The 144,179-nt window shown below is 40.8% G+C and overlaps 1 protein-coding gene across 1 annotated transcript; it reads left to right on the forward strand.

Moving 5' to 3' along the window:
• The first annotated feature begins 26,677 nt into the window (after window positions 1–26,677).
• On the forward strand, window positions 26,678–93,222 carry LOC137497059 (myrosinase 1-like). The gene is made up of 10 exons (XM_068225675.1): window positions 26,678–26,806; window positions 26,887–27,021; window positions 33,129–33,251; window positions 47,078–47,261; window positions 56,705–56,799; window positions 64,451–64,598; window positions 69,891–70,039; window positions 75,031–75,165; window positions 89,555–89,661; window positions 93,073–93,222. Exons 1-9 carry the CDS (start codon window positions 26,699–26,701, stop codon window positions 89,642–89,644), a joined length of 1,167 nt encoding a protein of 388 aa, XP_068081776.1. The 5' UTR covers window positions 26,678–26,698; the 3' UTR covers window positions 89,645–89,661; window positions 93,073–93,222.
• The last annotated feature ends 50,957 nt before the right edge of the window (window positions 93,223–144,179 follow it).

The raw sequence follows: 144,179 nt of genomic DNA on the forward strand, positions 1-144,179 counted from the left end.
CATTACTATGTCTTTTCCAAAGTCCCATCGTTTCTCCGTCATATGTCTTAATGTAAAGATCAGGTCAAATGTTGATCTGTCTTTGCTAAAACCATACTGTTCTTCTTCCATTTCTCCTTCTAAAAAAAAAAAAATTAAAAAGAAAAAAAAGAGTGCAAGAGTGAATCAAGGCCTCGTAAAAATTGGTTTGTAAAGATAGAAAAGTGGTGGTGGTAGTAGTGGTGGTGATTATTATCGTTTTAAGATGAAGTACAACTAGTCAACCATCCTCTATAAATCAATAAGAGAGGAAAAATGGAAGGGATCCAACACTTCGAAAAATGAAAATATCGGTCTTAGGAAGATAAGGGCCACGAAGGGCATGAAAATGAAAGACTCCTTAGCCCTCACAAACCTCAGAAGAGTTGTAGGTAGTAGTAACATTCGGCCCTGCCAATGAGTAAACACATCTTTCAGCTCCTTACGACTGACAGGAGATGTTGTAGATGTATTCTACCGCTCTCACCCACAGAAGGAAGCCTGATGCAAATGTATTAAACTCAGCTATGCAGCTACAGTTACCTGTGTGTATCTCTAGTGTTCTGATATCATGGGAGATACTGTACTGCTTTTTGCTGCTCATGAACTTTCATCTCTTTACTGCTTCTGGGCAACAGCAGACTTCCTCTTATTATGACATACATTTCATCCAGCTGTTGACAAAATCATCATCATCTGCTTACCTCCTAATTTAGCTACAAAGTGCAATGACTATTAATATTAGGCTACCCTCACAGCTTGGAATGTAAAATGTTCAACCTTGATAGTGACATAGATTTATGAACTTGTAAATCATTTCTTCTATAAGAGAATTTCCTCTGCAAGTTTAACAGTTTTTGTTAAATACAGTAGTTCATTCAAATATCACCATTGCTGACATGTTATTAATTCTATTTTGGAAGACCTGTTGATTGGTTGAAATGTAACAAGAGAACATGTAGAACTTCTAATAAAGCCTGCACATGGAGGCTGAGGAATGGCAATGAGAAAACAAGCTTTCTGTGCAGGCAGCATCGTAGATGCCTGGACTAACAGTAGCCAGTGTGATAGGGAATTGAACATTTTGCTATTGTTCTTAAAGCACAAAATATATGTACAAAAGAAATCATACTGAAAACAAAAATCTGCATACTTATATTTTAAAGTGATGGTAGCTAAAGAGAGTTTTTGTATGCATTCTGCACAGAGGGGTGATCTTCTCGTCTTCAGACTAGCTCTGCCCTATCCCTGGTGATACTTTGTACAGGCTTGAGGACCTGACTGTGTATGTGGGACACTGTAGCTATCTTATTATTTGCATGAATGAAACAGATGACTTTCAATAACATTAACACAGCCTGAATTCATTGAAACTCATATATATAATACTCATCTGTTGGAGAGGCGACGAGTACTCTGAAGGATGAAAACTAATAATTAATATTTTTCATTTTCCGCAGTGCTGAGGAATAGGAAGCGGGCTGTAAAACGCCCGTGGTGTTTTGCCTGTGAGGAGCCTTACAGCCTGCCAGTGAAGCACCCAAGAAGGTGGTAAGTCTTATATTTAATATATACTAGCTGCTTCGCTATGGAATTCTACATTGTATATGGAATTCTAGTGTACACATTGTGAGCAAGATTGTATTAAATTGAATAGCTCTTAACGTTACCGTAGAAATGCAACGGGGAAGTCACCAAACATCTTTTCAAAATCAAATCAAAATCCCTTTATTTGCAAATGAGGTGTCTACCTCGGTGGCAAATGGTACACTAAAATACATTATTGTCAAGCACTAAATATTAAATTAACAAGAGAAGAAAATTTTCCTATAATACAATATTACACAATTTATGCTAACAATTTTGTTTATTAAACACACAGCTTATCCTTAATAAATTTATATTGTTTACAAAATTCTACTTATAATATCTCCTGTACTACTTACAAATATAGTAAACTGATATGCAGTATGTGGAATTACTTCAAATGATACTATACAATAGTATAAGATTAAACTTTACATTGCATTTATTTACTTATTTTCTTTTTTACCCATTCTGGAACCTAAGTAGCATAACGACCTGCTGCGTCTTAACCAGAGACCCTTTTGCCACCACTTTTCAGAGTTCCTGAAGGGCCTTCACAGCTACCATAGCGGTCCCAGAGCCCTCGAAGTACCCACTTTTCTCACATGAACACTGAGTTAGGGAATTTTCACTGTGATGGTAGGCCTGCTTGCATACCATCAGTCACAATCAGATTGGGGAGTTTTCATTATAATGGTGGACACTCACTCTTCACCTGTCTTTTTACATCCTCAGAAAGACTGTCTTAGTGGTTATCCGAACTGAAATGAACATACATTACAATGATGTCAGTAGGAATGGCGCAATTAAAAGCAGTGCTTTCACATGAAATACTCAATCAAATGAAACACCACACATTTTCTCACTTTTAATGGACAGGACTACACTGCCGATCTAACAGTACATAGTTCCAGAGCTGGAATGACCAAGCCGCAGACAGCCGTGATTTGTAAACACTCTTTGTCATTTTACGGCGGAGAGAGGGTTGAATAGTGGAGAATCCCAGGGCAAATACTATGCCCTTTTACTAATCTGTTTCATATGAGTACCCAATGAGTCGGAAAATGTCAATTCACTACACTGGCGGCAGATATATCTATCTGACTTGAAGGCAAATTTTTCCTCCAAGGCAGATGAGAAACACCCTCTTCACTGCTAATTTTGAATAAAATGAATGTAGCATTTAATAAAAGTGAAGAGGAAGCTTTTCTTAAGAAACAGCTCTTTTCAGGGTTGAATTTTGAGTTATTTCGTAAATTGTGTTGCTATAATTTGGAATAGGTCTAAATTGTTTTTCTAGATCAGGCCATACTACTACAACTACTACTACTACTACTACTACTACTACTACTACTACTACTACTGCTGCTGCTGCTGCTACTACTACTGCTACTACAACTACTACTACTACTACTACTACTACTGCTGCTGCTGCTGCTGCTGCTACTGCTACTACTACTACTGCTACTACTACTACTACAACCACCAAGTTAGCCTCTGCCTTAAGTATGCACACCGTTCATTCAAAACTGCGCATCAGAGTAGGGATCAAATAGCTGGAATACTATGAAGACCCAGTGTGTTACGTACCATCTGTGTCAGATATGAACCCGAGGAATGGCATGAAAGAAGAAAGTTTTCTAACTCCCCGGCTATTTCCCTCCAATATTCAGTCAGGCTATTATACTCGGTACACAGCAGTAATCCCATGTATCGGAGTTGAGAGGCAGCATAAGAGACAAATAATATCACAACAAACAATGGTCAATGTAATGATATTGTTGATCAATGTTTTGTACTTTCGATATTGTAGGCCTTCATATTTAGTTTTCTCCCAACTCTGAAATACCACTCATCATAGTCGGTACGATAAAACTGAATAAAACATAAATGATCGGAAAATGTATTCTCTGTAACTTTTGTTATGTAGTACTTCTCGATAGGACCAAAAACAAACGTATTTAAGAATTAACATTTAGGTGCCATCCCCTAAACTACAATTTCATCCAGGGTGAATAAAATTGTTTATAGCTTAGAGTATAGTTTCTTATTCCCCGACCCTATATACTGATTTTTATTAAATTCTGTTAACCCTTCTGGAAAGGTAAAAATGGATAATTACAAGTAACTATTCTCATTTTGGTTCCGTATTGAAGTTGACGTATAACTCAAATATGTATGCACACTGTTCAATCAAAACTGCGCATCAGAGTAGGGATCAAATAGCTGGAATACTATGAAGAACCAGTGTGTTACGTACCATCTGTATAAGACATAAATGGTCAAAATTTAATTCTATATAACTTTGGTTATGTAGTATTTATCGATACGACTACTAATAATGTAAATATTTGAGATTTAAATTTTAGGCCTTCCCCTAAACTACCATTTCATTCAGCGTGAATAACATGATTTATAGCCTAGATTATAGTGCCTCACTCTCAGACTTTGTATACCAGTTTTCAATGAGATAGGAACACTAATGACATAAATATTTAAGAATTAAATTTTAGGCCTTCCCCTAAACTACCATTTTACTCAATGTGAATAAAGTTATTTATAGCCTGGATTGTAGTTATTTATTCCCCAACTTTGCATACCAATTTTTATTAAGATAGGACCACTAATAACATAAATATTAGAAAAGTAAATTTTAGGCCTTCCCCTAAATTACTATTTCTATTAGCGTGAATAAAATTATTTATGGCTTCGATTGTAGTAACTTATTCTCCGAATTTGCATACTGATTTTTATTAAATTCTCTTTAGCCATTTTCTAGTGATACGTGTACATACATACATACATGACAGACAGACAGACAGACAGACAGACAAATAGACAGACAGAAATTACGGAAAAGTAAAAAGTGCATTTCCTTGTTACTATGGACATGACCGATACAGAAATACAATTTTTTTCAAATTCTGAGCAATGTACAGACAAAACTCTTATTTTATATATATAGATGTATGGATATGATCATATTTATCTTGTCATCCAGACTTGTACTGATACTAATGAACAGCAATTTTTCATGACCCATAATTTGATTTAACCTATAGATGTTTTAAACTTTTCAGCATAATATCCTTTTCGACATAACATCCTTTTCTTTCAATACATTTTTCCCAAAGTTCTGCAAATTTGAAAATGACCTCATGGTAAAAATCCTTTCCATCATCTTGTAGACACTGGTGCAATTCTTACTGAATTTTTCAATGTTGCCACATAGTATTGACCTCACATCTGTATAAGGTAGTCAGGGATCCCATGGGCCTCTAGAGAGAACATACTCCTTAAGTGAGGGCTCCCATTATCAATCAATCAATACTGATCTGCATTTAGGGCAGTCGCCCAGGTGGCAGATTTCCTATCTGTTGCTTTCCTAGCCTTTTCCTAAATGATTTGAAAGAAATTGGAAATTTGGTGCATTGCTTGATGGAGCTGGCAAAGTGTTTGGACAAAACTGCAAGCAAAAGTTCCTTTTAGTTCAGTTTCTGATGACCTCACATTTTGTTCCCGGTTCATAATGAAGGAACCAGTTTTCATCATCTTTTACACCATTACTTTCATTTCAGTGTCTACAGAAGACCCAGTAGTTATTAACTTCTCATCAGCCTAAGCTTGCACTGCACTGTATCCTGCTGAAGGTGATGTGCCCAACTCTTTCCATCTTGCATTCAGTGCAGGGGGACCACAATGAGGGTTCTGTTTCAATTTCATTTCCTACCTTTGCTGGCTCCAATGCACACTTCTTCATGGTAACTCTGAAGTCTCTGGAAAATTTCAGCAGGAATTTCTTCGTAACCATTTTGGAGCCAAGAGCCGATCTGGTCAGCCGCTCAACATTAGCTGGAAGAGGCCACGGCTCCACCTCCACTCTATTACTGTAAAGTGCCAGGCCGTTTTTAGCGGAAATACATGTATTTTAAAATTCGCGTATATTCGCAAATACCGACATGAATTTTTCTACATATCGACTACGTAGAATAAACAACTAATTTAGAGTGATATTATTTACGATACATAAGAGTATACGTAATGATGTATAATGTATTTCTAAATACAATTATATATAATAATTAATCTGAACGAGAAAAATGAAATCATAAAAAATAAACATTCAAACATGCCACTAGTAAAAACAAGACAATTTTTACTCATCGATAAAATTCACGTATATGTATCGATGTATGGCAAATACTGACAAGAAACTTTCTATGTGCAGACAACATAGTATAAAAAATAATTCTGAATTATTAAAGTATAAAAAATCTAGTTGATACCTTTTCTCATTTTCGATTCTAGTATCTATTAAAAAGAATTTTACAATACAACAGAACATACACAATTACAAAATGTATATAGATGTTGATTCCCATAGGGAATCTGAAATATTTGTTCCGAATGAGTAAAGTTGATAAGTGTGATAGGTACCAACTGATGAGCCCAGCCTAGCACACGAGGGCGAAATGCTGGCAACCAGGAATGAGTTAGCTGGAAAATTTGTAATGTCCAATAATGGATCATTTATATTGGTATTACAAAATGTATGGCGCTAAAGCCCTGGTTTGCTTTGGCCTGCTAAATGACCGGTGCTCAGGTTGAAGAACTGCAGTTAACGAAGTGACGCATTGTCAGTGAGACAAATCATCTCGGTCATTATCCTTGGTTTTCTACACCGGGATCGCCCTCCCACACTCAGATATCTCCTCAGTTGCAATCCTTAGGGTCACTTAGGTCAAGTGGACTTCGAACCAACCCTCAGGCGCAGGTAAAAAATTCTTGACCTGGCCGGGAATCAAACCTGTTACCTCTGGGTGAGAGGCAGGCACGCTACACTTGGCCTGCGGGGATGTTGGTGGTGGTGGTGGTGGTGATTATTGTTTTAAGAGGAAGTACAACTGGACAACCATCCTCTATATAACACTAATCAGAGAGAAAAAATGGAAGGGGTCGACACTTCGAAATATGAAGGTATCGGCCAAAGGAAGACAAGGGCCACAAAGGGCATGAAAATGAAAGACTCCCTAGGCCTCCATACGTAATACCGTCGGGGTCTGAAAAGAACAAGAGTTGACCAAGGGAGGTCAGATGGGATAGATGAAAGTGAGGAGCCTGGCACAAGTAAGTGGAAGCAATGCCAGGACTCAGCTAAGGGCCCTGTGGTCGCCAACCCATGCTCCAAAGTTCAAAGCCCCTGGGGCCTGGCCCGCGGGCACCGGCAGTTACGTAATTATAGAGGACTATATGTGACTATAAGGTTTAGGAGATAAAAAGTGAAAAGTAAATTGAAGTGTGATATGGGCGTAGAATCAGATGGAGGGTCATGTTTAGTTCCAAGAAGTTCCATGAAGTAGACAGGAGGCTGAGGAATGTTGTCAGGTTCATTGGGAGAAAATTCCACAAAATGTTCTCCAGAGACATTATTATTATAATGATCTTCGTTATCACTAGTTTCATCTACCACCATATTCACAATAGCTTTAGTGCCGTTAGAAACAAATAAATGTCTCTTGTTTAGGTGCAATGATTCCGAAGGCGTGTACAGTATAATTTCATTGCTACTCTCTGAACTAAATTCGCTATCACTATCCGATAAATCATTCGCGTTAACTTTGCATTGTTCCAAATACTGTATTAATTTATCGTCATCAATATGTGCTGAAAAAATATCACGTAAACCACTTGCCATTTTGCTGTCACAAATCCATTCACTGCAAGGAGCAATCTCTTACTGACCGGTTAGCGGTATTTGTAAACACAGCAAACGACTCTTGTGAAAGCTATAACACCTTCTTAGATTTGCCAAAGCAAGGTCAGGCACACAATAACGTGTAGCCCCTTTACTATAGGTTGTCACAAAAGTATGCACAACACTATAGGTTGCCTCAAAATTATGTATATCACAGAATTCTAAGCCGGCCGATGTAATCGGCTCTGGCAACTACCGACTGGGTTTTTAAAGGCTGATCTGATCAGCTTTGGAATTTTTAAAGGGCGGGTGATCGCAAGAGGGTTAAACAAGGAATTCAATGAGAGAAGAGTGCTGAAGAGAAAAATCACTATCAATAATTTCATACCAACTGTTCATCCCAAAGTGATAAAAACGAATGATATCGCAATGCCTAAAGTACGGAAAATAAGTTGATGAATTCCTAACTTTTTCTGCTCATTTATTTTATATAACGGTTGTATTGTGTTTGAATATCATTTATGTTGCCATGCTGTACTCCTTCCTTTATCTACTGTAAACATGAGATTCTTATAACTTTGTACTTACTCTTTCATTCTGTCTCAACTTGCTGACGTGTTAATATGGGGCATGAAGTAGACAGCGTTACAAAAACCTGGATTCAATTCACAACCCCTTCGCACTGTTCATGTGAGTTAGTGAATATGATGCTGCTGCTAGCAATTTTGGGTTGTTAAGCCTGGAGAAAACCCCTCGGTACTCCTTGATACGAGTAGTTTATGAATGAACACAGGGCTTCACCCACTCCCTACCTCATCACTATCCTACATTCAGATGCACAGGTCACCTATAGGCATCAAATAGAAAGACCCGCACCAGGCGAGCTCAACATGTCCTGAGACATACCTGGCACAAAAAGCCATGAGAATTACAAAGACCACACAAGACTAGTAAGATGAGCTGTGAAATTACTGTGATTTTTATATTTTTTCATTTCTGGTACCAAGTTGGACAAATATAATGTAACCTGTTTAGCAGTTGTTGTATTTCTTTCTGTTAATCTCTTTTCAGCCCTTGAGCTCGCTCATCTGGGACCTCCAACAAAGGGCGGGTAAGTGTTTTATACAGCTTCCTAGGAGAAAGCATGAATTGAACAATTCAAAATTAATTCTGATAAATCAGCATTTTCAAGTGGATTAGTAATTTTATTGAGAGTGTACATTGTATACACAGAATAAATAACTATGAGTAGGTTAATATCTGAGAGAATGATGGTCTAAACTAAACTTTTAAACACTATAGGAAGCCTGTGTCAAATGAGAAGCAGGCGTTATGTTGTCGCATTATCCAACCCCCTCAACGAGCTGCGCTACATGGAAAATGTCACTACGTTATTATTACTCGTGCCACTCCAAAAGTTTTTTACTTCAAAAAATGACAGCAAAAGAAGCAGCTTCTCAATTGAAACAGACTGTAAAAATTGAACATGCATACTTTTGGAGTATCTCTTCTGGCTCTTAAAACTCAAGCATCCCATCTTGATCCCTTTAGGGAATTTTTGGACACTTTCTTCTTCTAGGGATCTTGCAGTTACCAGGTTCTCTGACACAAATGTTTAAGCTTCTAGGCTGCTTTAATTTGCTATGCACACCTCTGTATACTTCAACTTCCATATATTGGTATAAATACCCTCCCTTAGTATAATAATTCTATTTTCAAGTTTAGTCAGGCCACTTAAGGGGGCTATAATTTTATAATTTCTCACCAGCATTGTCTATAAGCTAACAATTCAACTTTAAACCTGCTGGAATTAGCTACAACATCTATTTTATTACAAGATAAGTATAATATTTAATATTAAATTCCATAACTTGATTGGATTTCTTTTTATACCAGCCTCATCGAAAGGAGGGTGAACACCGTGAAGTGAAGGGGGACGACCATCTGTCCCCCAAACCGGGCCCAATGGGCCCAACAGCCACCCCTTCAAGTAAAATATCCAACAACGACACCTTCAGGATGAAATATCCAACAGGGCAATTATTCTGGTGCAAGCATCATCAAAGGTAAGTCCTGTGGAGGTGAACGTCCCCACAAACATGCACAGTGGGTATGAACCCATCCTCCCTAGAGTTTTACCTATTCTAGTTGGCTCTTAACACTTGGGTACAACCATCACAAGAATACAAGAATCCTATAGATTTCATCTTAATAAGAACCTAATTGAGAATTTCAACCACCCGGCAAATTAAGCAATTCTGCCCTCGAATCCTAAGAGCAGAACTCAAGATAAAACTGCATACAACAACAAGGGGCATCTAAGTGATGGAAGGAAACCCCTGACAGCAGCAGTTTTCAAGAACATTTTCTACAGTTGGGTACCCCAGCCCTTACAAAAGTCCCAGAAGTGTCATGGCATAAGACAAAGAAATGGTTTGCAGAGATCTGGAAAAGAAATACTGGGTGCCAAAACAGCACCCTAGCTTTAACAGACTCAACAGCACAACTTACTCCCTCCCCAGCATCTACCTCCTCCAACGAATTTTCCCCTGGAAGTGAACATCTTGAACAAACTGACCCTGACCCTGCAGCCAACCACGACAATCTCACCCAGTGTTACTTCAGCAGACACCTCCCAAAGAATGATATCATTGCGATATTCCCCCCTCCCGCTTAACTGCCAAAACCATGAAAGCCAACAGGATATCCCTCCAAGAAACACTCACCTACTTGACCAATAGCCTGTCAGTCATTGAAGAAACCTAAAACCTTCTCATCCTAATAAATCATGTCAAAAACAGTCATGAATCCCATAACAAAAGCCCTAGAAAAATTTGCAGTACTTCTGAATAACCTATCCCAACTGACATCTCAATAAATCCACAAGCAGAGACTGCATTCTTCACAGAACCTCACAAAACTAATAGTACCCAAACCCCCATAGAAACAGATACCAAACAAACACAGAAAAATGGGCTAGGCAAGGGATCAAAATCAAAGCCCCATACAATCAATATCAATCAATGCATTTAGGGCAGTTGCCCAGGTGGCAGATTCCCTATCTGTTGTTTTCCTAGCCTTTTCTTAAATGATTTCAAAGAAACTTGAAATTTATTGAACATCTCCCGTGGTAAGTTATTCCAATCCCTAACTCCCCTTCCTATAAATGAATATTTGTCCCAGTTTGTCCTCTTGGAATTCCAACACCGCCCAGAACCCGGATCCGAGCCAAAACCGTGCCTCCTCTCAACCAGGGATGGAGGTGGAGACTACCACTGCAGCCCCTGCCCTCTCACCACCATCAAAGACTCCATCACCTACACATCAAAGAGAAATCGCCTGAATCCCCAGACCCAAGGCAAAGGCTATAACACATCTCGACAGCTTGTAATACAATGTTTCAACTATCAACACTTACACCGCTCCGCCCACGGCTGTTCTCATCCTCAAGATGTAACAGGTGGGGGAGTAACCCCCACCATTCTGCATGTGAGGTACCCAAAGAGAAGACAACATTTGATAATTGTAAGGGTGCCCACGCAGCCTCTTACCCTGGTTGCCCCCTTATGAGAGTAGCAATCACACATAACCAAGCCACACTCAATAGAAAAACACAGCAGACCCAAACTAGTGGACTTCAACATAATACCTCCAAACTTAAATCTACCTCCTGACACTATGAAACTGGCTCTACAGTTACTAACTACACTCATTACGACGGAGTGGTACTAAGCAATAATGCCAAGGCAGGTGCACTTTTAATACATTATTGATAACTTCATACCAACAGGTAAAACTATTTATGGACTTATGACTTACCATAGCACACAACACTGGTACAGTGAGAGGGTACCAATAAAAACATAAATTATGCACAAACAGTTAAGCAACATCAGGCGTGGTCATCCACTGGATGGATCCCCACATCTGCGCTCAGATAAAACTAGGAAGCATCGAGTTCTTTCCTAACACCTGACTATATAAACTTACTTGTCACAAGTCCACAACTCAAAATTTAATACTAAAGTAACTAGCTGCAACTTGAATGCGTGCTTTGTCATCATACGCCATGATAGCTGTCCGGTTGGAGAGGATTTCATATCATACTTCTTAACATTACCTAACATTTGCTCTGTAGTCAGCTTCATCCTTAGTTGGCTACAGAGCTAAATTACTTCCACTCCACAGTCGTAAGAGCAGCACAGAGATGCACCAGAAATAATGAAAAAACAAAAGAAAACCTTGCCTCCCCCCTTGGGGTAAGGGGCATTGGGGTGTACAAACTGGTTACAGGAGTATAAGGCTGGAGCAGAAGCTAGAGAACAGATAACAAGATAGAAAGATCTAGAAGACATGTAGAAAGGTGGTGTTGGTGATTATAGTTTTAAGAGAAAGTACAACTAGGCAACCATCCTCTATATAACACTAATATGTGTAATAAATTGAAGGGACACTTCGAAAAATGAAGATATCGGGCAAAGGAAGAAAAGGGCAATGAAGGGCGTGAAAATGAAAGACTCCTAGGCCTTGGGAACCTAATACTGTCGGGTTCGGAAAAGAACAAGAGTTGACAAAGGGAGGGCGGATAGGATAGATGAAAGTGAGGAGCATGGCACAAGTAAGTGGAAGCAATGCCAGGACTCAGCTAAGGGTCCCGTGGTCACCAACCTACGCTCCAAAGTTCAGATCCCCTGGGGGCCCCTTTTAGTCGCCTCTTATGACAGGCAGGGGATACCGTGGGTGTTATTCTAAGGCCCCCACCCACAGGTTGAGTCCCTTTTAGTCGCCTCTTACGACAGGCAGGGGATACCATGGGTGTTATTCTATCACCCCAACCCACAGGGGGAAGACATGTAGAAAAAGACTTTTAAAAAACCTCAATTGCAGTGAAATAGAACATGCAAAAAGTGACAGAAACCATGAGCACTGCAAAGAAATGTGTATTTTATCTTCAATCCACCCAGATGGATTTCGGTTCTTAAAAAAAAGAAGGATTATGGTAAACCTAAAAAATCAATAACCACTTTATTATTTATTAATACAAATTCATTCCCCCCCATGACAAGGATGCTACAAACATAAAATATACTGATTACAATTTTTTTATGTGTACCGTATATCTTTTTTACAATTTTCTGTATGTCACATTGACACAGATAGGTCTTATGGCGACAATGGGATAAGAAAGGGCTAGGAGTGGAAGAAATTAACTGTAGCCTTAATTAAACCTGCACTGAACATGGAAAAAAAGGAAAATAATCTTCAGGGTTGCCAACTGTGGGTGGTGATTATGGTTTTTAGAGGAAGTACAACTAGGCAACCATTTTATTATTTATTAATACAAATTCACCCCCCACCCAATATAACAAGCATGCTACAAACACAAAATATACTTATAACAATATTATGTGTGTGTGTTTTTTCTTTATGTCACATTGACACAGGTAGGTCTTATGGGGGTGAATTTGTATTAATAAATAGTAAAATGGTTATTGATTTTTAGGATTACCATCATCTTTTTTTAAGAACAGGCACTAATCAGAGAGAAAAAATGAAAGAGGTCCGACACTTCGTAAAATGAAGGTATCGGCCAAAGGAAGACAAGGGCCACGAAGGGCCTCCATACGTAATACGTTCATTTTTCAGTAGATTTTTGTCAGATTCGAGATGGCTGAAACATTTACTTAATAGGCGTGCTTCGATACGTGCCATAAATATCAGTTGCCGTTTATTAGTGCCCAGTGTTCAGCATGCTTCTGGATACTGGAAGATTGAGGTACGATGGAGTAAAATAAAAGAAATTGGAGAACTGCATCAGAACAGTCCGAGGACTGATAATTTAAAAAAAAAATCATAACCTTATTTATTGCTATTAATGAAAAAAATGAAATCCACAGTCGGTTTCCAGTCATTCTACAGCGTCAGGAATGAAATGAATGAAGCCCCCATCTAGCGGCGAGGATAGGAATTGTGCCAAAGCCTGTCGCACTCCTCTGGGGCAATGATTAATGGCTGACAGATGAAATGAAATGATATTAGAGAGTGTCGCTGGAACGAAAGATGACAGGGAAAACTGCAGTACCCGGAGAAAAATCTGTCCCTCCTCCGCTTTGTCTAGCACAAATCTCTCATGGAATGACCGGGATTTGAACCACGGAATCCAGCTGTGAGAGGCCGGCGCGCTGGCCGCCGGAGCCACGGAGGCTTCCTATTATTATTTTGTTCATATCGGCCTACTAACATCCACGTTATTTGAGCTGTCTTCTCTGGGCTTTGATCGTTGCCAGTGCTCCTTCTTTCGTTGCTGGTGTTGATCTTTTCTATCCTCCGTCCACGTCTTTCCCGTCTTCAACTTTGGCTTTTCTTGAAAACCCTGGCGGTCCTTTAGTTATTATTATTATTATTATTATTATTATTATTATTATTATTATTATTGTTACCGTGTTTTTGTGGTAGTTAGGCATGAAAGAAGGTGCGGGTGTGAACGGGTCTCAAGCTACGAAATTATAGTGCATGTAAAATTAACAAGGTTATATTTTCTTTTCAAAATAAAGAAATAACAATCATGGCAGGTACAGAGTAGCAAGGCAATAAAAATACAATTACAATATTTACAGGAGTTGGGCTTCGAGCCCCAGCCTCACAATTCTTGAGCAGTTAGCCCAGTTTTACCCCCAACACAAGTTTCAACAGAGGGGCAGAAAACCCCATTCATGCCTAGGAGCACTTGCTCCAAAATACACAGTAAGGCCTCCTTGAGGCGCGCAGAAAACAAAATTTTCGGGAAAAGAGCAACTTGCTCTCAAAATTCAGGCCTGTCAAAGGCCACACCTAATTCCACTTTCAAGCTGTCCTCTAAGGACATATACACAGGGGTAAAATACCCAACCTACTGAGGTCTATTAAATGAAAAGAAGGTTAATTACATGACCTCTAAAATAACAATTTGAGAGGAGGCGATCTGCACTCCTAATGCATTTGTTTTAAAACCTAATCTGGCTCTAGGCCACTAATGCAAGGGCTAATCCCATACTACAGAGGTGACTTTAGAAAAGAACAATTTGCTTTACGTTAACGAAGAATAGGTTGAGAAAAATAAGTTCACCTCAAAACAATATGATTGGGAGCTCGAGAGGGTTAAGCACTCTCTATCCCGATATGCAGTTTAAAGATAGAATAGATACATTTTAAGGAAGGTTACATTATGGAAAAACTTCGGACCCGCCCCGAGAGTTAAACTGCTGAGCTAGCAAAGAAAGAAGTTATTAATCGGCCATTACCTTGTTGTTGACCGCTGCCGAAGAAGGAGGCGCTTCTCGCCCCCTGCTATGTACTTTACACACTGAAAGATGGAATAGAAGTGGTGCAGAGACCCAAAAATCAGCAGTTTATATACTCTCGCGGAAAGTTCGAGGCGTTTTAGGGAAGAAAACACCCGCCCACAATCACTTTATTGGGTAGGGTACAGCAACATATTCAAGTTGGGGGAAGATACATCAGATTGGTCAGAAATTAATTAAAGAAATTTGGGATTGGCTAAATACAAAACAAGGGGAAGGAGAGGGGTATACAGCCAACTTAAACAATAACAGAAAGAAATTTAGCAAAGAACAAACTTTTGAAATTAAATTTTCTCCAAAAAAATACAGTTCTTTCACTCCGCACTAGGGTGCACTATTGTTGATCTTCAGTAGTGTTCTCTAGAAGAGAAAGTTCACACTTACTACAAGCAAAACAAAAATACGTCAAAAATGACACAGTTCAAAAACTCCAAAATTTCCAGGTAGTGACATCTTCTGAGAAAGTAGAAAATTAATACCGTAGATAAAGTTCAGTCTTCCTCCAGCAGAGGAGTTTCAACTGGCGCACATTTTGAATTAGCGGCGTGGAGGTGTACCGCCCGGTACAGACCTCCCCCCCGAAAAGTTCCTCCAGGGGTGACACATGCAATTTGTTTGGAAACAAGGTCCAAGTTTTGATGTTGATATGGAGATTAATTGCAGAAGTATTTATAAGATTTTCTTAATGTGGTTTGATTCAGTTTCAAAATTTTGTTGTGACTGGTGAAGTAAATTCTTTATGTTTGTAGAAGTTGAATTCAGAAGATAAATTTTTAATACTTGAAAGTGAAGAAAAATTTTGCAAGGTCCACCAAATATTGCTGTTGAATTCCCAAGTGTAGTAATTGCTGATAGTAACTGTCCATGTAGTTGATGTTGATTAAGTTGGATGGCCAGACCGGCCGTTGCAGCTTGCGTCCAAAGGCGGCCGCTCGGACCCCACAAGTACCCTGAGATACCGCTCGCCCGCACTATGAGGGGAGCAGTGGTGTTGAAGCACGCCGCGCCCGCGGTGAACATATACAGGCTGCGGGCAAGTAGCAGGTCGTGCGCCGCACATCAGCCTTGGCCGGGAGGAGAGCTCCGGCTCGCCGTGCACATGTCGTCCTCGCTGGGGTCGAGGGGGCCCTTCCTCTAGCCCAGTCGCGGCACGGCGCCGCGCGGCTGCGGGGGCACTGAAACATTAAAACTAGGCGGCAGAATTTGTTGGACCATCATCTTTTTTTTGAGGGCACAGGCTTGTGGAGAGGTTGAGGGGCCAGCGGCGTGCAGATATCCATGGCATTAATTAAGCCACTGTGTAGAGTGGAGCAGGAGACGGGAGCGTGGTAATGGCCGTGGCAAGGACAGGATGGCAGTTTAATGGTTCGGGGCAGGTTTCACAAAAATGCTTACATATAAAACAAATTACTATAGAAGGGGCAGAAAGCCTTAAAAGTGAAACTCCAAAAAAAAAAATATATAACCTTCATATTCCTTTCAAGATAAAATGAGGCAAGTTAGCACAGAAATTATACAGGTTTCACCTGCGACAAGTGAACCCTAAATATCCTCTCGGTGGCTGGATTGCTTAATAACAAGGTAACCGGCGTAAGGAAATCGAGAATGACACACGGCCCATGGAATCTGGGGGCAAGCTTGCCCGCGGGAACAAAATTCTTGACCATTACCTGGTCACCTACCTTCAAATGGGTGGGTCTCCGTCCACGATCATATCTTTCCCTAACCTTTTCATGAGACACTTTAAGATTGGCTTTAGCCTTCTTCCAAAGATCTTTAATGTTGTCCGGATCTATTGTCTCAGGTAGAATGTCATTCAGGGACCAGAGGTTAGAGAGCGGCATGTTGGGAACAAACTTGAACATCAAAGAGGCTGGAGTAAATTTATGTGATTCATGAACCGCCGAATTCAAAGCAAAAGCTAACCAATGCAGGGACGTGTCCCACCTGGAATGATCTTCATGATGATAGGCAATAAGCGCGGACCTGAGATTACGGTTAACCCGTTCAGCCAGAGATGGTTGAGGGTAATAGGCAGAAGTAGTTACATGAGAGATGGACAAGTCAAAACAGAATTTACGAAAAAGATTTGATGTGAACGCCTTAGCATTATCAGACACAATATATTGGCACGGACCAAAAGAGGCAAAAATAGAATTTAAGCAAGTAATGGTGGACTGAGCGGTAGCCAGGTTGAGGGTAATAGGCAGAAGTAGTTACATGAGAGATGGACAAGTCAAAACAGAATTTACGAAAAAGATTTGATGTGAACGCCTTAGCATTATCAGACACAATATATTGGCACGGACCAAAAGAGGCAAAAATAGAATTTAAGCAAGTAATGGTGGACTGAGCGGTAGCCAGCTTAGTCGGAAATAACCAGGAAAATCTTGTGAAACCATCTACGCATACAAAGATGAACTTGTTGGCATTTCCCTTTGACTGGGGGAAGGGTCCTACATAATCAATATACAGGCGTTCCGTGGGGCGCGACGCTTGATGCGAAGACAGAAGGCCTACCTTGGTGGACATGGTTGGTTTACTGAGCAAACAAGATTTACAAGCTTTTACTAGTTCACGGATTTCACCGTCCATACCCTTCCAGATGAACCTTTCACGAATCTTTTCACGAGTTTTAAAGATTCCAAGATGCCCCCCTAATGGGGTCTCATGATAGTATTTGAAGATCATAGGCACAAGGACAGCTGGAACGACAACCTTCATCATCTTATCATGCCTCGAAGGGCAACATAGAACACCATTCCTCAGAACATAAGGGACAACATGTTCCCCAGAAGAAAGGGTTTCCATTATCGGAGCCAGCGTCGGATCTTCACGTTGGTATTTCTCGATATCCCTAAAGAGCATGGGAGCATCTGTTAAGATGGCATTAACATCAGATAGCATGGACTCGGGAGGAGATGAACTATCGACCGGTTCATGGTTCTCAACGTCATTGGAAAACATACGGCTGAGTCCATCAGCAACAACATTTTCGGTACCTCTGATATGCCGGACATCGAATTGGAAGGCAGAAATACGGATGGCCCAACGGGCTATACGACCAGTACGACGCGGCCTACCTAAGACCCAGCTTAAGGCTTCATTATCTGTCTCCAGGTCGAATTTGACATGTTCCAGATAGAGACGGAACTTCTCTAAGGCAAATAAGACTGCCAACCCTTCGAGTTCATAGATAGAATACTTGGCTTCTTGAGCCGATAGAGTCCTAGATGCATAGGCGATGGGTCGCCTCCCTAGTTCAGTCTCTTGAAGAAGGACTGCAGCTACTGCTGACGACGACGCGTCGGTTTGGACGATGAATTTCTTCGAGAAATCAGGCATAGCAAGTACAGGGGCATTACAGAGAGCTAATTTAAGATCTTCTAAAGCGGCTTGTTGAGAAGGTCCCCACTCGAATTTGATGCCTTTTCTACGAAGAAGGTTTAAGGGCGCCGCTCTATTAGCGAAGTTAGGAATAAACTTCCTGAAGAAATTCACCATACCAATGAACCTGGCGATACCTTTAACGTCCTTGGGAGGTTTAAAATCACGGATGGCCTGTGTTCTGGAATGATCGACGGCAACACCATCAGGTGACACAATATGCCCTAGGAAGGACATAGAGGGCTTAGCAAAGGCCACCTTGGACAACTTGACAGTTAACCCAGCCTTACGAAGGCGATTGAGAACTTCTCGCAGATGATCTAGATGTTCTTCAAAGGTCTCCGAAAATACGACGACATCATCCAAGTAGTGATACAAGTACTCAAACTTGATGTCGGAGAAGACCCTATCTAGCAGCCTAGTGAGTACAGCTGCTCCCGTGGGGAGCCCGAAAGGCACGCGGTTGTATTCGTATAAATTCCAGTCCGTAGCAAACGCTGTAAGATGTTTAGACTCTTCGGCTAAAGGAATTTGATTGTAGGCCTGATTCAAGTCCAAGATGGTGAAGAACTTGGCCTTACGGAACCATGAAAAACAAGAATGAAGGTCGGGAAGGGGCACAGATTGTAACACCACCTTCCGATTGAGAGCCCTATAATCAATGACAGGCCTGAAGCCCCCTTGGGGTTTCGGGACTAGAAAAATAGGTGACGAATACGCCGACTTAGAGGGCCTAATAATACCATCCTTCAACATCTGATCGATGATTTCTTTCAGAGCCTTCGTTTTAGGTGGAGATAGCCTATAAGGTGAAAAACGGACAGGAATCGAATCCGTGACCTCAATTTTGTATTCGATAAGGTCAGTAACACCAAGAGTATCAGAGAACACCTCTGGAAACGACTGACACAACTTACGAATGCTGTCAGCCTGCTCCTCGGGTAGATGTCTAAGGTCTAACAACATCTCATCCTGGGTAGGCGAAATAGATGAACATGATACAGAATTACACCTTAACAAGGGAATTTTACAATTGGACGCAAATTTGAATGTGCACGACCTACTCTGGAGATCGAGCACAAGACCAGTGTAAGAAATGAAGTCAGCTCCCAATATAATGGGGCAAGACAAGTGCTTAGCCACAAACAATTTGATGTTCCATGTAAATTTAAAAATACGAATTTTGACATTTACAGAACCTAGGATTTCCAATGGAGATGAATTAGCCGAAACATATCGAACAGGAGATGAGACATAGTCAGGTAGTTTACAAACAGATTTCAATTTTGAATACCATTGGTCCGAAATAATTGAACAAACACTGCCTGAATCTAATAGAGCTGTTATAGGCTCGTTATTTAACTCAATCTTAAGAAAAGGAACAGGTGCGGGGGTATCCGCCGCAATCCTAAGACATTCTTTGGGGCATTCGAAAGATGAATCTGAAGATTCAACATTCCCTGAATTTTCGACCTGTTTACCAGGGGCTGAGCCTCGGGAAGAGGGATTAGTCGACTCAGCCGAAGCCACTAGTCATTTTTTATTATTGGCATTGGTGGAGTTTGCACCAGAAGTTGAGCAGGAGGGGGTGCTATTTGAATTTGGGCAATTTTTGGCGATATGTGAGAAAGCCCCACATTTAAAACAGCCTTGTGACGAACCAGCCCCATTCCTTGTCCCACTCGACTTGATCAGTGGACACTTATTGCGCAGATGGTCGGGCGACCCGCAAGCATAACATTTACGGGGTGTGACTGGTCGGCGAGGTGGAGGCCGAAGATTACTAAAAGTGGGAGGGGGTTCTTTCGCGACACGCAACGAGTCGGCGTATCTAACTCCTTCCGCTGAGACGGCCAATGCTTCAAGTTCAGAGAAGGTTTGCGGGCACGCCGCAAAACACAAATATGACCTATAGGATGGTGAAATTCCTTCCACAATAGCTTGTACAATCTGATCCTCAGGGAAATGAAGAGCAAACACCCTAGTATAGAACTTAATATCTTGGATGAAATCTGCCAAGTTTTCATCCAAGCGCTGTACCCGATAATAGTACTTCTGAATAAGGGAGGACCTTGCCCTGGCCGGGATGAAGTTAGCTAGCAAGTGGGCGTGGAAGTCTTCAATCGATGATTGCTCGGCAATGGTTCTAACTATTTTGTCTGAGAGAATACCTATTGCATAGGGATAGATGATTTGCAAAATCTGACATGGGGAAAGAGAAAAAACGAGGGCATGATCCTGAAATTCAACTAAAAATCTTAAAAATGAAATTACGTCACTGGTGGTATTAACGGAAAACTTAGAGATACCTCTGAGCAACATTGCCAATGGATGAGGCAAGCTGCTAAACCCGGGTGACATAGTAGGTAAAGGTTTCAATGGCAAGGAAGTTAATTCAGAACGTATATTATTCAACGATGCACGGCGTTCAGACTCGTTGTCCAATGGGGCAGAGATAGTTTGAGCGGCAATGGTTTTCCTATTTACTTCTCACTTAGGAGGCTCTTCCTCGCTACCTACATTCACTGTGGTGGGTAGATCGCTTTTGGGAGGAACCTCCCCAGTTAACAGTTGAGTGACCTTGCTAGATAATTCAGAAATATTTTCAAGCAGCGTACTAGCTTCCTTCTTCTGAACGTCATTCAACTTTAGAGACAACAGATCGTTAACTCTATTTGAAAAATGAAACAGCCTGGCTTGCACGCGCTTAATTTGATTAGGAGAAGGATCATTTTCATCAAAAAAACTAACTACAGATGCTAGCCCAGTAATATTCTCGACGATCGTGGAAAGAGAGTCGTCAATTTCTTTCTCTCCCAAGGTGGGGATGGAAATGGGCAAATCAAGGGACTCTCTAAGCTTATTTGTGTCTACTGCAACCGTGCCTCCAGATTGCACATTTCTGATAGTTGTCTCATAGATCAACTCCTCTTTGCGCAAATCGTTAAGATGGAGAACATCGCGAGGGCCGGGCATGATGACAGAACAATTTTGAAAAACTCAAAAAATTCCAGCAACTGAGAAAATGGTTAGAGTTCGGAACAAAACAATGTTTAGCCGTCAAAAGGGGCTAAATTGAGACCCATTCAACCACGCTCTGCTACCACTTGTTACCGTGTTTTTGTGGTAGTTAGGCGTGAAAGAAGGTGCGGGTGTGAACGGGTCTCAAGCTACGAAATTATAGTGCATGTAAAATTAACAAGGTTATATTTTCTTTTCAAAATAAAGAAATAACAATCATGGCAGGTACAGAGTAGCAAGGCAATAAAAATACAATTACAATATTTACAGGAGTTGGGCTTCGAGCCCCAGCCTCACAATTCTTGAGCAGTTAGCCCAGTTTTACCCCCAACACAAGTTTCAACAGAGGGGCAGAAAACCCCATTCATGCCTAGGAGCACTTGCTCCAAAATATACAGTAAGGCCTCCTTGAGGCGCGCAGAAAACAAAATTTTCGGGAAAAGAGCAACTTGCTCTCAAAATTCAGGCCTGTCAAAGGCCACACCTAATTCCACTTTCAAGCTGTCCTCTAATGACACATACACAGGGGTAAAATACCCAACCTACTGAGGTCTATTAAATGAAAAGAAGGTTAATTACATGACCTCTAAAATAACAATTTGAGAGGAGGCGATCTGCACTCCTAATGCATTTGTTTTAAAACCTAATCTGGCTCTAGGCCACTAATGCAAGGGCTAATCCCATACTACAGAGGTGACTTTAGAAAAGAACAATTTGCTTTACGTTAACGAAGAATAGGTTGAGAAAAATAAGTTCACCTCAAAACAATATGATTGGGAGCTCGAGAGGGTTAAGCACTCTCTATCCCGATATGCAGTTTAAAGATAGAATAGATACATTTTAAGGAAGGTTACATTATGGAAAAACTTCGGACCCGCCCCGAGAGTTAAACTGCTGAGCTAGCAAAGAAAGAAGTTATTAATCGGCCATTACCTTGTTGTTGACCGCTGCCGAAGAAAGAGGCGCTTCCCGCCCCCTGCTATGTACTTTACACACTGAAAGATGGAACAGAAGTGGCGCAGAGACCCAAAAATCAGCAGTTTATATACTCTCGCGGAAAGTTCGAGGCGTTTTAGGGAAGAAAACACCCGCCCACAATCACTTTATTGGGTAGGGTACAGCAACATATTCAAGTTGGGGGAAGATACATCAGATTGGTCAGAAATTAATTAAAGAAATTCGGGATTGGCTAAATACAAAACAAGGGGAAGGAGAGGGGTATACAGCCAACTTAAACAATAACAGAAAGAAATTTAGCAAAGAACAAACTTTTGAAATTAAATTTTCTCCAAAAAAAAACAGTTCTTTCACTCCGCACTAGGGTGCACTATTGTTGATCTTCAGTAGTGTTCTCTAGAAGAGAAAGTTCACACTTCTTACTACAAGCAAAACAAAAATACGTCGAAAATGACACAGTTCAAAAACTCCAAAATTTCCAGGTAGTGACATCTTCTGAGAAAGTAGAAAATTAATACCGTAGATAAAGTTCAGTCTTCCTCCAGCAGAGGAGTTTCAACTGGCGCACATTTTGAATTAGCGGCGTGGAGGTGTACCGCCCGGTACAATTATTATTAATTTGTTACGTCCAATTAACGAGCACGTCCGAAATTATTTTGCACAATAATTCACGTTTTCTTTCCACTACCTCTTCATTCTTTCACTGAGTGCCTTACTACGTTCTTCTGCCCATCTCGTATATTTCTTTTCAGTTTTCGTCGACGCAAGTATGGTAAAGAAGCTGCCGTAGTCTTCATTAAGGTACATCCCCAATATTTTTCCGGTGTCAAAATGGGAAACCACGGAAAACCATGTTCAGCGCTGCTGCCGGTGGGATTTGAACCCACCATCTCCCAAATGCCGGCTCATAACTACGTGACGCTAACCACACGGTCAGTTTTTAATAATTTAATGATATGAAGTGTGTGGTGCCGACTATAGTAAATTGCGAAAATAATACGAAGGAGTAGAAGAAGAAGAAAGAGAAGAAGAAGAAGAAGAAGAGTATGAGGTGTGGAATTAAACGGGGTCACGAAGCTAGTTGCAAATTGAAGACGGCATAGGTTCTTAATTAATTCGCAGTGGCTTGGGGATTGAACACTGAAGAACATAAGTCTGTCTAATAATAATAATAATAATAATAATAATAATAATAATAATAATAATAATAACAATAATAATAACTGTTAGAAATAATTCAGTCCTCGAAAACCAACAATGCATTGGGGAAGACTCAATAGTATCCGAACTTTGGAAGCAGGCTGGAGACAGGACAGTCAACAATTTGACGGAGATCCCCCAAAACACCTGAGAGACTGACTCGACTTCTGCCTTGCTTTAAGAGGACTAATTAAAGCAAATATCCGCTTATAGTATTGGGAGTTAGGGATTGGAATAACTTACCAAGGGAGATATTAAGTAAATTTCCAATTTTTTGCAATCATTTACGAAATAGGAAAACAACAGATAGGGAATCTGCCACCTGGGCAACTGCCCTAAATGGAGATCAGTAGTGATTGATTGATTCAGCCCTTGCACAAGAAACGAGACTTGACCGACATGAACAATTTTATTGAGGAATCTCATTCGTACCCTAACTAGATCCACAACTAGGACTACACCAAGTGGGATTCAGAAAAGGGCACTCTTATAATGAACACATACTCAACCTGAAGTCAGTACTATGACAGGTAAAATGAAATGGCGTATGGCTCTTTTAGTGCCAGGAGTGCCCGAGGACATGTTCGGCTCGCCAGGTGCAGGTCTTTTGATGTGACTCCCGTATGTGACCTGCACGTCATGATGAGGATGAAATGATGAAGACGACACGGACATTCAGCGCTCGTGCCAGCGAAATTAACCAATGATGGTTAAAATTCCCGACTCTGCCGGGAATCGAACTTGAGACCCCTATCACCAAAGGCCAGCACGCTAACCATTTAGTCATGGAACTATGATAGGTAAAAATGGCTGGTGAGTAATATGTCATTGTCTTTGTCGACTTTATGAAGACGTATGGCTCAGTTGACAGACTAGGATTGGACCTGAGGACCCATGACCTTATTCAGCAGAATTTAAATAACACCAGGTCACGAGTGAAGTTCAGAGTAACGCTCTCAGAAAGTTTTGAAATCAAGACGGGGGTGAGACAGGGAGACGGTCTCCCATCTCTCTTCTTTAACTGTGCACCGGAAAAGATCATAAGAGAGTCGCGAAAGGAGTTAGCTAGATAGGGGATTCCATGTGGTATCTCTCCGGGACACAAGCGCAATGGACTCAATATTGATTGCCTGTTATTCACCGACGACCTGACACTTACATCTACAGTAATTCAATAGAAACTTCAGTGAAACAACTCATTGTTATCAGACAACAAGTATCAAAGATAAAGCTACACATTTCGCTCGAGAAAACACAACAAATGACGAACATCAGTGAATATTCTTAACACTGTTTCTGGAGCAGGGCAAGATCACGAAAATCAACGGGTTTAATGATCTGAGAAAATAGCTGGAAGGCAATCTCTCCGAAGGAGTAGCACTATGAGCTCGAGGTAACAACTAGAACTGGTATACCAACTGACCAAGAACATGAATAATAAAAATTGTCTCTCCAGTAACACTAAAATGAAGCACTACCAGACAGTCATCCACCCTGTAGCCTTGTATGCTTCAGAATGTGTAATACCGAGCTCGATAGCTGCAGTCGCTTAAGTGCGGCCAGTATCCAGTATTCGGGAGATAGTAGGTTCGAACCCCACTGTCGGCAGCCCTAAAAATCGTTTTCCATGGTTTCCCATTTTCACACCAGGCAAATGCTGGGGCTGTACCTTAATTAAGGCCACGGCCGTTTCCTTCTCACTCCTAGCCCTTTCCTGTCCCATCGTCGGTGTAAGACCTATCTGTGTTGGTGCGACGTAAAACAACTAGCAAAAAAAAAAAAAAGAAGAATGTGTAATATTCAACGGGAAGGGACTTATCGCGTATCATTCAATCTGTAATGTACTCGTATTTCCACTACTGTTTACACATGAAAAGCTCTCGACTTAAATCAAGACTCATCAACTCTTCTCTTATTTATTATCTCCTTTTTCTAGGAGAAACTATAGTATTACTTTACTAAAACAAAGACATTGTTCTACCAAAGCAATATTGCCAACCCTTATCTCCCCTACCAGTTACCAAGTTACATTTAGACAATATTTATATGTAGGTTATGGACAGGAAGAATTATCGTACCATCGCGAGATAGTAGTGGTGACATTGTAAAGTTATTTATTTTATTAAGCTGCAATGGGTGGAAGTTGGCACCATGTGTGGTAGGTTCGGATGTGAAATGGAGCTCGGGTAATATTGCTGTAGTCAAAGAGGTGTAACAGCACATCAATCAATCAATCAATCAATCAATCAATCAATCAATCAATCAATCAATCAATCAATACTGATCTGCATTTAGGGCAGTCACCCAGGTGGCAGATTTCCTATCTGTTGTTTCGCTAGGCTTTTCTTAAATGATTGCAAAGAAATTGGAAATTTATTGAAGAACTCCATTGGTAAGTTATTTCAAACCCTAACTCCCCTTCCTGTAAACGAATATTTGCTCTAATTTGTTCTCTTGAATTCCAGCTTTATCTTCATATTGTGATCTTTCCTACTTTTAAAGACACCACTCAAATCTCTTCATCTACTGATGTCATTCGACGCCATCTCTCCACTGACAGCTCGGAACATACCACTTAGTAGAGCAGCTCGTCTCCTTTCTCCCAAGTCTTCCCAGCCCAATCCTTGCAACATTTTTGTAACGCTACTCTTTCGTCGGAAATCACCCAGGACAAATCAAGCTGCTTTTCTTTGGATTTTTCCGTTTCTTGAATCAAGTAGTCTGGTGAGGGTCCCATACACTGGAACCATACTCTACTTGGGGTCTTACCAGAGACTTATATTCCGTCTCCTTTACATCCTTACTACAACCCCTAAATACCCTCATAACGTTGTACAGAGATCTGTACCCTTTATTTGCAATCATATTTACGTGATTACCTCAATTAAGACATTTCCTTATATTAACACATAGATAATGATCCCCAAGAGCAACTTTCACCCCATCAATACAGTAATTAAAACTGAGAGAACTTTTTCTATCTCCGAACTCGTCCAGGCAAAGTCAAATTGCCAGCATATCTTGCCAGCACTTGTGAAATTCTAATTAAAGTGGTGTGTTTCCGTGGAAGTGTATTAGTTTCTCCTGGAGGAAACTTCAAACCAATATCGACCGTAATTCAACCTCAGTAATCTGGATGGAAAGCCAAACGCTGATCCATTGCGGAAATCCCCCCCCCCCAACGCCCGCCCTCAATTAGCGTTAGTTTTCAGTTCAGAGGCTGATTGGATCCTCAAATAGCGCCACGTAATGTTAGTTGCGGGCCAATTGACCGTGTTTGGAACTGTACCTCCTTAAAAGGACTATTGGGTTTTTTCGACTTCTTGTTGCCGTGAGGCTCCTTGTTATTTTCGAAAAATTCAATAATTCGAGGAGGATAAGTAAACAGATTTACAAAGTCACAAAAATGGTGGTGTTGGCGGTAATAAAGAGACTCTTTATAATAAGCACGCACGCGTTTATTTCAGGTAAAGGAGAGAGTATATGGGACGATATGCTCCACATTCATCCAGATTTTGTTGTAGACGGGCAAAATGGAGACGTGGCCGATGACTCGTACCACCGTTACAAAGAAGATATCGCTATACTCAAGGAGTTAGGGGTACGTAACATATTGATCGGCCTCCAGAAATGCTCACCATACTCTCTCAGAATATCATCTGATGTATACCTTTGTTACAGGCGAACTTCTACAGGTTCTCCATCTCGTGGCCACGTATTATGCCAACAGGAGAGGCGAACAACATCAACCAAGCAGGAATAGATTACTACAACAAACTGATTAACGAGCTGGTGGATAACGGGATACAGCCGATGGTGAGTAGATTGTCTAGAACTACCAGTGCTGCTGAATACCGTACAATGGGGTGAAGTCGATCGAAATAAATAGTTTTTGGCATATTACGGGATGAAAATAGACGAAAGCAATTCTCAAAAAAACTTACATATATGTAACGAATCTTTATCTTTCTAAAGGTTGCGTAACAACATGACAATCTCAATAAATTACAAAGTTATTACTGTCTATTTATACTGTCTATTTATATTTATTTCAGCCTAAAAACGACTTTATAAATTATGTGAGGTGACATCGATCATCAGTTTAGTTTTAAAAATGTTTCATTAAAGATTTAACATTTTTTAAATGACAAAATGACTACATTTAACTAATATTTGACACCTGGAGGCCTAGTCTCCAAGTATGGAATATAAATCACAAAATAAAATCCCTATTTAATTTAAATTAATGTTCTGTACATTTCTGCGATATCATTCAATACTGGAGACATCTATGTTTGGAAAGATATGTTTGGAAAGATATAGCGTCCCCTTTGCAGACATTTTGAGGACAATTTCATTATTATTTGTCAACCAGATGTTTCTTGAATATCGGGCACATCTGGAAATGAGAAATATATTTGCTTGACACCTATTTTTTCAGATATGATATCTCGTGGCCATTATCAACTTCTTTTACAATTTGTCCTACGAAGTTTCTGTCTCTTTTCAGTGGGAAATGAAACCACAACAAAATCAACACAAAGAATGTCTAGTTCACCTTTGACATCACTTTGATTGTTTAAACTGCAATTGTATTTTCATTCACATCAGAGTGACTTTCATTATCTTCGGCATTATGAAGATCATCATCATAGTATTCCTCCAATGCTGCTGTCTCAACTAGTTCTTCTTAATCAGAATCAAGGAGGTCATTTACCACTATCCCCTTACCAGCAGCAATATTCATTCTTTTTTCTCTTGCTGGACGTCTTTCACTAGGTCTTGTTCCTCCATTTCGTGCCTGGTGCAGATGTTCCACAAGTGTCCATCTCTTTTCTGCTCCTATTAGCGAATCTCCGGAATCCTGGTTAAGGCTTGGCAATTTCTTCAAGACCATTTCTTAAATTTATTGGAACAATCCCACAAGCCTTGAAACCAGAAAGAATGGTTGAGCTGTCATGGGCTCCCACAACACTTATTGCCTTCTTGAGCATGGAAGGAAACTCACACTTGGGTAACACACCTATTTTCTTCATCTTCCATATTATAATTTTGTTTACCGACAGGACCTGGCTTTTTGTGGTATATTCGTCCCATGATCGACTTCACCCTATAAAATGTAAACATTAGGCATATTGCATCATTGTCCGAATGCGGAGAAAATTGGATGTAATCCAAAGTGCAGGAAAAGAGAACAACACATTAAGTTACCAAATGAAGTCAGTGATGAGGTCAGGTTATTAATTGTACCGGTGGATGACAGATTTTTTACGACCTTTTTCAAACTATGCTAAACACGGACACTTATTGAATACATAACCACACTTTACTTGTTATCATTATAATATCTAAAGAATATGGCATAAATAGTATGGAGCTTCCACATTCCAAAGACGCTCAACTTGTTACTTCTCCATCTACCTACAAGATGCCATCAATTAAAAAACATCGAGATGTCACAATGATCGACTTCACCCCACCTGATCGACTTCACCCCGGTGCTCTAGTAGATTTATTATTGGGATGCACCCAATGAGAACAGTACTGCAGGAGATTTATTGACAGAAAACAGCATTCAGGGAGGTGTTTCGTTGGACTACGGTCAATTGTGAGTGAGTTATCTTGAGCTATCAGTGTTGCTGAATACCTTATTCTGTCAGATTTATTGTAAGGATATATACAATGGTGATCGAGTTATCTCGAACTACTAATATTGTTAAAAGAGTATTCTAGGAGAACTATTTTTGGAATACAACCAATGGTAAGTGATTTACTTTCAGCTACCATCGATATTTTCCGATATTATGAGCTCTACTATCGATAGTAATCGATAGTTTTCAAAAAGTGGAACGAATCATGAAAATAGGACCTTCACTGAACACAATCCACACAAACAATTCAGTAGTAATTACAACTATTTCGAGCTATGTAATTTCTCAAATTCAAATCGGAATCACTCATAAATCTATTTAGTGGCACGTCCGAGACATTCTCGAGCTGCACGCGCTTGCCCATAACTTGACCGCCCGAGAATTTTTTTTTTTTTTTTTTTTCAGCTGCAGTGTTCATTTGCGATCGCCCGACATTTTCTTGGGTATAGTAATGTCTTTGGAAAAATGTTTTACAGCCTTCTGAACGGATGGCAAGAGAGTTTTCAGTTGCTTTGTTGAAGCCTTTGGCCTAAAATTTGCCTTATCTTCTCTCGCCTATAAGTTTTACATTCTCTGACTCACCAGCTGACAAGGTAAGCAGAAATGGCGAGGGCGAAAAGGAAGAAATGTTTGTCTGATGACAAACTAAGGGACTCGCCTACATCAAAGATGAATCTCTAAATGATACTGGTAATTCTGATAGTAGTAATAATGATTTTTCGCATGATGACCTGGTATTTCTAATGAATGTGAGGAAGATATTTTGTCGGAAACAATGCTGATGGTATATGTAGCACATACATTCGTGTGGAAAAAATGTAATCCTGTAAATACTGAACGATCTAATATAATTCCATTTGCGCATATTCTCGTGTAGGGGTTCTATTACAGTATTCCACACTCATTGCACTTAGCTAACTTTTCATCCTCATTACGCCTAAACCACTTCCAAACGTCAGGTATCTTCCTTCTGGGCATCTATATATGAAGTTCAAAATTTTAAACCGGGATATTAAAGTTACTACCAAACAGTGAAACATCTGTACAATTTCTGTTAGTGCGAAAAATAAGTCAATAACGAAAAAACGAAAACTATCGTTGACTATCGATAGTAGGCAACTGACTATCGATGTCAGACGATAATGGTCGCTATCGATAACTATCGTTAGCACTATCGATAGTTTTCCGTCTCTAGCTACCAGTACTGTTGAAAACATCATTCTAGGAGAATTGTTGTTAAGATAGAACCAGTGGTGAGTTATCTTCAGCTACCAGTACTTCTGAATACAGTACACTGTGAGATTTATTGTTAGGATGCAGTCAGTGGTTATTGGGTTATCTTGGACTCTTAGTAATGAATGAAGTGAAGGTACCTTGCGTTAAAGGATACAATTGTATATCTAACATATAAATTTATTTTTCCTTGTGCTTATAATATTTGGCCAGTGTTAACACATAACTAAAAAAATGTTGAAATGTATCCTTGAATATTTTCTAGAGGAAATATTGTTTCATAACAATGTTTTCCCAGTATAAACTCACGTGTGCAGGTACTGGAAATGGCTCTAATGTAAAAAGTAATAAATAAATGAGGATGGTGATCGTATCCAAGTATCCTCAAATAATTTAAGCGCTCCAGTATGAAGCAGCCACAATAGCTGTATCACTGACTGTGATGGAATTTTCAAGTGGAGTTTCCAAAGGACAGCTTGGAGAGATGATCAAATCGTGAATTGCACAGCAGTCTCAATCAGCATTCTGTGTATAACCCCATCTTTTGAGGGAAGCCTAGGTTCTCGTCACTCCAGTCCTTATCCTGTTAAGGGCCTTCCAGACAGTTCAAGATTGTGAAGTATGTGCTGGAGCTCCTTCTTTTTGCCGATTCCAGTCCGATAGTGTGGACTGTTGCTGCCAGTGTTGGTGTGGCTGGTGCTGCCGTGCTGATATTAATGAAACTTCTCCGTGACCTTAGAAAATGTGCTATGCCAAGCCTGTGGAAAAAAATGACGGTTTTCCACCTCTTGTCTCAGTTATATTCAGCTCTAGACACAGAGAAAATAAAAATCTGCGTACATACAATTATCTCCGCAACGAGTAGGGATAGGCGGACAAGTGCAAGGAGTTCTTATGAAAAATACTTTTTCGAAAAGCAATGTCCTAGAGTTTTAATGGGCTTAACAGGTCGCTTTAAGTATAAATTACCTTTTAAAATCAAACCCAGCGAAGGTGTTGATGAGAATTTCTGATATATTACACACTGCACGAACTTCTGCTCCAGCACTACTTACTTGATATAACCCAGTCCGTAATTGTAACGGAAGCACTCTTGACCTAATGTTAAGTGATCAATGTAACAAGGAATATGGATACGCTACTGCAACAAGATCCTAACCAGCCCGCCCTGAAAGTACAAGCACTACTGTCATCGTGCAAATACATTTTACTATCAAGTACAATATACCATATAATTTTAGGAGGGCAGAGTTTGGACTGATATACTATAACTGTGAGTCGGTCTATAAATAACAGTAGACAGATTTTATAATAATATTGTACTTATTCAGTTATATAAGACGCAGCACCTAAAACAAAACCATCTTCTAGCAGCAAATACCCCCTTGCTTCTCTCCTGAAATAAGACAAAAAGTAAAATGGAAAGAGTATCATAGAAAACTGTGTTTTGAGAAAACCGCAATTACAGCTTTCACTAATTGTCTTACCAATTGTACACATTTTTCATGACATCGAGTGACGAAGACTCGAACTGCTGTGTAACTTGAATTATTAAGAAGACTCACAGGTAGTGCAAGAAGTTAAAAGATATAAATGCTAATTTTTACACGTCAGACACGTTTGACCCACGGCTGGAAACTCCACACAAATCATTACAATACCCGCAACCACAACCAAAGAGACTCAAGCCAAACCGATAATGAAGCGCCAAAATTACACCAACACTCCGGAAATCAAACCCACAACTGATTCAGACATGCAAACAAACCCAACTCCAAACATCCCGACTCCCCCACCCCAGCCATACTCACACAACACAAACCGTTCTCTGGACAGAGGCCGAGCAGGTTCCGAACCCAGCCCCAAGCTCAAATACACAAGATACAGCTACACAGACTAGGAGCAGGCGCTCTGCCCCTAAGTCCGAGATACACCCACCACGTAAAATCAACACGGAGACTCGAACCCATACTCGCCCACGTTCATAGCTAGTTACACAGTGCTTCAATTGCCTGAAACTCTATCACTCCGCAGCATCCTGCTCAGAACGCACCCGCTACAACAGATGTGGTGATTCGAACCACCACGCAGATTGTAAGGTGCCTCGGGACCAGGTGAAGTGTGCGAACTGCCAACGCAGCCACGCCGCTTCGTTCCCTGGCTACCCACATTTTAAACAGGAAATATGAGCACGCTACAGACACTAACTATACCTCACCTATGCGAACACACATCCCCCTCCTCTGCTAGGTCTCCAAACCTCTCCCCTATCGAGTACAGGTACCCCAATCACCCCACCCCCACCCCCACTTCTGCTTCAAATTTAACCATGTTTAAATTAGCGCAAAATATACGGCATGCGCCGTTGCAGTACCAAAAGCAACATCCGGCATGGTTGGTCCCTGGATGGGTTATCATTTAAGTCCAACCACACAGAACATCTGCGTCAGCCTTGTCACGAATAGAAACAGGCCGCATCACCTGTTAATAGTTCATTTACTTAACTTATCATTATTAACACCAAATACCCTCCCCACAAGCAAAATTTATTAAGTTTTTAACAAATTCATAAAAGAATATCCCCTAATTAATGACCGAAATATGAATGGCGGAGGTGCACCGGTATTGGTACCTCTCAAACCAGGCTCATAAGAATGACCAGGTTTGCTCTGCTGTAAAACTTCCATTGCCTACTTCGGGTCCCTTTCCGATCAACGGGTCACGTATGTCATACCTTTGTTTCCAGTTGGTCTATGGAGCCATCTGTGTTACTTTCTCTTGGACTGCCGAAAGTAGTCTCAGAATATAAATGCGATCCTTTCAATATTACCAAATATAGACCGAATATACATCGAGTGGAGTTTCCAGTGGGATACACGTTTGCTTCTCAATAAACCCTGTTCAGTTTATCAGTCACCTCGATGAAGCCTTTACGGTGAACTCTGGACCCCAAGAATAATTATTGGTAAATCATGATCTCTTCTAGGAAGGTAGCATTATATACAGCAGGACTAATGACAATAATTAATTTCTCCACAGGTCTCCATGTATCACTGGGATCTCCCTCAGTGGCTCCAGGATCTTGGAGGATGGACCAACCCAATCATTACCGACTACTTCGAGGACTACGCTAGGGTCCTGTACGAGAACTTCGGTGATCGAGTGAGTGCTCTTTGGTTCTTGTATTTACTATACAGGTATATCCTTGTTATTCAGATAGCAGTAAGGAGGGTAGCCTTATAAGCACAGGAGGTCCAGTGGTAGCCGGTTATGTTCCCTTTAAGGGAATTAAAATATTCGATTCGAAATCTTCGGATTAGGATCACTTAAACGATGTCTGCATGGGTTACGTATTTTCACAATTAACAATAAAATAATTTCAAGTAAAGGAAGAAATCAAAAAAGAAATTAAGGTATTTGCTTCACGTCGCACCGACACAAATAAGTCTTATGGTGACGATGGGATAGGAATGTCCTATGAATGGGAAGGAAGCGGCCGTGGCCCTAATTAAAGTACAGCCGCAGCATTTGCCCGGTGTGAAAATGGGAAACCACGAAAAAGCACCTTCAGGGCTGCCGACAGTAGTATTCGAACCCACTATCTCCCGGATGCAAGCTCACAGCTGCGCGCCCCTAACCGCACGGTCAACTCGCCCGGTAAAAAGAAATTAAGAAAATAAGAGATTGGACGCAGGGTGCTACGTTACAAGGAGATGATTATACCCGAGTTTCGAAACGAATAACGTAAACTTATCACTTTAGTGGCTTTTGAATACAATATTTTATTTCATTCTTTCTTAATCCATTTACCCTCCAGGGTTGTTTTTTTCCGTCGGACTCAGCGAGCGATCCCACCTCTACCGCCTTAAGGGCAGTGTCCTGGAGATGAGACTTCGGGTCAATTGCATACAACTGGGGAGGAGGAACAATACCTGCTATGCTGAACAGGGGCCTTGTTGGGGGACGGGAAGATCGGAAGGGATAGACAGGGAAGAGGGAAGGAAGCGGCCGTGGCCTTAAGTTAAGCACCGTCCCGGCATTTGCCTGGAGGATAAGTGGTAAACCACGGAAAAACACTTCGAGGATGGGTGAGCTGGGAATCGAATCCCACTACTCAGCTGACCCCCCGAGGCTTAGTGGACCCCGTTCCAGTCCTCGTACCATGTTTCACATTTCGTGGCACAGTCGGGAATGAAACCCAGGCGTCTGAGGGTGGTAGCTAATCACATTAACCACTACACCACAGAGGCGGAATACTTTACTTCATACTGTGTTAAATTTACTTTTTAATTTCATTTCATTACAAATAATTTTCATTTATAGCGACGCAAATTGACGATGTTTGATCACTGCATTGGCGTTTTCTTGTTCTGTTGCCCCTGTCTCCCTGTGAAAGATATTAGAGGTGTGTACATGGAGTTACGTTGTAATAAAGCATAACAAGCCGCGAAACTGTCCACTAAGCTACCAGAGTCCTAAACAAGGTCTTAGATTAACGAAGGCAATACAACTGTGATATGTGCGGTATTTATCTGTTGGAAATGGATTAACCGATACATTAGCCAGTATTGTACCGAGCGAGTTGGCCGTGCGGTTAGGCGCGCGCAGCTCTGTGCTTGCATTCGGGAGATGGTGGGTTCGAACCCAATTGTCGACAGCCCTTAAGATAGTTTTCCGTGGTTTACCATGTTCACACCAGGCAAATGCTGGGGCTGTACCTCGATTAAAACCACGGTCGCGTCCTCCCCACTCACCTTTCCTATCCATTCGTCGCCGTAAGACCTATCTGTGTCGGTGCGATGTAAAGCAAATTGCAGCCAGTATTGTATTGGCTACAGATTACTGCGAATATTACGAATGCAGAGACCCGATTGCTTGTGTAGATGGATATGGATCTACAGTGCTGCAGTCAGGCGAAGAAACACTACAACAAGGTTAAGTTTTGTGTTCCTTGTTTTATGATCTCTCTGACTATCCGTGCTTGCATTACTGCGAAGCTGTTATCAGACGTGAAATGGCAGTTAGAATTGAAAGATCAAAGGCAGATAACTCAGAAAATCATCCTGCATACGGACAAAATCCATCAAAATCGAAGGCTTAAGTCAGGGAAAAATTTCCTTCATTCTACAAAAAGCCTTACGGTACTGCCCAGAAATATCAAAGTAGCATCACGGAAAAGAAAAAGTTAAAGATATTGAAGACTGAATTCCCTGAAAACATACGTACATATTCACTATAGACTGTTATGCCTTTAAGAGTTCAGTCTGCAAGACTCTGTGAGTTCACTAAACCCCTCCACAATCCTCTAGTTGTGACCAGCTCTGTGGCCTCATTTACTTCCATACGTCTTATCTTTAAACTAGCAAATGTACCCGTGCTTCGCTACGGTTTTTTACTCCGTACACGGATTTGTAAATAAAATATTTTACACGCCGTAATTGAGATTTCATTAAATGTATTAAAGTGCAGACCTCCACTTCGATATTCACTCCTTCTAAATGGTACATCATATTAACAAACGGTTTACGTTATTAGACGCGCCTTTTAACCTTCTACGTGTTTGGTTCTGAAAACGTTTCTCATTTCTCCCATATTTATGGATTACATTGAGTTCGAAACTTCGGATAGGGTGAAAATTGAGTACATTTTTAACACTTTACATTACTTTTTGCACACTTATGTATAAGCTGGAATCATGAATTTGGTCCACATATGGCCCCCAATCGTGCCAATATGCGCACGAAACTCAATGACTCTATCTTTCGTATAAATGTATCAAACAATGAAATATTCGTGTAAAAATCACCAAATTTACGAACAATCCAGAAATACAGCCAAATATAACTTATAAGGGAGAGAGATACGACTGAAAGTCGTAGTACCAAAGTTGTAGATTACTCCAAGTTGAACGGAGATTGTGCCATCCGTTTATGTATACGACTTACCGTTTAGCCAACATATAGCTAAAAAAGAATATCTGCACAGTCATTAAAACTGCCTCACCATTTCGATATTTTGAGGGGTAAAATGTGAGAAATGTGACATTTTCCAATGTTTCCTTCGGTTAAGGCTAAAAGCTATAATTTCGCCAAATTTCAATTTTCTAGCTCGCCTGGCAGATAGTGCCGCCATCTTTATTTGGGGGGAAGGGGGATAAAAATTAGGAAATTCACGATTATTTTAAGCCCACGAAACATATAGGTTGTCGCTATGGATAACTTATGTGACTGCGTTGTTATGCTGAGCCCAAACTTTGAAGCCCCCTAGCGTGCCCACTTCGGGGAATTTTGATAATTTTCTATTTTTCTAGGGATGCTGGAGTCATTAGCTTTTCCGGTACCAAATTTGAAATTTCTGAGGTTTCTGGAAGTGCCTCATTAATTCACGTCTATTTTCTTTTTTTATACGTTTATACAGGGTGTTAGGTGTATACGTGCAGGTATTTTGCTAGTCGGTAAAGAAAAGTACATCTCACAACACATACTATGTACGTTTTACCTTGTCTTATTAGTTTCCCTATAAATGAGCCAAATATTTCAGGGGCTAATGTGTTTTCAATTGCCGTAGTAGGAAACGCTGGTTATGTCATACTGTCCTCGTGTCCTTGAGTCACGTGTTCAACTACACTAGCAGAGTATAGAAGTTGTTGAACCTGTTTGCTATCGCAGGCAAACGCATGTTGTTGTACTCCTCCCATTGTCGCTGGGGAAGAGAGGTGACAGCCCACGTGCGAGACGAGGTCATGCTGTACTCGTAAACCGGTCTAGTGTTCGTAACAATAATAATAATAATAATAATAATAATAGGTTTTACGTCCCATTAACTACTTTTCGATTTTCGGGGACACCGAGGCGCCAGGATGTTGTCTCACATGACGTCTTTTACATGCTACTAAATCTACTGAGCGAGGCTGACGTATTTGAGCACCTTCAAATATCACCGGGCCGAGCCGGATCGAACCTGCCAAGTTGCGATCAGAAGACCAGCGCTCTACCGTCCAGCTAATCAACGTGGCATTAGAGCATCCGTTTCACCATATTTAAGGCATTATATACACGTTGAGACCCATAGTTATAAACGTTGATGAGTGTTCTCTAGGCAGAGCATTAATTACGAGTTGTCAATTATTATTCTTCCTATTATTATTATTATTATTATTATTATTATTATTATTATTATTATTATTATTATTATTATTATTATTATTATTACACATGCCTTCGCTCCATTGATTTATTCCAAAAAGCATTCTTGTTTTTATTTTAAATGTAATATGTTTGAAGCTCAAGACACTTTTAAATCTACGTATACCAATCAGATGAAGAAATGATTTTGTGCAGCTTTTATGTAAGCAATCCGAGTGACGTTATACTCAGCAGTACTTAGCAGTAGTGCGTGAACAAGTGAATGCGACATTGGATGTGGGCTCCACGCTACCTACCCCACTGTCACTGTTGGCTGCCTGTCCCGCAGTCGTGGGTTAACATCACTGTAGCCAATTGATTACATAACGGAAACGTTTACATGTGCCGAACTAGCCGATATTCACCTCGTTTACGGATAGCTGGAGAAACTGCACATTCGGCGAGGAAGCTGTACAGAAGAAGATTTCCTAACTGCTGTATTTCCAATAGCCGAACGTTCGCCGCTGTGTACCCAAGGCTCCGGGCTTCATTCTCGGATTGAGTGCCGTGGATCGCAACGCGATCCCTTGGATCTTCGGCGGGAAGAAGGATTTAAAAGAAAACTTGGCCAAAGGAGCTTGGCAAGACAAGTAGGTACATCTAACCAGACTGCTCATCGTACATTTCGTGAACAGCTGTTGTACTGTACCCACAGCACTACCACAACAAAGTTCAGCATCTCACTGAGCAAGTAGTCGCATGGTGTGCGTCACGTAGTTATTAGCCTGCATTCGGGAGACAGTGGATTCGAACCCCACTGTCAGCATCCCTGAACATGGTTTTCCGTGGTTTACCATTTTCACACCAGGCAAATGGTGGGGCTCTAACTTAATTAAGGCCACGGTTGTTTTGTCACATTCCTTTCCTATCCCATCGTCGCAGTAAGACGATGGTATAGGCAATTGTAAAAAAATTGAGCATCTCCAAGAAGCTGATTACCTACCAAGAGCTGAATCCTGTACCTGGTTCTTGTAACAATGTGAACGTAATGCAGACGTTCCGCACAGTGAGTTGGTTACAGTTGAGGCATCCTTTACCAGGGAGTGGGATGTAATTATTTTTCACAATGCCCTTACGTGAGCAGAAGAAGACCCTCAATGCCATTCACCAAGGTCATTTCCAGCACAGGTTTTCTAAAAATATTAAGGCTGTAAATTCGGGAGATGTGCTTCTTGGGCCATTAGAGCCGCCTGCACCACTGACTGACTCTAGTTATCTCCATTTTATGCAGTTTTCTCTGCCAGAGCCTCTGGATGACGTGCCACTACAGATACGTAAGCGGCTGTGGCTCATGCACCTCAGTATGTATGCTTGTCGATCACTAGAACGCCGTTTCCCCAATCGGTGGGTTTGTCGGTATAGTCCCGTCAGCTGCCATCCGAGTTCAGTCCACTAGATTTTTATTTCTGGACGCACCTCAAAGACTTGGTGTACCAAGTGGAAATGCCGATGAATTTACTACAAGACGACGTATTGGGGATGCCATCATAACTGTGAGAGCTGACATGGAGGTGGGTGAGGGATTTATGCTGTCACCACATGGAAGTCGGTCGTCGAGTTAACGGACGACATTTCCAGCACCTTCTATGAAAGAACAGAACGGTGATTTTGAAGTACATGTTCCAGTAATTTCGGAGTCGTGTTCAGTGTTATGATATTTTTTGCTATTTATTTTACGTTGCACCGAGACAAATAGGTCTGATGGCGACGATGGGACAGGAAAGGCCTAGGAATTGAAAGGAAGCAGCCGTGGCCTTAATTAACGTACAGCCCCAGCATTTGCCTGCTGCGAAAATGGGAAACCACGGAAAACCACCTTCAGGGCTGCCGACAGTGGGGTTCGAACCCACTATCTCCCGGATGCGAGCTCAGAGCTGCGCGCTTCTAACCGCACGGCCAACTCGCCCGGTAGAGTTATGATTAACAATTCGGATAATAATTCGGAGTTTTTGACAGTTCACTATTTTCTTTTTCGTGTATTGTGACAAATTAAAAGCTACAAAGTTTGAGTGTGATGGATAGCTTTTATTTTAATAATAATAATAATAATAATAATAACGTTATTTGCTTACGTCCCACTACTTGTTACGGTTCTCGGAGACTCCGAGGTGCCGGAATCTTTCCCACATATATTCTTTAAGTCTACTGATAGGAATCTGACGTATTTGAGAAGGTTATGATGCCACCAGACTGAGCTAGGATTAAGCCTGCCAAGTAAGGGCCAGGATGCCAATGCTTTGACAGTCTGAGCCACTCAGCCCGTAAACTTGAATTTTGATGCGGTTAATAAGAACTGCAAACGCAGCAATAAGTTAATGATTTTTATTCTACCATTAATCATGGGGATATACTAAAGACAATGGGTTGGAATGTAGTACCATATCTGAAGTACTTATTTGATTATTGTTTGGTCGAAGGAGCTATACCAGATGAATGGAGAGTTGCTATAGTAGCCCCTGTGTATAAAGGAAAGGGTGATAGACATAAAGCTGAAAATTACAGGCCAGTAAGTTTGACATGCATTGTATGTAAGCTTTGGGAAGGCATTCTTTCTGATTATATTAGACATGTTTGTGAAATTAATAACTGGTTCGATAGAAGGCAATTCGGTTTTAGGAAAGGTTATTCCACTGAAGCTCAACTTGTAGGATTCCAGCAAGATATATCAGATATCTTGGATTCTGGAGGTCAAATGGACTGTATCGCGATTGACATGTCTAAAGCATTTGATAGGGTGGATCATGGGAGACTACTGGCAAAAATGAGTGCAATTGGACTAGACAAAAGAGTGACTGAATGGGTTGCTAAATTTCTAGAAAATAGATCTCAGAGAGTTAGAGTAGGTGAAGCTTTGTCTGACCCTGTAATAGTTGAGAGGGGAGTTCCTCAGGGCAGTGTTATCGGACCTTTATGTTTTCTTATATATATAAATGATATGAGTAAAGGAGTGGAATTGGAGGTAAGGCTTTTTGCGGATGATGTTATTCTCTATAGAGTGATAAATAAGTTACAAGATTGTGAGCAACTGCAACGTGACCTCGAAAATGTTGTGAGATGGACAGCAGGCAATGGTATGTTGATAAACGGGGCTAAAAGTCAGGTTGTGAGTTTCACAAATAGGAAAAGTCCTCTCAGTTTTAATTACTGCGTTGATGGGGTGAAAGTTCCTTTTGGGGATCATTGTAAGTATCTAGGTGTTAATATAAGGAAAGATCTTCACTGGGGTAATCACATAAATGGGATTGTAAATAAAGGGTACCGATCTCTGCACATGGTTATGAGGGTGTTTAGGGGTTGTAGTAAGGATGTAAAGGAGAGTGCATATAAGTCTCTGGTAAGACCCCAACTAGAGTATGGTTCCAGTGTATGGGACCCTCACCAGGATTACCTGATTCAAGAACTGAAAAAAATCCAAAGAAAAGCAGCTCGATTTGTTCTGGGTGATTTCCGACAAAAGAGTAGCGTTACAAAAATGTTGCAATGTTTGGGTTGGGAAGAATTGAAAGAAGAAGAGCTGCTCGACTAAGTGGTATGTTCCGAGCTGTCAGCGGAGAGATGGCGTGGAATGACATTAGTAGACGAATAGGTTTGAATGGCGTTTATAAAAGTAGGAAAGATCACAATATGAAGATAAAGTTGGAATTCAAGAGGACGAACTGGGGCAAATATTCATTTATAGGAAAGGGAGTTAGGGATTGGAATAACTCACCAAGGGAGATGTTCAATAAATTTCCAATTTCTTTGAAATCATTTCGGAAAAGGCTAGGAAAGCAACAGATGGGGAATCTGCCACCTGGGCGACTGCCCTAAATGCAGATCAGTATTGATTGAACATGTTATTTTCGTTAAGAAGGATGAACTGTAGGTACGTTAATTTATGTAGTTTAATAACATGTACATTATCCGTTTGAAACAAAACGTTCAATGTGCTTTAATAATTCACTTTCAATACTACCTATTTGGATATCTTATCCCATGTATTATTTCCTTCACGCAACGAACGTTGTTTACGTATACGATAGCATGATTTTGCCTTGTTTATTCTCCATTTATGCAATACAAAACGGGATAGTAGCATACTTCGTGTCCTGGAGTACCTATCCTAACTCTACTCTCGAATAATTATAATACCACATAATCTTACAAACCCCGTATCGACACAGATGATCAGGCCATTTCCACACTCTCTATAGCATGGGACTGATAACCACAAATATCCCAATCCCCTAAAGGACCTAACAGCAACAGAACCCACATTAACACCGGCTATTCGATACATCTCTATTAACTGAGATAGATGACTAAGGGCGTCTGAAGGTCTTGAACATGGAAATCCACAGCCTGTTTCCATTCATTCGACCGGGCCAGAAATGGAATGATTGAAGCCCCTTGTAGCTGCGAGGATAGAAAATGTGCCGACTGCCGAAGCCTGTCGCACTCCTCTGGGGCAATGACCTGCACCTGGCGATCCGAAATTGTCCTTGGGCATTCCCAGCACTAGACTGACAGATGAAATAAAATGTTAATGAAGAGTGTTGCTGGAATGAAAGATGACAGGGAAAACCGGAGTACCCGGAGGAAGCTGTACCGCCTCCGCTTTGTCCAGCACAAATCTCACATGGAGTGACCGAAATTTGAACCGCGGTATCCAGCGGAGAGAGGCCGACGCGTTGCCGCCTGAGCCACGGAGGGTTCGTGAAGATATTGAAACGGAAACAAAATGCTAACAATTTATCGTGGACAGGCTGCTCGTAAATAAACCAAACTGGTTTGGGAAGAATGTTAGGTAACATATCATGAACCAGTAGTACCAGCCTTCAGCTGTTATCTTGGACAGGCTGCCTGTATACATAAACAGAGCAAAACTATATTTTCACATCAAAGAGGCGTATTAACTACTCTAAAAAACATTATATCCCTCTGCTCATGAAAATAACTTCCGACGATTATTAAAAAGTTGATATATATATATTGGTTCTGCACATCATTCTCGATTGCTACAAGAAATATCTGCACCTATACACCTAACAGTCTGTATATATAAATCACTCCAGACCGACTTGCTTTTATATATATATAGATAATTACAAACTGAGTCTAAACATCGTCGTGTTGGTCTCCCTCTACCTGTCTTACCCTCCATGACTGAGTCCATTATTCTCTTAGGTAACATATTTTTCTCCATTTTCCTCACGTGACCCCCATAACCGAAGTCGGTTCTGAATACCCTCCTGTCATTGTTCCCACCTGGTTGTATCAGCGATCATTCTCGCTCTTTAATTTGTGTTACTTCTAACGTATGTATAAGATATCGTGAGTCCACCCAACTGTCACTCCCGTAGAGCAAAGTTGGTCTGAAAACAGACCGAGGTAAAGATAGTTTGGTCCGAGAGCTGACTTCTTTCACAGAATATATTTAATCGTTCTCAAGAAATCGAATAATGTAAGAAACGGCATTTCCACTTCTGAAGTAACAAGTTAATTCTTGAGAGCAAAGGCGGCCGGGCGTATGGCTAACTACTCTATCACACTTAGGGCCAAGTGTTAGAAAAGTGACAGCCTTTGCCTTTCACTCCTCCAAGGGCCTTTATGGCCTGTACGGAGAGGGCTGTGTTCAATTTTTTTTAGGGTAACAGAAACATACGCCTCGAAACTCTCGAACGATTATTCTCAGAGAGAGCGGTAACCTTTACGGTAAACCCTCCAAATAGTCCTCCAGATCAGGCTGTTCCAGCCGACCTGCTCGCCAGTGAGTAGCGCCATACTCGCCGCCTTTCGTAACTCTGCAACATGCAATACAGCTCGGCTCTGAGGTAAACTGTCGTCACGGCGCGGTGGATACCTGTTGCGGAGAATATTGTTGAATGAGGATGCGTCATCGTGAAGGTGGGAATGTAGGAAATATTCATAAGATGAATTGAAGATACAGAATACAATATGTTTATTGAATATCAGAAGGAACACGGTTCACTGCGGACACAAGTGCTGATATATCGGGAGTCGATGCATTTGCTGACAATATGCGCAGAGCATTCTTCAATGTTGGTTCTCCGAGCATTGATTTGTCTTTGCATTGTATTCGGTTCATGTCCGAGAAATGATGCTCGCAACAGTATGTGGACCCAAACATACACATGAGCTGTGGTGCGTTCTTGTGCAGCCTGGGAAAGGTTTCTTGATGCAGTGAACGATACCATCGTGATAGATCCAGTGTGTTGTAATATCTGTCTTCTGGCAGGGTAACATTCTGTAAGTCTATTATTTCCACCCGGTCTAGAAAGCCCAGAATAACGGCGGATAGGATTCGTCGTCCTTACCACACGACACTTCATAATCTGCAGGCATTCGGGCTGAACAGCGGTCAATTGGTAGCCCAGTTTCCTCCGGGGCTGTTGTGCCGTGGGGTTTAGTTTTTTAATTATTTCTGACTGTGTTCACGGCGGATAGTCATGAGGGGTATCTGAGAAAGGAGTGTTGAATAATCACACTTCTTTTTCAAAAACATCGAGCTCTTGGAACCTCATTTCAAATGGACTGGAGAAGTGCCATGATCTTCTTTATATAATTGTCCAAAGAGGTCTCAGGAGGGATTTTTAAAGAGGAAAGACGAGTGAAAAATATTAAATCTCTATTTCGAATCTGCTTCTCAAGTCAACGGAGCTTTTCTGTGAACCCTCTCAGTTTATCGTACATATCTACGATTAATAGATCTTTTTCTTGCAATGACGTATTCAGGTGGTTTAGGTGCAAGAAACGCCAAGTCTGCTACCCATGTTTGATGACCCATTGTTCTGCCTGTCCTTTTATTTCTACGAAAAGAGCGAATTTCTTAGCGAATTAAAAAAAACACGCCATGAATTTCCCCGACTCAGGGTGCGAACAGTGCTGTGGTAGGATATATCACCGTAAGCCGCTTCGAGATCTTTTGAAAACCCTTTGAACTTACGATGATTAACACCGTGACGCAGACAAAATTTACACACATCACTATATCTTTAATAATAAATTCCAGTTCCACTGCTGCGGTACAAAGTGCCTCTTGATAACTAAAACAGTGAAAAATGCCTCAGTCAATGCAACCATTTCTTTTCGCATGAGTGCGGAATCTTACAGACAAATTTGATTGAAATGTGCAGACGGGAGTGGGGAGCGTAAGGTGCTGTGTAATGTATGATTAATACGGAGTAGGTTTACCAGGTGTAAGCGAGGAAACCTTGTGTTACATAATGTTTATTCTCAGATATTTGGGCTACCGTTACGCTAAAACCTCAAAATAGTCCCCTAGAGTGCCCACAAAACGTAGCCAGCGATTCGAAAGAAGAAGGATACCAGTCGCCTCACCATGCGTAAATTTTGCAACCTTATATTGAACAGCATTGGAAATATTCTCTCGTGTCCCAAACCGTCTCCCAGGCAATAGTTCTTTCATTCTGGGGATAAGGTCAAAATCGCACTAAGATAGGTCCGATGAGTATCATGGGTGTTACAGTACTTTCCACTCGCAACGCTGAAGTTGCCTCTGCTGTTGACAAGATTCGAGCGTTTGTCTCGAACGGCACGACGTAACTGTATCTGCAGGAAGGTTCAGTAGTACGTTGCTGCCATCGTTGTGCCACGTGGAACGAAGTGACGCTCAATCATACCTCACATGTCGTAAGCCAAAATGACCATCAGCTTCACCGAGGAAGGGTTTTGCCAGAACTTCTGTCTTCGTGGTGATCCTGCACGTCGCCATCCTGCAGACTGGAGTTTAAGCTCTGGTTCATGCGCCCTGGCCCAGCATTCATTCGTCACATCCATTCTACACACTACTGCAGTCCAATTGTCCTGCGCGTGGTACCCGTCCAACTAGTGCAATCTTGTACTGTGACAATCAATCAATCAATCAATCAATCAATCAATCAATCAATCAATCAATCAATCAATCAATCAATCAATCAATCAATCAATCAATCAATCAATCAATCAATCAATCAATCAATCAATCAATCAATCAACATTGGTCTGCTTTTATTACCGTCGCCCAGGTGGTAGATTCTTATCTGTTGTTTTCTTAGACTTTTCTTAAGTGACTGAAAAGAATTTGGAAATGTTGTGAACATATCCCTTGGTAACTTATTACAATCCCTAATTTCCCTTCCTATAAACGAAAGTTTGCCCCAACTTGTCCCCTTTAACTCCAACTTTATCTTCATATCGTGATCGTTCCTACATTTCAAAACACCACTCAAACTTATTCGTCTACTAATGTCATTCTGCGCCATCTCTCTACTGACAGCTCAGAAGATACCACTTAGTCGAGCAGCTCGTCTCCTTTCTCCCAAGTCTTCCCAGACCAAACTTTGCAACATTCTCGTAACGCTTCTCTTTCTTCCGAAATCACCCAGAACAAATCGAGCTGCTTTTCTTTCCATATTTCAGGGATCCTATTTACCAGAACCATACTCTATTTGGGGTCTTACCAGCGACTAGCATGCCCTGTCCTTTACATCCTTACTACAACTCTTAAATACCCTCATGACCATTTGTAGAGGTCTGTACCCTTTATTTACAATCCCATTTATGTCGTTATCCCAATGAAGATCTTTTCTTATATTAACACCCAGACAATGATCCCCATAAGGAACTTTCACCCCATCAAAGCAGTAATTAAAACTGAGAGGACTTTTCCCATTTTATGTGTCTATGTGTCCAATGTCCATGTATAGTTTGGACGGGCAACCGATCCTCAAACGGCAGCAAAGAAAACAGCATATATTTGATCTCCTGGCCCCTCGCTTGCGCAACAAGAGTTGATTTACGGAGGTAGTAGGCTTTGAAATGGAAGTGCTCATTCCCCAACAGAAATCCTCACAGCTCTGTTGCCAATGCACCTCTTAAGAATAAATTAAATGCTAGCATGTTTAAATAATCGACGTAAAATATGACAACCATGCTCTTGAAAGCCCTCATTTGCCTTTGCACCCCTTTTTTCCAGAGGTACCAAATCGACTGCCAACACTCTTTATCATAAGTGCGGGCCACATTTTGGGATCAGGAGCTGCCGCCTGGGGTTACGTTCACCGTCCCAACTTTACACTGACAAGGACACATCGGCAATGGGTAAGTCGCCGATCGCGATGAAACTTGGAAAACACATTGAGGTACACGTAAAAATGATGTCGGCATCAATTTTGGGTGCCAACATTCATTAGAGCGTTAACTACGGGGCTTAAAACTTGCGACATTTCAAATTCCGCGCGATCAGCGGTGAATACCTGCTGCCCAATGCTAAGCTGGCACACTGCGTACCTGGAGACACGCCTATGCACCTCCTCCCCTCCACGCTCCAATTGGTTCACCACCGCAGCCGGCAAGCGCGGGGAGAAGGGAAACGTGCGGTGGCAACCAATTGGAGCGTGAAGGTGAGGAGGTGCAGAGGCATGTCTCCAGATACGCAGTGTGCCAGCTTAGCATTGGTCAGCAGGTATTCATCGCTGATCGCGCGGAATTTGAAACGTCACAAATTTTAGGCCCCGTAGTTAACGCCCTAATGAATGTTGGCACCCAAAATTTATGCCGACATCATTTTTACGTGTACCTCCATGTGTTTTCCAAGTTTCATCGCGATCGGCGACTAACCCATTGCCGATGTTCCCTTGTGAGTATCACGCTTTCCAGGACACATCACCGTTGTAAGATAGCACCGTGCAAATATGAGGAGTAATATATTAGCCGCGACTTATTTCCGGACCCTTGTATTTGAAGTTTTGTGATTTTTGACTGAATATTATTTTATACTGTAATGATAACAATTTTGTGCAGGTGAAATTGTGGGTCACGTTCAATGAACCAGCAACCTTCATGACTGGTTATACGTCGGAGAGGGGAATGGCACCTTCAATCTTCAAACCAGGTGTTGGGGATTACCTGACAACTCACCACCTACTGATAGCACATGCTCGGGCCTATCATCTGTACGACGAGCAATACCGTGCTACACAACAAGGTAATATTCATTAGGTCAATATTTTACAGTAATCCAAGTAGTATTAGTTATGTAAAAGTTGCTGCAAGCTCAGGGCCGTATTTTGACATTCTGTCGCCTGCGGTAGTCGTTATTCTTTCCGACTAACTGCAGTACAAACACGCATGGGCATGAATTAAAACTATTTCAAAATGAAGGATACAAAAACAAAAACTATTAAAATGGAATTTATTAAATATATTTTAAAATCAGTTTAATACAGGTCCGTCTCTGTGGTGTAGTGGTTAGTGTGATTACTGCCATCCCCGGAGGTCCTGGGTTCGATTCCCGGCTCTGCCATAAAATATGAAAAGTGGTACGAGGGTTGGAACTGGATCTACTCAGCCTCGGAAGATCAGGTGAGCAGAGGGGGCTCGATTCCCTCCTCTTGCATCTCGCTGTGGTTTTCCGTGTTTACCCCACTTCTCCTTCAGGCAAATGCTGGGATGGTACCTAACTTAAGGCAACGGTCGCTTTCTTCCCTCTTCCTTGTCTATCCCTTCCAATCGTCCCACCATCCCCCCTCTCAAGGCCCGTGTTCAGTATAGCAGGTGAGGTCGCCTGGGCGAGGTACTGGTCCCCCTCCCCAATTGTACCTCCCCTCTTGACTGCCCTCACTTGGCTTTGCACCCCCTTTTTCCAGAGGTACGAAACCGACTGCCAACCCTCTTTATCATAAGTGCGGGCCACGTTTTGGGATCAGGAGCTGCCGCCTGGGGTTACGTTCACCGTCCCAACTTTACACTGAGTATCACGCTTTCCAGGACATATCACCGTTGTAAGGTAGCACCGTGAAAATATGAGGAGTAATATATTGGCCACGACTTATTCCCTAACCCTTCAACAACAGTCTCGCGCTCCAGGACACTGCCCTTGAGGCGTTCGAGGCGAGATCCTCGCTGAGTCACAAGGAAAAACCAACCCTGGAGGGTAAATGGGTTAAGAAGGAAAGGAGAATTTCATTCAGCAGGCCACATCAACAGGGCCTTGCGCCGAGAGTGCCCAGCTGCAGACTTCCTTATTATGGTTCGAATCCCACTGTAGGCATCCCTAGTTTTCTGTGATTTCCCATTTTCACACCAGGTTAGGGCTGTCCCTTAATTAAGGCCACGGCCGCTTCGGTCCCACTGCTAGCCCTTTCCTTTCACATCGTCACCGTAAGACCTATCTGTACCGGAGCGACGTAAAGCAAGTTGTGAAAAAAAATTATAAAAAAAACTTTTATTATGTCATCGTACTCCACATTTCTCACCGGCTCGGGTTCTGTACTGTGTACACCACGGCACTAACTCCTTCTGTGAATCAGTTGTAGAGTGTCGACCTCCCGACCGCAACAGAGTGAGTTCAAACCGTGTAGAAGTAGTCGGATTTTTGGAGGGTGGAAAATGGTCGGTTAGACACTCCATGCCGTAAAATGTCGGCATGTAAAAGATCTCTGGTGACACATTGATATTTTCCCGACAATATTCAGTACATTTCAGCCACAGACGGTTTACTCTGCCATCTAGTGGGCCTAGAGTAGAACGGAACGTCGAAATTGACGAGCAAGCAGCCAGATAGCGTCAAATTAAAATGCTTGCACACGGTAGCTGAGGCCATACGATTATTATTATTATTTATTATTATTATTATTATTATTATTATTATTATTATTATTATTATTATTATTATTATTATTATTGTTAAGAAGCCTTTCTCGTGAACAGTCGAGAATTTTTCTGAGGACGCAGAGCACAGTTTTCTGCTAAACGTTAAGAATTTCACCTTAATTTCTTGGCACGGCACAAGCCCAAAAGCCTGTACAATATCATGTCTATTATTATTATTATTATTATTATTATTATTATTATTATTATTATTATTATTATTATTCCATTGCATATTGCGGTCTGATTCATTATGTCATGGGGCTCTAATTTCTTAAAAAGTACCGTAATTCTAGATTTTGAATTCTTCCTATTAACTCATGTTTCTTTTTAATTCTCGTTTCTTGTGCTGTGTAACATTTTAACTCTACGGACACTCATTCTGCAACAGGTACCCTGAACCCTTTAGGTCCATATTGAGGGATACCTACCTTCCTTACCTATCAGCAAAGCTCATGAGATCTGTCTCTTGGGTCGTTTCGGGTTCTTCGTCACTTGCTGAGGTAAAGGTAGGGTTCATTAATTCTAATCTATCTACTGGAATGAAAGGTCTGTTTAAAAGATTCCTATTTATTCAGGAAAATCTGAAGCAATCTGTCACTGGTATCATAGAAGTCAACTGTATCCACTGGACACCACAATCATTTTTACATAATGGTCAGAACACTGGTGTGAGACTTTAATGTAATTGCCTGATGGGCATTCTTACTAGAAACCATTGTCTCAATTATTAATCATTTAAGAAAGGAAAGTCTGGAAATCCTTAAATTCGGCTTCCATGTGAGATCACATGTACCATCATAGTGATTCGTTATGGTCCAGCCCTCGTAACACGAACTCTGGACTCTGAGTATAATTAAGGCCGTCCAATCGGTCTGTGCCACACAGTGGTTCTACGGCATGGACCCTTAATTGAATCGATGTGACCTGCGTCTATGTCATGGACCGACATCTAATCTTCTAAGTTACTTTAAAGTCATTGTGGATGATGACCGCAAGGAAATGATGCTACAATGGCATATGGCCCTAATCTAAGTCACTGAGGTTGATGACCCCCTGACCATCCAAGTTTCTAGGCTGAAGGCTAAACACAATTAAGTTACATCGGTTGATGACCAAAGTTTCCACTTTACTATCCCCAGCACATTCACTGCTCAATCAATCAAAGTTCAATAATTACAACAATAGCAATGCTCACAAACTTTGTGGCAGTAAAATCCATTTCCTTCGGATATGTCCCTTTAATCTTTACTTTATTTTTAATATTCCCCAGACAACAAACTAAAATTTCCAGAATGCATCTCCAAGTTATTCGCTTGATTAAAGTTATTTCAAAATGCGGTTTCACTGAATTTAATAATTAAATAAATTTAAATGATTTAATGAAATGTTAAAGATCAGTAAATTTTATCTCCGCGGACTCTGGTTTCTTCACAAATTTCTACGCAGCTGTGATGTGAGTTCAATATTGCGATGTTTATCTGGCTGGAAAAGAATTTGTTACATCATTCATATCCAGCTATATATCTCGTATCGTGATATCACACTTTAAAATTCTAATCTAGTCCTAACCGTTATTAACACTTGGATATCCTAATAATCTACGTACAAACCAAACAACTCGCCATATAATTACGATGTCATATCTCGTCATTACCATATGAATTTTGCACACCCCTCACAGACAAACCGATCATCACGACCATCGCTCTATATTTTGGACAACCCTGAAATTGGGTTACTCTGTTCCTTATACTCAAAGTTCGTGATTTCAAATGTTCATTACGTCCCCAATTACAGTACTTCACAATACTTAGATCATTACCGGCTATGAAATTTCAACTAAATCCAGCATTTTAACGTTTCCCTGGCCGAGAATACAGTCTCAATACCAAGCCTGTCCCGTTAGATAGCTGAGGTGTCTCACCCCCCTCGCTCGCTTGGCAGTTACAGGAACCACCTGGTTTATTCACAGTTGACTGACTTCTCAAATGTTCCCTTTAAACTCTGCCGACATAATTAAACAAATACGATATTCTAACCAACAAAATGCACAGATTATGCTTCAAGATGCCCACACTAATTATACGCGTCGCCAATTGATACCGCTATAGATTTCTATGAATTTCTTTCCATTCCCAACATTATAAAATATTCCTCGGGCTATCATGTCCCAGCTTCAATGACAGGACTCTAACCTGATTCGCACATCTCATCTCAACTCATAGAAACACTCCTCGGGCTTCAGTGTCCCGGCTTCAATGACAGGTCCAACCTGATTCACAAAACTAACCTCTGTTTCCCAGCTCCACAATTATCATCGACAAAGAACTGGAATAAAATCCTCACTAAAATACCGACGTCTAATATCGCACAATGCATTAATCATGAATAACTTCGCATAAATTATATCGTATTTAATAACTTGATTTTTACGAGAAATGACTGAAACATTCTACTAGATCTTTTATTTGTCAGTCAGACACAGTTTAAAATGGGCATAGAAAAACGTTTCTCTCCGTGACCAAATTCATCTCCCTTGGCTCTCACCCGACAGCGCGCTTCCTCTCGATTGAAAATGAGTAACCATGGATTATTATTATTAACGTCAAATTGCAGACAGAAGAATTTTACGTCGAATGAACATCTTACATTGACATCACAAAATACAGGCAGTACACTCACACGGATGACGATCTACATTGGACGTGATATCACTTCGGAACCCTATTCAATAACTTTTTACAACATTATATGGCACTCGCAAGACTTCAAAATTTTATCCAAGTGGAAAATAAAACAAATGACTCTTTTAGTCGTACTCTCACACTTACAAAACTTAGTAGGGCGACCACTGCGTCGTATATCCCCATTCAAATACACTTTTAGAAATCACGAGACGAGATATAAGAGGTAGTAAGATGGGAAGTCACCTACCTCATGTCGTCACGCCAGTATTCATCTTAGAGCTCACCTGTGACCCTGGCATTTTATTTAGCCATCTTTACATTCATGGCTGTACATCTCATTATATTTCTTCAGGTTTCCTGGAATAAAGCATAAAAAAAAGAAATACCCTTCACTTGTTTGCGGAGCGCACACGATGGATTATAATTATTCCCGCACACGAATTACTTAATCACATTAGAATATTTCAGTACTTTGACCGTCCTATCTGATACACTTATTTCTCTCAAGAAAACTATCTCCCCATGGAGTCAAGACTTAGCCGCAATGGCTAAAATCTGCAGTTGAACTCAGTCTACTTTCGTTGGTTTGATTTAGCAGAGCAGCTCAACAATTTTTCGTCCGCCTTGTATCACAAATGCCGGAGAAGGAAGCTTCGTCATGGCGTCCCTTCATATTTATAGCAGTTACCCCCTCTCTTCGGATCTCTCCCTTTGCCGCCAAGAAAATTTCTCTAAATTTTCTGATTTACCTAAACTGTAATTTCAAGAGTTTTGAAAGTGACTACATGCTTGCTACATTTCTGACGATAGTGTTCATGGACATTTAAAAATTTTACGGGTTCGATTTGTGAGATGATCGACCTCCTTTGATAGGCACTATATTTTTTTTTGACTTGGCGTGGTCACGCCGTGTACACGCGCTTTGAAATAGTTCATAAAAATGACTTGAGATTCTTCCGCCGTCGACACGTGTGGTTGACGTCACGTACCCCAGAGCGTGGGACCGAAGGTAATCACCCCCTCGTCACGTGCCAAGTCCATGCTATCAAGAATCCAACTTTTAGTTTAATTGTTACACTATGCATAATGTTCTTAGGGCACAAAGGTCATGGGTTCAACCCATTCTATGAGGCCTTTGGTAAAAACAAAAGGTTAAAGTTACTGGCCGAACACTTGCACTCCTTGAAATGCACATGAAATACGTAAAAATCAACTTGGGCTTATGGACTTACGTTACAGAGGCTAAGCCTATACTACGGAGGTTACAAAGGGTTACAAAATCGTAGTCACCTCGACATCAAGTCGAAGGGGAACATTCCCTGTTTAGAGGAAGTTCTTTACACTTGAGTGAGAATTTACATTAAGAAATAAAAGTTACCTTGCGAAAGAAATTTTTAACTTTCCTCTCGAGCTATTACAGACTATTACATTGTTAAGTAGAATCTGCCATTATCTCTAGCTGGTGGACCTCCCGAAGATGGACAAGGGAGCCCTTTCTCTCTGCCTCCGTTACGAGCACACCCTAAACTGGAGTGATCACAAAGACAACATGGTCCGAAATGTTACAGCTTTTATACCGGAGAGGAAGGTTCCAGATTTCTCTGGGCCTAGGCCCTGACACGATCGCCATTCTTACTGGTTAATTTAATAAATGTCAAAAATTGATGGTTGGTTACTTATAATAAATGTACAAATATATACATTTATTTATTTATTTATTTATTTATTTATTTATTTATTTATTTATTTATTTATTATCCATGAATAAAGCCCTACTTTGTCTAGCATATTAGGGCTGTAGGCTATAACTAGTTACCTTAAATATTAAAAACATATAATTCAAAATTTTTGAAGTGAGTGATTACACACACAATTAATTACACTGGGAGAAAAGTAAAACTATCCTTAATTTTTTTTTTCTAAAATAAACTGCAAAAACTTAAAAAATTCTTTCAAACAACAGATGTTGTGAAATATCCTAAAAATAGGTTTGACTAACATTACTGTACAACAGTTTAAGTGTTGTTCCAAAATATATCTAGCTTTGCTGAAGAATGGGCAATCAAAAATAAGATGAGTTGCAGTTTCTTCATCTCCACAAACACAACTGTTATTACTACCAATTTTGAATTTATGTAAATAAAATTTAAATTTTCCGTGACCCGAAAGAAACTGAGTGCTGGTGAAGTTTGGTTTTAATAAACTGCAGTCCAAACGGTCCTGTACTTATTGGCTAACATATTAAGTTGGCGGGAAGAGATAAAAGTGTTGATGATAGAAGTGTTGATATCTTTAGAATACCAAAAACAACCAATAAACAATTCAGGTTAGGAAACCCTGACGCCCAAAATTAGTCTACTTTGAAAATTAATAGTTCATCCTCACCCCAGACGGCGCAATATAAATTGATAGTGGTGACATCTGTCAAGAAATGTCCAAACTTCTTGTATCAAACAGTTTGACGACCAAATTCTAGGTGGCCTTGTCAAAGGCGCTTAATTTAAATGCATGGGGCGGGTGTACCCCGGTACACTCTTGTCGTGCTGTCTGAACACTACTGTCACACCGGTCGAGTTGGCCGTGTGCGTAGAGGCGCGCGGCTGTGAGCTTGCATCCGGGAGATAGTAGGTTCGAATCCCGCTATCGGCAGCCCTGAAAATGGTTTTCCGTGGTTTCCCATTTTCACACCAGGCAAGGTAACAGGCTGTACCTTAATTAAGGCCACGGCCGCTTCCTTCCAACTCCTAGGCCTTTCCTATCCCATCGTCGCCATAAGACCTATCTGTGTCGGTGCGACGTAAAGCCCCTAGCAAAAAAAAAACTACTGTCACACAACAGCCTCACTCAGCCGCTACTGGAAATACTAACTATTCCTCTTGTAGTGCTGTCATCGTCAATAATCACTCATCCCGGGAAAAAAACCTGATAATTCTTTTCTCTTTGTTAATATTTTTGCAGTAACATACTAAGGTCAACGCTCTCTGTCCTTTGACTCTAACAAGATAAGTAATTTCATAATAATACTGAAGAAATAGCCAAGTTTTACTTTGTTGCTATTTGTTTTATGTCGTACCGAGACAGATAGGTCTTCTGGCGACGATGGGATAGGAAAGGCCTAGGAGTGGGAAGGAAGCGGTCGTGACATTAATTAAGGTACAGCCCCAGCATTTGTATGGTGTGAAAATGGGAAACCACGGAAACCCATTTTCAGGGCTGCCGACATTGCGGTTCGAACCCACTGTCTCCCGGATGCAAACTTACAGCTGCGCGACCCTAACCGCACGGCCAACTGGCCCGGTCCAAATTTTACTTCCTGCTTTTTCAAGAATGCAAAATAGTCACTGGTAAGAACCAGATAAGTTGAGTTATCTTGCTAGTATTCTGAATATTGTTAATAAAGTGGCTTCAACCAGATAAGTCAGTTTGTCTTACGTGTAGAATAGTATATTTTCTGTTGTTATTGTGGACGTGGACATCATTACCTTGTAAATGAATTATTGGTAGTGAATTTATACAGCTGCCTTTATTATAGGGAACTGTTAAAATCTTACTAGCTAACAATACACAAATGTGAATTACATCACTTTGGTTTTTACTGGTCCACATCAGAAAATAATGTCTGGTCAATACAGGAAAGGTCACTTACATTTACAACCCAAAGAAGATATTTCATTAATATTTCGATTGGCACAAGATCAAATGAAAACTATTCTTGAAAACGCTATGTCATAAAACACAGAAATATTTGATAACATTTGGTGAATCGGTGATTTCGTGCTTTTTTAGAAATAAAACAAAAATGTTTTCCCAGAAAACTTCATTTTTTTGACTAATTTTCTTATTCCCTGGGATAAGTGAGATGTCCTTGAACGGGATATCCCAACAGACTAATTTGAGGCTGCTCTCTCGATTAAGCACATAAAATTACATTTTTTCCGTCGACACCGAATGTCTAACGACTTGAGTCCGGATGTTCACACAGTAATAGGTTAAAACACGAACTAATTGACTAGCAGGAGATGGCGTCTAGCCCGTTCTTTCGAACTGTAGCAAGAGAAACATAACTGTAGGGGTTATAATTGGCTGAGCCCCTGTTGTTTATGCAAATCTCACAACAGAACTGTTGTCTGGGCTGCGATATATTTGTTGCTCGTTTCAGTCAGTACGCATTGTAATCTATAACTGCCTAAATATCCGGACTCTACCTCATGACGTGCCTGACATGGTGGTGGTGATTTTTGTTCAAAGGGGAAGTACAACAAGGCAACCATCCTCTGTATAACACTAATCAGGGAGAAAAAAGGGAAGAGGTCCGACACTTCGCAAAATGAAGATATCGTCCAAAGAAAGACAAGGGTCACGAAGGGCGTGGAAATTAAAGACTTCCTAGCTCTCGAATGCTGTAATAGCGTCAGAGTGGGAAAAGAACAAGAGTTGACCAAGTGAGGTCGTATAGGACACATGAAAGTCAGGAGCCTGGAAGCAATGCTAGAACTCAGCTAAGACCCCGTGGTTGCCAACCCACGCTCCCAAATTGAGAGCCCTTGGGGCCCCCTTTAGTCGCCTCTTACAACAGGCAGAAGGTACCGTAGGTGTTGCCGTACCTGATGATAAACCTGTCTGAACTGACTCTTCCTACACATTACCATAAAGAAATTGAAATTATTTACCTTGAACACCGGAGAAAATGCTATGTATGTATGTTGTAACTGAAGACCTTGTGCGTGTTGTAGTGTTTTGTTCACGTTTTGAGCAGGAAACGAAGGAGTGTTGTAGGGATCGACACCTCTCCGTTTTTCCGTAAGTGTTCTGTCCCCACTAAATTACTTTGCATGACATTACAAAGCAGAATATTGTGTTCGGGAGAAAACGAACACACAGCTCTTGGACTTTACCTTGGATATCTGTAACGTGGTTGCGAAGTCCCTTACTCTTACCGCCTGAGATACGTCAGTGGGGCAGTAAAGTAACACTTGCTCTTTGTAACAAACTTCACGCAGACCAGGCGGTCCCATGACTATGATCACTATTTCTAGTGTTATGTACAAATAAAAGCTTACCGATAACTATTTGCATTTTTTTTTTTCAGGAAAAATATCCATCACCCTGTCCTCAAGTTGGGAGGAACCACTGACCAACTCCACAGCGGGTGCCATTGCTTCAGAGCGTTCTATGCAATTCGTGGTATGTATTTATGTATTTATTTAATATTCTTCTTCTTCAACTGTTTACCCTCCAGTGTCGGCTTTTCCCTCGGACTCAGTGAGGGATCCCACCTCTACCGCCTCAAGGGCAGTGTCCTGGAGCTTGAGACTCTGGGTCGGGGATACAACTTGGGGGCAATGACCAGTACCTCGCCCAGGTAGCCTCACCTGCTATGCTGAACAGGGGCCTTGTTGGGGGATGGGAAGTTTGGAAGGGATAGACAAGGAAGAGGGAAGGAAGCGGCCGTGGCATTAAGTTAGGTACCATCCCAGCATTTGCCTGGAGGAGAAGTGGGGAAACCACAGAAAACGACTTCCAGGATGGCTGAGGTGAGAATCGAACCCCCTCTACTCAGTTTACCTCCCAAGGCTGAGTGGACCTCGTTCCAGCCCTAGTACCACTTTTAAAATTTCGTGGCAGAGCCGGGCCTCCGGGGGGTGGCAGCTAATCACACTAACCACTACACCGCAGAGGCGTAATATTCATTCATTCATTTGTCTATTTATTTATTTATTTATTTATTTATTTATCAATATAAAAATGAAATTCGTATCTGGAACAGTTAAAGAATACGTGTACTGTACATGAGGATACATTACTAAACATATAGGCCCCACCATGTAAGCGCGTACACTGAGGGTTCAACCATACTCTTTCTCCCCTATTAAAACTGAAAACAGTTATTTAGAGTTATTTTCTAACCGTTGGGTTTGGTTCAATGTCGCCAACCATACAGTTTAGGGAAACTACTCACCGATATGACGTCTTACAGTTTCCGTTCATCCCGCATGTGGCATTAAATGGTCATAATTTTATCGTGATTTGTGAAATTATACTTATTGTCACTGCCGTACTGTTAAAATCACTAGCGTTACATTTGCGATCGTAGCAGTGGGCTCATCACTTGGAATGCTACACCTTTCCAAGACGCTGACGGCTAGTGCGCCGTTGAGACACCACTGCAAGCCCCTTATGTAGGACACTGCCTATTTTCTCTTTCCGTAGGATTTAAATCCTTTGGAAAATACCAAGTAAGTTGAATTGTGTCAGGCTCGAATAATGCATTTAATAGCGTAGTTCAGGTTAAATGACGAACGCATTATTTCATTAATACGGTCTTATTTCGTCCAATTCGAATGTATAAGAAGCATGAAAAATCTACAAGAACTCCTCCGAAAAGGAAAGTAATGTTACCTCCTCTATAAAGAACAATTCAGTTGAAATGGGAAGCAATTTCGTTATTAACCTAATCGTGTCTTATCACAACTTGGGTAAGGTTTGAAGATTTAGCCTTTGTGTATTCTTATTGACTTACGGCACATGTACTTGATACACATTTGCTTGTGTATATTATTACAGCGAGGTTTCTCTTCAGTCCGACAGGTAATTGCACATTTCAAGAAGGAAGCTGACTTATTTACATCAAGCAAATACCGAAGAACATTGACACATCCAGTTTTTAACTATTGCGATGTTGTGTTACTGGATGCTACCAGTGAACACAATAAGAAACTACAGAGAACTTTAAACTCCTGCATTAGATTTATTTTTTGATTGCCTCACATGTATCCACTTTTTATGCAAAAATGTCTTTGTTAAAAGTAGAGCAGCAGAGAAATCAGCATGTATCGACCCTTGACCGAAAATATACCTGCATATCTTTCCTGTAATTTCCGTTTTCTATCTTCCTTTCATGGCCGTGCCACGCGATCTGGGTCAATAATTGCAATACCTCCACATCATACATTTGCCTTCAGTATTCCTTTTATCGGGCGCTAGAATATGGAATGCTTAACCCCCTGAAATTAGAAATTGTTCCTCATTAATTACCTTCAAAAGATAGCCTAAATATTTCCTCTGGAATACGTAAGCTATATTATGTAGTTATGTGTGAATGTCTTGTGTAACTATTCCCAAATGTTGTCATAAATTACTGCTATATGATATGCATTGCACGTAGAGTTGTTAATATTGAATTTATTTTGCTCATTTTATACTTGCAGATCTTTTAGTTTTAGTCTATAATTTATTATATTATATAGAGTATATTAAGTTTGTAACGGCTCAAATCCCGTTACAAGGTAATATCTGTATTTCATTATTATTATTGCATCTGTGATATTATTATTATTGTTATTATGTCCGTATTATTATTATTTTGTTATAATTATTCAATTCCATTATGCAATGCTTGTCGCTTGCGTATTTGTAATTGAGTGTATGCATATATACGTATATGTAGATTAATATTAAATACCTGTACAGTGAGAGTTTCGATATATCAGATGTGGATGTGACGTTGTTATATTGTGCAATACTGCTGACATTTCTGCCAAGTCATCGCTACGTCATGGCTACGTCATCGTATTTAGTTAGCACTGAGCTCACTTTCTTTGAGAAACCCAGCGAGCCGGCGGCGGTTTCACAACTGTATGTAATATTTGCCGCGCGGTAGGAGTACATCATACTTATTTCTGGAGATTACGTAGATGCGTCAACCAACGTCTATATAAGGTGGCTGCATATTGTAGCGTCAGTCATTAGTCATTAGTTAAACGGAAGCTGAACAGTGAAGAAGTCTACTAGATGAAGAGGCCTCAGTCGGTCAGTCAACGAGTGTGAACTAGAGATGGAGAAGACTCAGTGAGCCATTAATTATTGGTCATTAAGAGAGTGAGGCCAAAGTTGGTCGCTCACTTAGTTGAAGATACGGACGCAAGGGCTTACTATGGAGTCAGAGAGGGATACCACCTGCCATGAGGTAATACCATATTGACTTACAAAGAAGTCAGATGATATGGAGAAGAAGCAGTCACAAGGATGTATCACCAAGTTAGGCGTGACACATCTACAATAAACACCAGATCAAAGGAATACGTCGTAATTACACTCAAAGTGTTGAAGATACAGTCAAGTGAATCAGTGAGGGAAATATTTCGTATAAATTGTTAAATGTCCGGTCAAGAAGAATTCAAATTCATGCCTAGTTTCTTTCAGTTGCAATGTCATAATTTCATATTCTCATCTGTTTTATCGCAACAAGACTCACTATTTTATATATATTATTTAAAGAATATATTTTGCTCTATCAAACGAATTCATAGTTTTATTTCAATGACAGTGAAATATCTTAATCTCAAAATTAATGGGGAAACCGAACGCCAATCTCCTTTTCCCAGAACTTATATGGTATGTTGTCAAAAGTAAGCTTATTACCCCACACCCTGTTAGAATCAGTATTAAATGTTTACAAGTTTGAACATATATAATGTATTCAGTATCAAGTCGCATAATTTGGTTAAGTGTAAGAGAGGGCCAAGGGCCCTAACTTCACCACAAATAAAGACATCAATAAATAAATAAGAATACAGTTATCGTAATGCGTATATAGAAATAAAGGCAGAATATATATAACATTAAACTGAGTGCGGGTGAGAGAGAGAGTGTTTATTTCCTTAATTTCTCATTGAGCTTGAAAACCGTCTTAAATATGAATATCTTGATTTTTCATTTCCTTCGATAAGGGAGCCTGCAGTATAGATACTTATATTGAGGTTAGTTTGTGATTTCAGTATGTAACTAGTCAAGTTGGCTAGAGTGATGAGCCATTAAAACAAAGGGAACAGGGCTGTGATATTTGCTTTTTTAGTGTATAGCCTTACGTGCACCCTATCGGCACTGCAGCCCTGATGATCATTGGCCTACCAAGCGATTACTGCTCAGCTTGAAGGCCTTCAGATTAAGAGGCGATGCGTGCTCTGTTTCGAAATATCGCACTAACACTTCGAAGGTTCTTGGAGACGCAGGTATGGGGAAGGGCTTGGAAGGGAAAGGTAGTGGCCGCGGCCTTAACTAAAGTATAGCCCCAGCATCTGCCTGGTGTGAAATTGGGAGACCGCGGAAAATCATCTTCAGAACTGCCGACGATGGGATTCGAACCCACTATCTCTCGCAGCCTCTATCTCACCAACAAATAGTTCCTCAATTGTTCTTACGTACGCTAAGTTGCCCTCAAACCAGCCTTCAGATCAAGGTAAAAATATCTGACCTCGTCGGGAATCGAACGTGGGGCCTCTCGTAAGAGACAGGCTTGCTAACCCTAAACCGCGACTCCGGATTAAACACAAAACAGTCAATAAAAACATTATAGCAAAAAGTATGAAATTTTGCCCAAAATATGGATCTCTATTATCGATCCCTTAGTTCTGAGGATCGCGATCTCCGAGGAGGCTTTTGCTCAGTCTTCATCTCTTGCGGCCCTCAGCCAGAGGTGGTCCACTAAAGAGATTCAATCCAGTTATATTCATGGTGTTTCACACAAATTTAACATGCACCACTAGGATTAGAATAAGAATTACATTATTTGTAGTTACAAATAATATACACATAACAAAAATAACACTTCTTTACCGTAGCTTTGGCTAATCATCATTGATTGACAAAATCTTCACTCGGCTTCTCATACACACTGAATAGAATCCACGGTCCCCACGTGGGACGGGTCTCTCGCTTAAGTGGTTCACCTCAGTTTCGCTTCCTACCGGCAAACAGCTGGTCATCTAGCTCTCACTGCCAACATAATATTCAAAGAATAAAAGCAAATTTTAATAATTTCCTGTAGTTACTAAATCTTTCGATCACTTGGTGAGAACTTGATATGTTCTTAGCTTTCAGTATGTAGATTAAACTAAGTTCAACTCCGAACTTACCGGGCGAGTTGGCCGTGCGCGTAGAGGCGCGGCTCTGAGCTTGCATCCGGGAGATCGTGGGTTCGAGCCCCACGGTCGGCAGCCCTGCAGATGGTTTTCCGTGGTTTCCCATCTTCACACCAGGCAAATGCTGGGGCTGTACCTTAATTAAGGCCACGGCCGCTTCTTTCCAACTCCTAGGCCTTTCCTGTCCCATCGTCGCCGTAAGACCTATCTGTGTCGGTGCGACGTAAAGCAACTAGCAAAAAAAAAAAAAAAAAAAAAAAAATCCGAACTTGCAGAATAAAATGTAGGTCAGAAATTGGATTCCACTCCATAGTTAGAGTCCTTATCCAACTCATAATCACGAAGACATGAATCCGGCCTCCGGCGACCAAAATTTCAAAGAAAGGCTGTGATTGTTTCATATCACTTGTTCTTTTTAAGCATTTCCCAGGTGACACCATAATTCAGCTTGTAAACATTGAAATAATTTCCACCTCGTGTCAAAATCCACTCCGCAGAGCTCGTAAGTTTCCAACCTCATGGTTGGACCATTTGACAGTTGTAAATATAGCTATAAGTGAAATCCTAATAATTATATCACGAGACGCGTCATCAGACTATAATCTCTCCCCCTCCATGGCGATATTAACTGGTGTCACCTGGCGTTGTGAACGCGTGATGTGTCACCTATATAAGTAACTACCTGGTAGTACCCTGCTCTGCTCCGGCACTTATTTTAATATATATTTTTACGATTTATATTACCTGTTTGCAGTGAATATTTATAGATATCTTTTTTATTTGTGACGTTGACTGGTCGTTTACGAACCCTTTAGTAGATTTAGAAAAATTGTTATGTGTACAATTTTAAGTTTTAATTTGGAATTATTTAGTTTCACGTTAAACTATTTCTTTGTTACACCGCATATTGCCTGGGAATTACTTGTTCCTTTCAAATAAAAAATAACAGTAAGTTATAAATGTACGCATTTACGCGTCGCACTATACTGTAAATATATACACGATTCCAACTGTCGTTGAGGCTGCCATCCTGAAAATTGTGGATTAAACCCTAATGCCGGTTATTTTGACATTTCGTCTTTCACTTCTCAATGTGCCTGGCGATGAATGCTGAACTTGGACTTCAGCGGCATCCAGAGTGTCACAATTCATCTCAGCAACCCGAAAACTATGGTTTCCACATTACTATCGGTCGTTTTCAATCATTTTTAAATGTCGTCCCCTTTCCTACAGGTGCTAGGAGTATCTTATCCTCACAGTATTTTTTCCAGGTATTAAATCATATGTGTAGCAAGATTAGTTGAGAGCTATGTCGAAACATACACACACACAGCCATAATATTGGTCACTTTGGACATTTTCTTTCTTCCCCTTCCCATCTCCCATGTCGATGGGCGCTGAACATGGACTTAAACGACATCTGCAGTGTCACCATTCATCTCAGTTACTCCAGAAACTATGGATTCTACATTAACATGGGTAGTTTTCTATTACTTTTATATTTCACCCCTTTTCACTCCCGCCCCTAGGATCGATAGTTGTGTCTTACACCCGCAGTTTTTTCCCCACACATATGTGTACCAAGTTTGGTTGAGGGCTGTGCTGTATCCTAGACACATACATCCATAATATCGACCATTTTGGCTATACGTTTTCATCTCTTCTCAATCGCCATGCCAATGGAGGCCGAACTTGGACTTAAACGGCATTCAGAGTGTAACATCTCATCAACCCAGAGAACTACGGAATTGACCCAAAATTGATCGGTTTTCATTATTCTTGAATGTCATACCCTCCTCACCAACACCTCAAGAGATGCTAAGGTGTTTTATTACCCCTACGGCATTGTTTTGCAACTCCCATTCCGACTGGGATTTAACTATGACCTAAACGGCATCCAGAGTGTAACAGTTCATCTCGGCGACCCCGAAAACTGTGTATTCGACACTGATATCGGTCGTTTTAGGTTATTTTTACACTTCAATCCTCACCCGGGTGTCTTGCCTCCAAAGTCGTTTTTCAAGATAGTACGTCATATGTGTACCAAGTTTCGTTGAGAGCTATGCTGGAACATACAGGCTACAAATTCATTCGTAATCTCGATGATTTTGGACATTTTCTTTTTTCACCCCTTCTCACCTCTTTGACGATGAGGCTGAACTTGGACTTAAACGACATCTAAAGTGTCACTATTCATCTCAGCTACCCCGAAATATTGGACTTCTATTATTTTTATACACCATTTGTATACTTCACCCACTTTCCACTCCCGCCCAAAGGGTGTTAGAGGCGTTTACCCCCAGAGGTTAGTTTTCCAGATGGGAATGGCGTATGGCTTTTAGTGCCGGGAGTGTCAGAGGACAAGTTCGGCTCGCCAGATGCAGGTCTTTTGATTTAACTCCCGTAGGCGAACTGTGCGTCATGATGAGGATGAAAATGATGATGAAGACGACACATACACCCAGCCCCAGTGCCAGCGAAATTAACCAATTAAGGTTGCCTAATAAATAATCAACGGCAGTTAAAATGTCCCGTATTTTCATGCTTGTAATCTGATCACGCTAGCGTGTGTGAACGTTTCATATCTCTAGCTTGTAATTTAAATTAATAAATCCTTGTAAGTTAGATTGTTTTGACTGTCGATTAAATAGCGTATTTTCTGAGAAAAACGGTATTCATGCGCGAATAAATAAGCATCTAGAATGTCGCCATTGTCTGTAATCCAGGTAGGGAGAACATAATTTTGGATCCAAGGCAGTCACCAATATGGTAACATTTACATCTCATAGACATAACTACTATCATCGAGAGGTAATGACGTTTTCTCTTTGACTCCATCGACAATTGATGCAGTATGTATGTAAGTATTTACGTATGAATAACTCCAGATAACAAATGTAATACTCATCTTTCAGCTCGGAATACATGCTCACCCCATCTACAGCAAGGAGGGAGACTATCCTGCCGTGGTTCGTGAGCGAGTTATCAAGAACAGTAAGGCTGAAGGTCGAACTCGCTCCCGTCTGCCAGTCTTCAGCAAGGAAATGGTGGAATACATCAGAGGTGAAGTATTATGCTTGAGGAGCAGAAATTTACTGCATTGGTAGATTAAGAGAGATTAAGCTCAATGGATCACAATGCATGTATAATGGTAATACCCTGTTTATCCCGAATGATTATGTAAATAATACTCCCATTTTAAACTCAAAACTCGTCCTGAATCTCAGATGAATGATATTTAGGGCCGCTTCACACTAGGTGAAAGGAATCGGTTGTTGGAATCGGCTACCAGACGCCCGTGCTTATGAAACATTGTTTTAAATGAAGCTCTTCCCTCTGGGTTACTCTGGGCTGCCGTGGCAGATTTGCAACCCCAATTGGGGATAGCTAGTGAACCATTGCTCGCCTGCAGACACGTTCCGTTCAGAACTCCCTTCAGTGTCACTGTGCATTTCAAATTCCTTCTCGTTAGGTATCCCGCTTCAAGATACTATTAACTGTACTGCATGTCTGCCCCTTAATCCCGTCTCTTGATACGGGTTCGGGGATGCGAAAAGATTAATTTACATGGCATGTTTTTACGGCCAGATGCCCTTCTTGACACCAACCTCAGTTTAAGAGTTAATGGAGATGAAATGAATTGTGTTGAATGAAACTGTGGCCTACGAATAGGATCTCTTCCGGTATTTGCCTGGAAGTAAAAATAGGAATTCACAGAAAACCATTCTCAGAACAGCCGACTGTGGGGCTCGAACCAGGCGTCTCTCGATTGCAGAAATTGGCTCCATAGCCGTAGCGCGTTGACACGAGCGTATTAAAGAAAATAGTTAAAAAATACTTTATATTCAATATGAATCATCTGTCTAGACAAGGGGACCGAATACGGAAGATTTAATTGTACAAAATATACAGGTATCTGCAAGTTAAACTGTGAGAAATATAGTGATAGAGTTGAGAAGAGTAATGAAGTAGTGACCAGCACTCAGTTCAACTTACCTCAAAGTTAAGGTTATTATTTTCTTTAGCCGGTGTTGTTCTCAACTTGATATCCGTTCCCGCAATTTCTTTCACACTTTGGAAGAGTACCTCAAAAGATTTCTCCGACATTCTAATTTTACCAAAAATCATGATATGATCACCACATAAATCATCGAAATGTTTATAGAAAAATCCTTCTTCCAAACGAATTTTCAACATAAGTTGTGAATGAAACCTGCAACGCTTTATTTTCTTCTTTCTTTTCGACAGTAACAAGAGCAGGCCGGGGAAGGCGGTTAAGTAGCGCGGTGGGCTACCGCTCGGCGACGCGGACATCACATGAGCTACTCTGTAACCGAGTCCTGCCGCCCAGTGTGAAGCGGCCCAAAGTTAAGAGGATGGCACTGGCAAAAAGGACTTTATTCTTAGATGAATAAATGCAATTCCTTCAGAATTTGTTGAAATGTTCAGGAGTATAGAAGGGTGAACGGACGTAGAGGTCGATGATGTCAGCTCGTGGTTGCACTGCGACAGTTAGATATACAGAATTTCAGCTGACAGACGAGGAGAATATTGCGGCTCGTTTCAACCTAGGATAATGTGAAAAGTGAAGGTAATTCTGATGACGATGATGGTACAGAGCTAAAATATGCAATTTTCTGTATCAATAAGTGACAATGATGCTCGAAAATGTATGAATATAGATTTGGTGACCAAATTTCCTGAGCCCGAATTCGGCACAGATGAATGGTTCATATTGGACTGTTGATAACACCACAATCACCGCTTACACACTCTTCGTAACTGCATAGATTGATATAAAACACGCCTTACTTTGGTTCCTTATCTCTTAACTTCTAAATATTTAACAACTAAAAATGCGAGTATAATCATAGGTGATATGGATGAATATTATTAATAACAAGAAAACATTTATTGAAGTTTGTACACACCAAGCTCGATAGATGCAGTCGCTTAAGTGCGGCCAGTATCCAGTAATCGGGAGATCGTGGGTTCGAGCCCCACTGTCGGCAGCCCTGAAGATGGTTTTCCGTGGTTTCCCATTTTCATACCAGGCGAATGCCGGGGCTATACCTTAATTAAGGCCACGGCCGCTTCCTTCCAATTGCTAGGCCTTTCCTATCCCATCGTCGCCGTAAGACATATCTGTGTCGGTGCGACGTAAAGCAAATAGCAAAAAAAAAAAAAGAAAAGAAAAGAAAAAAGAATAAGTTTGTAGGCCTACAACATACCTGAACAATTTCATTCAATGTTTGCAATTGAAGCCGTCGATGGCACCGAAGATGTATACCAATCGTACTTCTGTGATGGTGATGACGACTTATGAGTACTTTGTCTCATTCAATTTGTCAGGCATTTCTGAGCAAAGTTCCGAATGATTCATCTGGTTGATGACGATCGAATTTGTTAGATATTGCTCTCTGTAGCGGAAAACGTCAAACCACGCAGTAAGTCATATAAGATTAGATGATATGTTGTTACTTCTACTAAACTCTCAATATCACCTCGCAGAATGGGAGGCACTTAATTGAAAATCTGTATTTTCAATCATAGCCCGAAGACTGGTTGGATCCTCAAAATGGCACTACCTAAAGTTACGTGGTTACCAGGAAACCGCAAAACTGCATGCCGGCGCTCCAAAATGAGGCGTACCTGACAAGATGTGGTGAGAGGTAGTTTGCGATTGCTTTTCTCACTCGGCCACAAGTGCTATTTCAGCAGGACTGACCTTATGAGGTTTCATAACATTCAGACGCACTTGTAGTGGTCCGAATGTCATTGCTCAGCACAACACGTACCTCAGCACATTGTCACAGCCATAAATGGGACTGGGGCATCGGTGGAGGTTACATTTTACTCTGGTCTGTGCCAAAAGAAAAAGGGAAAACCCTGAATAAAGAAAGAGTAACGGTGGATCACTGAGAACCAAGCATTCCACGATGGAAAAATATGCTGAGTAGTGCTGTGGGAGGTTACAGAACTCAGGGATGAAAATAGTTTGAACTCATGCCGGTAGATAGGGCTGTGGGTGTCAACGTGGCGATATGTGACAATCACTTCGCTGAAAGAAGGTTATTTTTCTCGAAGGAATAGAAACATTGTTGTATAGAAACAAGAGATGTTCATTGTATTTTAAAACGGAGATCATAATCCATATCTAGTGTCAGTTCAGGCGTTTAAACGTTCTCTTTCTTCTCAATATCGCTGTGAAAACCAAACGGGCGTAGGCATTTCATATAGATGAATTAGAAGCTCGATATAAGGTGAATTCCGATTTCATGTGGTGAAGAGAATGAGCCCCCACCACCACGTATCTAAAAGAAATAGTCTGAATTTATTAGTGAAATTCTTATTTTCAAAAGCCAGTAAATTCGTGTGCTTATTTTTTTTTTTGCTAGGGGCTTTACGTCGCACCGACACAGGTAGGTCTTATGGCGACGATGGGATAGGAAAGGCCTAGGAGTTGGAAGGAAGCGGCCGTGGCCTTAATTAAGGTACAGCCCCAGCATTTGCCTGGTGTGAAAATGGGAAACCACGGAAAACCATCTTCAGGGCTGCCGATAGTGGGATTCGAACCTACTATCTCCCGGATGCAAGCTCACAGCCACGCGCCTCTACGCGCACGGCCAACTCAATTCGTGTGCTTAAAAATGGTGGCAAATTTCGTCCCCCTGTGGATAAGGTCGGTAGAATAACACCCAGAGTAACCCCTGCCTGTAGTAAGAGGTGACTAAGAAGGGCCCCGGCGACTCTTAACATGAGAGCATGGGTTGGCGACTGCAGGACCCTCAGCTGAGTCCTGACATTGCTTCCAATTAGGCTTATTTGTGTCAGGTTCCTCACTTTCCACTATTCTGGCCGGCCTCCCTTGGTCAACTCGTGTTCTTTCCGAGCCCGGCGGTATTAGAGCACTCAAGGCGTAGGGAGTCATTCATTGTCACGCCCTTCGTGGCCCTGGTCTTTCTTTGGCCGATACATTCATTTTTCGAACTGTCGGATCTCATCATCATCATCATCTGTTTACCCTCCAGGTTCGGTTTTTCCCTCGGACTTAGCGAGGGATCGCACCTCTACCGCCTCAAGGGCAGTGTCCTGGAGCTTCAGACTCTTGGTCGGGGATACAACTGGGGAGTATGACCAGTACCTCGCCCAGGCGGCCTCACCTGCTATGCTGAACAGGGGCCTTGTGGAGGGATGGGAAGATTGGAAGGGATAGGCAAGGAAGAGGGAAGGAAGCGGCCGTGGCCTTAAGTTAGGTACCATCCCGGCATTCGCCTGGAGGAGAAGTGGGAAACCACGGAAAACCACTTCCAGGATGGCTGAGGTGGGAATCGAACCCACCTCTACTCAGTTGACCTCCCGAGGCTGAGTGGACCCCGTTCCAGCCCTCGTACCACTTTTCAAATTTCGTGGCAGAGCCGGGAATCGAACCCGGACCTCCGGGGGTGGCAGCTAATCACGCTAACCACTACACCACAGACGCGGACACTGTCGGATCTCTTCCATGTTTTCTTTCTGATCAATGATAATAGAGGACGGTTGGCTAGTTGTACTTCCTCTTAAAACAATAATGACCGAGCTCGATAGCTGCAGTCGCGTAAGTGCGGCCAGTATCCAGTAATCGGGAGATAGTTGGTTCGAACCCCACTGTCGCCAGCCCTGAAGATGGTTTTCCGTGGTTTCCCATTTTTACACCAGGCAATTTTTTTTGCAAGCGGCTTTACGTCGCACCGACACAGATAGGTCTTATGGCGACGATGGGATAGGAAAGGCCTAGGAGTTGGAAGGAAGCGGCCGTGGCCTTAATTAAGGTACAGCCCCAGCATTTGCCTGGTGTGAAAATGGGAAACCACGTAAAACCATCTTCAGGGCTGCCGATAGTGGAATTCGAACCTACTATCTCCCGGATGCAAGCTCACAGCCGCGCGCCTCTACGCGCACGGCAAACTCGCCCGGTGTGTACCTTAATTAAGGCCACGGCCGCTTCCTTCCCATTCCTAGGCCTTTCCTATCCCCTCGTCGCCAAAGACCTATCTGTGTCGGTGGGACGAAAAGCAAAATAGCAAAAAGAATAAAAAATAAAAATAAAACAATAATGCATGCTAACAGCTGCGAGCCACTCGCTCGGTATATCACGGCTAAACTATAACGCTGAGCTGAAATATGTACGCAACAACCGCGATAAATCGGCTTTCTAGTGTCTATAAATAGATACCAGTATTGTAAATAAAGTACATCACTCTAATAGTTACATGAAAGCCATTAGCCTAATAGCAAGGTGCATCCATTCTAGCTAACTCTGTTATAAAATGAATAACACAATGTGAACACTAAATATTCTATTACTTCAGACAGGTACATACGATTACTTCGCACTCAATTACTACACCAGTCACCTGGTCACGGAGATGGACACCGGATATGATCCATCTATTGAACGAGACTGTTATGTGGCCCGCTCCTTTGATCCATCATGGCCGAAGTCCTCTTCGGAGTGGCTTAGGGTGAGTTTAATAGAGAATGATTACAAAGCGAATATCATTGTACCTTAATAATATCTAGGAGCTAGCATAGTGAATATCTGTTAAGTTTTCTCTTACGTTTTGACTTCATACTCTGCCACAAATTTAGGACCAGTTTTAAGAATGTGATGAACTCATCACCATTTAACTCAACTGATAAGAAAATTTGTTAAAATTTCACTCTCATTCATCCTAGAAATATTTTAAATTCAGGTTAATGCTGAAATGATACTTAAGATACAGATTAGATAATTTCCTGTGTCCTGACACACTGTATTCTGGCAGACGGAAAGCATGTCTGTACCTGGGTTGAATCTAGATAGGAATACAGAAAAGATGAGCAGACCACTCAGTTCGTGTGAAACTTTTGAACCAGATGACCATTTGGAACTCAAAGCGGAGAATATGAAGTAACAGTTCCCATAATATTACGGAATGTCTCATTCTGCATTTCTACAGAAGAGAGAAGAATATCCAAATGCCCTTAAACTATGAGTTCTGTGTCGACCTTGTGAAGAAACAGTTCAGAATTTTTAAAGGCAAAATTGATGCAAATTTTACACAGGTTCTTTTCATAAATTCAAGTAGCGTGAATGCCTTACTTGTCATCTTGTCAGTATATCACGGCCAGTCTCACCAAGGCCATTCGCGTCACTCACACAGGCCTGTTCCGAATTACTCAACAAACACTTTGTAATAACTTACTTTTCGTTGATAAGCTTATTACATGTTATTTATTTGCCGGGCCGAGTGGCTCAGACGGTTGAGGCGCTGACCTTCTGACCCGAACTTGGCAGGTTCGATCCTGGCTCAGTCCGGTGGTATTTGAAGGTGCTCAAATACATCAGCCTCTTGTCGGTAGATTTACTGGCACATTAAAGAATTCCTGCGGGACTAAATTCCGACACCTCGCCGTCTCCGAAAACCGTAAAAGAGTAGTTAGTGGGACGTAAAGCCAATAACATTTTTTGCTACCGCTTTTTCTCACACCTGTGGGGTCGTGCGTGCGAACTGCGTCGCACATGTGGATTTGGCCCTGTTTTACGGCGGAATGCCCTTCCTGACGTTAACCCTATATGGAGGGATGTAATCACTATTGCGTGTGTCTGTGATGGTTGGTAGTGTGGTATGTTGTCTGAATATGATGAGAAGAGTGTTGGGACGGACACATACACCCAGTCCCCGAGCCAGAAGAATTAGTCAGAAGCGATTAAAATCCCCTATCCGGCCGGAAGTCGAACCCGGGACCCTCTGAACTGAAGGCCAGTATGTTGACCATTCAGCCAACGAGTAGGACAAGGCCAATAGTATTATTATTATTATTATTATTATTATTATTATTATTATTATTATTATTATTATTATTTCTTTGAACCGAGGAGGCGATCTTTGCGCCAGATATTCAACAGTTTTACGTAACACTGGAAAAGTAAGTATGCGATCCCTTGCCTTTAAATCGTCAACCTACAGAAGGCAGAAACTATTCTGAAGAAAAAAAGGAAATTAATTTACATACGATATAAACAGGAGTGGGCCCAGTAGTGAACCCTGAGGGACATAACGTTTCTCGGATAATAAAAACCAAACCAAACCCCATGGCGCAACAGCCCCGAAAGGCCTTGGCCTACCAATCAACCGCTGCTCAGCTCGAAGGCCTACAGATTACCAGGTGCCGTGTGGTCAGCACGACGAATCCTCTCGGCCGTTATTCTTGGCTTTCTAGACCGGAGCCGCCAACTCACCGTCAGATAGCTCCTCAGTTTTAATCACGTAGGCTGATAAGACCTCAAATCAGCCCTCAGATGCAGGTAAAAATCCCTGACCTTGCCGGGAATCGAACTCGGGGCCTCCGGGCAAGAGACAGACACGCTACCCCTACAACGCCGGGCCGGCTTCTCAGAAAATATTTCTCCCTTGCAGACTGAACGCTGTAAGGCATAACAGTTTATCTATATATATAAAATAAGACTTTTGTCTGTACATTGCTCAGAATTTTTGAAAAGAACTGTATTTCTGTATCGGTCATGTCCACAGTAACAAAGAAATGCACTTTTTACTTTTCCGTAATTTCTGTCTGTCTGTCTGTCTGTCTGTCTGTCTGTCTGTCTGTCTGTCTGTCTGTCTGTCTGTCTGTCTGTCTGTCTGTCTGTCTGTCTGTCTGTCTGTCTGTCTGTCTGTACACGCATCACTAGAAAACGGCTAAAGAGAACTTAATGAAAATCGGTATGCAATGTCGGGGAATAAGTCGCTACAATCTAGGCCATAAATAATTTTATTTACGCTGACAGAAATGGTAGTTTAGGGGAAGGCCTAAAATTTAATTTTCAAATATATTAAATTTCCGACCATTTATGTCATACATTTTTACTGTACCGACTGTGATAAAACAGATATTCATGAAATTGTAATTTTTTTCCTAAGTCCATATCAACGCCGAGCCACGAGAAAATGGGTTAACAGAATTTAATGAAGATCGTTATATGGAGTCGGGGAATGAGAAACAAAAGTCTAAGCTATAAACAAATTCATTCACCCTGGATGGATTGCAGTTTAGGAGAAGGCGCCTAAAACGTAATTTTTAAATACCTATGTTATTGGTGCTATCGAAAAGTATTATATAACAAAAGTTATATTGAGTACAATTTCCGATCATTTGTGTTTTAATCAGTTTTACCGTACCGACTATGGTAAGAGTGGTATTTCAGAGTCGGAAGAAAACTAAATATGAAGACCTACAATATCAAAAGCGCATAGCATTGATCAACAGGAACATTACATTGACCATTGTTTGATGTGATGTTCTTTGTCTCTTATGCTGCCTCTCAACTCCAATAGATGGGATTACTGCTGCGTACCGAGTATAACAGCCTGACTGAATATTAGCGGAAAATAGCTGGGGAGATAGAAAACTTTCTTCTTTAGCATGCCATTCCTCTGGTCCATACACTATCTGATACAACTGGTACGTAACACACAGGTTCATCATAGTATTCCAGCTATGCGATCCCTAATCTGACGCGCTGTTTTGAATGAGCAGCGTGCATACTTACTACAGAGGCTCACTTAGTAGTAGTAGTAGTAGTATGGCCTGGTATAGAATAACCATTTAGGCCTATTCCAAATTATAGCACCACAATTCACTAAATAACTCAAAATTCGACCCTGAAAAGAGCCGTTTCTTAATTAAAGCTTCTTCCTCTTTAATTTATTAAATTCTACTTTCATTTTATTCCAAATTAGCAGTGAAGGGTGGGTTTCTCCTCTTGCTTGGAGGAAAAATTTGTCTCCAAGTCAGATAGAATTTTCCGTCGCCAGTGTAGTGAATTGAGATTTTCCGACTCATTGGGCAATCCTAGGAAAAAGATTAGTAGAAGGGCATAGTTTATGCCGTGGGAGTCTCCACTATTCGACCCCCTCCCTGCCAAAAAGACGAAGGGTGGTCACGGATCACGGCTATCTGCGGCTTTGATCATTCCAGCTCTGGAACTTTGGACTGTTAAATCGGCAGCGTAGTCCTGTTCGTTAAAAGTGAGAAAATGTGCGGTGTGCTTTTAATCGCTACTTTCCTACCGACGTTTTTGTAATGACCTATGTTGACTTCAATTAGGAAAACCACAAGGTCAGTCTCTCTGAGAATCCAATCCCGTAGCGAAGCACGGGTACATCAGCTAGTAAGGAATATGTAAATAAAATGATCATATCATTGTGAGAAAAAGCCGGCCACTGTGAGTATTTGTGTGGCAGATAACGCGGAAAGCAATGTGTTAGTTATAAAATATACTGTGTAGGTATTTGATATTCGAGTTTCTTAGCAGCGCAGTTCGCTACGTGCTTGCCTCCTGGGTTGTCCGTGCAGAGGCACATTCATTAGGTATGGCGTTGATCATCTTTCTACTGAAATTCCTTTCATTATTCTCTATTCGAAATTTTACTCTTATAAGAAAACAAGTTGGAACAGCAAACGTCGGAAGGAAATTGGTAACAGCTTGATGCGAATAAATAGTTTGTGAACCAGTGAGCCCATAACTAAAGGAAGGCGTCCATCACTCTTTCGCTTTCTCTTGCTGGTGGTCGTTATTATTGTTTTTAAGAGAAAGCACAACCGGGCATCGATATATCACTTGTAAGTGAAGCTTCAGTGACATCATATCGCAACATAACCTGAAATTCCATTGACAGAATGGATGCTGTGTAAGAACATCCTGCACCAAAACTCAGCTGCAAGTTTTAACTGGAAGGTCACATCGCATGACACCAGACGTACCAGCTGCAGTGAATATCCCTATCAGTTTGGGGACTGGAAACGGTGTGGCTTGAGGGGTTGATAGAGGCAACTGAGGTCCGTTCTTTCTTCGGGAGTGGGAAGACAAAGCGGTAACGCATACGATGATTCACGCACCTTATATGTCGTGTGCGCATGATCTATTGCACACCGTTCGGCCCTTAAAGGGCATCCCAATCCGATTCATCCAAAAGACACTTCTTAAACTACATTTTTCGACAAATTCCGATGTCAATTTCAAAAACTTCTACTTAAAACAAGCAGCTAGTTTTTAGTTGGTGACCATATCAGCGAAATTTCCGGTAAGTTGAGATGTGATTTCGCTGAAACTTCCCTTGCTAGATTAAATCAGAATATAACAAGGACGAGATCCGACCCGTAAAAGAAAGAAAGAAAGCTTGAAAGGAAGAAGCCACATAGAATGTGAAGTTTACGGGTTAGAATCCATGTGAAACCGTTTAATATTATTCTGGTGGTTTAACTTCGTACTGACACATCGAAGGTTTTCGGCGACGCAATGATTGGAAAGGGTTAGGATTGGGAAGGTAGCAGACGTGGCCCGGTGTGAAAATGGGAAACCACGTTTGTTTAATTGTTTGTTTGTTTGTTTGATTTTTTTTGTTTGTTTGTTTCACATTTACGAGTGATAAAATGTTTCTGTGTTGTTTATCACCAAGCCTTGTGTTCATAGATGGTGCCCTGGGGTCTACGAAAGCTGATCAATTGGATCCACAAGGAGTACGACGGACCCGAAATTATTATCACAGAGAACGGGGTCTCCGACCGCGGGACTTTGGACGATCAAAGCCGCGTCAGTTACTATACAGTAAGTACAGTCATCTTTACATCACTTTCCTACATATGAGAGCAACGTTATTTCCCTCCAGTTATTACAATCTAAGAGGTCACCGTTTTTCGGCATCTTGATGTGGAGTCTTACTGAACAGAATAAGCAGTGCCGTTGAAATGAAATGGCGTATGGTTTCTGGTGCCGGAAGTGCCCGAGGACGGTTCCACTCACCAGGTGCAGGTGTTTTTATTTGACCCCCGTAGGCGACCTGCGCGTCGTGATGAGGATGAAATTATAATGAAGACGACACATACACTCAGCCTCCCTGCCAGCGGAATAAACTAATGATAGTTAAAATTTCCGACCCTGCTGGGAATCAAATCCGGATCCCCTGTAACCAAAGTCCAGCATGCTAACTGTTTAGGCATGGAGTCAGACAGTGCCGTTGATAGGAGACTCCGCCAAGAATAAGCAGCTTTCAGAGAAGCTCGTCTACTGTGGCTTAGATCAACACACTTAGGCTAATCAATGAACAGTCTGCTGAGTATCCGACATCTTTCGTATATACTTTTCATGAAAAGGATTTTGATGCTGTTAACCGAAGGAAAATGTGGAGGGCTATTGAAAGTTTGGAATCCCACAAAAGATAGTTCATCTTACACAAGCAATGTACAATGAATATTCTTGTCAAGTAGAATGTAAATAGAAACTGTCTGAATCTTTTGCTGTGAAATCTGGAGGGGACAAGGATGCCTCCTGTCGCCAGTCTTGTTTATCATGACACTGGATTATATATTGAGAGAGGCAACGAATATAAATCTTGCAATTCGGTGAGGATTAAATAACAGATTGGAAGAACTGGCTTCTCTCTTCTTGCAGAATGTTTTTGGGATATAGAAATCAAACTTAATGACTTAAAAATAGAAGCTAAAGAAGTAGGCTGATAGATAAATAATAAAAGACTAAGGAAATGTGCATAAACCATCGTAAAATTCTACCTTCACTACATAGAATGTGTATGGAAAGGTTAGAGCAATTTTGCTATTTAGAAAGCGTGGCCAGTCAGGATGAAGATGTTTTAGAGATGTGGTGAGTCGGATAAATAAAGCTTTTTTTTTTTTTTTTTGCACAGTAACGACCAATATGGAAATCCCCTCATATTTGCATAAAAACGAAGCTAATAACATTCAACTCAAATATTAAATCTGTTTTACTGTATGGAAGTAAGACCTAGAAAGTGACCAAAGACATTACCTCAAGGTACATACCTTTCGGAGGCCACAAGTCAAAGTCTCGTAAAACAGCAGATATTGAGAAGTAAATGGAGGTGGATCGGTCACACTCTGAGAAAACCTCAAGGAAGTACCGCAAGACAGACACTGAGTTGAAATGCGCAAGGTAGTCGCAGGCAAGGCAGACCGAAGATTACTTGGAAAAGAACCATAGACAGGGAGATAGCTGGAGTCAAAAGGATATGGAGAAGGGTGAAATCATTGGTGGTAGATAGAACAAGCTGGAGAAATTTCGTCGAGGCCATATGTTCCGCCTAGAAATTAAAGGAAATAAGTCATGTACAGTTTGTAATTAATACCTAATTATGATGATCGGCCAACGGCCGTAGCCGTGTTGAAACACCGGATCCCGTGAGATCTCCGAAGTTAAGCAACATTGGGCGTGGTCAGAAGTTGGATGGGTTGCCACGCGCTGTTGGTTGGGGGTAAGGGAATGGAGGAGCGGAAAGGAAATGGCCACCCTACCGCAATTAAACTCCGGCTCAGGAACACCTCTGCGGAGGTTCGGACCTGCCTTCGGGCAGAATAACCCTTACCTTATGATGATCGAGTGTTTGGTAAATCAAGGCATTGTGCAAAACATCGTTAATGTAGGGAATCCAAAAGTGAGCATTTTGTCATGAAGCCTAATGCACACATTTAGTGTGCACCTCTTCTGCCAATATAGACTTACTAGCAAGATACCCGTGCTTCGCTACGGTATTATACTGAAATTTATAAATGAATGCTTATTGTTTTAGATATATAATCCGCCGAAATTCGCGATCTGACCCGTTTTCTGCGAGAATCCGCCAAAATTCGCGATCTGACTCGTTTTCAAATAGATTACGGCAAGTTTCCTCCCATTTTTCAATCTTTCTTTCCAGCAAACGATTTCGTACTTCCCGGGCTAGGTCCAGCTATTCCACCCAGTTAGTTGGGTCCCTAAATCTTTGCCATTTTTTCCTATAAGCATTTTTAATATGGATCAAATCCTTCAGGGGATCTGTCGTGGTGTCGTCTTGGGTGCCTTGGCGGTAGCCTACTGAACCCGCGACCGGACTGCATTCTTAGTCATTAGCCGTCCAGGACCCGTTTCCAGCGTGGTCCGCACATTTGACGACGGTCCAGAACATTATTATTATTATTATTATTATTATTATTATTATTATAGATGTTCTGGACCCCACAGCAAGATGCAAGACCGCTACTTGGCGGTAAATTACATCTGCTGCCATTGTTATTTTTGAGAATGTGACCAGCACCAATGTCGCGCGTAGGCAAGTGTGCGGGATTTCTGGCGATACGAATGACATACTTCCGTGCATTATTGACCTTATTATAGAGGTGAACAATTGGACGGTCAATCTCATTCCTATCGTTTATTTCAAATGTGTTTAAATTTTTATTCATATGCCAGGAGAATCTACTGTAATATAAGAACGTTCTCCGAAGGAAAAGTTGGCTGTTGAAAACGAACCCAGGAAAGATTAAAAAGATCGGTTTATGATCAGAATAAGTACATCGAAAATATACAGCCTGTTTCCAGTCATTCGACAGGGTCAGGAATGGAATGAATAAAGCCCCATCTAGCGGCGACAGTAGGAATTGTGCCGGCTGCCGAAGCACTCCTCTGGGGCAATGATCAATGAATGACAAATGAAATGAAATATTGGACAGTGTTGCTGGAATGAATGATGACAGGGAAAAGCGAAGTATCCGGAGAAAAACCTGTCCCGCCTCCGTTTTGTCCAGCACGAATGTCACATGGAGTGACCGGGATTTGAACCACGGAACCCAGCTGTGAGAGGCCGGCGCGCTGCCGCCTGAGCAACGGAGGCTCCTTATAAGTACATTATGAACAGCAAAATCAATTGGTCTCACCTCCTTTTACACCCCACCGCCGTTAAGTTTATTTACCCCCCCCAAAAAAAAAAAATTAAACGAAGGAGTGTTTCTTTATGTTTAAAGGAGATTCCAAACCCCAGTGTTCACGTCTATTACCTTGAGTTTTGAGATATAAGTATCCCCATAAAAATAATTCGCTTTTTTTTACTTCCTTTCACACTTCTCCCCCCCCCCCCTTAAGTGAATTTTCCGGCAAAAAATACTTGTTTCTTTAATAGTAAAGGATCTTCTAAATACCAATTATCACGACTCTAACTTCTTCAGTTTTTTATTTATGTGTCCTCATGAAAGGAATTCAACTCCTTTCCACTCCCGCCCCCGCCCCAAGATGGTTTCCCCCATAAAACGCGTATTTCTTTGTTTTTAAAGGAGATCAAAATACCAATTTTCACGTCCGTAACAACTTTAGTTTTTATTAGATGTATGTATTCTCATACAATTAAGTCAATTAATTTTAGAATTCTTTCCCCTCACCCCCTTTCATTGGATTTTCCGAGAATACGCGTTTCTTTATTTTTAAAGGAGATCCCATATACAAATTTTTAGTTCTGTAATATATTCAGTTTCTGAGATATATGTATCCTCATTAAAGGCATTCAACCCACTATTCACCCTTTTACACCCCTCCTATTGGGATTTACAGAAAACGAAAAAATACTTATTCCTTTACTTTTAAAGGAGATTCTAAATACCAATTTTTACATCTGTAAACTTTAAAAAGTTTTAAGATATAGACACATTCATTTTAAAAATTCACCCCCTTTTTCACCCCCCATTATCCGGATTTTTCAAAAACGAAAATATACGTGATTCCTTATTTTTAAAGTGGATCCCCAATACCAATTTCCAGGTCTGTAATATCTTCAGGTTCTGAAATATAAGTAGGCTCGTTAAAGGCATTCAACCTCTTTTTCACCCTTTTCCACCCTTCCTATCGGGATTTTCCGAAAACAAAAAAGGTGTTTCTTTATTTTTAAAGGAGATTCTAAATACCATATTTTACATCTATAAACTTTAAACGTTTTGAAATATAGATACACTAATTTTAAAAATTCACCCCCCTTTTCACCCCCATTATTTGGATTTTCCAAAAACAAAAAAATACGTGTTTCTCTATTTTTAAAAGAGATCAAAGGTACCAATTTTCAGGTCTGTAATATCTTCAGTTTCTGAGATATATGTATTCTCTTTAAAGGCATTCAACCCATTTTTCACCCCTTTTCACCCCTCCTATTGGGATTTTCCGAAAACAAAAAAATACGTGTTCCTTTATTTTTAATGAAGATTCTAAATAAAAATTTATACATCTCTAAACTTTAAATCTTTTGAGATATAGATGCACTCATTTTAAAAATTCACCCCCCTTTTCACCCTCGCATTAATTGGATTTTCCAAAAACAAAAAAAATATGTGTTTCTTTATTTTTGAAAGCGATCAAAAGTACCAATTTTGAGGTCTGTAATATCTTCAGTTTCAGAGATACATGTATTCTCTTTAAAGGCATTCAACACATTTTTCACCCCTTTTCACCCCTCCTATTGGGATTTTCCGAAAACAAAAAAATACTTGTTCCTTTATTTTTAATGAAGATTCTAAATACTAATTTTTACATCTCTAAACTTTAAAACTTTTTAGATATAGATGCACTCATTTTAAAAATTCACCCCCCTTTCACCCTCGCATTAATTGGATTTTCCAAAAACAAAAAAATATGTGTTTCTTTATTTTTCACAGCGATCAAAAGTACCAATTTTGATGTCTGTAATATCTTCAGTTTCTGAGATATAAGTAGCGTATCCGGATTAAAGGCATTCAACCCCTTTTTCACCCTTTTTCACCCCTCCTATTGGGATTGTCTGAAAACAAAAAAATACGTGTTTCCTTATTTTTAAAGAAGATTCTAAATACCAATTTTCACATCTGTAAACTTTTAAAATTTTGAGATATAGACACACTCATTTTAAAATTTCACCCCCCCCCCCCCCTTTCACCCCCTTAGCGACGGAATATCCAAAAATCCTCTCTTAGCGAGCACCTACATCTTAATATGAATCTATGCCCAAAATTGCATTTCTTTATGTCCAGTAGTTTTGGCTCGGCGATGATGAATCAGTCAGTCAGTCAGTCAGTCAGTCAGGACAAGCTACTTTATATATATAGATTAGTTCTTCACTGGGAGAACAGATCGTCGCAGAAACTAAGGTTTAACGTGACCGCGAGAACGTTGTTCTGTCATTAAGTGGTTTAACGGTACACTAACACATTGAAACTTTCGGCGACGCAAGGATGGGAAAGGGATAGGATTCGGAAGTTAGCAGCCGTAGTAAGGTAGAGCCCCAGCATTTGCCTGGCCTGAAAATTGGAAACCATGGAAAACAATCTTCAGGGCTGCCGACAATGGGATTCGAACCTACCATCTCCAGAATGCAAGCTCACAGTTACGCAAACTGGGAGAACAGAACGCCGGTCTTCCGGGAAAGTTTATCTCGACTTATGAATAATAATAATCTGACTTTACGTCTGAACTTAGAGGATCGAATTAAGAAAGACAAGCCCACGTACAATGCATTCGTAGATCTGGAAAAGGCATTCGATAATGCTGATTGGATCAAGCTATTTTGAGATCTGGAAGTGGTCGAGTTTACATAGAAACAAGAAAACAAAACTCAGTCTACAGTGATAAGAACCGAAAGCTGTAAAAAATAGCAGCAATCCAAAAAGGAATTAGACAAGGCTGCAGTTTGTACCCTCTCATTTTAAATGTTTCTATAGAACAAGCGGCAAAGGAAATCAAAGAGGAATTTGGAAAAGGAATCACAATCCAAGGACAAACAATCAAAACTGTAATTTATTGATGATATTACTGCAGAAGATATAGAGAAATTGCTAAATGGTATGGACAGAGTCTTGGAGAAGGAGTACAAGATGGAAATAAATAAATCCATAACACCTCATCTGAATTGAAGGATTATTATAAGAAGTATAAGAACATATATCAAGAAGTTTTGAAGGCTGCCAAAAGATTGCATAATGAGAATGAGCTAAAAAATTCTAAAAACAGGTCTAAATGTATGTGGAACATTATAAAAAGGGAGAAAGGTACTCTAGTTCCATTAAAAAATAATATTACTCTTACAAATGCAGGGAAAGAAATCAGTGATCCAGAAGAAGTTGCAGAAATATTTAGTAACTATTTTATAGAAGCAGTTTTGAGGTTAACGGAAAATTTTCAAACATCAGTGACAAGAACAAACTTGAATACAGTTCACAGGAATGTATCATCCATGTTTCTTACTCCTGTGACTGAGCAAGAGATAGATAAGATAATAAAACAGATGGGTAAAAAGAAGTCTTCTGGTTTAGATGGTTATTCAAACTACCTTATTCAATGCTGTTACCAATACATAATCAAGCCTCTCTGTTACTTGATAAATTTGTCACTAACCACTGGTAAATTTCCAGACAAATTCAAGGTAACCAAAGTTGTTCCGATACATAAAAAGGGTAGTGAAGAAGATGCTGGTAACTATAGGCCTGTCTGCCTCCCCTCTGTATTCTCCAAAATACTGGAAAGAATTATGTACGATAGACTGTTATCATTCTTAGAGAAGCATAATATATTAGCTGGTTGCCAGAATGGCTTTCGTAAAAATAGATCAACTACCACAGCATTCATTAACTTTATTGAACGGATATATGACACACTAGATGGGAAGGGTGCATGTTTAGGTATTTTCTTGGACTTAACAAAAGCTTTTGATATAATTGACCACAGCTTGCTTTTAGAAAAGTTATACATGTATGGAGTTCGGGGAATGGCCTATGACTGGTTCAAATCATTTTTAGGGGATAGAAGGCAGATTGTTGAAATATCATATACCGGTACTGATTTGAGCAAAAATGTAATTAAGAATGTGTATTCCTGTGCCAGAAACATAGATCATGGTGTTCCACAGGGGTCAGTTTTAGGACCATTATTATTTTTAGTATTTATTAATGATATCGTCCAAATTGTTGATGATATTCAAGGAGTGCAATTAACTTTGTTTGCAGATGATATTACTGTCTTTGTAGCGGATGAAAGTTCTGAAGGGTTAGAATTGAAGGCAGGCAATATAGTGAGTAATATCCTGAGCTGGCTTGAGGATAATAAATTAATTTTAAGTAAACAGAAAACTTCTGTGATTAGATTTCACCATAAGATTAATTTAAATATGGAAGTTAGTCCAATATCATTTGGAGAGACCATAATTGAGTACTCATCATCAACAAAGTTTCTTGGCTTGTGGATGGATGAATCATTAACCTGGGATAAACATACAGAGTTTATAGGGAAAAAGCTTAGTAGAATTTATTTCATGATAATGTCTTTGAAAAATAGTTTTAATTTAAAGGCTTGCCAAATGATGTATTTTGCATATGTCCATCCCATACTAACCTATGGAATCATTTACTGGGGGAATTCACGATATAGCAAAGTCATCTTTAAGTTACAAAAGAAAATAATTAGAGGAATGGCCGGTGTCGGCAGGAGGACAAGCTGCAAGAAATACTTTAAACTTTATTTTATTTTACCATTGCCTAGCCTTTATATCTTCCATACACTTGTATATATGAAGGAGAATGTAAACAGCTACACCATAAATTCTGATGTACATAGGTATAATACTAGAAATAAACACAGTCTGCACATAGAACCACACAAAACTAAGCTATATGAATCAAGATTGAGTTATGCAGGAGTACATTTATTTAATAAATTACCAGACTGCATTAAGCAGATAAAACCATGTTCAAAATTTAAGAAAGAATTATTCAAATTTGTTTCTAACCATTGTTTTTATTCTATTGAAGAATACTTAGCTCTTGAAAATTAACTTATGTATCACTTTTTTTAAATTTTTTTTTTTAATCTATGCCTCTTTACCACATTGTATATTTCTCTTTATTTATCATGGCATGTATATTACTGTTTTATCCTTTGTTACTGTAAATATGATTATTGACGTGTCCCATATCACTGTATGATCAGTTGGACAAAATAAAATACAATACAATACAATACAATACAATACAAAACTAATGGAGTCCACTTGAACGTAGTCAGGTGACGCAGGAAATATTAGATTAGGAAATGAAATTTTAAAGGAGGTCGATGAATATTGTTACTTGGCTGGTAGACTAACCATTGACGGCGAAAATAAAGGACATAAAATGAAGAGCAGCACAAGCAAGGAAGGTCTTTTCTAAGAAAAGAATTTGCTCACTTCGAATAATGACATAGGAATTACAAAGACATTTTTGAACACTTTCGTATGGAGCGTGCCTTTGTACGGAAGTAAAAAATGAATCAATACTAACTGGAACGAAGCAGAATAGAAGGTTTTGAAATGTAGTGTTAATGGATGGATATCACGAATGATGAGATATTGAATCGAATAGGCGAAAGGAGAAAAATTTGGGGAAATATGACCAGGAAAAGGGATAGAATGATAGAAGACATCTTAACTCTTAAGACACCCAGGACGTGTTCAGTTAGTTTTTGAGGGAAGTGTAGGAAGTAAAAATGGCAGGGGTAGACCAAGGTATGAATATGAGACAAAAGTCTCGTGTTTTCACAGCGGGTCTTCGGTTCGTAGTCTTTACCTGGAACGGCAATCCGTCTGTAATCTTGATTGACAAGTCTCACCTATCACTTCTCTTCACACGTATACCATTGTCACTTAACACAGCAGTTTCATACAGCGAGGTTCGAACACATGTTTGTTGACTCTTACAACGCACGACTGTTGTAGAAACTGCCACTCCAGACAAGACCGATAACACGCACAATGAATTCACGTGCTCCTATAAGATGTCAACTCGAAAGACCTGCACAAGACAAGGTGATGGGAAAGAAAGGCAAAGGGAAACCACGGAAGAAGATCATTGAGAGGTAGTTGAGATGATGGGATGCCAAGGTTATGGAGAGATGAGAAGGATCGCAGAGAACAGATCAGTGGTTGCAGCGACAAGGCAAAGCCTTTAGATAATGATGATGGTGATTATTATTATTATTATTATTATTATTATTATTATTATTATTATTATTATTATTATTATTATTATTATTATTATTACAGACCAGAGTAACCAAGATTGTTAACGCACTACGGCATTCAGGAGACGCGTGAGTTCGAGCCCCACCACCTGCTACCTGAGAATATTTTTCTGTGGTTTCCCATTTTCACTTCCAGGCAAATGTCGGGACAGTTTCTATCCATAGACCACAGCCGATTCCTTTCACCTCCTTACCCAATTTATTTCACCTTCATTCCATCTTCCTTGGCTCCTCAACTGATGTTGGCGTCAGGAAGGGCATCCAGGTGTAAAAGCATGCCATTTAAATCTCATCTCATTCCCGACGCCGAGTCGAGAAATGGGACTAGAAACACGTGCATTGCTAGTAGTAGCAGTAGTAGTAGTAGTAGTAGTAGTAGTAGTTCACGTGCTTCCTCCACACACACACAATGAACTCTTAGGTTACGACTCGTAATCAACAATCCATAACTGACCGCAAACATAATTTAGCTACGACCAGTTCGAGGCGAGCCTGCTTTTATACAGGGTTTACATTTCAAATCTTCCCTGTATAACTTTAATTAATTTAATTAATAAACACGTTGGTTTAGATATTGATGAAGGAATTTTAAAACCAAGGTTAATTGCATTCTAGGTTTCACCCTCTCACCCCAAGTCAACGTCTTTTGATATTTGAAATGACACACCTATTTTTAATACTTATTTTCGAAGCAGGATGCATTTGTTAGTACATCTCATTGTTCTCATATCTTCTATTTTATATCGTATTGGAAATTTGCGTAAATGCTTTTCTTAATCGGTAAGGTCATTTAGGGATATCTCGACACGCTAAGCAAAAACCTGTAATTTTGATCATGCTTAATTTGCAAAATAGTTCAATTTTTACCTGGTGAATTTGTACACAGTCAGTGTACGTTTTCTATTATTTGTGGCAAAAAATAACACTTCATATCATTGTAAATTAGAAAATAAATAAATGATGCAAAAATGTCCACTTCTCCCGCACTTAGGGAGAACCTGACGCTAGGTAGGACCTCGGAAGAGTTCCACAACTATTGTACACAGTGGGCACATATAAACTGTTCGTCGTTTGAAGATGTCAGGTTTTACATGTAGGCTCTTTCTTCTTTCTGCCTATGTGGTTTTTCCCTGACCCTTCAATACCATACCTTAACACTATTCAACCAACACAAACTTTGCCGTGGTAGCGAGTCTGACTCGGAAACCGGCAGATACTCCTTGTATCACTTCCCACTCTTCCCTGCTATCTCTTTCTTCTTCTTAGAAATAATAGCATGTCGGAGGCCATGTAGATTGAGTCGTTGGTCACGCGGGGGGAGCGGGCTTCGGGGGCCCCCCCGAAGAAAAAAAAAAAAAGCATTTTCCACACACATCTCGTGGAACCATTTCCTGCATTCCCCACTACAGTGGACCCATGCCTCATTTCGGTTATCGTCATAGAAATAGCCATCACATACTGCGCAGTAATTCTCCGAGCAATTACGACTGCTTGAAGAACTAATCCTGAGAAGTCACCATGGCGGATTCTTGCACTCTTCTTACACTTCCTTCTCCAGATAGGAGTCTTAATATCGGAACAGGAGTGTAACTCCTGCACTGAGCAACTCGGAGGTGTAAATGCAGGTGAGGCTCCATGTTCCTGTGATAATGCAGGACTACTGGCCTTAGCTTCTACAGCAATATATTCTCCAACATGTACGTGATTTGAACCATTTTCGTCTTGCACAAGGTCGTATTAAAAAATGTCTTCTTGGAGGATATCGGGATTGTACGGATAAATGCCACATTTCCTAAATCCGCCGGTAAAATTTCCTGCTGTTGCCGATTTGTCCCAAGCCATCTTTAGAAGGTCTCCAAAATTATCTTTAGTGATCCCTTTTCCCGGGAGTGTCGACATCTCCCCGAGTTACATTGGCAGGCAAGAGGTGGCAGCACTTACCACGCTGAATGATTGGCGATTTGGAAATGACATGGCCGCTTCTCCAAAACGTGCTTTGTGCGCCTAACCTCAAACATTGTCTTAAAAATATCGCATATCTACGTATATCGTTATACAACCTACTCATTATCTTATTATCTTATAGTACGTTACTTTTCCATCACATATCACTTACATACTCACCTTCAACTATTCAGATGTCTTGTATTTATAGTGATAATCGTCTGCCACCAGGATCACAATGAGCACAACACCCTACGGCTCTAATACATGTAGTTACTAGTTCGACCTGTAGAGTACTGTGGTCACCAGTGGCGCTAAGCTTAAAAGTGTCGAGTTCTCCCTCATGTCGGGATCTCCCTAAGTTACCTTAACTGTACAACGGAGGTGGTGGTGGTTGTTGTTGTTGTTTAAGAGAAAGTGCTACTAGGCAAGCACCCTCCATTAACACCAATTAGAGAGAAAAATGGAAGGTATCCAACACATCGAAAAATGAAGGTATCGGCCAAAGGAAGACAAGAGCCATGAAGAGCGTGAAAAAGAGACTCCCTAGGCCTCGAGACCTACAATAATACTGTCGGGGTCGGGAAAGGATAAGCGGTGACCAAGGGAGGTCGAATAGGAATATGAGAATGAGGAGCCTTGAAAATGTAAGTGAAAGCAATGCCAGTACTCAGCTAAGGACCCCATTGTCGCTAATGCACGCTCCCAAGTTAAAAGCCTCTGGGGCCTCTTTTAGTAGCCTCTTTCGACAGGAAGGAGATAGCGTGGGTTTTATTCTAACGTCCCCACCCACAGCGAGAGTGCGACAGAGGCTGGTTACAAGATTTTCCGGAAAAAGAGTTTGGTAGTAGAAATGCCTTAGAATGGCCAGACATCACCAGATCTGACACCTCTAGACTTATTCCTATGGAGTCACATGAAATTAATTATTCATTCTCCGAAAACCATAAAAGTAGCTAGTGAACGTAATAAAATATATTTTAGTCGACCTGGACGGCTCAGATGCTTAGTCGCTGTCTTTCTGAGCCTAAATTCACGGGTTCAAATCCGGCTCAGGTCGATGGCTTTTAAAGGGTGTCTTACAAGTAAAAACTCCGTTTTGTTGGCTTTTGGCACGTTAAAAAACTCCGCGTAACCATCCATAACACGTCCGCAATTTTTATATAATTCCGAAAATAGCTACTTGGGTTCGGAGTTAAGCCTTAACTGGAGTCCAAAGAAGACGATTAATCAGAAGTCGTAGAGATGACAGGGAATTAATTTTCCAAGTACATGTTACCATCAGTAGTTGCAAGGGTTATGGTATTCTGTACACCTATAAAAAACAAGAAATAATAGTTTTGAAATACAAAGAAGATAGATTTTATTCAGAATTTTGAAGTGAAGTTCCCCAGTATAACACGTTAGCAGTTACCGAAATGTTGTGGTATACTGACACCGAGAATCGTTTTACAATTCCGTATATGTGTTACAGTGATCTAAAATCTCATAAAATCATTCCCCTTACGAAGCAAGCCGACTTATTTTGCAAAGCCAAACTATTCATCTGGCGTTTATGCCGACTACGTTGGTTTTATAATAACATTCTCTTAGCAAGGCAAGCCGCTTGGCTACTATACTGCGACGGTGTCCCCCATTTTATTTTAATACCTTGATAGGAGCAAGTTAGTCTAGCTCCAGCCGTGAGTAACGTCACCGAATTAGGGCGCCACCCACTCGCCACTGCAGCAAGCAGTCAGGGAAGAGCCAGACGCGCAAGGCCAGCCCCCTTTGTCACCTCTATGTCATCGCCCCATTATCTCACTGGATGCTTCCCTGGCGGCATTTGAAATAACTAGATGATGAACCTAGAGCTTTCGGGTTGCAGAGGACTCCAGCGGTGTCTTCTCTCGCAAAGTATAAGGAATTGCCGGCCTCCCTATACAAGGCAGGCTAGACGAGCATCAGTGTTTTATTTTAACTAGCGATTGAGATGGTTCAGTTCTTTCAATGGTGAGTGCTGCTGTGGAGCACTGGGTCAGTCCATGATAATAATAGAGTATGGCCTCAGGAGAAGCCTAGTGCAGGTCTTTTTCTAGTAGACGGCCTATTAGGCAACGTATATGTCTGTGAGAATGGGGCTCTACCTAAGATGGTTTCTAATGTTGAAGACATCACGGACATCCTGCCCTCGAGACAGGAGAATTAACCAATTTAAGGTTTAAATCCACGATCCGGGTGGGAATCGAGCCAGGGACACCCTGGGCAAAAGGCTAGCACGCAAATCATTTACCCGTTGAGTCGAACGATCAGTCAATGTACAATGACGACTGAGTGCTGTTAGTGTTGTGTGTGTGAATTGACAGCGAGTGCGGGACATTGCTGCTGTGTGGCAAGGAACAGTGAACGAAGACTGCCGTGAGTGTACGGACAGTGTACCACGTACAGTACTGTAAGACTGTGTTGCGCGTGCGCAAGCTGTGAACTGTGTAGTCGTGATAGTTTACATGGAACCTAATTGTGAACTGCCTGAGGGTCTAAGTGACAGTTGTGGAAGAGTGCGTTGTGTTATTTGCTTTAATTTGAAATCACTAGAGTGAATGTCCGACTCGTTGGCTGAACGGTCAGCGTACTGGCCTTCGGTTCAGAGGGTCCCGGGTTCGATTCCCGGCCGGGTCGGGAATTTTAACCTTAATTGGTTAATTCCAATGGCACGGGGGCTGGGTGTATGTGTTGTCTTCATCATCATTTCATCCTCATCACGACGCGCAGGTCGCCTACGGGTGTCAAGTAGAAAGACCTGTACCTGGCGAGCCGAACCCGTCCTGGGATATCCCGGCACTACAAGCCATACAACATTTCATTTCACTAGAGTGAATAACTAGAGTGCCTGAGCGATGAGAGTAAAGAGATTGCGCGAACTGGTGTAATTGTGCGCCTATCTAGCTGTGTGAGCAATTATTCATTAGTTAGTAAATCTTTGAGTAAACGTTCCCAGTTGTATGCTCAGTTAGCTACCTGCCTACATGTTACAATATTAAATTAAGATACTGATAATATTTAGACTGTGTATGACAGTTATTATATAATCAATAAGTTGAATCTGTAGTAATAGAATACTCTCATATGTTTATTCTGGGAGCAGAACGTGTGGTTATGTCACACTGACTTTTTGTGGGGGGAAAAAGAGATGGAAAATACTCCAAAATATCTGCTTTTACAGAGTCACTTGGCTGAAATCCTAAAGGCAATCCATGAAGATGGCTGTAACGTGGGGGGATTCACAGCTTGGAGCTTAATGGACAATTTCTAGTGGCTCAGAGGATACTCGTAAGTATTGACACATATTATTTTTGAAAAAAAAAAAAACAGATTATATTAAAAAATTAATAGTTCATTAATTATTTACTTCTAGATTGATTGAATATTCCGTCTACGTTATGACTAGAAGTTTTTTCTTCTTCAACATAAGAAGTACCTTTTTTCCATATTTTCTCTTATTATCCTGATTAGTGCGTTTCAGCATGTCAGCGCACTTCCTTGTAGTACCCATATTGATTGCACATCTCTTTTCTGTGTATAGTAGTCTATACTTATTCTATTGGTATGGTCATATGTCCTCGCTGACACACGTCTGAATGGCTGGCTCAGGACTCGCTGACTGCCTCGAGACTGCCTCGCGCTCACTCACGACTGACTCAAGACTGTCTCGTAATCGCTCTGTTTACAGGCCAGTGAAAAATTCCCGCAGTTTCAAATCCAGACCATTCCAACGCTTCCCCATTGTTGGCCGTTTCTAGCGTTTTCGGAAGGATCTCAGTTAACTTTTTCACCGCATTCCTCAACAATGCACCTACGCTATTGTTTACATTCGCTGTTGGCCACACTCACATTCTCAACGCTACACCGGCATTATCGCCTCACGCCAGCCACCACATCTTGCACCCTCATTGTTACAGTATCAGTCATCTTCATCGTTTTCCTCCCGTAGTAAGCATATGGCAAGATAACAAATATACTGATCATTTTCTGCTCCTTATGAGAGCAAAGATGGTGCTCATGTACAAAGATCATTTACTTCAATAATGTTGGCACAGATTTAAGTCTACAAGATGAAAATGGAAACGAATTTAAATGTTAAAAATATCCGAACCATGCTGAAAGTTGAACATTAAATTAATAAACATGTATAAAAATTCGAACGAACCATCTATATGCCTTGTTTTCATTTTTACTTTCTTAGGCGTTTCCACTTTTCAGCAGTTACCTATTCTCAGATGCCACATATCCCTATCCTGCCAGTCTTTTTCGGATGGCTTTAGCTATTGTTCCCCTCCATATTGCCCTTGGTCTCCCTGGTGGAGGCTTGTGGCTATCGCTGTTCCTTCATCCGTCGGACATGCCCGCAGCATCTCAGTGCTCTGTAAATGGTTCTTCCACATCTAACCTCTATTCTTACTAATTCATTCCTCTCATGCTCCACCGTAACAGATCCATTTTCACAGTCTCAGTCTCTTGTTCAGGGCCCAGTACTCTCTAAGCCATATGTCTGAATGCTTTCAACCACAACACACAGCACCGTTTTCTTTGTTTCTCCAGATATGTGCCGACTCCAACAGATCCTGTTTAGAGATTTAACAACTACCCCTTGCTTGACTTATCCTGTGTGATATATCCACATTACACTGGCCAGTCTTGGCCATTAGTACTTGAACATTTCCACATTTTTCAACCGAACGAACTCAAAATTCAAATCATTACCTTGATCACTTCCAACAAATATTCTGTTTTATTCATATTGACTGCTAATCCTCAGTGTGTATATGCATCCACTAACTTTCTCATTTGATACATGGCATCATTCTCATCCATAGCAAGACGTACTTAATCCTCACCAATCAGTAGTGTGCAGTACTGGCACACCCACACTTCTGCACTGCCTATTCCAATAGCCAAGAACACCTAAATGCAACTGATGACATAGAATATCCTTAAACCTTTACTTGTTTATAAAATTTCTGGTATCTTATTACCAACCTTCACAGCTGCCCTGCATCAATGGTACATTCTTTTCACCAACTCTATTTTTGCACCATCCATACCAACATTTTGTAATGCCTTCCACAGTAATTAGTGTTGTAAACAAGGTTGGGTTTACAAAAAACACAACTTCTTTATTTGCTTCACATGTAAAATTACAATATTTACACTAACAAAACTGAAAGTTATCTCGAAGCAAATTGAACTATGAATTTGGAGAAAGAGTCTGTCTTTGTACACTATATACACGTTGGAGTATTCACGTTCACTACTATTTCGGAAAGATAGTCCTTGTGACATGAAAAGTTCTTGATAGTCGAAAACTATCAGAAGCACTGACGTAAATATCTCAGAGAGTCCTTCCTTGTTGAAGTGTCTGAGTTCATTAACGTAAGTTCAATGACTGAAGAGTTCCTACTTAGCGAAACTAAGTTGATAATGGGAGCTTGCATTAGCTAGGGAATGATAGTGGCATATAATGGTAAGACTGGGCATGGACAGCGGAACAGGCAAGAGGAGCGGTGACCCGAGGTGAGACCTCTTACTGCCAGAAATTCAGTCCACCTGGCCGAAGCACATTTTCAAGAGGAGTAGCCTCCGTGCTCGACGTAGGGTGTATTCTGGAGCTGGACACCGGGGTCAGTGGGCATCTGGACAGGCTAGGAGCTCCTTTTTATAGCACACACGACGTTCCAGGCACGCGCACTGAGGGCTGCGCATCGAGGCTCGAAGAATAACACACTGGCACGCGTGTAGCTGGCTGGCGGATCGAGAAGGGAGTGACGGACATACAACAATTAGCTTGGCACAGAATTATAATCGTTGTCTATATCAACAAACACCAAATGAAGACCTTGATTTTTTGCCAACATTTCCTGGCACATCTGACGTACAAAAGAAAAAATTCTATCCACACAACGTTTTACAGCAATAAAACCCACCTGCTCCTGGCATACAACATGTACCAAACTTTCCACTTTGTTATTTTAATTACTGTACTACTGAACAAGATTCTCACCGAATACATGACACTTCTCCCGCTGTAAAATGTAACTTAAACAGCTATACAGCTGTGAAATAGTACTATTACTACTACTATTATTATTAGTAGTACTACTAACCGAGTAGAGGGCGGTTGGCCACGGTTCTACCGTGGTTCTACACTTCTGCATTCGGGAGACGGAGAAGATCAGGCCGTCCACCGTCAGCTGTCCTGAGAATTGTTTTCCATGGTTTTCCATTCTCCTGCACTAAAAAGAACGCCGGTACAGCTCCTAATATAGGCCACGGATACACCCACCTCACTTTCTCCGCAAATTACATCACCTATACAAACCTCCCTGGCCTGAGAGACGGCGTTACCATCTAGGAAGCCCGCCGCCCCCCTTTAGGGGCAAGCTTTAGTAGTAGTAGTATTTCTCAGCTGTCCAGTTGCTTAATTGTGTGTTGAGCAAACGTAAGAAATCAGTTACTTTCACAACTGCTGTAAATATTCCAAACTTGATCTTTAACCCAAGATACAGGACCCAGGAAAGAGCACTTTAAAAATAGTGCATAAAGACACTGTTATTTAATACTGTAACAAAGAAGGCCGAGAGTCTGGAGGGTCTGGCTATAGGCGACAATGCCAGCGTAAGGATTAGTCTGTCACATATCTTTCATGCAAAAACAAAATATAAAATATAACGTTCAATGTTTCAGGGAACGGTTCGGTTTGTACTCCGTGGACTTCAATGATCCGGCAAGGCCCAGGACAGCCAAAGCTTCGGCCCAAGTTATGAAGGAGATCTTTCACACCCGGCAACTACCAGAGCAAACTAATAGTCGATATCTTAACGTGTTAGCTGAAGAAATGGTAGCAATGTTAGCGTCATAACACTGTATATAATTTAAAAAATAAAAGTATGTATTTCTATTAAGTGAAGGTCTTCTCATATGCAAATTGTCATCGAATCCCGTCGTTAGCCTCAAAATGAAATTCGACTTGATAATCTGTCCATAAATAAATGGATTGTTCTATCCACGCAGGTGAGAAGTTATGATGGCTAAATGCTATCGAAGCATCTGGGTTGAACATTTTCACACTTTTACCAGTTATCTTCATTCCTGAAGAGTTACTTCTTTCGATATATATAGGGTTGATGGCTAAATTTTTAATCACCGAGCCCGATAGCTGCAGTCGCTTAAGTGCGGCCAGTATCCAGTATTCGGGAGATAGTAGGTTCGAACCCCACTGTCGGCAGCCCTGAAGATGGTTTTCCATGGTTTCCCATTTTCATACCAGGAAAATGCTGGGGATGTACCTTAATTAAGGCCACGGCCACTCCCTTCCCATTCCTAGGCCTTTCCTGTCCCATCGTCGCCATAAGACCTATCTGTGTCGGCGCGACGTAAAGCTACTAGCAAATAAAAAAAAAATTGATTAACTTTTATACCACCTTCAGTCACCTACAATCGCCATGGCGAATATTTCCAATTGAGATGTGTAACTGATTTGCACTTTTCACAGCACGGAAATTCATCATCATCATCATCATCATCATCATCATCATCATCATCATCTGTTTACCCTCCAGGGTCGGCTTTTCCCTCGGACACAGCGAGGGATCCCACCTCTACCGCCTCAAGGGCAGTGTCCTGGAGCTTCAGACTCTTGGTCGGGGATACAACTGGGGAGAATGACCAGTACCTCGCCCAGGCGGCCTCACCTGCTATGCTGAACAGGGGCCTTGTGGAGGGATGGGAAGATGGGAAGGGATAGGCAAGGAAGAGGGAAGGAAGCGGCCGTGGCCTTATGCTAGGTACCATCCCGGCATTCGCCTGGAGGAGAAGTGGGAAACCACGGAAAACCACTTCCAGGATGGCTGAGGTGGGAATCGAACCCACCTCAACTCAGTTGACCTCCCGAGGCTGAGTGAACCCCGTTCCAGCCCTCGTACCACTTTTCAAATTTCGTGGCAGAGCCGGGAATCGAACCCGGACCTCCGGGGGTGGCAGCTAATCACGCTAACCACTACACCACAGAGGCGGACGGAAATTCATTTTTGTAATTTTTTTCTAAATTCAGTCCTGGTGTATCATATGGGACATAGGGTCATTCCATTCTTTCTAACAAGGGGACATTCCCTACTCGTCACCACCGATTTTGCTCAAATTTATAGAACATGCAGGGCTTGGCTAGAAATGAAAGTACCCAAAGTGGCAACTCCAGATGACCAAGCGTATTAAAAAAAAAAAAAAGTTGACGCGGTTCTGGCACCGTATTAACCACTTACGTTAGCGCGTCCGCCGAGCAGTTGGCGTAGCGGTAAGAGCTTGGACTAGTAATTCGGTGGTCGTGGGTTCGACTCCCCGTGTGGAGAATATCTTTCTCAATTTTTGTATTATTCATTTATTTTAATTTATTGTACTTATTTATATGCAAAAGGCATATAGGATGCCATTATTTTAATGAGCGCACCTTTGTAGAAAATTTGGAGTTGCGAACTTTCCCGACGTGTTCAAACAGATATTCTTCTTTTTTCTCCTTTATTGGCTATCGCCCCTCCTTGGGGAATGTGCCATAAATGTGAATAGTTATTTCGCTGTAAGATTCATTTTCACCTGACAAGTGAAGGTTGCTCCTGGCGGCATAGAGGGAATTAGATATTTTTCACTAATAGAGCATGTCAAGAACATATCAGATGTAAGGCTTTTCAGGCGTTTGCTCTATTAACCAGCGTTTCGTCTTAGGTCTGACACTAGACTCGTCAGAGTGGGATGTGTCAGAGCCTACCCACTGATGCTGGGTGTATGCAGGTGAGCTTATCAGAAGCCTATTTATGAGGCACAGTCTGATAACTGCATACAGGAGATAAATCTCCACAATGGAATTATTGCCCACCTAGCAATTCCAAATGGAAAATTCTAAATTCCCACTGAGGGAATTAGATATTTTTCACCAATAGAGCCTGTCAAAAACATATCAGATGTAAGGTGGTGGTGGTGGTGATTATTGTTTTAAGAGGAAGTACAACTAGGCAACCATCCTCTATATAACACTAATAAGAGAGAAAAAATGGAAGGGGTCCGACACTTCGAAAAATGAAGGTATCGGCCAAAGGAAGAAAAGGGCCACGAAGGGCATGAAAATGAAAGACTCCCTAGCCCTCGAAAACCTAATAGCGTCGGGGTCGGAAAGGAACAAGAGTTGACCAAGGGAGGTCGGATAGGATAGATGAAGGTGAGGAGCCTGGCACAAGTAAGTGGAAGAAATGCGAGGACTCAGCTGAGGGCCCCATGGTCGCCAACCCACGCTCCATAGTTCAGAGCCCCTGGGGCCCCTTTTAGTCGCCTCTTACGACAGGCAGGGGTTACCGTGGGTGTTATTCTACCGCCCCCACCCACAGGGGGATCAGATGTAAGGCTTTTCAGGCGTTTGCTCTCTTAACCAGCGTTTCATCTTAGGTCTGACACTAGACTCGTCAGAGTGGGATGTGTCAGACCCTACCCACTGACGCTGGGTATATGCAGGTGAGCATAGCATAGCATAGCATGAGTTATTTCATTCCCACTCCTCATACGAGGAGGGGCGGGCCATCAGCTCAACAAAGGAGCTCTTCGGCCTTTGAGATTAAAAGGTCAGCGATGAAAGTAAAACGCAGAAGGGCATGTGTTGTACATACCATATAGAGAGGATGGTAAATGAGTTTGGTGCAGGGAGACCGTGACAACAAGCTGGGACCCAGGGAGGACCCGCAAAGCCCCCGCACGAGCAGACCCCTACAAACACCAGAGGAAAAGGGAAGAGAACTTTATTTACATAGCAAAGCATCTTGGGCGTGCATTCCGGAGGAAGAAAAGTGGTACAGAATAAAACATTAATGTTGAGAAAGACAAGAAGAACAAAGAATTATGAGCTAGAGTTTTACTAGTAATGCATAGGGACAGGTAACGGGTTCGGCAGGAAGGTGGTGTAAGGAGGACAAGGGAAGTGTTGCAGTATGAAATAATAAAGGGTGGTTGTGATATTGGTAATCGAGGTAGCGAGTAGGCAAAGGAGATCTAAAATTGGGAGGGACGACGAAAAAGAAGTGTGTTGGGGAGCAAGGAGAAAGATGGGCTGCGGGTGTGGGGTGGATGGCGGGTCCGGTGGTGATCGATGAGGAGAAGTGAGAAGAGAGGAGCGAACAGTATGGGGCGGGGAGCGAGAGTGTTCCACTCGGTGGTGTAGACGACGGAGGCAGACGCCGGAAGTAACCAGATGAAGGACGTCGTCATAGCAGGGAAGTTGGAGATGGACCATGAACGTTGGACCATGATTGTTGTAGATACGAAAAACTCTATGGGCGGGGATGCCTGCCGCGTGGAGTTCGTTCATGATGTCCTCCTCCGTTATAGCTGGGTCAGTACCGCGGACAACACAGCGGAAGGAGACGATGACCTGCGGTAGCTGCAGCTGCTTGTTCTGCTCATCACTACTACTACCCCTACCACTACCATCTCCACTTCTGCCCATACTACCCCATCTATTTCTCTTCTTCATACAACAACTAGCCACCTCACTCCTATCATGTCCACTCCCACCCCCTCCCTCTCTACCACACTATCCAGTCCACACACGCCTCCTGTCACCTACACGGATGCCGTCCTTAAAGCTCAGAACATCTCCCACGCCGAAGCAACTACAGCAATGCCACCTCACCAGCAGTCTCCATCTCCAAGCTGTGTCATCCGTGGCATTGACCCCGCCATCGCCAACCGGGACATCCTGGAAGAACTACAACTGGCAGGCGTCCCCGCCCGTCGAGCGTTTCGTATCTTCAACGCCAACGGCCCGACCTTCATGGTGCGCATACAACTCTCCTCTGCAGCCGACGTAGACCATCTACTCACCAACGGTGTCCGTTTTTGCGGGCGGACTTATCGAGTGGAGCCCTCTCGCTCCCCACCCCGCCCCGACCGATCCCCTCCTTTTACCACTTCTCGCAGCCCACCGCCCGCCCCGCCACCCACCCCACCCCCACAAGCTGTCCTCCTACCCGCTCCACCACCGAACTTCCTCATATCGCCCTTCCAGACTCTAGACCTCCTTCGCCTACTAGCCACTTCCATTACCATCATAACCACGACCCTTTCCTACCTTCTATCACAATCCTACCCTCCTCCTTACTCCACCTTTCTCCCAGCTCAATTTATGTAATTTATGTAATTCATGTAATTATCTGTAAATACTGTCACTTTCTGTAATGCGCCCCCGAGATACATTGGTATTAAATAAATAAATCACTTGTCCCCTCTTCCCCCGGTGTTTGCGGGGGTTTGCCTATGTGGGGTGCTTTGTGGGTCTTCCCTGGGGTCCCGGCTTCTTGTGATGGTGCCTTTACGCCAGATTCATTAACTATTTTCCCCCTCTGGTGTGTACAACACACACCCCCTACATTTTCTCTATTTCAGTAAAATCTTTCCTTCACATGGCCGAAGAGCTCCTTAGTTGAGCTGATGGCCCGCCCCTCCTTGTTTGAGGAGAGGGAGTGAAATAACTTGTTTTCACTTCGCTCACCTGCATACACCCAGCGTCAGTGGGTAGGGTCTGACACATCTCACTCTGACGAGTCTAGTGTCAGACCTAAGATGAAAGGCTTGTTAATAGAGCAAACGCCTGAAAAGCCTTACATCTGATATGAGTGTTAAGTATGTTGGGCTGTTTCAGCAACGCTAGCTTGACTGAGCTTGTGAAGTTGTAAAGGGAGGTGATGAGGAGGTGATATGGATCGTAGGTCGGTTGGAATGGGAGGTTGAAACCTGTTTGAGAACGGGGTGGGTATTCTTGTGGGTATGGTGTGATTGGAGTGGGGGGGTGGGCCGGGGCGGCGATGTGCAGTGACTGGGGCCTGGCAGCTGGGTAGGGGTGGAGAGTGTGAGGTGGTGGTGGTGGTGATTATTGTTTTAAGAGGAAGTACAACTAGGCAACCATCCTCTATATAACACTAATCGGAGGGAAAAGGGGAAGGAATCCGACACTTCGAAAAATGAAGATATCGGTCAAAGAAAGACAAGGGCCACGAAGGGCGCGAAAATGAAAGACTCCCTAGCCCTCGCAAACCTAATAGTGTTGGGGTCGGAAAAGAACAAGAGTTGGCCAAGGGAGGTCGGATAGGATAGATGAAGGTGAGGAGCTTGGCACAAGTAAGTGGAAGCAATGCCAGGACAGCTGAGAGCCCCGTGGTCGCCAACCCACGCTCCAAAGTTCAGAGCCCCTGAGGCCCCTTTTAGTCGCCTCTTACGACAGGCAGGGGATACCGTGGGTGTTATTCTACCACCCCCACCCACAGGGGGATGGAGAGTGCGAGGGTTCTACTCTGCAGTGATGGCCATGTATTTGAACTCTGGTGCTTATTAGTTGCTTGACGTTGTTTTCAGTTGGAAGTTGCAGATGCACCATGTATATAGGGCTATGTGCGCAGAGTATTCTGGTGACTCTTTGTATGCGCGATGTAGCACCTTACTTCATATAAGTGACTGACCCTCTATTATTTCTAGATTTTATCATTTAAAATTGCACAGTGCCAATCCCCAATCCTATTCAACTGTTTTTCTGAAGGACTCACTATTTAATTTCTTATTTACCTATGCATTGTTTTTGCATTTTATTCGGCTGATGATGACCCAGATTGGGGACAAACACGGTACCGCTTCTGCTTATAATTAAATAGAAATGTAACGCTACATTTCTTATTTATTTGTAATGAATATGGAAGGATAACGAAATACCTGAAGATTGGACAAAAGGGGTGATAGTTCCTATCTTTAAGAAAGGGAGTAGAAGGAAAAGTGAAAATTACATAGGCATTACCCTCTTATCACACGGCCTTAAAATTATGGAGAAGATCATGGAAGCCAGAGTAAGGGATATACTAGAGCCTATCTTAGAAGAGGAACAACATGGCTTTAGGACTGGAAGAAGCACAACAGATCTGATATTTGCTTTGAGGATGTTGGCAGAGAAACACTGGGAAAGAGGAAAAGACCTAATTATTGTATTTATGGTCCTTGAAAAGGCGTATGATAATGTTCCTAGATCAACTCTTTGGAAAAGTCTTAGAAAACTTGGTGTACCGGAGTACCTTATTAGGAAGATCCAAATGCTATATACTAATTGTAAAAGCTGTGTCAGAATTGGAGATGGTCACTCTGAATGGTTCAATACAACCAAAGGAGTACAACAGGGAAGTTCCTTATCACCTCTTCTATTCATAGCTGTTATGGATACCATTTCAAAGGAACTAAAAGGAAAAGGTAATAAAGATCTTCAGGCTCTGGTGTTTGCAGATGATGTGGCAATATGGGATGAAACAGAGAAGGGGGTGAAAAATAATCTGAATGCATGGTGTCAGAAGTTTGATGATTATGGAATGAAATGGAACCCATCAAAAACAGTAGCATTGAAAATCAGCAGACATAATACAGAATGCAACATAAAAATACAGGAACACCAAGTTGAAGGAGTGCACCAATTCAGTTATTTAGGAAGCGTAATGGCTAGTAATGACAGAGCTGAGATAGAAATAACAAACAGAGATACCAAAGGCTCTAACTTTTACAGTATCATTAGACACCTACTATGGGATGAGAAGGTCCCACAAAGAACAAAAATGACCCTGTACAAGTCATATTTCATTCCCATCCTTACATATTCTCTGGAAACCTGCACACTAACATCAAAGGATTGTAGTAGGATTCAAGCCTGTGAAATGAAATTTCTTAGAACTGCCCTAGACCCGACTTGATCATGTGAAATATGATGAGATCCGATCTAACCTAGGTCTAAATGAATTGATGGAGGAAAGACTTAGGTCATCTAGACTTAAATGGTTTGGGCATGTCAAATGAATGAATAGCACAAGGTTACCATGTGCTTATTTGGAAAAGAGAATAACAGGTAGAAGACCAGCTGGAAGACCAAGAAGAAGATGGATGGACCAACTGAGGGAAGACGTGGAGAGAAGAGGATGGAATTGGAAATCTGTCTTGGACAACAAAATGTTTTTGAATAGGCAACTTTGGAAGACGCTCGTTTTCAAACACCCTACCCGGCTCGCCGGAAGGGCAAACCGATGATGATGATGGTGATGATGATGATGAGGTTGAACTACGTTATTTGTTATTTCATTTTAATTGTGATACTGTTCAATACGGAACATCATGAAATTTTTATCTTTAAATGTCAGCAGCTATCAGGTCCTCATAAATGTCATCTTCCGGTATGGCGAGGTCCACGCCTGGAACTATGCAGCAGGACATGGTTAGGAGAGGTGACTGCCTACTTGGCGTCTGCCTGTTTATGTTTTATTGGGCCGACTGAGTTAGCATTTATAGGCGAGGGCCACCAGCCGAAAAAATGTAGGCATGTATTGGTACGTTTTCCGAGTTTTTCGATCTTAGTAGTTCACTGTACTTTTAAAATTCTCCATATCTTTTTCTTCATTTACATCATCTAGGCATTTTTTTGCACATTTGCAGACAAAGAATCGTTTAACATTCATTGCTAAACTTGTCACTGAAAATGGCTTTGAAAGAAAATGCATTGCATTTGTAGAACATATTCTTGGTTTTTATGAAATGTGCATCCAATACCTGTTAAAGTGGTGTAACCCTATGATGGAAGAATTTAAGTGTTTCCAATGGATGAAGATTCATAATATGAAAGACATTCAGTTTGAAGATGTTCTTCCTTGTCTTGACTGTTTGCAATCTAAAAGTGTAGAGATAGACGACTCTAAACTTTTTTTTAAACCACTTTTGCAATGTTCAGAATTACACTAGGAGTTCTGAAATTGATAAACATACAACATGAGATAAGCAGTGGTGTGAGTTTTTCAAATATAGCCCTGACGTTGAAACATTTAGTGAGCTGCTTAATATTTGTCAGTTTTATTTCACTATTCCAGGTTGCAATGCAACCGTTGAAAGAGTAATACACAGTGGTCGGAAGAAAGAAACCGTCTGCTGACCGATTCGGTCACATGTCATGTGGAGAGTTTTACAATTACTTATTACAAGAAAATAATTCATCTTTGCTGTTGGTGCAGTTGATAAGTATCAGCAGGAAATAGCTACAACTTCAGCATCTTCATCAACATAACAGTTATAAGGTATGTAATACTAAATTTTGTATGTAAATATTAAAATTCCATTTGTCCTCCATTTTAGAATATTTTTATAAAATGTCCTCATTTTATTAAGAGTCTGTCCTCCATTTGAAAATTTAGAGTTGGTCACCCTATTATCATGGTCCAATTAAGCCTGGTGTGAAAATGGGAAACGATGGAAAACCTTCTTCAGGGCTGCTGACAGTGGGGTTTGAACCTACTATTTCCCGAATGCAAGCTCACAGCTGGACCACCCTAACCGCAAAGCGAACAAACTCGGTTATGTCTTTGGACGAGGGCCACAAAGGGTGTGAAAATTAAAGACTTCCTAGCCCTCGCAAACCTAATAGCGTCGGGGTCGGAAAAGAACAAGAGTTGACCAAGAAAGGTCGGATAGGATAGATGAAATTGAGCAGCCTGGCACAAGTAAGTGGAAGCAATGCCAGGACACAGCTAAGGACCCCCTGGTCTCCAACCCACGCTCCATAGTTCAGAGCCCCTAGGGCCCCTATTAGTCGCCTCTTACGACAGGCAGGGGATACTGTGGGTGTTATTCTACCGCCCCCACCCACAGGGGTATGAAGTTAATAGAACGTCTGAGATAGAAAAGAATAGAAGGCTCAGAAATAAATTGCATCATATCTATATATATACCGGTGAAATAAGAGTTTTGTCTGTAAATTGCTCAGAATTTGAAAAGAATGGTATTTCTGTATCGGTTATGTCCACAGTAACCAGAAAGTGCACTTTTTACTTTTCCGTAATTTCTGTCTGTCTGTCTATCTGTCTGTCTGTCTGTCTGTCTGTACACGCATCACTAGAAAACGGTCAAAGAGAATTTAATGAAAATCGGTATGCAAAGTCAGGGAATAAGTCGCTACAATCTAGGCCATACATAATTTTATTCACACTGATAGAAATGGTAGTTTAGGGGAAGGCCTAAAATTTAATTTTCAAATATTGATGTTTTAGTAGTCCAATCTTCATAAAAATTGGTATGCAAAGTCGAAGAATACATCGCTACAGTATAGCTTATGAATAATTTTATTCACGCTGAGTGAAATGATAGTTTAGGGGATGGCCTAAAATTTATTTTTTAAATATTTACGTTATTAGTGGTACTATTTCATTGAAAATTGGTATGCAAAGTCGGAGAATTAGCCACTACAATTTAAGATATAAGTAATTCTATTTACGCTGAGTAAAATGGTAGTTTAGGGGAAGGCCTAAATGTAATTCTCAAATATTTATATTATTAGTTGTCGTATCGATAAATACTACATAACCTAAGTTATAGAGAATTAAATTGCTGACCATTTATATCTTATACATTTTTACCGTACCAGCTATGATAACAAAGATATTCATGAATTTGTACTTTGTTGCTAAGTCCATATCAACGCCGAGGTGGTGGTGGTGGTGATTATTGTTTTAAGAGGAAGTACAACTAGGCAACCATCCTCTGTTAAACACTAATCAGACGGAAAAATGGAAGGGATCCAACACTTCGAAAAATGAAGATATCGGCCAAAGGAAGAAGACAAGGGCCACGAAGGGCGTGAAAATGAAAGACTCCCTAGCCCTCGCAAACCTAATAGCTTCGGGGACGGAAAAGAACAGGAGTTGACCAAGGGAGGTCGGATAGGATAGATGAAAGTGAGGAGCCTGGCACAAGTAAGTGGAAACAATGCCAGGACTCAGCTGAGGGCCCCGTGGTCGCCAACCCACGCTCTAAATTTCACAGCCCCTGAGGCCCCTTTTAGTCGCCTCTTACGACAGGCAGGGGATACCGTGGGTGTTATTCTACCGCCCCCACCCACAGGGGGATATCAACGCCGAGCCATGCGAAAATGGGTTAACAGAATTTAATGAAAATCGGTATATAGAGTCGGGGAATAAGAAACTACAGTCTAAGCTATAAACAATTTTATTCATCCTGGATGAAATTGTAGTTTAGGTGAAGGTGCCTAAAGTGCAATTTTTAAATACCAATGTTATTGGTCCTATCCAAAAGTACCATATAAAAAAGTTATAGAGAATAAAGTTTCCGATCATTTATCTTTTATTCAGTTTTACCGTACCGACTATGATAAGAGTGGTATTTCAGAGTCGGAAGAAAACGAAATGTGAATGCGTATAATATCGAAAGTGCATAACATTGATCAACAATAACATTACATTGACCATTGTTTATTGTAATGTTCTTTGTCTCTTATGCTGCCTCTCAACTCCGAGTATAACAGCCTGACTGAATATTGGCGGGAAATAGCCGGGGAGTTAGAAAATTTTCTTCTTTAGCATGCCATTCATCTGGTCCATACATTTTCTGATACAGCTGGCACATAATACACTGGATCATCATAGTATTTCAGCTATTCGATCCCTACTCTGGTGCGCTGTTTCTTTGAGCTGTGTGCATACTTAAGGCAGAGCCACACTTAGTAGTAGTAGTAGTAGTAGTAGTAGTAGTAGTAGTAGTAGTAGTAGTAGTAGTAGTAGTGGTGGTGGTGGTGGTGGTGGTAGTAGTAGTAGTAGTAGTTTTTTTTTTTTATGGCAGGGGAAAATCTTTTAAAGACACCACTCTGTGTGGGAGTTGGATTTCCACCAACTAAAAACCCCTGCCCTCTTCACTCAGACCATACTGGAACTGCTTGTCGGCATGACATCAGAATGGAGTGATGTATGTTTCTCTTCTTTCTCCTTCATCCCCATAATGCTTGTCGCCATTGCCTTTACTGTGTTCCAGGCAAACGGGCTCTCTAACATAATCTGAACCAGATTCCCTGGCGTGAGTTGTCGGCCAAGTTGTTGGCAGGCTCTTCTTCGTTCTTCTTCCCATCGAACACAGTAGAAAAAGGTGTGTTCTACTGTATCCCTTTCAGAACAGTACCAACAACCATCTCCCTGCGTCTTTCCCATCTTCATGGCGTATACGCCGAATCTTCCATGTCCTGTCAGGATCTGCGACAGATAGTAATCTACCTGCCGATGTCTACATTTAAGCCAGTCTCCTATGTTGGGTATTAGCTTTTTTGTCCATTGGCCAACATCGGTTGTGCCATCCCATCGGTCTTGCCAGTCTAGTAAGAGTTGGTTCCTCGAGGCTTTCTTTTCCTCAGCAGATATAGTTGCACCCCTTTCATGCCAAAGTTTTCTCTCTACAACGAGGAGGTCAATGGGAATACTGGGAGCTACAACTTGTAAAGCTGCTGTCGAAACAGTTCGATATGCACAGGTAACTCTGAGCAGCATTTTCCTCTGTACTCTTTCCATAGCTCTTCGGTGAATCTTCCTCCTGAGTGCATTGTGCCAGATAGGTGCAGCATAAAGTAAAATGGAATATACCGCAGAGCACATAATCTGTCTCTTAACTGTTCTTGGTCCCCCGATGTTAGGCATAAGTCTGGCTAATGCCGATGCCTTCTTCTCTGCCTTTTGGGTTACTGCCTTCACATGTGCACCAAATGTGCAATTCCTGTCAATAAGAACCCCAAGGTATTGTACAGACTTTCCTGGGATAATCACTGTATCATTTAATAAGAAATGGACATTTTTCCAATTCCTGGAACCTTTCAAAATTACAGCCTCAGTCTTATGTGGAGCCAATCTCAACTTATTATTTAACATCCAAAGGTTAACTCGTCTCAGTGATTCATTTACTCGGAAGGTCAGTTCTTCTACATTCTCTGCTATTACCACTATTGCAAGGTCATCTGCATAACCAATAGATGTTGTCCCTTTTGTCAGCTGCAGGCGTAAGACACCATCATATAGAATGTTCCACAAGGTGGGTCCTAGGACAGATCCCTGTGGAACGCCAGCACTCATTTCAAGATCTTCTAAATCATGAAATCGTATTCTTCGTCCTTTGAAGTACTTAACGATTATTTGTTGTAGATACTGAGAAATGTTCATCCTACGAAGTTCTCTCAAAATAATGCTCCAAGAAGCAGTGTTAAAAGCATTTTTGACATCTAGCGTTATCAAGGCAGCCCATTTCTCACTGCTTTCTGCCTGTATTTGAATCACCCTCTCAATAGCTTGGGTTGTGGTTCTACCCTTTCTAAATCCAAACTGGTTCGAAGAAAGTCCTCCCTGTTGTTCAAGTTCTTTCTCCAGTCTAGTTATAATCAATCCTTCGTAAAGTTTGCTCAAGGTGTTTAATAAGCACAGTGGCCTGTATGCTGATGGATCTAATGATAGTTTCCCTGCCTTCAATAACAGCACTAGCTTGGTTACTTTCCACTCATCGGGGAATTCACGCTTTTTTAATAAATCATTGAAGACTGATAAGATCCAACCAGGTGCCACCTCAACTGCATACTTGATGGCTTCTGGTGGGATTCCATCTACACCTGGTGCCTTACCAGTCTTCATATTGCGTGCTACCTCTTGTAACTCAACCACAGTGAACGGTTCTGCAACACAAAAATCTGATTCCGTTTCAAGTCTGTCATTAGTACAAGGGAACAACTCCATTGCTATGGCTTTCCTCCTATCAGCTGGGAGCTGAACTGGTACCCTGTTGATTATTCGACCGGTCACTATCTTATATCCCGCTCCCCAGATATCACTGTCTAGATCTTCGCATAGCTTTTGCCAGAGATTTCTCTTAGAATCCTTTATTAGCTTCATTAGTTGCCTCTTTGATGCCTTATAGTCAGCTTCTAATGGTATTAAGTTGACCTGGCTGATTTTTTTCCTAGATCTTGTAAGAATTCGTCTCTTGCGATTGCAGTCTTTCCTTTGCATGTCTATTTCATTGTTCCACCAGTAAGGGACTCGTGTTTTATATTTTGTTGATCCCCTCAATCGGCTGGTCCTACAAGCATCTTTAAGAGCAGCAGTTACATCTTTTAGAGTATGTTGCACTGTATCTACAGTTTGTGACATCCACTCGATTGCAATTTTAAAGGTTTCCCAATTATAGTTCCACACCGTTTTCGTGATATCATTAAGCTTCTTCGATCCCTTAACTTGAAAGTAAATAAAACGATGGTCGCTGAGAGATTCATCTTCCATAACTTCTCAGTCAACAATGAATGATGCTATACCCTGCGTTGAGCAGGTGACGTCTATGAAAGACTCTGAGTTCCCTCTGGAAAAAGTTGGTAAGATTCCAGTGTTATGAACCAAGTAGTAGTAGTAGTGGTGGTGGTAGTAGTAGTAGTAGTAGTAGTAGTAGTAGTAGTAGTAGTAGTAGTAGTAGTAGTAGTAGTAGTAGTAGTAGTATGGCCTGGTCTAGGATAACAATTTAGGCATTTTCCGAATTATAGCACCACAATATTCACTAAATAACTCAAAATTCAACTCTGAAAAGAGCCGTTTCTTAAAAAAGCTTCTTTCTCTTCACTTTTATTAAATCCTACATTCAATTTATTCCAAACTAGCAGTGAAGAGGGGGTTTATCTTATGGTTTGGAGGAAAAATTTGCCTTCAAGTTAGATAGATTTTTCCGCCGCCAGTGTAATGAATTGATATTTTCCGACTCATCAGGTACTCCTAGGAAACAGAATAGTAATTGGGCATAGTTTTTGCCCTGGGAGTCTCCACTATTCGAACCTCTCTCCGCCAAAGAAAGCCGAAGAGTGTGCACAGATCACGGATGTCTGTGGTTTGGTCATTCCAGGTCTGGAACTTTGGACTGTTAGATAGGCAGCACAGTCCTGTTCGTTAAAAGTGAGAAAATGTGTGGTGTTTCATTTGAACAAGTATTTTGTAATATGAAAGCATTGCTTTTAATCGCGTCATTCCTATAGATGTCATTGTATGTTCATTTCAGTTGGGAAAACCACCAAGTCAGTCTTTCTGAGGATGTAAAAAGGCATTATAATGAAAACATCATAACCTAATTGTGACTGATGGTATGAAATTTGGTCTACCATTACAGTGAAAATTCTCTCAGTCTTCATATGAGAAAAGATGTTTGGTGACCTCCCGTCGCGCTTCTAGGGTAACGTTAAGAGCTATACAATTTAAGACAATCTTGCTCACAACGTGTACACTATGTAACCTAGAATTCTGTATACAACGTAGAATTCCGTAGCAAAGCACGGGTACATCAGCTAGTAGTATATAGTATTATGAAAAGTTCATCAGATGCTAAATAAATAATTGTGGAGTATAGGTGGTAAGCATTCTATGTCGTGAAGTCATATCCGGTTGAGTCCATGAGAATTCAACAGGTGGTGGTGATTATTGTTTTAAGAGGAAGTACAACTAGGCAACCATCCTCTATATAACACTAATCAGAGGGAAAAATGGAAGGGATCCAACACTTCGAAAAATGAAGATATCGGTCAAAGAAAGACAAGGGCCACGAAGGGCGTGAAAATGAAAGACTCCCTAGCCCTCACAAACCTAATAGCGTCGGGGTCGGAAAAGAACAAGAGTTGACCTAGAGAGGTCGGATAGGATAGATGAAAGTGAGGAGCCTGGCACAAGTAAGTGGAAGAAATGCCAGGACTCAGCTGAGGGCCCCACGGTCGCCAACCCACGCTCCAAAGTTCAGAGCCCTTGAGGCCCCTATTAGTCGCCTCTTACGACAGGCAGGGGATACCGTGGGTGTTATTCTACTGCCCCCACCCACAGGGGGTGAGAATTCAACAGTTGTAGGAGAAATTTAGGGAGTGTGTCCCAAGCAGAGATCATGAGCCCATGGATGGAGATGTTGTGTAGGTGATATTTGCTATTATAATAGTTTACAGTAGGCTGGTAAACCAACTTCTTCATTTCAGGCTGGCCAACGAGTGACTCGAAACTGTACTGTAGGATCTACATTGCTGGTGAAGACATCATAGAACGCTGCAAACTGACGTGCACACAGGTTGTGGAGTGTTCATACACTTCACAGAGAGGATCAAATTTTCATGTGTAGTCACTTAAAACAGGAAGGTATGCTTGTCACATTTAATATTTCTTGTTATCAAAATATAATTCTTCAGTAGATTATATCTATAGGTTGAGAAGAATGCCTGGCTTCAATTTTCTGAGTGACTATTTTTGGACCTGTGGAAATTCCTTCCACAAATCAATTCCACAAGAAAAATCTCAAATCAACAAAGAATTATTATATGAAATACAACACTGAAATTGCCCAGCTGTTTTAGCAGATTCTAAAGGAGATTGGGATCAGGCACTGAGTAAAAAGAATTATCTACATCAGTCTGTAGTGATAAGAGTCAAAGGCTTTGAAAAAAGAGGATAAATGTACTCAATGAGGAATTTTGAAAGGGAATCACAAAACATGGTGAGGCAATCAAAACCCTGAGATTTGCCAATTATATTGTTTTTGTTATTTTATAAGAGTCTGCAGAAGTTCTGGAGAAATTGTTGGATGGTATGGACAAAGTCATGGGGATGGAGTACAAGATGAAAATAAGTAAGCACAAAACAAGTGTAATGGAGTGTAGAGGAATGAGTCAGGTGATGCAGGGAATACTTCACAAATACAGTATGGGGAAAGGTAAAAGGAAACATATAAAGTGTCCTGCTTTGCACACTATTCAGAATTTGTGCTAAGTATTTTCATCTTCTTCAATATCCACTACACCGTTAAGTCCTTCAGTGTCAGCGACAACTTCTTCATCTGCAATAAGAGACTAATAAGCAGGCTTTGGCATCACAGGAAATCAAACGCAACATAGATTTCAGACCTTTAAGTTTCGGTCTATATATGGCTTTCCCTTTACACACCAGTAGTTCAAAGAGTGTATAAAAGAAGCATAAAGTTTCAATTTAAATTTGTGTGGCTATTTCTAGGGTGGGTGACATCTGCCATATGTAGGTAACTGCGTGTTATTGTGGTGGAGGATAGTGTTATGTGAGGTGTGTGAGTTGCTGACTTGTTGGGGACAGCAAAAACACCCAGGCCCAAGCCATTGGAATTAACTAATGAAGGTTAAAATACCCAACCCAGATGGGAATCAAACCCGGGACCCTCTGAACCGAAGGTCAGTACGCTGACCATTCAGCCAATGAGTCAGACAGCATAAAGTATAAAGAAGTATAAAAGAAGGCCTTCCACGATGTTTCTTCTGTAGGTCCACAGTTACAAAGGCATCATCATTATGGTCTGTGTTTAGGTACAGATTGAATTGATCTTCCTTTTTCAAGATTATTTTGTGATTTTTCTTCCAATTAATCTTGTTACCTGAAGTGTCAAACTTAATGTTTATAAATCACTGGTGTTCTTTAAAATTACAACAATAAGACTTTTTCCCTACAGGAACAAGCGATGCTCAATTTTAAAAGCCTGTTCAACATCACTACAATTGGCATCATTTGGAAGAAATATATATACCTTGGAATCAGGAGCCTTAAAGAAAATGAGGTAAGATTTGAATGATTTTCCATAACAGCCTTCAGCATCAAGGTTAGTTTGATGTTTAAGTTTCGGCCTCCGCATAAAATCTGCCCACAAAACTAGATCAGTAATGTTGTCTTTTACATTGTTTTTAATATACTTCTTCCAACACAAACCTACTTCTTTGGCATCACAACTTGTGGTGTCTTCGACCCAAGAAAGCAAAACCTTTTTCCGGTTGCACCACAGAGAACTCCACACTTATACATCCACACCTGCCGCATTTTACCAAATGCAATGTTGGTTGAGATTTTCAGCAACAGAGTGTCTTCTCAAGATCAAATGTTATCATTTCCAATTCCTCAACTTCTTTCTCCCTTTTCATATCTTGCTTCATCTTTGTTTGAGCATTACATGTTACCTTTAAGTGATCTTGATGCTCTAAATGCAATACTTCTTTACAAGTTGGATCATTCACTGATTTCATTTTTGCATGGACATAATCGCAACAATTACAACTGTCCTTTTTTCAACGCTTTCCTTTTGATGTTGAAGTACTTGTAGAAAATGGCTTTATACTTTGACACACTCACTGGATTGTTAACTTCCAAATTTATTTATCGTACATAATTGGTATAGTTACGTGACTGTCAACAAATTCCTTGTTAGATACATTTCGACAGCATTTGGATTTGAATCTTGGAATTTCATTTATTTAATTTACCACTTCCTGGACTCTCTCATGATCAATCTTATTGTGACCATATTTCCATCCTCATTTATCAGACATATTATCAGAGGTCACCATTTGTAGTGATGTGTTTACATTTTGAGGAGAAATCCAGCTATTGAGCATATTCTCGAGATGTTCATCCTTTCATAAAAAGCATTTCATTTCTGTTTAATTGGCACCTGTTTCACCATAGATGTAATAAAAAAACTTGTGCATCACTTTGCAGATCATTGTACTTTTAAAAATTTACATCTTGGTTCATTTTCAGCCTCTGGGTAATTGTTGCACATTTCCAGACAAGAATTGATTAACGTTCATTACTAACCTTGTCAGGAAAGGTGTTGGTGGTGGTGATTTTTGTTTTAAGAGGAAGTACAATGAGGTAATCATCCTCCCTGAACAAATCAGTAGAAAAGAAATTTAAAATAAAAATAAAAACAAAATTATTTATTCAACAAAGGAATTTGGAAACAAAGTACAAAATAAAACAAAAAATTTATTGAATTAGGCCGAAAAATTACTAATGAATTAAAAGGGAACCTGCATTCCCTGAGTAACAGTACTCTTGTAATTTATATACCCTTGATTAGTCCACTGTCGCACATAAAGCAGATGACGAGATCAGTAGGAGTCGCGTCATCGTCTAGTATGCGTTCGAGTGTTTCCTGCAGGTCGAGGCTCCGTCTTAGACCAGAGAGATCAGCGCACTCTGTGAGGATGTGGGCCACAGTGAAGTCGGCACCACAAGAACACACTGGGGGGGTCTTCCCTCTTTAGGAGATAAGAGTGCGTAGATCGTAAATGACCTATCCTCAGCCTACATTGTACTATAGCCTCTCTCTGTGAGGTTCGGAAAGAGGACCGCCACACGGTTATTGTTCTCAGCTGGTTGGAAGCCACGCGAAAGTGATTCTGGTGTCAGCATCACTTAACCTGGCTAGAAGGTCATGAATCTGCTGTACCAGTGGGTGTTGCAGGAACAGATTTCAATAGACTGCAGAGAGCTTAACGAATCGGTACACATAAGAAAGTGGCTTCTTTCGTCATGCAGTGCAAACTGCAGAGCCTCTAAAATGGCGTAAAGCTCTGCAGTATACATGCTACATGCTCTAGGAAGTGAGATCTTCATGCTTATATCATCAATGATGAAAAAGCAACCAACATTATCTCCGATTTTAGAACCATCCGTGAAGATATGTCTGGATGTCTGGATATGTCCTGGAAATACCTCTGATAAATGGAGCAATCTGTGTTCACCTAGGGTCCACAGAGCAGATCTAGACATATATCCGGTCGCAGAACAAATCACGGAGGTACCTCGCTAAGAGTTTGTTCAACACAGCCACCGATATCGATATTCAAATCATGACACAAGCGATCAATTCGAGACCCAACCGGTATTCGGCCAGTCTTTGCACCTCTGGTAAGAATTGGGTACGATAGATGCACTGATAGCCTGGATGTAGCGGCATTTCACGAATTTTGGCAGTGTACATGCGGAGTAACTGCTGCCTCCTTATTCGTAAAGATGGAACTTCCGCTTCAGTGAGTAGGCTGGGAATGGGGCTAGTACAGAAAGCTCCCATTGCCAGGCTAACTCCACTATGGTGAATGCTGTCGAAAAGGCTCAGCGTACAAATTCTGGTTCATTTCTTCTTTCCTCTTCAAAAGCATGACTTGTCACATCCATGAGAAATAGTCTTGAAATTAGTACAATTACATGTGGACAACAAAACTGATTAAAGGCAATGATATCATTTGGTTCATTATTGCAAAACAGATGGCATTTGGAACACCTTTGCGAAAAGAGAAAAAGAAATTCGTAGTTCTAACTTTTCGAAATAAGCACTCTTATCAACTGGCTAAAATTTTCAGGAAAAAGAACATCAATGTCACATACAAAATGGATAATAATACTAATAAGATAATTTTCAATTCAGATAAAATAGAGAATAAATGTATATTTAATAAATCAGGAATTTACAAATTAACATGCCAAACATGTAAACAACGATACATAGGACAGTCCGGAAGAAGTTTGGCTATAAGGTACAAAGAACACGTAATGCGGTCAAACATAAACGATATTCGGCAATGGGAGAACATATGGTTGAAATGAATCATAAGTTTACAGACATTTCCAATGACATGAAATTATTACATTCGACCAAAAAGGGAAAACTGATGAATGTTTTGGAAAATTTAGAAATTTACCTTACACAAAAATGTAATTCTGAATCAAGTTTAAATGAGAAAAGTACAGAAGATAACCCACTGTTTAGGCTAGCATACAATCATTTGAGGAACAAAAAGAAGAAGAAAAGAAGAAACTTGAAGATCCTAAATTTGTGTAGTGTTCTCATTCAGTTCAACCAAAACTGTATGTATTTATCATTTTTATAATATTTCATAAGTTCTCTTTACTCTTTGATATGATGTATTGGGACACAATACTCCTTCAAATTGTAAAACAAAAGATTGTGTCATATTGTGTTATTCTTTGATCTAACCACTGATGAAGGGAATGGTTGAGATTTCCCGAAATATGTATGGTTTAGTTAATAATGTTTCTTTCATTTAATGAGTGTATTGATCAAGGCAGATTTAAATAAACTATTATAAATAGTTATATTATAGAAACTGGAAATATGAAATGGCAAGATGGATCTTGGTTTAACTGCCGTAAGATGGAAGCACCTTGCAGCTGCTGCTTGGGTAATGTTTGCTGACCAACAATGTATCTCTCTGAAAGTTCTGAAGTGATAATCTCTATATTTCGGTCTTGGCATTTGTAATGCTATTGCTTACCATGTTCCAAATATATTGTACTTCTTAAAACAATGGTCACTAAAACAACACTACCAACAATGTCTTATTTGAATTTTTTAGAACAATTACAATTTTACTATTTTAATATTTCTTAATAAGAATACCTTATACATGTTATTATTGTGGCAATTGTAAATCTTGGACCATGGACACAATGTAGGCCTAAATGTTAAGTTGCTTTATTGCTCAGAATTTTGACACAGCTGTTTATTATCTAAGGTGCCACAGTGTTCTTGGTTCATGCTAAATAAATTGTGTTAGATGAACAACACTTCATAACATCCCATGATGCGACTGCTGCTGTCTATTATACAATGAAGAGGAACAATAATTTATTATCTAGAAAAAAATGGTAATAATAATCCTCTGTTATTTTCTTTGCAGTGTAAGATAGGCAGTGCAGGAGTTTCAATTGCTCCAAGTACTGTGCAGTAAGCAAAGAATATACCCAGACTTGCAGCCAGCAAGAATTGTGCAATTTAATCACGAGCCCAGAAGAAAATTTTGGATAATATGGATGTTCATTTACATTGTTGTAGTGGAGAAAACAGCCTAAACTTGATAATTTGAATTTCATTATGGTTAGATATGTCAAGACAAATGACAATAAAAAATACATGTCAAACAGTAACTATAATATGAAGTCCATTCACCATGAATTTGTAAATCCGTGCAGTTTAAGCGTGCGGCTGTGAGCTTGCATCCAGGAGATAATGGGTTCGAATCCCACTGTTGGCAGCCCTGAAGATGGTTTTCTGTGGTTTCCCATTTTCACACCAGGAAAATGCTGGGGCTGTACCTTAACCCATTAGTGCCTGAATTGTTTTTTTTCTGAGATTTGCTTACTTATTGTGTTTTACCGAATGTTTGAGACCAAAATAAACTAATAAAACAAGTTTCAGAATTTTGGAATCGCTAGGTCATAAGATATTTGACGTTACCATATGGTAACGGTAGGCGCTTGCACTACCTATTTTTAAACAATGAGTTTTGAAAGTCGAATTTAGGTTGCAAAGTGTTTTTTTTCGTTTTTGTGCAATAACAACGTTGAAATATCTTAGCATTATTTATTGTAAGAATATGGAATATCAGTTTTTATTCACATCACGGTAAAAAAAACAGAATTATTGAACAAAGGAGAAAATATTTGTTTACAGTACATAGACACAAATGTACAGTTCATTGCCTGTCAAAATAAAACACTCACTGGAACAATAAAATAAAATCAAAAATACGAAAGAGAAGAATCAAAGAACTTCAGATGTAGTAACAAACTATTAGTCTATACTTTTGGAGGCATATAAAAGCCCACCCTCAATACTTGCGCGTTAGCCACAGAGATAGAGAATGACAATCTTTCACTGTCTTCATATCATCCTGCGTGTCCCAATAAGAACGCTTGGAGGGCAACCTATTATATCCAGAAATGAAAAGTATGGCGACAAAGCAACGAATTTCATCAGAAGTTATTTGTGGGTCGGTACAATTTAAAAACACCCCATACATTTTAGACTCTCAAACTAAATGTTCAATCAGCTGGTTATCTGTAAACAATTCAAAAATGTCAACAACAGTTATGGATTTTCACTTGCTATAACTAGGCTCCGGAAATGTCAACAGTCACCCAATATTGAAATCAGCCCCATCGGTCTATCTTGGTTTTTTATTTGATTTATTATTTCCTCTATCAGTTATCCGCTCTTTCGCAGCATCGGGTATTGAAACAGATCTTGCATCAGTAGACAGAAAAGGCACTCCGTCCTCTGGTAACACACCTTCACCATCGTAACTAATCCCGATTCTTTCATTATTTACAAGCTTCATTTCAGCACTGACACATAACTTTCGAAAGAGAGATTATCAACAAGCCCACCATCATCTTCATCACCAGCAGCCCTCATCTGTAAGTACATTTACATAGGGCGATTCCACAAAAAAATCACCATCGAGATCTTCAGTCAGTAGCATATCTAGTGCTTCTAAAAGGAAAAATCCCTTCCTGCAATGAAGATGTATGAATCAGCATAAAGTATCATGATCTGACAGCTGCAGCTATTTTACTGGGTATAAATGCCTAGCGTTGCCATATGGCAACGCTAATGATTCAACAAGAACTACTACGGCATTGTGCGCCCGTACTGTTTCAAATGCTTACAACTTATATAATGAAGCGTGCACAACACTACTGTAAACATAATCCAATGAAAGAACTTCACTTATAGATTTTATATTCTTCGTACGTGAAGCCGGCAGCCATTTCGCAGGAATCTTAAAATAACCAAGAGTCCACCAGTCTTTATGTCACAACAATAGATTTTAAAACGAAATAAACATGATTACTAGATTCTACAAACTCTTCTCTAACTGTCGGATGACACCACAATCTTCCATATTATTTCTTGTTGCCTACAGCATTAAAAGAAAAAGGTGCGAAAATCGTTGCCATATGGCAACGCTAGGCGCTAATGGGTTAATTAAGGCCACAGCTGATTCCTTCCAACTCCTAGGCCTTTCCTCTCCCATCGTCACCATAAGACCTACCTGTGTTAGTGCGACATAGAAGCCACTGGCGAAAAAAAAAAAAAAAAATAGAGCAAAAATTTGAAAATAATGATTCGTATGATTAATTAACTATGTTGAATTTTTAATACATACTTAGTTTCTTTGGTTTTGTGATTTGAATAATATCTTCAAATTTGTTACCTCGTGGTGTTAAAGATTAGGGGCTTGTCATAAGTTAAATATTTTGTCTTTGGTAAGAGAAGACTTACCAAAATAAAATAATTATGACAATTTAATAGCCATGCATCAGATAGAATCTTCGTAAGATTATTCCTTTAAATAGTGCTAGATTTATGTGATTTATACTTTGCGTCATATTGTTGGGTTGTGCACTTGAGAAATGTTGTGTTGTGTTATCGAAGAACACTTTAGTGCTTTTGATGATGAAAAATTGCAGAAATTAAGAGTGCATTGTTTGCGTACAGATCGTCAAACAGTCAATCACTACTGATACGCATGTAGGGCAGTGGCCCAGGTGGCAGATTCCCTGTGTGTTGTTTTCATAGCATTTTCTGTCCGCCTCCGTAGCGTAACGGTTAGTGTTATTAGCTGCCGTCCTCGGGGGCCCGGGTTCGATTCCCGGTACTGCCAGAAATTTAAGAATGGCAGGAGGGCTGGTATGTGGTTCAAATGGTACATGCAGCTCACCTCCAATGGGGGTGTGCCTGAAAAGAGCTGCACCACCTCGGTATGAGGACACGAGTTTTTTTTTATAGCATTTTCTTAAATGATTGCAAAGAAATTGGAAATTTATTGAACATCTCCCTTGGTAATTTATTCCAATATCTAACTCTCCTTCCCATAAACAAATATTTCCCCCAATTTGTCCCCTTGAATTCCAGATTTATCTTCATCTTTCCTACTTTTAAATATACCACTCAAACTTGTTCACCTACTGATGTCATTCCACACCATCTCTCCACTGACAGCTAGGAACATACCGCTTATAATACCTCCAATAACGGACCATTTATATGGTAATACAAATTTACACATTTGGGACAAATATTTAAGGTTCCCTACGGCAATCAACATCTATATCAACATACCACATAGTTGAGCAGCTCGTCTCCTTTCTCCCAAATCTTCCCAGCCCAAATTTTGCACATTTTTGTAATGCTAATCTTTTGCCAGAAATCACCCAGAACAAATCGAGCTTCTTTTTTCTTTGGATTTTTTACAGTTCTTGAATCAAGGAATACTGGCCAAAGTCCCGTACACTGGAACAATACTCTAGTTGGGGTCTTACCAGAGAATTATATGCCCACTCCTTTACATCAATTCTACAACCCCTAAACACCCTCATAACCATGTGCAGAAATCTGTACCCTTTATTTACAATCCCATTTATGTGATTACCCCAATGAAGATCTTTCCTTATATTAACACCTAGGTACTTACAGTGATCCCCATAAGGAACTTTCAACCCATCAACGCACTAATTAAAACTGAGAGGACTTTTCCTATTTGTGAAACTCACACCCTGACTTTTAACTCCGTTTATCATCATACCATTGCCTACTCTCCATCTCAAACCATTATCGAAGTGATTTTGCATTTGCTCACAACCTTGTAACTTATTTATAACCCTGTACAGAATAACATCATATCTCTGATTCCACTTCTTTATACATATCATTGATATATTTAAATATGAAGGTCCAATAATACTGCCTTGATTAATTTCCCTCTTATTATTACAGGTTAGATAAAGTTTTGAATAGTCTAATTTTCTGAGATTTATTTTCTAGAAATATAGCCATCCATTCAGTCACTCTTTTTTATAGTCCAATTGCACTCATTTTTGCTAGTAGTCTCCCATGATCAACCCTATCAAATGCCTTAGATAGGTCAATTGTGATACAGTCCTTTGTCTTCCTGAATCCAGGATATCTGTTATAACTTTCTAGAATCCTACAAGTTGAGCTTCAGTGGAATAACCTTTCCTACACCCACACTGCCTTTTATCAAACCAGTTAATAATTTTGCAAACAAGTCTAATATAACTTAATCAGAAAGAATGCTTTCCAAGAGCTTACATGCAATGCATATAAATCTGACTGGCCTGTAATTTTCAGCTTTATGTCTATCACCCTCTCCTTTATACGAAGGGGCTACTATCCTTCGTGTCGATGAACTCTTAGATAAGTGCTTTACAATGTAATATGATAAAGGCGTCTTTGAGGATGAATATTTACAGAGATTATTAGTGTGTTGTTTGTCTTCACATATAAATTTGCAAAGTAATGAAGTAATTGGTAAGTACTCATAATGAACTGAGAAACCATGTGATGCAGTATGATGTTTTCTCATGGAAATTTGATGATTTCATGATTCATCCTACTTTTGTATTTTATGTGAGCATTTTTTCTGGTGTGTCCTCAAGGGAAATGCCTAATAATGCTAGGATTCTTCATGTTAAGTTACATTTTTGCGTGTAAGTTCTATACAAATAACCACGATTATTTATCATCACAATTTTTCAAAACAACGTGTGAACAAGGGGTGATACCTTATCTGGAGTACATCAGTTATCTTACCTAACTGAAAGATTTACATAAACATTCATGATGTTGCATCTTATTCATGTTTTCAGGATATTTTATCTCGCTTTTGTAGATAATTTTCTTGGATATTCCTTTCGAGGTATTTATTGATAGTTGGTGATTTGTACAGATATTAGCTGGTGTTGTTATTTTAGAGCTAAGGAATATGCCTTTCTTTCGGCTGTGATTTATAACATTTATTTGATTTCCATGTTTTGTGGTTTACTGTTGTTTTTAGTCACCTACATTGCTGAATAATTTTTGGCACTGAATACTCAGATTCTTCTTCAAGGGAGAGAGATATTGTATTTTATTTTTCTTTGATTATATCACGATGTCTAAACGTGATAGATATTTTCTTGAACAGATCATTATGCAAGTTAATTTAAATGTAAAGGCACATAATGTACAATTAACTTCATTTCTGCTTATTTATTTAAGTTCAACTTTTATGTTTGTTGCTCATTTACATTGAATTACTTTTAAAATGTTTTAATTAAAATCTTTTCCAGATTTGGAACCAGAATATTATGAGCATTTCTAGATAAAATTTAGCATTGTAAACTAAATTATTTAGAATTTGTTAGAATGTATAGAAAATATTTTTGTAACATCCCGCTTCTTTGCCATCATTTATGTAAAAATCAAATATTTAATTTAACATAGCAATCATGAACAACATTATAGTTCGCCAGGATAGCAAATGTTGAAGAAATTGGTATAATTAGTTTTAATTTTACTGTGCTGTTATTTATTGTTATCCTGAACGCTAGACCATGGTGTACAAGGCTGGAAAATATAGACATTATTCATAATGCTGATCGTGAAATCCTCGACTGCTATTTGAGGAGGAGACCACACACCTCTTAGTGGTGGTGGTGGTGATTATTGTTTTAAGAGGAAGTACAACTAGGCAACCATCCTCTATATAACACTAATCAGAGTGAAAATATGGAAGGGGTCTGACACTTCAAAAAATGAAGATATCGGCCAAAGGAAGACAAGGGCCACGAAGGGCATGAAAATGAAAGACTCCCTAGCCGTCGCAAACCTAATAGCGTCGGGGTCTGAAAAGAACAAGAGTTGACCAAGGGAGGTCGGATAGGATAGATGAAAGTGAGGAGCCTGGCACAAGTAAGTGGAAGCAATGCCAGGACTCAGCTAAGGGCCCCGTGGTCGCCAACCCACGCTCCAAAGTTCAGAGCCCCTGGGGCCCCTTTTAGTCGCCTCTTACGACAGGCAGGGGATACCGTGGGTGTTATTCTACTGCCCCCACCCACAGGGGGAAACACACACCTCTTAGGCATGACAACTTACTCAATTACAATAGTGGACAAACATCATTTTGATGAACCAACAAAGACTTAACTGTCCATAATGATGGAAAGGTAGATAAAGAAAGGAAGGTAATTGAGCAAATGGCTCATTAGTGCAGAAGCTGCCTGAGGAGAAAGGATTTTTATAGAAATCAGTGATTTAAATTAAATTGATCATAACAGTGAAAAGGACAATAGGTAGATAAAATTAAACTTAACGCATCAGATATCCAAATCTACCACCAAAAGGGTTAGAAGAGTGTAACGTGGCAATTGGTGTCATCACACGCATCAGCAGGCATGTACGAATTGCATCATCCTTGGAGAACTTTCTCAGAACCATCGCGTTACTTCTGCCATTAGTCATCCAAGTTCTCCACCTCACTCCAAGACCCTACTAACTTCACCAGGACTAACCACAATGGGAAATATCTGAGCAATCCAAAACTACCCGATGATGTGCTGAGAAGGATACCCCAAGCCTCGATGGCAGACAGAAGAAATGGTGTGCTGACAATACATCTGAAGATCAACCACAAGCCTGGGACTGGCCTCTATAAGCTTTAGTTGGTGAGGCCCACCACCTGGTCCTATGTATTGATGCAAGTGTAATGGACTAGTATAACTTGGAAAAAATTCTCCATACACATGGGTACATAGTGAAAATATTGAGCTCAATTAGTAGGTGTTGTTGTTTACATAAATATATATTATTATTATTATTATATCCATATACATTTATTTAGCCCCCTAAGGAGCACGTGGAACCATTAAATACCACTGATATTCTTCATATTCTAGCTCTTATCTTCCCAAAACTTCCTCATCCTTTTACTATGAGACTGCCATCTTTCTTATTCTTCTTCTTGTCTGTTTCACCCAATTTGGAGTACAATAGATCTATCAGGTGGTAGTGGTGATTATTTTTTTAACAGGAAGTACAACTGAGCAACCATCCTCCATATAACACTAATCAGAGGGGAAAAATGGAAAGGGTCCAACACTTCGAAAAATGAAGGTATCGGCCAAAGGAAGACAAGGGCCACGAAGGGTTTGAAGATGAAAGACTCCCTCGCTAACCTAACAGCGTCAGGGTCAGAAAAGAACAAGAGTTGACCAAGGGAGGTCGGATAGGATAGATGAAAGTGAGGAGCCTGGCACAAGTAAGTGGAAGAAATGCTAGGACTCAGCTGAGGGCCCCGTGGTCGCCAACCTTCCCTCCAAGTTCAGAGCCCCTGAGGCCCCTTTTAGTCGCCTCTTATGACAGGCAGGGTGGTGGTGGTGATTGTTGTTTTAAGAGGAAGTACAACTGGGCAACCATCCTCCATATAACACTAATCAAAGGGAAGAAATTGAAGGGATCCGACACTTTTATCCTTTTAGATCTTGCCTTCCTCTCTTCTTCAGAAATTCTTATAGTCGTTTGGGTTTCACCCTGTCCTGAAAACTCTTTACTTTATCTTCAGTTATTTTCTTCACGGATCCATCTACAAGCATCTCTTCTGTAATTTGGAACTCTCGTAGGTCTTTCTCAGTTTCCTTAAACCAGTTTGGCTTGGTTTTCTTATTGCGGAAATAGTCGAAGATTCTTTTAGTTATCCTTCTCAGGTCCATTTTTAGGATATGGCCTTAGAAGTCAATTCTCCTTTTCCTTATTGTGTCAGAAATCCTTTCTGTTTTCCTATAAAGGGTTTCATTGCTGATCTGTGAAAGTTCATTTTTATGGAATTTGGGGCCTAGAATTTTTCGTAGTATTTTCCTTTCCTTTATCTCCAACTTTTCCATTGGACCATATGTAGTTATAGACAGTGTTTCTGCAGCATAAAGGGCATCAGGCTTGACTACTGTATTATAATGTCTGATCTTGGAATTCCAGGAGAGGGATTTTTTGTTATACATGTCTTTTGTAAGCTGGAAGGCTGTTTCTATTTTGGTTCATCGAGATTCCATTGCTTTCTTCTCAAGACCATTCCAACTGATCCATTCACCAAGGTATTTAAAATCAGTGACGATCTCTATATTTTGTTCCCCCACTTTCAAACATTTTGGAGGATTCTTAATGTTGGTTATTATTTTGGATTTTCCAAAGGCAACTTTGAGACCTATCCTCTTTGCTTGCTTCAGCCGTTTGATGGACTGCTCCATTGCTTCCTCCCACGTCTCAGCTAGTAAGGCCATGTCGTCTGCGAAAGCTAAACATTTGATTTGATTTGATACCCTTGTTTACCTATCCCAATCGAATTCCACCACTGGTTGCCTTATCCCACTCTCAGACTGCCATCTCCAAGGCACAATTGAACAGTATGGCGTACAGTCGATCACCCTGTCAGACACCAGTTTTGATCTCAGAAGGAGCCGACAATTCTCCCATCAATTTGACTTTGGAAAATCTATTAGTGAGAGTATCAATCAATCCAATCAATCAATCAATCAATCAATCAATCAATCAATCAATCAATCCTAATCTGCATCTAGGGCAGACGCCCAGGTGGCAGATTCTCTATCTGTTGTTTTCCAAGCCTTTTCCTAAATGTTTTCAAAGAAATTGGTAATTTATTGAACAACTCCCTTGGTTATTCCAATCACTAACTCCCCTTCCTATACATGAATATTTGCTCCAGTTTGTCCTCTTGAATTCCAACTTTATCTTCATGTAATAATCTTTCCTACTTTTATAAACACCACTCAAGCTTATTCGTCTACTAATGTCATTCCACGCCATCTCTCCACTGACAGCTTGGAACATACCACTTATGATATAGATGTTAATTCCTATAGGGAATCTGAAATATTTGTCTGGAATGAGTAAATTTATACAGTAATATCAATATAAATGGTCCGTTATTGGACATTACAAATTTTCCAGCTAACTCATTCCTGGTTGCCAGCATTTCACCCTCGTGTGCTAGGTTGGGCTTATTAGTTGGTACCTAGCATACCTACCAAGACGCTAGCTAGTGCTTTAGTGAAATATTTGTCCGGAATGGGTAAATTTATAATACCAATATAAATGGTCCATTATTGGACATTACAAATTTTCCAGCTAACTCATTCCTGGTTGCCAGCATTTCACCCTCGTGTGCTAGGTTGGGCTCATCAGTTTGTACCTAGCACACCTACCAAGATGCTGGCTAGTGCATTAGTGAAATATTTGTCTGGAATGAGTAAATTTATAATACAAATATAAATGTTCCGTTATTGGACATTACAAATTTTCCAGCTAACTCATTCCTGGTTGCCAGCATTTCACCCTCATGTGCCAGGTTGGGCTCATCAGTTGGTACTAGCACACCTAACAGGACACTGGCTAGTGCATACCGTGGAGGTCACTGCGTAGACTACTTGGAGCCACCGGCAGTGCCAATGCATTATGAGAGACTTTGTCTCTTTAACAAAAATTGATGCCTGCTTGGCCATCAGATGATATAGGTGTTGATTCCCATAGGGAATCTGAAATATTTGTCCGGAATGAGTAAATTTATAATACCAATATAAATGGTCCGTTATTGGACATTACAAATTTTCCAGCTAACTCATAGGTGTGTTAGGTACCAACTGATGAGCCTAACCTAGCACACGAGGGTGAAACACTGGTAACCAGGAATGAGTTAGCTGGAAAATTTGTAATGTCCAATAACGGACCATTTATATTGGTATTACATACCACTTAGTCGAGCAGCTCATCTTCTTTCTCCCAATTCTTCCCAGCCCAAACTTAGCAATATTTTTGTAATGCTACTCTTCTGTCAGAAATCACCCAGAACAAATTGGGCTGCTTTTCTTTGTATTTTTTCCAGTTCTTTAATATGGTAATCCTAGTGAGGTGGTGGTGATTATTGTTTTAAGAGGAAGTACAACTAGGCAACCATCCTCTATATAACACTAATCAGAGGGAAAAGTTGAAGGGAACCGACACTTCGAAAAATGAAGATATCAGCCAAAGAAAGACAAGGGCCACGAAGGGCGTGAAAATGAAAGTCTCCCTAGCCCTCGCAAACCTAATAGTGTCAGAGTTGGAAAAGAACATGAGTTGACCTAGAGAGGTCAGATAGGATAGTTGAAAGTGAGGAGCCTGGCACAAGTAAGTGGAAGCAATGCCAAGACCCAGCTGAGGACCTGTGGTCGCCAACCCACGCTCCAAAGTTCAGAGCCCCTGGGGACCCTTCTAGTCACCTCTTACGACAGGCAGGGGTTACCGTGGGTGTTATTCTACCGCCCCCACCCACAGGGGGTGTATACACCTGACAGCGTCCTGTGTGTGTTTCTTTGTAGTTACGACAGTACACGCCTCAAGCAACACAGAATCCAGCACATCAGGCCCATGTCTACCATCGTCAAGCCATCTGCATTCCATGTCACTACTTCTTTGTGGCTATGATAGTACACGCCTCAGGCAGCACAGAATCCAGCACATCTGGCCCATGTCTGCCATCGTCAAGCCATCTGCATCACGCGTCACTATTTCTTTCGGAATCAACCTGGGACCCAGGAAAAGGATCCTTATCATTCACTGCAGCTTCAAGATAAAATACATCAACAAATGCAGCTCCATCTGAGGATCAGTAGTGGTGTCGGCCTCCGGATCCCAAGGGTTTAGACTCGGCATTGATAGTCAGATTTTTGAAGTGTGGAAACAAATTCAATTCGACATTCCATGTTAAAGCAAGCTAAAGATATCAGTAGTGGTGTCGGCCTCCAGATCCCAAGGCTTTAGACTCGGCATAGATAGTCAGATTTTTGAAGTGTGGAAACAAATTCCATTCAATGCTCCATGTTAAAGCAAGCTAAAGATAAATATATCTCGTGACACATTTGATAACACGACAAGATTCCTTAAAACCCAGCCATAGATGCAGTTTACTCTGCCATCTATTTGGCCCAGAATAAAGGGGAACATCAAAATTCACAAGCAACCAGCCAGACGGCATCAAATTACAATGTTTGTACACTGTAGCTGAGGCCAAAAGTGGTTATATGCCTACTGGGGATTCCACTATAAAAAAAAACGCACCCTACCTGCTACCTCCGGGGTGGTGTGGAAATGCAGGTCCACAAACAACTGCCCTTCTGTTCATTGGCGATGGACATAATATGTAAACTACTTTATCCTCTCTTCCTCATCTTCACGAATGAGCCAGCAACAACATCCCCTACATCTAGACCACGTGAAATTGGAGCACTACTCTACTACTAATGAGGTGCTGTTTTTCATAAAATCTGAGACCTGTCACACTCATATAATTTGTTCTCAAAACTCTTGAGAAAATGCTTGATCGGCATGTTAAGGATAATGATCTGGCTAACACACTGCCAACAGAGACTGGATATAGAAGGTGCTTTTGATAACACACCCTTTCATACTATGTCCACTGCAGTCAGGAGCACAGAATGGATGAAACTCATGTAGGATAATGGAATCGATGCTCCATAGCCACAGGCGTAATTCAGGGGTGGCAAGGGGTGGCAGATGCCCCACCAAAATTTTGAAGGAAACCAAATTTTCATAATATTACAAACTTAGAAATACATATTTTTCAAGTATGTTTTTGTTGTCTGGCCCCGCAGTGTAGGGGGGCAATGCATCTGCCTGTCACCCGGCAGCCCCGGGTTCGATTCCTGGCTGGGCCAGGGTTTTTAATTATAAATTATTAATATCCCTGACCTAGGGGCTGGGGGTTTGTGTCGTCCCTAATGTTCTTTTCCTCACATTCAACACTTTACACTTCCGACATTTTCAAATACACGCAGGTTCACAACATGTGGTGAAAAGTAGGGGCAAAAGATTTTCTTAGGTCAACATCCCGAATAAATAGCATCTTTTAAAAAATGTTTTTGTTACTCTGTTTAATTTAGCTCAATGAAACAAAATTATCATTGGAAAATTGTATAGGCTACCTTATAATATTTATATTGGAATTATGAATTTACTCATTTAGGTCAAATTATTCAGGTTCCCTATGAGAATCAAAATATGTATCATATGATGGCCTAACAGGCATCAATTTTCGTAAAAGAGACTCGAGTCTCTCATAGTGCATTAACACTGCCTGTGGTTCCAAGTAGCCTATGCCATGGCATTTTGGTAGGTGTGCTAGTTACCAACTGATGAGCCCAAATTTGCACACTGGGACAAAAAGCTGACAACCAAGAATGGGTTAGATGGAAAAAATTTTTGGTTTCCAATAACAGACGATTTATATTGGAATTAAATACATAATGTTGATCAATTGTTGTTCAATTTTACCTTCTCCCCTCAATTCTAATTAAAATGTCTCTAAAAGTTCTGAATAAAAGCTGAAGGGTGGGCGCTAAATGTCTCAATCTGTGGACTGTGGTGGTGGTGGTGGTGGTGAATATTGTTTTAAGAGGAAGTACAACTAGGCAACCATCCTCTATATAACACTAATCAGAGAGCAAAATGGAAGGGTTCTGACACTTCAAAAAATGAAGGTATCGGCCAAAGGAAGACAAGGGCCACGAAGGGTGTGAAAATGAAAGACTCCCTAGCCCTCGCAAACCTAATAGCGTCGGGGTCGGAAAAGAACAAGAGTTGACCGAGGGAGGTCGGATAGGATAGATGACAGTGAGGAGCCTGGCACAAGTAAGTGGAAGCAATGCCAGGACTCAGCTGAGGGCCCCGTGGTCGCCAACCCACGCTCCATAGTTCAGATCCCCTGGGGCCCTGTGGACTGTGGCTCTACATAATTTTCTCGATGGTTAGATGTTCAGATTACTTAAAAGGATGTGTAGTGGAGACACTGGTTTATTAATGTTACAATGCACTGTTTGTCTCATACATCTCCTGTAGCTGTATTCAATGGCTGTTCTGTTTTTCTGAATTCTTCAATATTTTAAATAGCTAAATGGTAAGCAAACTCTCTAATGTATTTATTTTCCTACATTTAATATGTACCAGTGTGAGAAATATAATAGGCCTATTTGTTAGATAAATTTAAAGCCACTCTGTCGGCTTTTCAAGAAATTTTATAGACTGTCAAAAAACATGGATGATTTCAACTTTGAATTTAATTTGCTTTTACCCAGAAGAGTTTTAAAGCAATGTGACTCATTATCAAAAACTGTAAAGTTCAGCAGTGTAATCAACGAAGCTGTAAAATCAGTGAAGAATAGGATACTTGAAGTTTTACGATCTTTTAAAACTGAAGAATGTTTTACTCAATATTGTTCAATTACTGCATAGATGTAGCAGTTAAAAGAGGATTTAAAGCATCACAGTTCCCAAGAAAAGGCAACAATCCAGCAAAATTTAGCGATAGGAGTAAAGGTCCATTTGAGACACTGCTACACCGCTACAATTCTGTTTTCTGTAAGTGACATAAGAGATAGAGACCACGTGGTGGTGGTGGTGGTGGTGGTGGTGGTGGTGGTGGTGGTGGTGATTTTTGTTTTGAGAGGAATTACAATGAGGTAATCATCCTCTCTGAACAAATTAGTGGGGAAAAAATTGAAAATTAAAAAAAAATTGAACACAGGAATTTGGAAAGCCAGTACATAATAACTTTACAATGGCAAAAAATGAGAGTATCCTCCTATTCAATACATCATATATTCTGTCATTAGACGGAGCAAACAAATTCAAACATGTTTTGGCTCGCTTGAGCCATCTTCAGTGAAAAAAATTAGGGGGTTGGAATAATTTACATAATATAAGTTGAAAAAAATGCTAAAAAACATAATGAAAGAGCAAATGAAAAAACAAACAAAAGAGAGCCTAGACGGAAACAAAATTAGCACAAATATACAATATTTACATCAATATGCAGAGCAAAAAACAACTTATTGCGACAAAATCAGTGAAACAGGTGTTAATTTAAAATAATAATTGAAACTAAAAACTGCGTTAACCTAAGAAACAAGGGAATGAGAAAACAAATGATGCAGATGGAAATGAATAATAGTAGCATATGGTGAGGTTGTGGACCTCATAGTTTACAAATTATTGGTTTAGTAAAAATGGCAAAACAATATGAAACTGCCTCCAAAAGCCTGGATTCTGTAAAATATTTCCTTCATTAGATTGCCTGCCAAAGGCCTGGAATCTGTAAAATATGTCCTTCATTAGATTGCCTGACAAAAGCCTGGAATCTGTAAAATATTTCCTTTCTTAGATTGCCTGCCAAAAGCCTGGACTCTGTAAAATATTTCCTTCATTAGATTGCCTGCAAAGACCTGGAATCTGTAAAATATGTCCTTCATTAGATTGCCTGACAAAAGCCTGGAATCTGTAAAATATTTCCTTTCTTAGATTGCCTGCCAAAAGCCTGGATTCTGTAAAATATTTCCTTCATTAGATTGCCTGCCAAAGGCCTGGAATCTGTAAAATATGTCCTTCATTAGATTGCCTGACAAAAGCCTGGATTCTGTAAAATATTTGCTTCATTAAATTACCTACCAAAAGCCTGGAATCTGTGAAATATTTCCTTCATTAGATTGCCTGACAAAAGCCTGGAATCTGTAAAATATTTCCTTCCTTAAATTGCCTGCCAAAAGCCTGGATTCTGTAAATCATCCACATTCACAATTTAAAATACCAAACTAACTCCATACCTAACTAAAAGTTGCATCTAGGAGCCTTGACCCAAGTTGGTTTATCAGATTAACCAGTCTTAACACCAACATTTTCAAACGCTGTCACGGATCAAGTGATAGCAGCGGAGCTGTGTGGATCAGATGGTTCAGGTGCTGGCCTTCTGACCCTAACTTGGCAGCTTCGATTCTGGCTCAATCCAGTGGTATTTGAAGGTGCTCAAATATGTCAGCCTCATGTTGGTAAATTTAGTGGCATGAGTGGTGGTGATTAGGTGGTTATTATTATTTTAAGAGGAAGCACAACTAGGCAACCATCCTCTATATTACACTAATCAGAGAAAAAAACCGAAAGGGATCTGACACTTTGAAAAATGAAGGTAGAGGCCAAAGGAAGACAAGGGCCATGAGGGGCGTGAAAATAAATGACTCCCTAGGGCTTGAGTGCTCTAATACCGTTGGGGTCAGAAAAGAATAAGTGTTGATCAAGGGAGGTTGTATAGGATAGAGGAAAGTGAGGAGCCTGGCACAAGTAAGTGGAAGCAATGCCAGGACTCAGCTGAGTGCTCCGTGGTCGCCAATCCAAGAGCCCCTGGAGCCCCTTTCATAACTGGCTTGATGAGTTACAACTCTCAAAACTTATGCCACTGATTAAGTTATGACTTATTCAGAAAAACAGTTATCATCAGTAGTCATGTGGGACTCTTGTAGTAAAAAAGGTAGGTGTTATGCTACCACCCCATCCACAGGGGGATTAGTGGCATGACAGAAAATTCTTGTTGTATAAAATTCTGGTACCTCAGAATCTATGAAAACCGTCAAAAGTGAGACGTAAAAACAGTAACATTTTTATTATTTAAAAAGTGATAGCTGCAATAAAGTAACGTTTAGGTCCTCAACCAGTCAAAGTTCTCGTGGCATGTATTCTGGAGATATGCTCATTTGTGGCTCTGCAGCAGATATACACATATTAGGAATTTGCCGCTGACGGCAATAGAGAAAAATCTGCTTCGGAACTGAAGAAAAGATTTATGATTTTGTTATAGCTGCATTTGCAGAAAAATATTGCCAAAGTGAAGTTATATAAAAATATTTAGAAATTTTGTAAGTGATATTTTGTTTTTATAAACTTTCAGCATAATGCATAATTTCATAACTGGCTTGATGAGTTACAACTCTCAAAACTTATGCCACTGATAAAGTTATGACTTATTCAGAGAAACAGGTATCATCAGTTTCACGTGGGACTCTTGTAGTAAAAAGGGTACAACCTAAAATTTACTGGGAGTGTAGGCCTAATTGGATAATTTTACCATCTACGTTGGAAGTGATAAGTCTCTAGGGTAGCTTGGAGTACCTCATTAATTCCTTTCTACCTTTATAAATCTCTACTGACACCTTCAATTATCAATTTTAATGCAGATTGCATCAAACTGGGGTGTGATGTTAAAAATTAATCTGGATATCCAGGAACATGATTTTTGCAGGTCATCACTTCAGACTCGCCTACTGAGCTCTTTTGATTCCAAACTAGAATTCCGAACCCTCCATGGGAAGTTTTATTCACGGGTTACGTGTTTCTGGTAGCAAATTTAGAAACTCTAGTGTGCCAGAAAGTACCTTGTTAAACAGTGCTTATCTCTTTGTAAAACATACTGTCTTGGAGTGTTTAATACTTGAATTGTGCAATAAGCATCCTCTTCTCTGTTCCAGGGAAGTAGAAAGAAGAATATTGAAGCGGGTGAGTACTCAGTCAAAGAAATGGTTGTTCATAGTAGTGAAGTACAATAGGAAGATATCTGAACCTATTTCATACCTGCCATTTTGATCAGTTCATTTAGCGTTGCTGTGTCTTTGTCCTCTATCGAAGAACATTACGAATCTCAGCCTGATAATATGCAGCAGCTGCACACATCAGGCAGAAAACTCATCCCCACCATCCCCTATTCGGTCTACAGCCAGCTGGATGACGGTTTACTTCAAAGAAGAGCTTCCTCCCAATAACCAAAATCTAGAATGGGATACAGGAAGGAATCTGTCTCATAGGATGAAGGTGCTACCTGGATCACCCCTTATGAAAGCCAAGGAAGATTTGGCCTGGTCAAAAGTTCTTTTATCCAGTACGAAGAACTTTGATAGGACCAAGATTGGGTGCAAGGAGAACATTGGGAAACCTTCCTCCACGGATGATTTGATCCAAGCAAATGACAAGGCGGTCTCAGTTGCTTGTTATCTCTGTTACCTTTCTTCATGTTATCTGAACAAAAACTTTTGATGTAGGTTTCAGACCCTCTCAATGGTTTTTATTTGAATTTCTACCATTAGCAGTTTCATCTTCTTTCCAATCAAGTTTTAAAATGTGTCAAAATTATTTATAATATTTTCTATTCTAGTTACCGTTTAACTTCTAGTTACTCTTTTTTTTTCTAACTTCACCATACTACACTGTAGGGAACTTGTAATTTCTTCCTACACATTGTACTTAGAGGGTTTTGCTTTCTTAACAAAGCTAAACTTTCAATTCTAGCACAATTTATCTTCTCTTCTGTGCATTCCCCTAGACTTATGATGCAGCTTGAATTAATATTCAGCCAATCACACATCCAGTACTTCATGTCGATTCCCAAACATATGTCACTGTGCTGACTACCATTTCTTGCCTCTTTTTTCACTGCTTTGGTAGTAACAATCTTCTAGATTACTTCAACCTTCGCGTCTGATGACGTATCCAAAGTTAACACACAGCACTTATGCATTTCTTTAGCTGTGCAGGAGTCCAGGAATTGTACAATCCTAAACTAAATAACAGTGTCTTTACCCATTTCTCCAATACCTTTTTGTTATTTAAATTCTCTGAGCTAATCAGCATGTTACTTGCTATTAGAAGTGACACTGCCTCTAATTTAATTGGTCCATTCCTTCTTATTACCCACACTTTATACGTTATCAAATGTGTAGTACTCTGCAGATTACACATTTCCATCCTTTGTCACCTCTAACATTTACATATTCACCCTCGTCATTTTAGAAATTCTTCTCCTTGCTTCCTTGTTGTCCATATTCCCTTGCTACCCTTCGCCCATTCCTTCAATTTTGACTATTCACAGTTATGTCATTTTTTACAGAACATTATGTTCTCTTCTTTTTCAGAAACAAGAGGATGATGATGATGAGGCTGGGCCCTCTTGGAAAGGTGGGTGTTTATTTTAGAGCAGTAAGGATACTACAGAGAATTCCACTAATCAAATACCATTATATCACACTCAAGCAGGAGATGAACTTGTAAAATCTTACACATTTTCAGATCTTAGCTCTTTAACACTACTGATGGCAGTGGTTATGCAAGTTAGTCCTGTATTTAGTCAGATATATGCTAACATATTTCAGAAATTAATGGGGCTATGAACATGATTTCTGTACTAGAACTTAATATAAGTCTCAGCAGTCTTTACAGAATGTTACACTGAGTAGAATAATCACTTAATCATTGAATTACAAAATCTCTGCAGTAGTAATCAGATTCTCTGTAAAACATAGAATGTATCATTCAGATCCAACTGAGTTCAAGAGAATACAGGTTTTCAATTAGCAAAGCCTGGGTCACATTTTGCAAGTGCTTTGGATGGTCTCCTTAACCCTTGAGTACATTTAAGAGATTAGTAAAATTTCTGCTGCACTTGGACTTATATGGTGTGGTAACCTACTAATTTCAGAGAAGAGCTGCTATGTACTTGGTTCTGACTGGCTTCAGTAGTTCTTTTAGTTTCCAGGATCTTCAACACCGCAGCTGATATTTCTGTTAGTAAGTGTGATAACTGGTGTAGATTGCTTCCCACAGAGGAGATTTTAAACCAGGTGGTAAAAATGAAATCTCATCTAGACAGAGAGAAAACATTTACTCACAAATGCATGGCTAAACTTTCATCCAGTTTCCACAAGACACATTTTGATTCATATTTAATTTATATAGATATCATCAGATGTTTGAATATTTGTTATCAAGACGAACACATCAAGTAAATCCTCTCGTCAGTTCTGTTCTACCTAAAGTGATGCTCGCATGTTCTATTGACGGGCAATACAACTCTTTTGTAGAGAAGTCCATTAATTTCAATTCACTTCACTCACCACTTGTTATTTGGTGATTGAGTCAATTCCGTCAACTGGTTTAACTGGTATCAGCGTGTCTTTCAGAATCTAGATATTTACTATGAACTTACACAGTGTTTTATAGATTTTGTTGTTTATAGAACTTAATTCCTTTAAAATATTCTTTAAATCACATCACATCAAGGTTTAAAAGAAAAAAATAATAAATTACAAAAATGGTAAAATGAAGTCTCAAAAATTGGGCCTTCTTTTTTTTCTTAGACATCCGTAAAGGAAGCTTTCTATTATGATTTCTCTGCTAGATCAGTATTTTATAAAGAACGCATAATATGTGAAAGAACCATTTAATTTCCCCTTTGAATATTTTAGTCGATGCACCATTTCCAGAATTTGGACCCTGGTTTATTTCTCATAACGCACTTATCACTTCATGTTGTTCAATTTGGCAACAATTATGTGAAGTGTATCTCCCTAATTCTGGCACCTCAGTGGTTCCATAAACTTTAGTAGTTAGTGGTATGTATCATTACCGGTGTCATAAATATCATTAATCAGGAGCACAAAGAGACTTGCTAATTTCCACCAACCAAAAATTGTAACTGTGAAGGAAAAAGAAAATGATGCCAACTGATGAACATTTTCCCCTCAGAAGAAGCAAATTATGCTCACTGTTCTGGAATTGGCCTACAAACTGGGGGAAAAGGGAGCTAAGTTGCATGTTCATCATAGACTTCTGGCAGCTGGAAGGAAAGCCTGAAAACGTATGTTCCTAACAAAGTATCATCTCTTATGAGAACATAGGCATCAGGATTGCACAATGTATACACTGGAAGAAAGTTATTTTCTCTTATGAGAGTCACTTTGACATGCAGGGCCAAAGAGTTTAATATGTAATCCAAGCAAAAAATAGGCAACAACTCCAGCATATTTGCAACAGACTGTACAACACCCTGTGAAGAAAATGGTTTGGGTGTGTATCACGCATGATGGTGGTGGTGGTGATTTTTGTTTTAAGAGGAAGTACAACGAGGTAATCATCCTCTCTGAACAAATAAGTGGAAAAGAAATTTAAAATACAAAACAATATTATTTATTCAACATAGGAATTTGGAAACGCAGTACAAAATAAAACAAAAAATAATGATAAAACTAGGCCGAAAGGATTACTAACGTATCAAAAGGGAACGTACGTTCCCTGAGTAACAGTACACTTGTAATTTACATACCCTTGATAAGTCCACTGTCGCACATAAAGGGGATGACTAGATCAGCAGTAGTCGCGTCATCGGCTAGTATGCGTTCGAGTGTTTCCTGCAGGCCGAGGCTCCGTCTTAGGCCAGAGAGATCGGCGCACTCTGTGAGGATGTGGGCCACGGTGAATTCGGCACCACAAGAACACACTGGGGGGTCTTCCCTCTTTAGGAGATAAGAGTGCGTGGATCGTAAATGACCTATCCTCAGCCTGCACAGTACTATGGCCTCTCTCCGTGAAGGTCGGAAAGAGGACCGCCACACGGTAGTTGTCTTCTTAATTGCTCTCAGCTTGTTGGGAGTTCGGATATCTAGCCACTCCGATTCCCAGAACGCCAAGATGGTTCGACGTAGCTGAGAACAAATATCCTTAGCAGGTACATTGACGGGTCTTGGAGGTAAAAGTGCAGCTTCCTTTGCTGCTTCATCCGCAAGTTCGTTTCCCGCAATCCCAACGTGGCTTGGAAGCCACACGAAAGTTATTCTGGTGCTAGCATCGCTTAACCTGGCTAGAAGGTCATGTATCTGCTGCACCAGTGGGTGTTGCGAGAAACAGGTTTCAATAGACTGCAGAGAGCTTAACGAATCGGTACACAACAGAAAGTGGCTTCTTTCGTCACGCAGTGCAAACTGCAGAGCCTCTAAGATGGCGTAAAGCTCTGCAGTATACACGCTACATACTTTAGGGAGCGAGATCTTCGTACTCATATCATCAATGACAAAAGAGCAACCAACATTATCTCCGATTTTAGAACCATCCGTGAAGATAGGTCTCGCGGCCAGATACTGGTGAACAAAGTCCTGGAAATACCTCCGATGAACGGAGGAATCCGTGTTCACCTTGGGTCCACGGAGCAGATCTAGACGTATATCTGGTCGCGGAACCAACCACGGAGGTACCTCGCTAAGAGTTTGTTCAAGACAACCACCGATATCAATATTCAAATCATGACACAAGCTATCAATCCGAAACCCAACCGGCCGTGTGGCATTCGGCCGGTCTTGGCACCGCTGGTGGTATTGGGTGCGATAGATGCATTGATAGCTTGGATGTAGCGGCATTTCACGAATTTTGGCAGGGTACGTTAGGAGTAACTGCTGCCTCCTTATCCGTAAAGGTGGAACTCCCGCTTCAGCGAGCAGGCTGGGAATGGGGCTAGTACGGAAAGCACCCATTGCCAGCCTTACTCCACTATGGTGAATACTGTCTAAAAGGCTCAGCGTAGATTTTGATGCTGAGCCATAAGCCGCACTTCCATAGTCAATTCGGGAGAGGACCGTCGCCGTGTAAAATCGTAGCAGTACCGCACGGTCAGCCCCCCACGAAGTGCCGCTGAGAAACTTAAGCATGTTAAGTCTCTTCATGCAGGCAACCTTTAACTGACGGATGTGGGGCTGCCACGTAAGTCTCTTATCAAAATGGAGACCCAGGAATTTGCAGGTGTCAACCACTGGTAAGACACTGTTTCGCAAGCGGAGCTCTGGTTCCGGATGCACAGGCCGACGTCGACAGAATTGTACAACTGAGGTTTTCGCTGCTGAAAATCGAAAACCATGTTGCAGGGCCCATCTGTCGACTCGGTTAATAGCTTGCTGTAGCTGTCTCTCTGCAAACGCCACCCTTCCGGAGCTGTAATGTAGAGCTAAGTCGTCTACATACAGTGATGGAACGACTGTGGGCCCAGCAGCAGCAACTATGCCGTTGATGGCGATTGCGAACAGCGTGACACTCAGTACCGATCCCTGAGGTACTCCATTTTCCTGAACGTAATATTGAGAAAATGCATTCCCTACTCGGACTCGAAAGAGACGGAGGGACATGAAGTTCTCAATAAACGTTGGCAAATTTCCCCGAAATCCCCACTGGTGTAGAGTGGAGAGAATCCCATATCGCCAGGTAGTATCGTAAGCTTTTTCCAGGTCAAAAAATACAGCGACTAGGTGTTCCTTCCGGAGAAAGGCCTCCTGAATGGCGCTCTCCAGTCTGACCAGATGATCAGTGGCAGACCGATGAGAGCGAAAACCACACTGGTAGTTAGACAGGAGGCCCTCCCTTTCCATGGCCCACACAAGACGCCGGTTAACCATCCTTTCAAATAGCTTACAGAGGCCATTTGTAAGGCATATTGGCCTATAACTATCCAGAAGTTTTGGATCTTTACCTGGCTTGGGAATTGGTATTACAATTCCCTCACGCCATTGAGATGGAAACACTCCCTCACTCCATATTCTGTTGAATAGGGTGAGGATATCCTTGAGACATCTGTCACTCAAATGCTTAAGCATTTGATTATGGATTTTGTCCGGTCCAGGAGCCGTATCTCTGCATAGCGCAAGTGCACTTCGCAACTCCCACTCCGTGAAGGCCACGTTGTAGGTATGTGAAGCACTAGAGGCAAAAGAGAGATGGTGGGCCTCTGCTTCGCGCTTAATTGGAAGAAATGCAGGGTCGTATCTCCTAGAGCTGGACGTATCTGCGAAATGTGACGCGATGTGGTCTGCAATGACTGAAGGAATCGTAACTATATCTCCATTAATGGAGATTCCGGGTACTGAGGGCACATTCTGTACTCCGACAATACGGCGGAGTTTTGTCCACACTTGTGATGACGGAGTATGTGCCGTGATGGATGACACATACTTTTCCCACATAGCTTTCTTACTTTCTCGAATCAAAAAACGGGCCTTCGCGCGCAGACGCTTAAATGCGATATGATTGGCCATCGTAGGATTCCGACGATAATGCTTAAAAGCCATAAAATTGTTAGTGTTGAACTGTAGAAGTATTGTAAAGAAAGGAATAGAATTAAGTAATTTAATAGATATATATTTACCAGATATTGTAATAGGAGTTGAATCATGGCTGAGAAATGATATAATGGATGCAGAAATTTTCTCACGGCACTGGAGTGTGTATCGTAGAGATAGGATAGGAAAGGTGGGAGGGGGAGTTTTCATTCTGGTGAAAGAAGAATTTGTAAGCTACGAAAAAGTTAAAGATGAGACACATGAAATTCTAGGTGTAAGGCTCATTTCTAAAGATAATAGGCAACTTGATATATTTGGAGTGTACAGATCGGGAAAGGGTAGCACTGATGCGGATTCGGAATTATTTGATAGGATAGTCAGCTATGTGGGAAACGACATCGAAAGAAATGTGATTGTAGCGGGAGATCTGAATTTGCCAGATGTCAATTGGGAAGGAAATGCGAACGACAGGAAGCATCACCAACAAATGGCAAATAAGTTAATATGGGAAGGACAGTTGATTCAGAAAGTGATGGAACCAACCAGAGGGAAAAATATTTTGGATGTGGTGCTGATAAAACCAGATGAGCTCTATAGGGAAACTGAAGTAATAGATGGTACTAGTGATGATGAAGCTGTTTTTGTGGTAGTTAAAAATAAATGTGATAGAAAGGAACGTCTTAAAAGTAGGACTGTTAGGCAGTACCATATGACTGATAAAGCAGGTATGAGGCAGTTTCTAAAAAGTAACTATGATCGGTGGAAAACGGTAAATAAAAATGTAAACAGACTCTGGGATGGGTTTAAAGAAATTGTTGAGGAATGCGAAAACAGGTTTGTACCTTTAAGGGTGGTAAGGAATGGTAAAGACCCACCTTATTATAATAGAGAAATAAAGAGACTAAGAAGGAGGTGCAGACTGAAAAGAAATAGAGTTATAAATGGCTGTGGAAGTAAGGAGAAATTGAAGGAACTTACTAGAAAATTGAATCTAGTAAAGAAGGCAGCTAAGGATAACATGAAGGCAAGCATAATTGGCAGTCATACAAATTTTAGTGAAAAATGGAAGGGTATGTATAGGTATTTTAAGGCAGAAACAGGTTCCAAGAAGGACATTCCAGGAATAATTAATGAACAAGGGGAGTGTGTGAGGATCGTCAAAAGGCAGAAGTATTCAGTCAGCAGTATGTAAAGATTGTTGGTTACAAGGATAATGTCGAGATAGAGGAAGAGACTAAGGCCAAAGAAGTAATAAAATTTACGTATGATAACAATGACATTTACAATAAGATACAAAAGTTGAAAACTAGAAAAGCGGCTGGAATTGATCAGATTTCTGGGGATATACTAAAGACAATGGGTTGGGATATAGTACCATATCTGAAGTACTTATTTGATTATTGTTTGGCCGAAGGAGCTATACCAGATGAATGGAGAGTTGCTATAGTAGCCCCTGTGTATAAAGGAAAGGGTGATAGACATAAAGCTGAAAATTACAGGCCAGTAAGTTTGACATGCATTGTATGTAAGCTTTGGGAAGGCATTCTTTCTGATTATATTAGACATGTTTGTGAAATTAATAACTGGTTCGATACAAGGCAATTCGGTTTTAGGAAAGGTTATTCCACTGAAGCTCAACTTGTAGGATTCCAGCAAGACATAGCAGATATCTTGGATTCTGGAGGTCAAATGGACTGTATCACGATTGACATGTCTAAAGCATTTGATAGGGTGGATCATGGGAGACTACTGGCAAAAATGAGTGCAATTGGACTAGACAAAAGAATGACTGAATGGGCTGCTATATTTCTAGAAAATAGATCTCAGAGAGTTAGAGTAGGTGAAGCTTTGTCTGACCCTGTAATAGTTGAGAGGGGAGTTCCTCAGGGCCGTGTTATCGGACCTTTATGTTTTCTTATATATATAAATGATATGAGTAAAGGAGTGGAATCAGAGGTAAGGCTTTTTGCGGATGATGTTATTCTCTATAGAGTGATAAATAAGTTACAAGATTGTGAGCAACTGCAACGTGACCTCGAAAATATTGTGAGATGGACAGCAGGCAATGGTATGTTGATAAACGGGGCTAAAAGTCAGGTTGTGAGTTTCACAAATAGGAAAAGTCCTCTCAGTTTTAATTACTGTGTTGATGGGGTGAAAGTTCCTTTTGGGGATCATTGTAAGTATCTAGGTGTTAATATAAGGAAAGATCTTCACTGGGGTAATCACATAAATGGGATTGTAAATAAAGGGTACCGATCTCTGCACATGGATATGAGCGTGTTCAGGGGTTGTAGTAAGGATGTAAAGGAGAGTGCATATAAGTCTCTGGTAAGACCCCAACTAGAGTATGGTTCCAGTGTATGGGACCCTCACCAGGATTACCTGATTCAAGAACTGGAAAAAATCCAAAGAAAAGCAGCTCAATTTGTTCTGGGTGATTTCCGACAAAAGAGTAGAGTTACAAAAATGTTGCAATGTTTGGGTTGGGAAAAATTGAGAGAAAGAAGAAGAGCTGCTCGACTAAGTGGTATGTTCCGAGCTGTCAGCGGAGAGATGGCGTGGAATGACATTAGTAGACGAATAAGTTTGAATGGCGTGCTATAAAAGTAGGAAAGATCACAATATGAAGATAAAGATGGAATTCAAGAGGACAAACTGGGGCAAATATTCATTTATAGGAAGGGGAGTTAGGGATTGGAATAACTTACCAAGGGAGATGTTCAATAAATTTCCAATTTCTTTGAAATCATTTCGGAAAAGGCTAGGAAAGCAACAGATAGGGAATCTGCCACCTGGGTGACTGCCCTAAATGCAGATCAGTATTGATTGATTGATTGATTGATTGAAAAAAGCACTATTAGCAAAGATTGAAGATATGTATTAGGTGAATAAGTGCATAAAATAAAAATGTTTAGGCCTACGTTCTGATTAATTTGCACAGGACTGTATTTCAGTAAAATCTTTTGCATTACCAGTATCTCACTTACATGCTGGTCAAGATAACTGACAACCAGATTGAAGGTCAAATGATGAAGTAACTGTAGAATGTTTAATTTTATTTTTGTTTGTTGCAGCGGACTTTATAGAAAGGTGACTTCAACAGACACTACAACGGTACGTACCACAGCAATAGAAGGAACTTGTTTATCTAAGGATCTAGAGCTAAGAGAGGCTATTGTACTTTGATATAATTTTTTTATTTTGTCTTTAATTTTGGTTGGTAATTTCCTTTAACTCCATAAATGATGACATCAGTGTCTGTTTTATACCTTCCTGTTTTCATTTTTCTGATTTACAGTCTTATTAAGAGTTTATAGATTGTACAATGTTCCGTGGTGAAACATGATCATTGTATCTCGGAAAACAGGAAAGTAAATGGGAAATAGCTGTAAATAAATATTTGAACAGATTTTAATTTAGACAAACATTAATTACATTCCTAGGAGTATGTAGGAGAACAAGCTGCCCTATAATTTCCTCCACTCCATAGACATCAAACGTTTGTCGTGGATGATTGACAAGCTGTGTACTAACTGATTATAAGAGGACTTCAGAGACAATATCAACAGCAGAACACATTCTCCTTTAGAGAGCTTGACAAATTTAATAAAATTCCTCTAAAACTATAGAGAGGTTACCCTGATTGGCCACCCGAAGTGAACAGCAGCACTAATCAACACAAGCATTGCACCATACAGAATTCTAGGCTCAAAATCAATTTGAGGAAATAAACACATTGGAGATTGTGATTGCTGCAATAATTGTGAAAAGTATGATTAGACTGCCTTATTCCTTTTGGAGCTACAGTAGTAACTTTCATGGTATTTGGAATGCGGTTCAGGCAGAGTGGGTCAAAAGCAACCATAAACTCCTGGTCAAGCGGTATTTCATTTTTAGTTTTTCATTTACTTGGTTTCAGAAAATAATATACATTTCTGCTTTCTAATTTTGGGTTACTCCAGAAAGTTTATAAGAGTTGGCATATGTATTGATGGAGTACCTAATTTCAGTTGCAAACTTCTCTGATAAAAATTTGGCTCAGGGCTACTTCAGTCATTTGGATCAGCCAGGTCACTTTGGATCTCCAACTTAGCAAGAAATGTGTCACAGAATTTACTATGTGGTGTTCTGTATTCCAAGGTACAACAGGATGTAAGTTTCAACCAGAGGGAGGTTGTAATAAATCTCTGAAGTCAGCCTATGCATTAACTCAATTGGGGATAGGAAACTCACAGCAGGTGATTACATTCCTCCTCCTCTTCCTCATCCTGTGTACTGATGGTTAGCCTCTTCGTGGTGGTGGTGGTGGTGATTATTGTTTTAAGAGGAAGTACAACTAGGCAACCATCCTCTACATAACACTAATCAGAGTAAAAAATGGAAGGGATCCGACACTTCGAACAATGAAGATATCGGCCAAAGGAAGACAAGGGCCATGAAGGGTGTGAAAATGAAAGACTCCCTAGCCCTCGCAAAGCTAATAGCGTCGGGGTCGGAAAAGAACAAGAGTTGACCAAGGGAGGTCGGATAGGATAGATGAAAGTGAGGAGCCTGGCACAAGTAAGTGGAAGCAATGCCAGGACTCAGCTGAGGGCCCCGTGGTCGCCAACCCACGCTCCAAAGTTCAGAGCCCCTGAGGCCCCTTTTAGTCACCTCTTACGACAGGCAGGGGATACCGTGTTATTCTACCGCCCCCACCCACAGCCATATGTCAGGCTATGTATGAGATAGGTTACATTGTTAAATACGTCCTTCCCAATCTGCAAGGTCCATTTTCTCGAAGTCTATCAAGCAAATTTTTGGTCTTTCTACCAACCATTCCCCTCCCTTGTTGGCACCGTCCTCATGACATGCCCAAACCACATCAAGCTGGATATTCTGACCTGATCTTACAATATTGTCTCAACCCAGCTTCCTTTCTTACCACGTCATTCCTTAACTTGTCCAGTTTTGGTTTTAGAATTGTGGACTTCAGGAACTTCATCTCAGATGCCTGCAACCTTGATGAGTACTTCTTAGTCAGGGTGCATATTTTGATACCATAGGTTAAGTATGAGGAATTGATTGAACATTACCATCTTTGTATTATTAGTTGCTAGTAAAATTGAGAGCTCTTTTGCACTTTATATGCCACCTCCTTTTTGGCTAGTGTGTCTCAAGAAAAGGCAAACAAGTTTCTGGAAGACCTAGAAGAGAGTATCAGTGAAGGGAGGAACCTCAACATGCACCTTGGGACAGAAAGAAACTGTTGAGTATTAAAAGACAGCTGTTTCAACAAAAGAGTAACCTGGTCATTGGCTATGTCATTAGAGATGTAGATGTTGTCAAAGTGATTCCAAGTGATGATGGTGGTGGTGGTGATTATTGTTTTAAGAGGAAGTACAACTAGGCAACCATCCTCTATATAACACTAATCAGAGGGAAAAATGGAAGGGGTCCGACACTTCGAAAAATGAAGATGTCGGCCAAAGGAAGACAAGGGCCACGAAGGGTGTGAAAATGGAAGACTCCCTAGCCCTCGAAAACCTAATAGCGTCGGGGTCGGAAAAGAACAAGAGTTGACCAAGTGAGGTCGGATAGGATAGATGAAAGTGAGGAGCCTGGCACAAGTAAGTGGAAGCAATGCCAGCACTCAGCTAAGGGCCTCGTGGTCGCCAACCCACGCTCCAAAGTTCAGAGCCCCAGGGGCCCCTTTTAGTCGCCTCTTACGACAGGCAGGGGATACCGTGGGTGTTATTCTACAGCCCCCACCCACAGGGGGATGATTCCAAGTGAGAACCTCAATAGTGAGCACATAGTAGCACATCTGAGTGACATTAGTATGCCCAAGATAACGATTAGCAAATATCCTACGATTAAAGTGTGGGACGAAAATGGATTGGAAAGATGGCTAACTATCAGGATTGTATAAGAGAACTATTGCCAACCGAGAAAGTGGAGAGTACTGAGGTAGAGTGGAGCAAATTTATAAACAGTGTCATAAGGAAATAATTGAAGATAATTGTAAGACTAAGGGGAAAACAGCCACACTGGTAGAATGAAAGATTGCAATCCTCAATAAAGGAAAGGAATACTGCACAATAAGAATGAGATAGAAAGAAATCCAAGATCGAACAAGTTTACCAGGACAAGCAACAGAGAGTTAAAAGAGTAGTGAAAGAGAAGAAAATACTGGTGGTGGTGGTGGTGGTGATTATTGTTTTAAGAGGAAGTAGAACTAGGCAACCATCGTCTTTATTACACTAATTAGAGAGAAATATGGAAGGGGTCAAACAGTTTGAAAATGAAGGTATCGGCCAAAGAAAGACAAAGGCCGTGAAGGGCATGAAAATGAACCTAGCCTCAAGTGCTCTAAGACTATCAGGGTCATAAAAGAACAAGAGATGACCAAGGGAAGTCGGACAGATTAGATGAAAGTCAGAAGCCTGGAACAAGTAAGGGGCAGCAATACCAGGACTCACCTAAGGGCTCCGTAGCCACCAACACACGCTCCAAAGTTCAGAGCCCCTGGGAACTCTCTTAGTCACCACTTACAACAGTCAGCGGATACTGTATGTGTTATTCTACTGCCTCCACCCACAGTGGGGGAGGAGAAAATAAAGCATTGGGATAACTGCAATCAAAAACTGGAGGAAGGTGGTGGTGGTGATTATTGTTTTAAGAGGAAGTACAACTAGGCAACCATCCTCTATATAACACTAATCAGAGGAAAAAGTGGAAGGGATCCGACACTTCGAAAAATGAAGATATCGGTCAAAGAAAGACAAGGGCCACGAAGGGCGTGAAAATGAAAGACTCCCTAGCCCTCGCAAACCTAATAGCGTCGGGGTCGGAAAAGAACAAGAGTTGACCAAGAGAGGTCGGATAGGATAGATGAAAGTGAGGAGCCCGGCACAAGTAAGGGGAAGCAATGCCAGGACCCAGCTTATGGCCTCGTGGTCGCCAACCCACGCTCCAATGTTCAGAGCCCCTGAGGCCCCTTTTAGTCGCCTCTTACGACAGGCAGGGGATACCGTGGGTGTTATTCTACCGCCCCCACCCACAGGGGGACAAAAACTGGAGGAAGACAATAGAGGTACTGTATTATGAAACTAATGTTTAGAGTGATCAAAAAGGAAAGGAATGCAGTTGAAACCATCAAGGCAATTGAGGTACCCATTGGAAACCTAGCCAGTAATGCAGAGGAGAGATTGGGAGGAATCATATGGTCCATGTGAGAGGAGCTTTATTCCAAGATACAGTCTTTGGTGCATTTTTGGTGATTTCATTTCTCAAACAGGGGATTAATCATGGCCTTGCTGCAATCAGCAGGTGTCTTTTCATCTATCCATACACAATGCATTGAGCACCCTGTGTAGCACTCCTGCACCAGTGTCAGGTGCTTCTCTTTTCCTGGGTGATATTACCTTCTCATTGATGTACTGGATCTCATCGCTCGGTTGTATTCTACTTCTTCTATTTTCATGTAGTTTCACCCTGTCCTAGGATTGATATCTTCCTTCTCTCCACTCCTCACGATCAAACTCGGTACACTGATTGAGTGTGTGTTGTCTTCTTCTTGCATCATCAAACTATCACTATTGCTCTGCATTTAGGGCAGTCGCCCAGGTGGCAGATGCCCTATTTATTGTTTTCCTAGCCTTTTTTTTAAATGGTTGCAAAGAAATTGGAAATTTATTGAACATCTCCCTTGGTAAATTATTCCAATCTCAAACTCCCCTTCCTATA

Source organism: Anabrus simplex, chromosome 1, assembly GCF_040414725.1.
Source record: "Anabrus simplex isolate iqAnaSimp1 chromosome 1, ASM4041472v1, whole genome shotgun sequence".
NCBI classification, from domain to species: domain Eukaryota; kingdom Metazoa; phylum Arthropoda; class Insecta; order Orthoptera; family Tettigoniidae; genus Anabrus; species Anabrus simplex.

What these genes read in the sequence shown, in the direction of transcription:
- LOC137497059 (XM_068225675.1), top strand. Translation starts at nt 26,699, where the DNA reads ATGCTCCACATTCATCCAGATTTTGTTGTAGACGGGCAAAATGGAGAC. An exon ending in ATAACGGGATACAGCCGATG is followed by an intron (nt 27,022 to 33,128) that starts GTGAGTAGATTG and finishes ATTTCTCCACAG; the next exon opens with GTCTCCATGTATCACTGGGA. An exon ending in ATACCGTGCTACACAACAAG is followed by an intron (nt 47,262 to 56,704) that starts GTAATATTCATT and finishes TTTTTTTTTCAG; the next exon opens with GAAAAATATCCATCACCCTG.